Below are 126113 nucleotides of genomic sequence, written 5' to 3'. Positions count from 1 at the left end.
GCATTTTCTGGCTGGCGCTCGCATTGCCTTCCTTGTTATTTTCCTCACAAATAATGACTTTGGACATGTGTGCCTTCCTATCAAAGTAAGTGCCTTATTTTCTGTATATCATGTTGTCGTTTCTACTGTAGCATACAGTATGCATTTATGGAGCATAATGTATTTACAGTTTTATTCACATGATTTCAAGTACTGGTGACAAATAATGCATTCCGATTATTGCAACCAAATCTCGCTTTGGGCCCCCAAAAGGCTGAGAGCCGGCTCTGCTCTCAGTACATCAATAATAAATACATGGTCTCTCTCATATCTCATATTCACTGTATGCAGCTACTATGCAACATTATTGAAATGTTTATTAATTGTCATGATAATGATCATCAATGATCTAAGACAGTCCTTTGGCATTAGCGTAATGTTGTGCAGCGTGTGTGCGTGTGTGTGTGTACGTGTTTGTGTGTGTGTGTATCCATAGCTGGAGCTTTGAATTACCCAATTCATTATTCAGTGAGAGCTCCAGCATCAAGTGTCTGCTGTATGTCGATGTAAGACAAAAACTTGCCCGAGTAACAATGCTGCATCCACCATGTACAATGTAATTAAAACATTTAAAAAACATATTTAACCTTTATTTAACCAGGTAAGCTACTTGAGAACAAGTTCTCATTTACAAATGTGACCTGGCCAAGATAAAGCAAAGCAGTGTGACAGAAAGAACAACACAGAGTTACACATGGAATAAACAAGCGTAAAGTCAATAACACAATAGAAAAAAAGTCTATATACAGTGTGTGCAAATGGCATGAGGAGGTAATGCAATAAATAGGCCATAGTAGCAAAATAATTACAATTTATCAGATTAACACTGGAGTGATAGATGAGCAGATGATGGTGTGTAAGTAGTGATACTGGTGTGCAAAAGAGTAATGTACATAGTTACTGGTTTGAAATTCATCTCTATTTGTAGGTTGAATATAAATGACAAAGGCCAAAGACTCTTTCCATTATCTTTCAGTGTTCTCCCCGCAGCACCTGCTCTTCCAGACCACACAGAGCATCTGGAGCGCAGGGACACATGTCATCATCATTGACCTCCGACCCCCAGCTGGAGTGCTGCTCTGGAAAAACTGGGGATGGCCCTGCTGATAACAAACAAACACACACACGCGCACACAAACACACACTAATCAAATTTCATTGGCTATAATCTTGTAATGTAGAGGCTAATACAATAGTTTTGATAGATAGAATCAGAAAACATGGGTTGTGTGCGACAGTCTTTGTGTATCTGTGTTGTCTCTGTTTCTTGTATTAACAGTTTTACAGACACCCCCATGTGTGTCTGCTGCTTACAGGCCAGACCAATAGGTAGTATGTTTTTACCTACAGTGAATATCAACTGTATGGAAAATCGACGGCTAGTGGCATGTGTGTGTGTGTGTGTGTCTGCTGCTTACAGGCCAGACCAATAGGTAGTATGTTTTTACCTACAGTGAATATCAACTGTATGGAAAATCGACGGCAAGTGGCGTGTGTGTGTGTGTGTGTGTGTCTGCTGCTTACAGGCCAGACCAATAGGTAGTATGTTTTTACCTACAGTGAATATCAACTGTATGGAAAATCGACGGCTAGTGGCGTGTGTGTGTGTGTGTTTGTGTTTGTGCAAACTCTGGCCTTACTGTCATGTGTGCTCCCTGTCCGGCCTCTAGATCACCAGGCTGCTCGTTATGGCGCACACCTGTCACCATTGTTACGTGCACCTGCGCGTCATCAGACTCACCTGGACTCCATCACTTCCCTGATTACCTTCAAAATGTATCAACCCCGACAAAAATGTCACATTTCCTGTTGCTGCATGATTATTTTCCTGCTGTAGCAAACTGATTTAAATTAAGATCCCACGTCTGTACGTCAGCCAGTTGTGGGTGTCTTAGTGGTAGCCATGCTTGTGTTGGTCTCAAGATTCCCTCAGATTCTGATAGGTCGCATAATTGCTACGTTTACACAGGCACCTCAATTCTGATCTTTTACCCAAGTTGGTGAAAGAGCTGATCTGATTGGTCAAAAGACCAATTAGTGTAAAAAAATTGATTGTAATTGGGCTGCCTGTGTAAATGCAGTGTGTGTGTGTGTGTGTGTGTGTGTGTGTGTGTGTGTGTGTGTGTGTGTGTGTGTGTGTGTGTGTGTGTGCATGAGCGAGACCATTGTTAATACATGTCCAATGGAAAGCAGAAGGCTAGAGCGAGGTTGTTATCTGTCCATGTGGATGGTTGCTATTAAAACAGACCACTAGCTTCTGTGCAGCGGGGGGGACATTCACTCTGTCATTAAGATAATGCTGTGTCTCACACACAGGAAGCTACTGAGTGCAGAGTAGTGATGGAGAAAATACTGCATGGCACCAACCTAGGAAATCATTGTGGTTAGAGATATTGATGGGAATATCAAGAAGAGATTTATTGCAAATAGATATTCCTAGACAAACTCATTTCCAGTAAAATGAGATATTGGTCTGGCATAATGAGGGTGATCATGATGATGCAGGAGAGGAAGAAGAGATTGAGCTGCAGATTTGTTCTCTCACAAAGAGGTTATTTTACCTCCTCTGATACCGAAGACCCCAGCCCTGGACCCTTAATAAGTGTAAACCCTGACAGATGTGACCGCCTGCCTAGCCCCACTCCTTCAGCCCGGGAGATGCCATAGATCCAATCAGTGCCACCATCCCACTGCAATGGGCCGTCAAATGCTAATGTGTTCCACTCTGATACCGACCTGCTGCTCTGCCAAGCTCTCTGAATAATTCCAATTACACAGAGATGCATCATATATTGTGTCTAGAAGACCATGGAGGTCTGGTGTGAAGGAGTGTGGCGTGTCTGTTTCAGACAGGATGCCTGCCCTGGCCTTGGAGAAGACACACATCAGGGTGTATGGTTTGACGTATGTGTGTGTGTGTGTGATGACTGTTTGCAGATGCTTTATCAGCCAGTGGCAGAGAGACGCTATTCAGTGGTGGGAGACACAACAAAGAGCCAATTTACAGAAACAAAGGCTGCCACGACAGGCAGGCCATGCTGGTTACAAATCAGAACAAAACCCTCCGATAACCAAGCACAAACCCTGAGGAGATGTTCAACAAACCTTCAGAAAGGCTCCCAGAAACTACCAGATGACCTTACAACAGTCAGGTAACATAACATACTGCCCCTGAGCAACACACAGGAACACATAACCACATCACTTTTGGGGCCATAATGATGAAATTGAGAAAGTCATATTTGGTACGGTGTGTACTGGGTGGGTTTTGGTGTACACCGACAAAAGGAAATTACCTGTTGCCATGACCACAGCAGATGAGCCGTGTCACAGCGTGAACACACACTCACTCAGATGAGGCCTAATTTGAGCTGGATTTACACACACACACCACGAAATCGGAGATAGGTCTGGATCAACGTAAAAGGTGCACTGTGATGGCCATTATAACCAGCCATGTAACCATGTTAAAAGCCTACCTGTTTGGTTTCGTAACTCGCGTGTTCGCACGTGTGTGTTTGTGTGGATAGAAAGGGTTGATGGTGTATATGAGTATACCAACTGCTTTTTACTTTTCGATCTGTTTTGCTTTCATATATATATAAAATTTGTTTTACAACCTCCCTAGTGCGAAACTGAATGTGTGTCAATGTGAGTTTGTGTGTCAGCCAGCCTAGGTTAGTTATTTGTGCCTATCTGTGTTGGAATGTGTAGGTCAGGAGTTGAGATTTAGGTGTCATATTCTGCATCTGCCAGCCCAGGGACAGGGCAGCTGGAGGCCTGAGCCTCAGAGAGAGAACACCCCTAACCACAAAGAGAAGAGAACACCCCCAACCAGCCACCCTAGCAGCAGCACCCTTCGCCCTCCAGGCTCCAGTCATGGTCCCCTCGCCCAGCTATGTATAAGCAGCGTGTGGAGGGGGGCTAGCACTAGCAGCTGGCAGCCTGCCTGCTCTTTCACAGCTCCCCCATCCCTTACCCCAAACTGGCTAATCACAGCGAATGATTGCTCAGCACCAGCCGTGGCCACCACACCTGCACCCTTCCTCTGGTGGGACTGTCCCATCTGGGACACGTGGAGAGGGAGGGGGGAGTAAAGAGGGTGTCTGCTTACTAGCCAAACAGCTGAAAACGCAACAAGGATAGAAAAGAGCAACCTCCATGGCCTAATCAGATAAATAAGAACAATCACTGGAGATAAATTATTTCATTGCTTAGGAAACATCATACAGATGTAGGATCTTAATTTGATCACCCTATTGCAGGATAACATTCCTGCAATGCAGGAAATGTAAACTTGAATTGTATTTGAGGTTTAAAAAGGTTTGCAATTTCCACTTTCAAATTTAAGACTTGATTCTCCCATCAAAAAATGTACATTATTTATAATCCACATAATAATTCACATTTCCTGTTGCTGCAGGATTATTTTCCAGCTGTAGCAAATTACTCAAATTAAGATCCTACATCAATATGTCAGCCAGTTGTGGTCAGAGACCAATGTGTTGTAGAGGCAGCCATGCTTGGGTTGGTCTCAAGATTCCCCCAGATTCTGATAGGTCGCCTGTGGCTGCATTTACAAACTCCAATTCCAATATTTTACCCAATTATTGGCAAACGAACTGATCTGATTGATCAAAAGAAGGGTCTCAAAGGGGCATAGGGGGTTTAAAGTGTGTGTGTGCGTGCGTGCGTGCGTGTGTGTGCGTGCGTGTGTGTGTGTGTCAAATCATTTCTGGGTAACAATGAAGTACCTTACTGTGATTGTTTTCAATTAAAATGGCAAAACAAAGCAAGCAAGAATTTTGCTAGAACTGTCTGGGAGAGGGGGAAACTGAAAATTAGTTATTATTGGCAGAGAGGTTTGGAACTTTCTTTCTTATTGGTATATATTAACTAATTTATCACCTGGTGATGTCATCAGGCAGGCCAAAAATCCATCCCACCAAAACAGGTTGAAATTTCAGGCGGTCTTTTCATACAGCTTTCACAGTATTATTCCAACATCATTGTGTGGAAATATATATAAAACACAGGAAAAACACATTTTTGACTGCACTAGGCCTTTAAGCACTGCATCAATTGAATCGACGTGATTTGGAAAGGCACACACCTGTCAGTAAAAGGCACATGACAGCCCGCTTAGAGTTAGACCAAAAGATACCTAAAGGACTATCAGACTATGAGAAACAAGATTCTCTCATCTGATAAACCAAAATTTAACTCTTGCCAAGCCTCAAGTCTGGAGGAAACCTGGCACCATCCCTGCGGTGAAGCATGGATGTGGCATCATCATATTGTGGGGATGTTTTTCAGCGGCAGGGACTAGGAGACTAGTCAGGATCAAGGGAAAGATGAACAGAGCAAAGTACAGAGAGATCCTTGATGAAAACTTGCTCCAGTGCACTCAGGAGCTCAGACTGGGGTGAAGGTTCACCTTCCAACAGGACAACAACCCTAAGCAAACAGAAAAGACAACACAGGAGTGGCTTTGGGACAAGTCTCTGAATGTACTTGAGTGTCCCAGCCAGAGCACAGACTAGAACCCGACTTGAACCCGATCTCTGGAGAGACATTTGCAAAAATGTGGAGTCCTGAATTATTGGATCCCTTGAGAAAGATGAGCAAAAAAAACTGGATCAAATAAATAATACAAATACTGAGCTATTATTGTATGCTAATACATTTTTAAAGATGATATTATTTTATACTAAAACAATTGTTCAGAGATTTTGTTGTTGTTTAACAAGTACAGTTGAAGTAGGAAGTTTAAATACACTTAGGTTAGAGTCATTAGTATTCGTTTTTGAACCACTCCACAAATTTCTTGTTAACAAACTATAGTTGTGGCATGTCGGTTCGGACAGCTACTTTGTGCATGACACAAGTCATTTTTCAACAATTGTTTACAGACAGATTATTTCACTTATAATTCACTGTATCATAATTCCAATAGGTCAGAAGTTTACATACACTAAATTGACTGTGCCTTTAAACAGCTTGGAAAATTCAAGAAATTATGTCATGGCTTCTGATTTTGAGACAATTGGATGTGTACCAATTGGATGTGTATCAAGGCCTACCTTCAAACTCAGTGCCTCTTTGCTTGACATCATGGGAAAAAGAAATCAGCCAAGACCTCATGAAAAAAATTGTAGACCTACACAAGTCTGGTTAATCCTTTGGAGCAATTTCCAAATGCCTGAAGGTACCATGTTCATCTGTACAAACAATAGTACACAAGTATAAACACCATGGGACCATGCAGCCGTCATACCGCTCAGGAAGAAGACGTGTTGTGTCTCCTAGAGATGAACGTATTTTGGTGCAAAAAGTGCAAATCAATCCCAGAACAACAGCAAAGGACCTTGCAAAGATGCTGGAGGAAACAGGTACAAAAGCATCTATATCAACAGTAAAACTAGTCCTATAACGACATAACTTGAAAGGCCGCTCAGCAAGGAAGAAGCCACTGCTCCAAAACCTCCATATAAAAGCCAGACTGGGGTTTGCAACTGTACATGGAGACAAAGATCATACTTTTTGGAAAAATGTCCTCTGGTCTGATGGAACAAAAATATAACTGTTTTGGCCATAATGACCATCGTTATGTTTGGAGGAAAAAGGGGGAGGCTTGTAAGCTGAAGAACACCATCCCAACCATGAAGCATGGGGGTGGCAGCATCATGTTGTGTGGGTACTTTGCTGCAGGAGGGACTGGTTGGTGCACTTCACAAAATAGATGGCATCATGAGGGAGGAACATTATGTGGATATACTGAAGCAACATCTCAAGACATCAGTCAGAAAGTTAAAGCAAGGTCGCAAATGGGTCTTCCAAATGGATAATGACCCCAAGCAAAGTTGTGGCAAAATGGCTTAAGGACAACAATGTCAAGGTATTGGAGAGGCCGTCACGAAGCCCTGACTTCAATCATATAGAAAATTTGTGGGCAGGACTGAAAAAGCGTGTGCGAGCAAGGAGGCCTACAAACCTGACACAGTTACAGCAGCTCTGTCAGGAGGAATGGGCCAAAATTCACCCAACTTATTGTGGGAAGCTTGTGGAAGGCAACCTGAATCGTTTGACCCAAGTTAAACAATTTAAAGGCAATGCTACCAAATAGTAATTGAGTGTATGTAAATGTAACCAATGTGAAATGGCTAGCGCGCTAGTGCGCGCTAATAGCGTTTCAATCGGTGACGTCACTCGCTCTGAGGACCTTGAAGTAGTTGTTCCCCTTGCTTTGCAAGGGCTGTGGCTTTTGTGGAGCGATGGGTTACGATGCTTCGTGGGAGGCAGTTGTTGATGTGTGCAGAGGGTCCCTGGTTCAAGCCCAGGTAGGGGCGAGGAGAGTGACGGAAGCTATAATGTTACATAAACTTCTGACCCACCGGGAATGTGATGAAAGAAATAAAAGCTGAAATAAATCATTCTCTCTACTATTATTCTGACATTTCAAATTCTTAAAATAAAGTGGTGATCCTAACTGACCTAAGACAGGGAATCTTTACTAGGATTAAATGTCAGGAATTGTGAAAAACTGAGTTTATATGTATTTGGCTAAGATGTATGTAAACTTCCGACTTCAACTGGAATTATTAAAAAAATTCTAAAATGATAAGGGTCCAAATGATTGGCTCCCCTGTTTTCAATACTCCATCACATTCCCTGTGTGAGGATAACAACACAGCATTTTTATAAAATATTTTATGAGATTGGAAAACACATTGGGAGGAATCTGAGACCATTCCTCCATACAGAACCTTTCCAGATCCTTGATATCCTTTGTCTGTGCTTAAGGACTGTCAAACCAACCGCTGGTGCTCAAATGGTCACAAGTCAGAGGTCTTTGGCCACGCTCACCAGCGGTGGGTTTGGCCTTAGAAAGAAAAATGTATATGCAGAAGATACCTCTGTAAAATATGGTGGTGGATCTTTGATGTTACGGGGCTGTTTTGCTTCCACCGGTCCTGGGGCCCTTGTTATAAGTTCAACAACATCATGAACTTCATCAAGTAGCAGGACGTTTTTTTTTACCTGGTTGCTTCTGCTAGGAGGCTGAAACTTGGCCGCAAGTGAATATTCCAGAAAGACAATAACCCCAAGCACACAACACAATCCACAAATAAATGGTTAATTGACCACAACATCAACATTTTGCAATGGCCAACTCAGTCTCCGAACTGGAACCCCACTGAAAAGCTGTGGTTTGAATTGAAGCGCAGATGAAGGATATCAAGGTTCTAGATCTGTGACTACTCCCACTTGTTTTCATATGTATACTTCCATGTACAAATGTGTGCTCTTTTACTGGAGCTGGACAGCTGTGTACAGAATTAGTAATGACAAGTCGTTTGTACCAAAATGTATCTTGACTTGTTACAGGATTACGTTTTCATCTGTTCATCAAGACCTTGAATAGTATAATCAGGTGTGGTAGATCTGGGCTTAAACAAAAAAACTGAATAACCCTGTAGCTCATCAAATGAAATTGTAGCCATCCCTGAATTGTATGTAGAAAGTTTACTATGTCTGATAAATGTAAGTTTGGTTGTAAATTATATATTTTGTTTACAGGTAACTTAATTTTGCTTACAGGTAATGTAGTACCTTCTTCAGTAAACATTCAAATAAATGTTCTTCTTTCAATAGTTAATGGGTATATGTTGAATTTGTATATATTCCTGGAGCTTGCTCGATTGTCTTGTTAAAAGAGATAAGGGATTTTTTCCCCCCAGTTTACTCCATATTAGGGTTTCTGGTTTTTCACTTACCTCTGGAAAATCAGCCGTTAATATTAAATAAATATTAAGAACTACATTATTTATGTTTCCATTTGTCATTATTGTGTACTTTTACTGTACTTTTATTGCTGTGTTATGCTGTATTATAATGTTGTATAATAATGTTGAATAATCACCTGCTGGTGTAAAAAAAAAAACATGTACATTAAAAGCAAAAACTATGTTTTAAGTGAGAAGAAGGCATTGGTCTGAACCCGAAAAAGAGAAGAAATTCACGAGCATCACAATGCCTACCTCTCAATTAAAACATATATTTTCAACTTACAGGCACACACAAACACCGACTACATCTCATCTGCCCAGACCCAAATGCTCACCCCCTGCATTGTTGTTTGCCACATGGCCTTAAATTGTACAAAATAGTTTTTCTGTTTTTCTCCTCCTTTCGTTTACTATGTTATGTCTACCCCTGAGTCCAGGTTGGATGACACTGCAAGTTGGCTGCAATAGTTCATCATATTCATTGGCCTGAGAGGAAGGGGTGAGATGAGGTGCTGAAGGTGCAGCAGGGTGGTGCAAAAATTGGGACTATCATTGGTCATGATTAAGGCCTGAGTCCGGTTGCATAAAACATCTAAAGTGCATTTTCCCCTTGTGTTTTTCCTTAACTTTAAGTCAGTTACACAAAACATTTTACAGCAAATGTTCCCCTTAAATGAATTTCAAAAGTTAAGGGTCAATTTGTTTCTCCTGTCTTGAATGTAGAAGTTCTATTTTGCGATCTCCCAAAATAAATGTGAATAAATCTTTTTATCTTATATAATTTACACCTGGATCTTGCAGCTACAGTACATGTATCAATCACTAGCCACTTTAAACTATGCCACTTTGTTTACATACCCTACATTACTCATCTCATATGTATATACTGTACTCGCTACCATCTACTGCATCTTGCCTATGCCGTTCTGTACCATCACTCATTCATATATCTTTATGTACAGATTCTTTATCACTTTACACTTGTGTGTATATGGTAGTAGTTTTGGAATTGTTAGGTTAGATTATTACTGCATTGTCGGAACTAGAAGCACAAGCATTTCGCTACACTCACATTAACATCTGCTAACGATGTGTATGTGACAAATACATTTGATTTGATTTGATTTTGAGGGAGTTATCCAAATGGCCCCTCCGTCGCGATGTTACCTGAACGCCCATCTGCAGCCCGCTAATCGTTAGCTGTCTTATCGGCTGCTATCTGAATAGGTCTATCAGACAATTTTCTTGGGTCAGTATAACTATATCTATTTTGCCAATTGGATTGGTCCCCTCTACCACACGGAACCCCACCAATCTAACGACGGAAACGCACGAGGTGGCTAAAAACAAACCTCCATCCTCTGCCAGCTTGCTACCGATGGCCCGGCTAGCTGTCTGAATCGCCGTGACCCCAACCAACCTCACTACTCACTGGACCCTTTTGATCACTCAACGAAGCATGCCTCTCCTTAATGTCAATATGCCTTGTCCATTGCTGTTCTGGTTAGTGTTTATTGGCTTATTTCACTGTAGAGCCTCTAGTCCTGCTCACTATACCTTATCCAACCTTTCAGTTCCACCACCCACACATGCGATGACATCACCTGGTTTCAATTATGTTTCTAGAGACAATATCTCTCTCATCATCACTCAATGCCTAGGTTTATCTCCACTATATTCACATCCTACCATACCTTTGTCTGTACATTATACCTTGAAGCTATTTTATCGCCCCCAGAAACCTCCTTTTACTCTCTGTTCCGGACGTCCTAGACGACCCACTCTCATAGCTTTTAGCTTTTAGCCGTACCCTTATCCTACTCCTCCTTTGTTCCTCTGGTGATGTACAGGTGAATCCAGGCCATGCAGTGCCTTGCTCCACTCTTATTCCCCAGGCGCTCTCTTTTGATGACTTCTGTAACCGTAATAGCCTTGGTTTCATGCATGTTAACATTAGAAGCCTCCTCGCTAAGTTTGTTTTATTCACTGCTTTAGCACACTCTGCCAACCTGGATGTCCTAGCCGTGTCTGAATCCTGGCTTAGGAAGACCACCAAAAACTCTGAAATCTCCATCCCAAACTATAACATTTTCCGACAAGATAGAACGGCCAAAGGGGGCGGTGTTGCAATCTACTGCAGAGATAGCCTGCAGAGTTTTGTCCTACTATCCAGGTCTGTACCCAAACAATTTGAACTCATACTTTTAAAAATCCAACTCTCTAAAAACAAGTCTCTCACCGTTGCCGCCTGCTATAGACCACCCTCTGCCCCCAGCTGTGCTCTGGACACCACATGTGAACTGATTGCCCCCCATCTATATTCAGAGCTCATGCTGCTAGGTGACCTAAACTGGAACATGCTTAACACCCCAGCCATCCTACACTCTAAGCTAGATGCCCTCAATCTTACACAAATGATCAATGAACCTACCAGGTACCACCCCATAGCAGTAAACACAGGCAACCTCATAGCTATCATCCTAACCAACTTGCCCTTTAAATACACCTCTGCTGTTTTCAACCAAGATCTTAATTATCACTGCCTCATTGCCTGCATCCGTAATGGGTCAGCGGTCAAGCGACCTCCACTCATCACTGTCAAACGCTCCCTGAAACACTTCAGCGAGCAGGCCTTTCTAATCGACCTGGCCCGGGTATCCTGGAAGGATATTGACCTCGTCCTGTCAGTAGAGGATGCCTGGTTATTTTTTTTAAATGCCTTCCTCACCATCTTAAATAAGCATGCCCCATTCAAGAATTTTGGAACCAGGATCAGATATAGCCCTTGGTTCTCTCCAGACCTGACTGCCCTTAACCAACACAAAAACATACTATGGCGTTCTGCATTAGCATCGAACAGCCCCCGTGATATGCAACTTCTCAGGGAAGTTAGAAACCAATATACACAGGCAGTTAGAAAAGCCAAGGCTAGCTTTTTCAATCAGAAATTTCCGCAACCGTCCATGGAGAATAAGAACACCTCCAGCTGCCCACTGCACTGAGGATAGGAAATTCTGTCACCACCGATAAATCCACTATAATTGATTATTTCATTAAGCATTTTTCTATAGCTGGCCATGCTTTCCACCTGGCTACCCCTACCCCGGTCAACTGCACTGTACCCCCCACAGCAACTCGCCCAAGCCGTCCCCATTTCTCCTTCTCCCAAATCCAGTCAGCTGATGTTCTGAAAGAGCTGCAAAATCTGGACGCCTACAAATCAGCCGGGCTAGACAATCTAGACCCTTTCTTTCTAAAATGATCTGCAGAAATTGTTGCAACCACTATTTACTATCCTGTTCAAGCTCTCTTTCGTGTCGTCTGAGATTCCCAAAGATTGGAAAGCAGCTGCGGTCATCCCCCTCTTCAAAGGGGGGGACACTCTTGACCCAAACCGCTACAGACCTATATCTATCCTACCCTTTGGATGCAACTCAGCATTCTTTGTCCTCCAAACACAACGAGTTGAGTTTTTACCAAAAAGTTATATTTTGGTTTCATCTGACCATATGACATTCTCCAAATCTTCTTCTGGATCATCCAAATGCTCTCTAGCAAACTTCAGACGGGCCTGGACATGTACTGGCTTAAGCAGGGGGCCATGTCTGGCACTGCAGGATTTGAGTCCCTGGCGGCGTAGTGTGTTACTGATGGTAGGCTTTGTTACTTTGGTCCCAGCTCTCTGCAGGTCATTCACTAGGTCCCCCCGTGTGGTTCTGGGATTTTTGCTCACCGTTCTTGTGATCATTTTGACCCCACGGGCTGAGATCTTGCGTGGAGCCCCAGATCGAGGGAGATTATCAGTGGTCTTGTATGTCTTCCATTTCCTAATAATTGCTCCCACAGTTGATTTCTTCAAACCAAGCTGCTTACCTATTGCAGATTCAGTCTTCCCAGCCTGGTGCAGGACTACAATTTTGTTTCTGGTGTCCTTTGACAGCTCTTTGGTCTTGGCCATAGTGGAGTTTGGAGTGTGACTGTTTGAGGTTGTGGACAGGTGTCTTTTATACTGATAACAAGTTCAAACAGGTGCCATTAATACAGGTAACGAGTGGAGGACAGAAGAACCTCTTGCTTGTTTATAGGCGACCAAATACTTATACTTATTTTCCACCATAATTTGCAAATAAATTCATAAAAAATCCTACAATGTGATTTTCTGGATTTTTTTTCTCATTTTGTCTGTCATAGTTGAAGTGTACCTATGATGAAAATTACAGGCCTCTCTCATTCTTTTAAGTGGGAGAACTTGCACAATTGGTGGCTGATACTTTTTTGCCCCACTGTACATCAATGATGTCGCTCTTGCTGCTGGTGAGTCTCTGATCCACCTCTATGCAGACAACACCATTCTGTTTACTTCTAGCCCTTCCTTGGACACTGTGTTAACAACCCTCCAGACAAGCTTCAATGCCACACAACTCTCCTCCCGTGGCCTCCAACTGCTCTTAAATGCTAGTAAAACTAATGCATGCTCTTCAACCGATCGCTGCCTGCACCTGCCTTCCCGTCCAGCATCACTACTCTGGACGGTTCTGACTTAGAATGTGTGGACAACTACAAATACCTAGGTGTCTGGTTAGACTGTAAACTCTCCTTCCAGACTCACATCAAACATCTCCAATCCAAAATTAAATCTAGAATTGGCTTCCTATTTCGCAACAAAGCATCCTTCACCCATGCTGCCAAACATACCCTCGTAAAACTGACCATCCTACCGATCGTCGACTTCGGCGATGTCATTTACATAATAGCCTCCAATACCCTACTCAATAAATTGGATGCAGTCTATCACAGTGCCATCCGTTTTGTCACCAAAGCCCCATATATTACCCACTACTGCAACCTGTATGCTCGTCGGCTGGCCCTCGCTACATGTTCGTCGCCAAACCCACTGGCTCCAGGTCATCTATAAGTCTTTGCTAGGTAAAGCTCTGCCTTGTCTCAGCTCACTGGTCACCATAACAACACCCACCCGTAGCACGCGCTCCGGCAGGTATATCTCTCTGGTCACCCCCAAAACCAATTCTTCCTTTGTCTGCCTCTTTTCCAGTTCTCTGCTGCCAATGACTGGAACGAACTACAAAAATCTCTGAAACTGGAAACACTTATCTCCCTCAGTAGCTTTAAACAACAGCTGTCAGAGCAGCTCACAGATTACTGCACCTGTAGATAGCCCATCTATAATTTAGCCCAAACAACTACCGCTTCCCCTACTGTATTTATTTATTTATTTTGCTCCTTTGCACCCCATTATTTTTTATTTCTACTTTGCACATTCTTCCACTGCAAATCTACCATTCCAGTGTTTTACTTGCTATATTGTATTTACTTCGCCACCATGGCCTTTCTTTTGTTGCCTTTACCTCCCTTATCTCACCTCATTTGCTCACATCGTATATAGACTTATTCTTCTACTTTATTAATGACGGTATGTTTGTTTTACTCCATGTGTAACTCTGTGTTGTTGTATGTGTTGATCTGCTTTGCTTTATCTTGGCCAGGTCGCAATTGTAAATGAGAACTTGTTCTCAACTTGCCTACCTGGTTAAATAAAGGTAAAAAATAAATCAATTAAAAATCTTTGATGAGGTTTCATTCAGTGAATCAGGTTGTCTCCATGGGATCTTGTAAAAACCTTAAATTATGCCCTTACCTAAGGAAATGTTTGAGGGGCTATAGGCAACACCCATAAACAACTACTAGGGGAAATTATTCCTTAGGTAACCCATTGAAGGTGCAACATGCAGAAATCACTCTGCCCTTTCCTGGTTGCTAAAATACTAATGATTCGCCAAATTTCAGTTTATGTGACAAAAACCATCTAAAACGTTGTGAAATATATGTTCAATAACCAAAAATATTATATTTTCAGCTGGTGTACAAAACCGAAAGTAAAAGCAAAAACAAAACTTAAGATCAGGAAGCATAGAAATAGCGCACATAGAACATATCTAGTGCTTCTTAGAGGTGCTTTCAATGAGAATGACAAATCTATAACTCACATTCCTATGTGAATTTGTTTGGGTCGCCCAAATAGTTACATATCGAAGGGACACTTGAAATGTTTTATGAAACTTGGCCCTGTTCTATGACAGCTGCTCTGGACACAAAACAGCTAATTACCTGTTTACGGCCTATATATTCAATCTCTTTAGGCAAGAATGCATGCTTTTAGTCCATGTGTGACACAACATCAGTAGGAATAAAGCATATGATGGAGGAGATGGGGTATCTGATGGATATCTGACACATAGGACTGGATGTTCCCATTCCCGCCCAAACCTGCAGTGGACATACTCATAAGTGTAATTTAAAGCGTAATGATCAGGACATCATGACGAAGTAGGCTACTGGACCTTGTGAAAAATGAAAGATTTATGCGGTGTTTGCAGCTCGGCCCCGGTAGAAGAGATCAGCAGCACTCACTAAAAAGGGCGGAGCAAGGGATAGAACAGAACTTGATGCGGTCGTGACGTAGACTTCATCGAGACCTTTAATCCTCTTCCGCAGCAGTACAGCCGGTATCGAGAGGAGGGGGTATACGGTCGGTCAGGACTGGATTTCGGAGGCTACAATATAAGGCTAACTTTAACATGAATAAATAGGGGCTTAGATTCATCGTGTTTAAAATAAGAAACAAATATTCATTGTAGAAAACGCCGACCAAACAGAGACAAACCCCTCATCTCTCGTAGACTATTTATCTGTCGACGCATCTATTCTGCACATTCTCCTATGTTGTTCTAGGCGGAGGAATGGACAACTACGTTCATCCATATTTGTAGATAAATAAATGGGTGATTACGTTTTGGTTTATTATTGGTTTATTTATTACATTGGACACCGCTCTACTCCTCGACGGACGCTCTCTAATATCTGCTCCTCCTCTTCTCCGGTTTCCATCCGCCAGTTGCGCCCCGGCTCGCCCTTGGTCTCGCACAGTAGCGTCGGTTCGGTGTCCCCACTGTTCCTGTCAGTTGCTGCGCATCGGCACAACATGCAGGATGAGCCTGTGGGGGTGACAACCGAACAACGAACCCCGCCAACAGAGGAAAAGTAGTACAGAAAAAACAAACACAGTCAATAAAGCCGGGAAACAGCAACCAAATGAAACCAACAACCAGCTGGGAGCCCTCACTTCCAACTACAACCACCTGAACCAGAATCCAGATTTTGGTCAAGATCATTTTTGCCCTACACAGTCTATATTTGACCTTCAGCACGACTGGAAAATATATCAGCTAGCTGAGTTTGGATGCACTGAGTCGCCCCTACCCCAAGGAAAATTCAGTCACCTGCCGCTGAGGCAGCCTTTCACCGCTCAAGTCTCCACCAAACCCGCGTGCAGCACAGACTCCAGCCCCGGACGAATCAGCGGCTCGCCAGTGGGGGAGGTTGAAGCCGATGTGGAGACTGTCGCGTCGCCATCGCCCACTTCCGTAAATCCAAACAAGGTTCAGATACAAATGGACTCCCTCATCACCCACCATATAAATAACGGCAATGGCAGTGGCACCGGCAATATGTTGGCCGGAAGTCTCGGGGGCGGTTTTCCAAACCTCCAGAACCAAGAGATGCAGAACCCGAGTGGTGGCTCAGCTTCACCTCCACTCCATGGATTCGGAACCCCGTGGTCGGTTCAGACCAGCTCTCCACCACCCGTCTCCAACTCGGCCAACCCTATCCACCACGCAAACGCGATTAATCAGATGGCTCATACCGAGCCAGACAACAGCTTTTATCCCGGTATCCCCTCCTCCATCAACCCAGCCTTCTTCCAGAGTTTTTCTCCGGGCTCGGCTAATCCGTGCCCCGGCATTAACGTGCAGGGCTTCACCAGTCCGTTCTCGCACCAGATCAACGCCCCTCAGCAGACGCAGCAGAGCCGCCGGTCCCCAGTCAGCCCCCAGATGCACCCCCAGCACCATCATAAGCACCAGCAAGGCGTCTTCCTGCAGCAGAGGAACAACTACAACCACCACCACCAGGTGAGCTATCTCCAGTCCTCTCTATGCATCTGTTGACACGGAAACCATAACCAGGATCCACGTAGAATAGAGGATTGATCCTTTAAAATGACAGATATATAGAAACTGTTAGACTGGGTGGGAGATATTGATATAATACTTTTTTGTAAAGCTAATGTAAATTAGTGCACATCAATGTCACTCCTAGATTGTATTAGGCTCAGGCCACGGTTATGAATATGTTATTACATGTTAGTTAGCCTACGATACAGAAGTGCATAAAAGCAGCTATGATGATGAAAACAAATGTGTCCCTGTGCTCCCAGAACATGTAAGAGCTGCCAATGTAAGGCAGGGATTACATTATTCAATTAACCCCATACTGTGTGTGTGAGTGTGTGTGTGTTTGCATGCGTGTGACTAATAGATCTGAGGTTCAAATGTAAATGTATTCATCACATGCTTGGTAAACAACAGGTGTAGACTAACAGTGAAATGCTTACTTACGGGCCCTTCCCAACAATGCAGAGAAAGAAAATAGAGAAATAATAGACAGGTAAAACACATAATGATAAATAGACAATGAGCAGCGATAACTTGGCTCTATACACGGGGTACCAATACCGAGACGGTGTGCAGGGGTACGAGGTCATTGAGGTAGATATGTACATACAACTAGGAATAAAGTCACAGATAATAAACAGTAGCGTGTGTGATGAGAAAAGAAAGTTAGTGCAGAAAGGGTCAATGCTGATAGTTAAATAGTCCAGGTAGCTGTTTGGTTGAACTATTTAACTAATTATTTAGCTGTCTTATGGCTTGGGGGTAGAAGCTGTTCAGGGTTCTGTTGGTGCCAGACTTGGTGCATCGGTACTGCTTGCCGTGCTGTAGCAGAGAGAACAGTTTATGACTTGTGTGGCTGGAGTAAGTGACCATTTTTAGGGCCTTCCTTTGACACCGCCTGGTATACAGGTCCTGGATGGCCACAGTGAGGTACTGGGCCGTACGCACTACCCCCTGCGCCTTGCGGTCAGATGCTAAGCAGTTTCCATACCAAGTGGTGATGCCGCCAGTCAGGATGCTCTCAATGGTGCAGCTGTAGAACTGTAGAACTTTTTGAGGATCGTTAAATCTTTTCAGCCTCCTGAGGGGGAAGAAGCATTGTCATGCCCTCTTCACGACTGTGTTGGTGTGTGTGGACCATGAAAGATCCTTAGTAATGTGAATCCCCGAAGAACTTGAAGTTCTCGACCCGCTCCACTACAGCCCCGTCAATGTGAATGGGGGCGTGGTCAGCCCTCTGTTTCCTGTAGTCAACGATCAGCTCCATTGTCTTTCTGACGTTGAGGGAGAGGTTCATGTACTTACTATGACTGGGATATGTGGTTATTCCCACCAAGCTATCTTAAGATGAATGCACTAACTTTAAGTAGTTCTGGATAAGAGCGTCTGCTAAATTACTCAAATGTAAATGGCATTGTGTGAGTGTGTGGTGAGAGAGAGTGAGTGAGAGCGCGCGTGCGAGAGAGAGAGAGAGAGTGGGAGAGAGAGAGAGAAATGGATGTTGGTGGTGTCAGTGTGCACAGGATACTTTGTATTAGTCTTAAAGCCCTAAATCTTCTTACCCTTCCAACCCCTCCGCAGAACCAGGTCATTGTAGGCTGTTGCAGAGGGAAACACAGGATCAAAAGAAACACACAAAATACCAACAATGAATACAATTTCACATTCAGCCTCTATCCACTCCTCCCTGTCCTCTCTCTCTCTCTCTCTCTCTCTCTAGCCCATGGTGAAGCAATCTCCCTGGGGGGGCAGTCACCAGGGGAGTGGTTGGAGCTCTGGTGGTATGTCCTGGGGTCGGGACCACCGTCGTGGTGGAGGCATGGGAATCCCGGGCTCTGTCAGCCAGGTCTCCCCCATGAAAAAACCCTTCTCCAGTAACGTCATCGCACCGCCCAAGTTCCCCCGTTCCGCCGGCCCCATGGGCCCCAAGGCCTGGATTGAGGAGAACATGTTCCGAACAGACAGTAACAGTAACACGCTTATGCCTCTCCAGGTACGTGCTTTGACTGTGGTGTCTGTGTTTTTCTCAGTAAGCATAGATAGACTGAGTGCTGCTTTAAACCTACAAAACATTAGGAACACCTGCTCTTTCTATGACATAGACTGACCAGGTGAATCCAGGTGAAAGCTATGATCCCTTATTGATGTCACCTGTTAAATCCACATTAATCAGTGTTGATAAAGGGGAGAAGTCAGGTTAAATAAGGATTTTAAAGCCTTGAGACAATTGAGACATGAATTGTGTATGTGTGCCATTCAGAGGGTGAATGGGCAAGACAAAAGATTTAAGTGCCTTTGAACGGGGTATGGTAGTAGGTGCCAAGCACACCAGTGTCAAGAACTGCAACGCTGCTGGGTTTTTCACGCTCAACAGTTTCCCGTGTGTATCAAGAATGGTCCACCACCCAAAGGACATCCAGCCAACTTGACACAACTGTGGGAAACATTGGAGTCAATATGGATCAGCATCCCTATGGAACGCTTTCGACACCTTGTGGAGTCCATGCCCTGACAAATTGAGGCTGTTCTGAGGGCAAAATGGGGTGCAACTCAATATTAGGAAGGTGTCTGTGTGTGTTAGGAAGGTGTCTGTGTGTGTTAGGAAGGGGTCTGTGTGTGTGTGTGTGTGTGTGTGTGTGTGTGTGTGTGTGTGTGTGTGTGTGTGTGTGTGTGTGTGTGTGTGTGTGTGTGTGTGTGTGTGTGTGTGTGTGTGTGTGTGTGTGTGTGTGTGTGTGTGTGTGTACTGTATACTGGTGGGTGTAGTGCAAAAGGGTTTTAATGCAGTGAGTGAAATAGGGCCGGACTCATAGGATTACGGAATTATTTCCTGAATTAGATATTGAAGCCAGAGCTCACGCTCTGAGAGAGTGGGTGTTTGAGAGAGAGTGGTCGATTAAGGGGTAGAGAGAGAGATAGCAGGGATGACAGAAGAACAGTTTAAATGATGGGAATGGGACAGTTTAATATTCACAGCCCTGTTTTCAAAGTGCAGAGTGTTTCAGAGTGTAGGATTGTGGGAAAGAAGGAGCAGGAAGGCGACAAACATCAAACGCAGAAAGTCAGACAGAGAAAGCAAAGCAGGGGGGAGAGAGGAAGACAGAGAGCCGGGAGGGAGCAGAGGGGGGAGAGAGGAAGACAGAGAGCCGGGAGGGAGCAGAGGGGGGAGAGAGGAAGACAGAGAGCCGGGAGGGAGCAGATGGGGAGAGAGGAAGACAGAGAGCCGGGAGGGAGCAGAGGGGGAGAGAGGAAGACAGAGAGCCGGGAGGGAGCATAGGGGGGAGAGAGGAAGGGGGAAAGTGTAAAGGGGCTCTTTAGAAAACACACAGCTGAGAATCAATGTCACTCCCAGATGACGAGCAGAATTACCATTTCAAACAGACGGGAGCAGTGTTATTAATTTCTGCCATAGTGGGAGGTGTCAGGGAGTAGGGCTGCATTAAAGCTACTTTAACACCACGTTTAGCAGATTTCACCTGAGTCTATTTCAGGATGGGAGTTGTTATAGCTCTATGTACACATACTTCAAGACCCATAACTGATGTCATCTAATTATGCACAGCACAGTTCTGACCTTTTAAGTACAAAGGGGGAAGCTGGAGGCAGAAGGCCTTAAGAAAGGATCTTTGGCTGGGCCACCGTCGCCATACTGTATTTTCCCAGGTGGAGACTGGAAAAACACGCTAGTTATTCCCCTGATCTATTTTTTCAAAGTAATCCCCTCATCACTTTCTCCCTTCTGTCATGGCTCTGCTCTTCCTCTTCCAGGAAGCAGGCGAGGCTCCATGAATTGTTCATTTCCATAAACAGTGTCCGACTAGCAATTCCTCAGATTCCATACACACGTCTCCTCTCTTTTCCTTCCTTCCTCTGTGTTATGTTTGGATAGGGCTTTTTGCATTTGTGCTTCATCATGATGTGAACGTCATTGACAGAGATATGTAGAGGGGAGAGAGAGAGAGGTGACCTACTGCCTATTCCGTGGAGTGTACATTCCTACACGCTTCGATCATTCCATAATAATGCCTTTGTAAATCCTTCATAAGATATGTCATACCATATAAAGGATGTTATACTACACAGACCTGTACTACATTCTTATTCGCTGACAGGGTGGCAACACTCCTTCAGTTGCTACAGTTGCTACAGCATCACATAAACTAGAATGTCCACCCGATGACAGGCTATAGGATATTTAACGGCCATGTTGTTTTTTCCTCTGTGTAAAGCCCAGCTATAAACAGGCCTGGAGGGAACCTGGCCGGTCTGCCTGGAATAATCTGGTATTATCCAACCAATGGCCTTTTCTCTCTGCCCTTCCTCTTACTGTCGGGGGCCCTGACTTATGCCTCAGAGTCAGGCAGTAAACGTTAGCATAACATTAACCTAAAAATCACACACAGATTGACCACTGGACCACTTTTAGAGGAGTGTTTTCAATCCTGTCTGTGGAGAAGTAGTGTGTGGAGTACTGTTGAGTGGTGGTCTGGCTATGTGATGAACATACATCTAGCATGTTTCAGCACGTAGAATGTTTTTTTGTTTTTATTGTCTAATTAGATAATAGTGTAAATATGAAGTTGTGAGAGGTGCTGATATGACCTTTTACTATCTCGCCTCCCTCTCTACTGTACAGGGGTCTGTATTATTGTCCCTCTGATGAGTTCGTAATAACCTCCATCCCATCCCAGCAAGCACTCTGGGTTAAATCCCTGGATTTGGTTTCCTCTCTCTCTCTCTCTCTCTCTCTCTCTCTCTCTCTCTCTCTGTCTGTCTGTCTGTCTGTCTGTCTGTCTGTCTGTCTGTCTGTCTGTCTGTCTGTCTGTCTGTCTGTCTGTCTGTCTGTCTGTCTGTCTGTCTGTCTGTCTGTCTGTCTGTCTGTCTGTCTGTCTGTCTGTCTGTGACTGACTGACTGACTGACTGACTGACTGTCTGTCTGTCTGTCTGTCTGTCTGTCTGTCTGTCTGTCTGTCGTGCTCCAGAGTTCCTGGTGAATCCATCATTGGGCCCATTCTGCTCACAAGCATACCTTAGTACCCCTGAAGTGAACAAATACAGATTCGTTTTTTATCCATGGATGTGCTGCTCCACATGCAGAATATTAAGCCACATCCACAGGCTTACCCATGCCTACAGTATGTACCAGACCACTGCAGGGTTCCAGTTGTTGTATGTGTGTGTTTCAGTTTGACAGTTTTTTCCCCCAGTTGTTTAAGCCTTCATATCTCTGTCCTTCCCTCTCTCCCCTCAGGATCGATCTAGAATGTACGACAGTCTAAACATGCACTCACTGGAAAGCTCTCTGATTGACATCATGCGGGCGGAGCAGGATCCAATGAAGGGTGAGACACTACTTATTTACTCCCTCCCCACCGTCGTTGATTCTCATACTTACTGTACTTACTCACTGTATAATGGGGAAGGGCATTGTGATTGTGGAGAATGGTGATTTAGGGGGAATGCATTTGAGGCGCAGCATACTCTTTCCCAAGGAACTGACAGGCTTCCTGCTCCCTCCTCGAGGCATGTTGTTTTCCCCAGCGCGAGCAGCTTATGTTCTCCCTGGTAAGAGTAAGTATTACTGCCACCACCGGCTGTGCCTTTAAATGAACTTACAGCCCTTATCCTGCTGCTACTGCTACTGCTTAACCTGGGGTACACTGACAGACAGGAGTCAGGCAGCCTGGCAGCACTCTCTGTCCTGATAGGATAGGGTAGGACACTCCTCAAAGGGACAAGGAGTAGGGTGACTGGGCTGGCCCAGGAGTAGGGTGACTGGGCTGGCCCAGGAGTAGGGTGACTGGGCTGGCCCAGGAGTAGGGTGACTGGGCTGGCCCAGGAGTAGGGTAACTGAGCTTTCCCAGGAGTAGGGTGACAGGGCTGGCCCAGGAGTAGGGTGACTGAGCTTGCCCAGGAGTAGGGTGACAGGGCTGGCCCAGGAGTAGGGTGACAGGGCTGGCCCAGGAGTAGGGTGACTGAGCTTGCCCAGGAGTAGGGTGACTGAGCTTGCCCAGGAGTAGGGTGACAGGGCTGGCCCAGGAGTAGGGTGACAGGGCTGGCCCAGGAGTAGGGCGACTGGGCTGGCCCAGGAGTAGGGCGACTGGGCTGGCCCAGGAGTAGGGCGACTGGGCTGGCCCAGGAGTAGGGTGACTGGGCTGGCCCAGGAGTAGAGTGACAGGGCTGGCCCAGGAGTAGAGTGACAGGGCTGGCCCAGGAGTAGGGTGACAGGGCTGGCCCAGGAGTAGAGTGACAGGGCTGGCCCAGGAGTAGAGTGACAGGGCTGGACCAGGAGTAGAGTGACAGGGCTGGCCCAGGAGTAGAGTGACAGGGCTGGCCCAGGAGTAGAGTGACAGGGCTGGCCCGGGAGTAGAGTGACAGGGCTGGCCCGGGAGTAGAGTGACAGGGCTGGCCCAGGAGTAGAGTGACAGGGCTGGCCCGGGAGTAGAGTGACAGGGCTGGCCCAGGAGTAGAGTGACAGGGCTGGCCCAGGAGTAGAGTGACAGGGCTAGGAGTAGAGTGACAGGGCTGGCCCAGGAGTAGAGTGACAGGGCTGGCCCAGGAGTAGAGTGACAGGGCTGGCCCAGGAGTAGAGTGACAGGGCTGGCCCAGGAGTAGAGTGACAGGGCTGGCCCAGGAGTAGAGTGACAGGGCTAGGAGTAGAGTGACAGGGCTGGCCCAGGAGTAGAGTGACAGGGCTGGCCCAGGAGTAGAGTGACAGGGCTGGCCTAGGTGCTGGATCTTGAGGAGAGATCCAGGTAAACTGCAGTCAGTGTAAAATTACTCCTGGCTAGCTACACAGATGGTTAAGCCTACTGGCTTCAACATACTGGCAGAGACTGGGAGACAATTTTAAATTTACAGTACACAGCACAATCCCTTACATTGAATTTGGCACAGTATACTACCCATGAAAGACTATTATTATTGTTAATTATTTACTAGTCTAGATAGCAATGTTATTCTCACAGCCAGTGTCCTGTACTCCACCTGTGCAGGACTCTTGAGTTTAATTTCTTGTTTAGCCTGCAGGAGCAGATAGAGCAGACATTTTAGTAATTTAGCAGATAGTCTTATCCAGAGCCACTTACAGGAACAATTAGTGTTAAGTGCCTTGCTCAAGGGCACACCAGCAGACTTGTCACCTAGTTGGCTCATGGATTCGAACCAGCGACCTTCTGGTTACTGACCCATCGCTCTGCCGACATAGGCCAGTATTCACAGCACAGAGAACCAGAGGGAAACAGACTAAATTTAGACATGATCGCACATTCACACACCGCATGTGACAGCCAGAGGAGTGCGGAGAGGAGGGTGGAGGGGAGGGGACAGTAGGGGAGGTTGGTCTTTGCCATTTATAGCCCTGACTGCTAGGCACAGGGCTAAGCTAACAGAGCAGATGCAGAAGGCAAGCACAAACCTAACAGGGCTTTAGAAATGAGCTTAGCTAATTGGGCATGGGAGATCTACCATGCTAACATGGCAGTGGAAAAGGGTTGCTTCTTTTTCAACTGGAGATCAGATCATTTGCCGGTATGCATTATTTCTCTGTTCACACGTCTGAGGTTCTTTCCATTAAATAACGGACTTTTGCTTCTGATACTTCATTAGGGTTAACCCAAATTGATTCAGGGTTTTACTTTGTGATAAAACATTTAGATAACCAGGACGTTTTGGCGATGTTTACATTGGCGATGTTTACATAATAGCAAGTAATTCAGGTTTTGCATTGCATTCTAGGTAACATTCTCTGTAGCTTAACATGCTAAGCAAGTTCTATATATATATATATATATATTCCAGCTCAAGCTGTCTCCATGGATCAACAGGGTATTGTTCTGTGTTCTGTTTCTGACACTACAGCTCAGTAGGCTATAGCCATGTGACAAGGGTGCTGCTGCTCCATATACATGGCCGTGCCCGTGATGGCCTCGCCCTGGCCTCTCCATCTGCTGAGAGTCTCATCCCTGTGTGTATGTGTGTATGTGTGTGTGTGTGTGTTGTGTGTGTCTCTCTCTAATGTCAGGCCGTGTGGGATGCCCTCACCCCGGAGCCGACGGCCTGCTCATGCTCAATGGTAATTATCTCTCCTGGCCAACGCCAGCTTGTGTCACTTTTTCCATCTCCTTTTCAGTGTAAATGTTTCCATATCATGATTATCACATTGGAGACGCTTAACCAGGCTAGTTCGAGAAGCAGGCTAGACAGTATGTGTAGAATGGACATTTCTGACACTTTTCTGAACTTCATTTCTTTTCTGAACTTCTGGATTGCTTTGTTTAATGGGTAGTGTTGGTTCTCCTATGCTGTGCTGTGTGTGTCAGTTAGACTGACAGTAGACAGTAGTAACAGTGTAGTAAACATGTCTCTTGTTATATATGTATACAGAATCTATAGGACAAGGTCAGCCATCATGTCAACTCCCAAAAACCTCATGAGTGATATGCATTGTTGCTGTAATCCTACAGTGGCTTAAGATAATGAAGTACTGTATGTCCAAGAGGAATGTTTAATAGTGTCCTTCGCACGATGAAGTGAAATGCCTAGTTGTCCAAGTCTAAGACAAATTTGCCCAATCTCGTTTTTTGCACATTCTGCTCTCAGAGAACAGTTCGCTTTGAAAGTGCAGTAACTGCAGTCGAGTGTGGTATTTTGGACTCAGTAATTGCAGAATGCAGTTATACTGCACTGAAACCGCAGTTGTACTGCAAAAGTACTGCAGTAAAAAAAAAACAGTGTTATTTTAGACACAGTATTTGCAGCACACTGTAGTTATACTGCAGTGTACTGCAGTTATACTGCACTCTGACTGCAATATGTTTTCGTAAGGGCTGGACAGGTTAGGTTATATGATGAGATGGATACGAGCATTTTGTATTTGTTAATTGGCAGCTAAGCACTGATCATCATGCCACTTAATTTGATACAAATGAAGACCCTCAATATTTATTGGAAAGGACCCTCAATATTTATTGGAAAGGACCCTCAATATTTATTGGAAAGGACCCTCAATATTTATTGGAAAGGACCCTCAATATTTATTGGAAAGGAGCATCAAGCATCAAGCTCATCACCGTGCACTTTCACCACCCTGTAGCCTAAACTGTGCATGCATTCCCAAGTTGCAGTGGGAGGACCACCAGCATAGCATCGCATGACAGCAAACGTACCTCCACATGCTAGTTATTCTATCAAACAATTGCGCAAGTAATCACTTCCACCACAATTTGTTGCGTAATTCATTTTCACGACACAAAAAGATCGCACTGATGTCGAAGGAACAAATTATCTGTCAACGTTTATGAAACGGACACTTCCATGACACTTGTTTTGATACACAATGACATTACTGGCATAAAAACTGTGGGGGGAAACGTAATGACAATCTTGTGACCATAATAAGGTTTTATGATACTACAACCATGCAGTCAGATGAGGAGGAGATGAAAGGGGTTAGGGGTAAATAATGGTACTAGGTACTAGAGGGCCATCGTTTGATTGCTCTGTAGTGTCAGTAAGTACCAGCCAGGTCTGTGGGTGATTTACTTTGCGAGGAATGTCTGCAAGACATAATACCACTGTTTACTTTGTTTACGTACAGCAAGGAGCTATGGGAGACGTCGAGGTAAAGCCGCCTTCATGTGACGTGCAGTCTGTGTCATGTCATGTGTGTTGTGTGTACATACAGTACACAGCATGGTTTAATGCTACTGAACTGCAGCTACCAAAACAGTGTCTGGATTACAAACGATTCAGTGTTTCTAGCGTCAGCATGACTCATCACCAACCGTGAAAAGGCTCAGTTCAGTCAAAATGATCTTTTTTTCCCTGTGTTTTGTATCATATTGTAAAACAGCTGATGAAACTAGCACTGTAAAAGTGTGTCTTTTTTTATCGGTGTCATTTCCTGATAGTTACTAGTTGGTTACTAAATTGGTTAATAGACCAATAACAAAGCTCCAAACCTTCCTGCCAATAACAGCTAGTTTTAAGTTTCCCCTCCCCACTCAGACCACTCCCAGACAGTCCTAGCAAAATTCTTCCTTGAAGAATAGTTTTTGTATATATCTGTGTAATGTATAATGTATATATTTTTCAATTTTAATGGAAAACTATGACAGTAAGGTACTTAATTGTTACCCAGAAATGATTTGATATTGTTTCCAAACGACTGCATTGGGCCTTTAACTGATGTGGGAGACAAAAAAAATAATAATATTTCAGTATGAATAATAAGTGGTGTCCCAAACAGTTGCTTCTTGTACCAGCATTTGCTTTTTGTTTTTGATTGTACTATGTTACAGGACACTGTGCTGCACCATATGTGTTTACATCCAGACATAGCACATTGCTATAGGTTTCAGACTCAGTAAACCATAGGTTTTCCTCAGTCCATTACTCTAACCCCTGCTACTGCTTTCTTACCAGATCTCTATCCTGTCCTCTCTGTCTGCTGTCTGTCAGTCAGTCACAGAGCTCTGGCTGGAGAATTCATGGTTGCGTGTCTTGGTCTTACAGCACATCTATACTAGATTGCACATAATCCTCTTTCACTTCATGTTTATACTTTGCATTGTAGCTACAAAGCACAAAGCCTGATGACAGTTGTGGCACATGTTGTTATAGACCCTGTGCATTTATCATGTGATTCATTATAAAACGAGAAGTATATCGTTGCAGGCTGGTGGGAGGAGCTATTGGAGGAAGGGCTCATTGTAATGGCTGGAATGGAATTCATGGAACAGAGTCAAAAATGTGGTGTCCATAGGTTTGATACTTTTCCCTTTATTCCATTCCAGCCATAAAAAATGAGCCTGTCCTCCTATAGCTATTCCCACCAGCCTCCTCTGAGATATATAACATTAAGCAATTGGGCTCCACGAGTGTTCAATCTAATAACTGTCATTGGGTGTTATAACTGAGATGGTACAGAACCATTGGTTTCTTCTGTTGTTTACAAACCCCCAAATATTGAATGTGCACAGCAGAAGTATGGGTGCCTTGTGATGTGACTGTATGTATGTTTGTGTGTATCTATGTGGATGTCATTGTCTATGCGGTCTGACCTCTGACCTCTTCTTCTCAAGGCCGCTCGTCCCTGTTCCCAATTGAAGACAGCCTCCTTGATGACGGGCACGGTAACCAGGGAGTCCCAGGGCTTGACACCAACTGTTACCCCCACCCAAACGGGGAGCGCATTGAGCGTTTCTCCCGCAAAGTGTTTGTGGGCGGCCTTCCCCCTGACATAGATGAAGGTGAGAGGAGGAAGAGCATAACACAATCGTGTTAGTTCAGTGACTCACGTGGGTTCCTTCTTCTTTCTTCGTTCCCCCTGCTCCCTGCTCCCTCCTCCTTCTATCTTTCTCTCGTCAGATGAGATCACCAACAGTTTCCGTCGCTTTGGCCACCTGGTGGTGGACTGGCCACACAAGGCTGAGAGCAAATCCTACTTCCCCCCGAAAGGTAAAGCTCTGCTCAGAATTTCTTTAACAGAAACGGACATAAAGGTACAGTATGTCATAAAGGTACAGTATGTTATAAAGGTACAGTATGTCATAAAGGTACAGTATGTCATAAAGGTACAGTATGTCATAAAGGTACAGTATGTTATAAAGGTACAGTATGTCATAAAGGTACAGGATGTCATAAAGGTACAGTATGTCATAAAGGTACAGTATGTCATAAAGGTACAGTATGTCATAAAGGTACAGTATGTTATGTCAGTATGTCATAAAGGTACAGTATGTTATAAAGGTACAGTATGTCATAAAGGTACAGTATGTCATAAAGGTACAGTATGTTATAAAGGTACAGTATGTCATAAAGGTACAGGATGTCATAAAGGTACAGTATGTCATAAAGGTACAGTATGTCATAAAGGTACAGTATGTCATAAAGGTACAGTATGTCATAAAGGTATGTTTTAGCACCATATACTGTATATATATGGCCTGTAGCTATCAATGCAGTCCCTGTGACTGCTGGAAGAGACAGCACAGCTAAGTTAACCCACATTCTCTTTCCATTATGACTACCTACATAGTCTGTGTATATAGTACTTGGTCAAATGGGAATAATTCAGTGTATTTGTAGCAGTATTTCCCCCCACTATTGGATATGCTTTCCAGGTGCTATCCCCTGAGAGTGTGTTGTGTGTGTTGCCTAGGTTACGCCTTCCTGCTGTTCCAGGAGGAGAGCTCAGTGCAGGCTCTGATCGAGGCCTGCATGGAGGAGGACGGCAAGCTCTACCTCTGTGTCTCCAGCCCCACCATCAAAGACAAGCCTGTGAGTCCAACACAAACCCAGCTCTCTGTTGGGCCATTCCCACCAGCAAGGACATCTGTGAGACTAGCAACACCTACACTGTGTAATTCTATCTGGCGATGATTAAATGTATGGGATATGTGTGTACGGGTGTGTGTCTCTAGGTCCAGATTCGTCCATGGAACTTGAGTGACAGTGACTTTGTGATGGACGGCTCTCAGGCTTTGGATCCTCGAAAGACCATCTTCGTAGGAGGCGTTCCACGCCCTCTCAGAGCAGGTAAACACACACACACAATCTCCCTCTATCACAGAGTTCTCCAACGCTCCTGTAGTTTTTCACCCCAACCCAAGTCTAACCTGGTTCAGTTTATCAACCAGATAATTATTACGGTGTGCTAGATTAGGGTTGGAGTGAAAACCTACAGGACAGTAGCTCTCCAAGTAGAGGGTTGAGCAGCTCTGCTCTAGTTGATCTACTCAGTATGTAATTGGATCGGTATGTTCATGTTGGTGATGGTAAATAGATAAACAGATGTTGTGTTTGAAGTAATATGGACCGTCTGAAATGCTGGCAATGTTTCCCCCGTGTAATCACATCTCGTATAATTCATCTGACAACCCCCTCCTCCACTCTTTCGCTCTTGCCCCTCCCCCATCTCACCTACTCATGTGTCACCTCCCCATCTCCTCCCCCCGTTCTCTCTCGTTTCTTCTGTTCTGTCTCTTTCTCTCATCTCTCTCCAGTGGAGTTGGCCATGATTATGGACCGTCTCTATGGGGGGGTCTGCTACGCTGGCATCGACACTGATCCAGAGCTCAAGTACCCAAAAGGGGCGGGGCGCGTGGCCTTCTCCAATCAGCAGAGTTACATCGCTGCTATCAGCGCCAGATTCGTCCAGCTGCAACATGGAGACATTGACAAGCGGGTATAGCCCTCCTCCCTTTCTCCCTCTTTCCCTGCCATCCTTCCCTCCCTCCCACCTACCGCTCCCTCTCATTAACCACACAATCCTGTCAGAGACGTTCTCCTCATGATTTTCTAGGGATGAAGAGAGAGAGAGAGAGAGAGAGAGAGTAAGAGAGGGAGCGTGTGAGAGGATCAGCCCTCCTGAGGATTTGTGGTTCAAAGGAAAAGAGTGTGTGTGTTCCCTCAAGCATCAAACGCAGATAGTTAGACGGTGGTTGCTATGGAGAAGAGAATGCTTGTTAGTGCTGATTGAATTAGTTCCATTTCTCAGCGCTGACTCCTTTGTCTTTAAATCTCACTGAGCCTCAACCCTGTCCTTGTTTGTATAGTAGCATGTTCATCTCTCACTATGTATACCAGCATTTTATCTGTGCTTTCTCAGTGTATTTACATGCTGTATGCTACATGTACTTACATCCACACCTATTATTTTATAGGTATATTTTTGGGATTTTCGACAGGCAGAACAAAAGCTTAATTTAGGCATACTGGTCGAAATTAATTAAGGTTAGGTTTAGGAACAAATGTCAGGTTTAGGTTCAATTTAGGTTGTTTCGCTGAGGTTAAGGTCAGGGTTATGGAAAGGCATAAAAGTTGGGTTAGCATAATGCCGTCCGCCGCCATACTGCAGATTGTCTGCCGGTCAAATATACACTTAAGCTATTGCCTTTCTCAGTATACACTGAGCTTGCAAAAACATTAGGAACACCTGCTCTTTCCATGACATAGACTGACCAGGTGAATCCAGGTGAAAGATATGATCTCACCTCTTCAATCAGAGTAGACAGGTTAAAAAATGATTTTTAAGTCTTGAGACAATTTTTGATGGATTGTGTGTGTGTGCCATTCAGAGGGTGAATGGGCAAGACAAAATAATTAAGTGCATTTGAACAGGGTATGGATGGTGGTAGGTGCCAGGCGCACTGGTGTGAGTTTGTCAAGAACTGCAACGCTGCTGGGTTTTTCACGCTCAACAGTTTCCTGTGTGTGTCAAGAATGGTCCACCACCCAAAGGACATCCAGCCAACTTGACAGAACTGTGGGAAGCATTGGAGTCAACATGGGCCAGCATCCCTGTGGAACGCTTTTGACACCTTGTGGAGTCCATGCCCTGACAAATTGAGGCTGTTCTGAGGGCAAAATGGGGTGCAACTCAATATTGGGAAGGTGTTTCCTAATGTTTTATACACTCAGTGTATGTATCTGTGCTGTGTCTGAGTATTCCACTTCTCATCCCCTCCATGCCCCTGTACCCCTGCAGGTGGAGGTGAAGCCCTATGTTCTGGATGACCAGCTTTGTGATGAGTGCCAGGGGGCGCGTTGTGGGGGGAAGTTTGCCCCTTTCTTCTGCGCCAACGTGACCTGCCTGCAGTACTACTGTGAGTTCTGCTGGGCTAACATCCACTCCCGCGCCGGCCGAGAGTTCCACAAGCCGCTGGTCAAAGAGGGGGCTGACCGCCCAAGGCAAATTCACTTCCGCTGGAACTGAAGAGAAACGCGATCACATGTCACTATGGAGACATGGTCAGAAGCAACAGTTAATTGAAGAGAGACATCGCCAGGCAGGAAAAAGTGTCATCGCCCTGCTTCTTACCGTAAGCTATCAGTGTAGAGTACATAACAGTATACAATATATCTATCTTTTGTAGCAGCCAAACATTACAAGCCTCAGTTTTTCACCAATCCCCCCCCCCCTTTCACATCTCAGGCTCTAACAACTTTTTTTGTGGTACCTTCATGTTTTTTAAGAGGATATTTAAAAAGAGATAGATGTTTTGTAGTTTTTCAAATTATTTTTATATGTGAGATTTAACGTAGATATGAGAATGTCTTTGCATGGGGGTAGCCTGTCTGTCTGTCTGTCTGTCTGTCTGTCTGTCTGTCTGTCTGTCTGTCTGTCTGTCTGTCTGTCTGTCTGTCTGTCTGTCTGTCTGTCTGTCTGTCTTGTCTGTCTTGTCTGTCTTGTCTGTCTGTCTGTCTGTCTGTCTGTCTGTCTGTCTGTCTGTCTGTCTGTCTGTCTGTCTGTCTGCTAGCCACCCCATAGTGGGTGTAGCGTGCCCTTGTTTCTGGGAAAACCTTGATTCTATAATCTGGACGCCTGCCCCAGGTCATTTACCAAAGGTAGCAAAATGATAGGAAGCGTAACAGGGATATACACTTCTGCCACAAAACAAACTTTAATTGTTCATTGTTGCTATGTTCTCTTTTTCCTTATTGGGGAAGAGGTACAAAAATTATAGGGTTATCTTTGCTCTCATTTTGACCTGAAAAAATACAACTATAAATATGAATCTGGTTTGTATTAACTCTACTTAACATTTTGAATCACAAGCTATATTAGAAGCTTTGCTGCTATACATAATATATGAATAGATGTATAGGTGTTATATATTAACAGCATCTGTAAACCGTAATCTTGGATAGACTTAACCAACAGATACAGGATAGACTTAACCAACACATGAAGGATAGACTTAACCAACACATGAAGGATAGACTTAACCAACACATACAGGATAGACTTAACCAACACATACAGGATAGACTTAACCATCACATACAGGATAGACTTAACCAACACATGAAGGATAGACTTAACCAACACATACAGGATAGACTTAACCATCACATACAGGATAGACTTAACCAACACATACAGGATAGACTTAACCATCACATACAGGATAGACTTAACCAACACATACAGGATAGACTTAACCAACACATACAGGATAGACTTAACCAACACATACAGGATAGACTTAACCAACACATACAGGATAGACTTAACCATCACATACAGGATAGACTTAACCAACACATACAGGATAGACTTAACCATCACATACAGGATAGACTTAACCAACACATGAAGGATAGACTTAACCAACACATACAGGATAGACTTAACCAACACATACAGGATAGACTTAACCAACACATACAGGATAGACTTAACCAACACATACAGGATAGACTTAACCAACACATACAGGATAGACTTAACCAACACATGAAGGATAGACTTAACCAACACATACAGGATAGACTTAACCAACACATGCAGGATAGACTTAACCAACACATACAGGATAGACTTAACCAACACATACAGGATAGACTTAACCAACACATACAGGATAGACTTAACCAACACATACAGGATAGACTTAACCAACACATACAGGATAGACTTAACCAACACATACAGGATAGACTTAACCAACACATACAGGATAGACTTAACCAACACATACAGGATAGACTTAACCAACACATACAGGATAGACTTAACCATCACATACAGGATAGACTTAACCAACACATACAGGATAGACTTAACCATCACACAGGATAGACTTAACCAACACATACAGGATAGACTTACACATACAGGATAGACTTAACCAACACATACAGGATAGACTTAACCAACACATACAGGATAGACTTAACCATCACATGCAGGATAGACTTAACCAACACATGCAGGATAGACTTAACCAACACATGCAGGATAGACTTAACCAACACATACAGGATAGACTTAACCATCACATGCAGGATAGACTTAACCAACACATGCAGGATAGACTTAACCAACACATGCAGGATAGACTTAACCTTAAACACATGCAGGATAGACTTAACCAACACATACAGGATAGACTTAACCAACACATACAGGATAGACTTAACCAACACATACAGGATAGACTTAACCAACACATACAGGATAGACTTAACCATCACATACAGGATAGACTTAACCATCACATACAGGATAGACTTAACCATCACATACAGGATAGACTTAACCATCACATACAGGATAGACTTAACCAACACATACAGGATAGACTTAACCAACACATGCAGGATAGACTTAACCAACACATACAGGATAGACTTAACCATCACATACAGGATAGACTTAACCAACACATGAAGGATAGACTTAACCAACACATGAAGGATAGACTTAACCAACACATGAAGGATAGACTTAACCAACACATGCAGGATAGACTTAACCAACACATGAAGGATAGACTTAACCAACACATGAAGGATAGACTTAACCAACACATACAGGATAGACTTAACCAACACATACAGGATAGACTTAACCAACACATGAAGGATAGACTTAACCAACACATGAAGGATAGACTTAACCAACAACAGATACAGGATAGACTTAACCAACACATGAAGGATAGACTTAACCAACACATGAAGGATAGACTTAACCAACACATGAAGGATAGACTTAACCAACACATGCAGGATAGACTTAACCAACACATGCAGGATAGACTTAACCAACACATGAAGGATAGACTTAACCAACACATGAAGGATAGACTTAACCAACAGATACAGGATAGACTTAACCAACACTTAGACTTAACACATGCAGGATAGACTTAACCATCACATACAGGATAGACTTAACCAACACATGCAGGATAGACTTAACCATCACAGGATAGACTTAACCAACACAGGATAGACTTAACCAACACATGCAGGATAGACTTAACCAACACATACAGGATAGACTTAACCAACACATACAGGATAGACTTAACCAACACATGCAGGATAGACTTAACCAACACATACAGGATAGACTTAGACATGCAGGATAGACTTAACCAACACATACAGGATAGACTTAACCAACACATACAGGATAGACTTAACCAACACATACAGGATAGACTTAACCAACACATACAGGATAGACTTAACCAACACATACAGGATAGACTTAACCAACACATGCAGGATAGACTTAACCAACACATACAGGATAGACTTAACCAACACATGCAGGATAGACTTAACCAACACATGCAGGATAGACTTAACCAACACATGCAGGATAGACTTAACCAACACATGCAGGATAGACTTAACCATCACATACAGGATAGACTTAACCAACACATACAGGATAGACTTAACCAACACATGCAGGATAGACTTAACCATCACATACAGGATAGACTTAACCAACACATACAGGATAGACTTAACCAACACATGCAGGATAGACTTAACCAACACATACAGGATAGACTTAACCAACACATACAGGATAGACTTAACCAACACATACAGGATAGACTTAACCAACACATACAGGATAGACTTAACCATCACATACAGGATAGACTTAACCATCACATACAGGATAGACTTAACCAACACATACAGGATAGACTTAACCAACACATACAGGATAGACTTAACCAACACATGCAGGATAGACTTAACCAACACATGCAGGATAGACTTAACCAACACATACAGGATAGACTTAACCAACACATACAGGATAGACTTAACCAACACATACAGGATAGACTTAACCAACACATACAGGATAGACTTAACCACACATACAGGATAGACTTAACCAACACATACAGGATAGACTTAACCATCACATACAGGATAGACTTAACCATCACATACAGGATAGACTTAACCATCACATACAGGATAGACTTAACCATCACATACAGGATAGACTTAACCAACACATACAGGGACTTAACCAACACATAGACTTAACCAACACATGCAGGATAGACTTGACCAACACATACAGGATAGACTTAACCATCACATACAGGATAGACTTAACCATCACATGCAGGATAGACTTAACCATCACATACAGGATAGACTTAACCATCACATACAGGATAGACTTAACCAACACATACAGGATAGACTTAACCAACACATGCAGGATAGACTTAACCATCACATACAGGATAGACTTAACCATCACATACAGGATAGACTTAACCAACACATACAGGATAGACTTAACCAACACATACAGGATAGACTTAACCAACACATACAGGATAGACTTAACCAACACACAGGATAGACTTAACCATCACATACAGGATAGACTTAACCAACACATACAGGATAGACTTAACCACACACATAACAACACAGGATAGACTTAACCAACACATACAGGATAGACTTAACCATCACATGAAGGATAGACTTAACCAACACATGCAGGATAGACTTAACCAACACATGAAGGATAGACTTAACCAACACATACAGGATAGACTTAACCATCACATGCAGGATAGACTTAACCATCACATGCAGGATAGACTTAACCAACACATGCAGGATAGACTTAACCAACACATACAGGATAGACTTAACCATCACATACAGGATAGACTTAACCAACACATACAGGATAGACTTAACCATCACATGCAGGATAGACTTAACCATCACATGCAGGATAGACTTAACCAACACATGCAGGATAGACTTAACCATCACATGCAGGATAGACTTAACCATCACATGCAGGATAGACTTAACCATCACATGCAGGATAGACTTAACCAACACATGCAGGATAGACTTAACCAACACATGCAGGATAGACTTAACCAACACATGCAGGATAGACTTAACCATCACATACAGGATAGACTTAACCAACACATGCAGGATAGACTTAACCAACACATACAGGATAGACTTAACCATCACATACAGGAAACAGATATCATATAACAGATATCATACATAAACAGATATCATATATAAACAGATATCATATAACAGATATCATATAACAGATATCATACATAAACAGATATCATATATAAACAGATATCATATAACAGATATCATATAACAGATATCATACATAAACAGATATCATATAACATATATCATATATAAACAGATATCATATAACAGATATCATATAACAGATATCATATAACAGATATCATACAACAGATATCATACAACAGATATCATATAACAGATATCATAGATTAACAGATATCATATAACAGATATCATACATTAACAGATATCATATAACAGATATCATATAACAGATATCATACATAAACAGATATCATATAACAGATATCATACATTAACAGATATCATATAACAGATATCATACATTAACAGATATCATATAACAGATATCATATAACAGATATCATACATTAACAGATATCATATAACAGATATCATACATTAACAGATATCATATAACAGATATCATACATTAACAGATATCATATAACAGATATCATACATTAACAGATATCATATAACAGATCTCATATAACAGATATCATACATAAACAGATATCATATAACAGAAACCACTAAATCCTACTGTGAGTAGCATGTACAAAAACAATAGAAGCCTAGGTGTTCAAAATACCATGGCGATCAAGACAAATACATTAAAACTACTTACCTAAAACATCTTGCATGCATTGATGTTGATACGTTGTTTGATCCGACATACTTATACAAAAAAAATGCTATATTGGTTCTAGACTAGTGGATGCCACCATTTTGTTACGTGGTGGTTTGTGAGGAGTGAAGAAGCTGTTGAGAAGCTGAGTGGTGTTTAGTCAGTGGCTAGTGTCGTCTCTGTGCTGTCTGTGTGGGTCTTGTTAGTGTGTGGACAGAGGTTTTAGTTTAGTAACAATGTAGATATACGAGAATGAGAACACAACAATATTTTGCCTTCACCCCTCCTTTCCTCCCCACCTTTTTATAGTTACTGTGGTTACTCTAATGTAGCAAAGCACTTAAAAGACCAAAAACACACAGTAGCCTGGCTGGATCAGCCAACTGCAGGCATACGACTGGGAGATGTGTGTTTGTGCAGTGTAGTGTGCCATGTGTTACACTAGTTGGCTAATCCATACCGCTGTTCAAATGTTGTCATGGAGAAGGATTCATAAGGAAGATTCTGTCCAATATTTGTTCCTGGGTCGTGTTATCAGGCGATGAATTTTGCAGTTGGATGAAACTGTTCTATAAGAAATCTGTCTCTCATATGTACAGTAATTACTAGTTATGAGACTCCAGACCTATAGAAAGTGGCTAAGTTCTATGTCCTGCTAGTGAAAGATGACAAAGACACACCCCTTCACTGATAATAATAAAACATTTGGGTCTGCAGAATACATATTAACTGTGTTCTTTGTTTTCTCTAACTGTGACCCTGTGAGGACATCGCTCTTAAATACTTTTCAGGGGACAATCCCTCTCTCTGTGAGTAATGACCTGCTGGTGCATTAGCATATCAGCTGTATGGTACTGTACATGTCTGTATCTCTACAGGGTAATATCCCTGTTATTCCTGTGTCATAGTGTTTCATGCCCTGGTGTGGAGTCCTTGGTATCCCGTAGGTCAGGTGTCATGTGTTGCTGTTACTACCCTATGGGGATACGATTTTATGTTCGTTTATTCACATACTGTATTATTAGAACATTCATGTGTTTAACGTCTTGAACGTGTGACCCCCTCCCTGTCCCACGCATCTCTAATCACTTTTGATAATATATTATGCACTTCCCTTTCTATATTTCCCTCTCTTTTCCCTTGGATGATTTGATTCTTGACTAATTTTTCACCCTAGCAGTTAGATAGCTGATAGAATGCGGACGTGGTTTGGGTAACAACCTATTTTGCTCCATTTCATTACTCATGAAAAATTCTGTTCTAACAAAATTCTACCTATTTATAATTCTACCAGATGATTTATTGAATACAATTTTTTTTCATAATTGTGTGCGGAGGCGGTGGTCTTAGGTTTTTCTATGTGAAGGGAGTAGTTATCTAATACGTTCTAATATATTCAAACGGAGTCCGGTTGTTACAGGACATGTGTTTCTGCCCGGCTCTCTGTAGGTTAATAGGGTGCTGAGCTATGATGACTGGCTCTACAAAATGGTAGCCAAAAAATGATGAGCAACAGCTTCAAAGCAAATGAGGGATCCTTTAGCCACCAGCCACCCTACTTGTACTCGAGAGTTCTTGTACGGCGTTCGTGGTGTGGTTGGTGTTCTGCTCAGAACAGAACAGAGCTCGCTTTTACATTGTCACCATTGCCCTGTAACACTTGACTCCTTGTGCTGTTTGTTGAGTAATTTGAGTAATATGTTGAACACTGTTAATTTGTACAGTGCCTTCGGAAAGTATTCAGACCCCTTTGACTTTTTTCATGTTTTATTATGTTACAGCATTATTCTAAAATTGATTAAATTAATACAAATTCTCAGCCATCTACAAAAAATACCCCATAATGACAAAGCAAAATCAGGTTTTTAGACATTTTATTTGCATAAGTATTCAGGCCCTTTGCTATGACATTCGAAATTGAGCTCAGGTGCATCCTTTTTCCATTGATCATTCTTGAGATGTTTCTACAACATTATTGTTGGAGTCCAACTGCGGTAAATTCAATTGATTTTACATGATTTGGAAAGGCACACACAATGCATGTCAGAGCAAAAACCAAGCCAAGAGGTTGAAGGAATTTTCCGTAGAGCTACGAGACAGGATTGTGTCGAGGCACAGCTCTGGGGAAGGATACCAAAACATTTCTGCAGCATTGAAGGTCCCCAATTACACAGTGGCCTCCATCATTCTTAAATGGAAGAAGTTTGGAACCACCAAGACTCTTCATAGAGCTGGCCGCCCGGCCAAACTGAGCAATTGGGGGAGGGAGGTGACCAAGAATCCAATGGTCACTCTGACAGATCTCTAGAGTTCCTCTGTGGAGATTGGAGAACCTTCCAGAAGGACAACCATCTCTGCAGCACTCCACCAATCAGGCCTTTATGGTAGAGTGGCCAGACGGAAGCCACTCCTCAGTAAAAGGCACATGACAGTCCACTTGGAGTTTGCCAAAAACCTGCTTCAGAGTGCTCAAGACCTCAGACGGGGGCGAAGGTTCACCTTCCAACAGGACAACGACCCTAAGCACACAGCCAAGACAACGCAGGAGTGGCTTTGGGACAAGTCTCTGAATGGCCTTGAGTGGCCCAGCCAGAGCCCAGACTTGAACCCGAACGAACATCTCTGGAGAGACCTGAAAATAGCTATGCAGCAACGCTCCCCATCCAACCTGACAGAGCTTGAGAAGATCTGCAGAGAAGAATGGGAGCAACTCCCCAAATACAGGTGTGCCAAGCTTGTAGTGTCATACCCAAGAAGATCCGATGCTGTAATCGCTGCCAAAAGTGCTTCAACATGTTCTGAGTAAAGGTTCTTAATACATGTGCAAATATTTTGTCATTATTGGGCATTGTGTGTAGATTGATGAGGGGGGGGGGGACAATTTAATAAATGTTAGAGTAAGGTTGTAACATAACAAAATTTGGAAAAAGCCAAGGGGTCTGAATACTTTCCGAAGGCACTGAATGTTTGTGTCTTTGTACTTTTAAGAATCATATTTATTTCACTTTTTAGTAGACAAATAACTATTTGATTTTGATTGTATTTTTTTATTTCAATAGGTTTGTTATTATTATTATGATACATATTTTAGTTGTCCTAATATTCTAATTATGTTATTAAGCCGGGCTCCGTTGAAAGAAAAAAATAAACAAACTATTTAAAAAATCATGTCATTATGTATATATTGATGTATTACTATATAACTGTTTTAACATGTCTAAATGGTTGATATAGAAGTTCAGCTTTACACCTTTTAATTGAAGGAAAGAAACATTGAGGGTTTTATTATATTCACGGAAGACACTTGAGATTCTCCCCCTGTTGCATCGAGGCCCGCGGTGCCTCTCCTCATAGATGCTCTGAAACTTGAATATAACACATTTTGAAAGGCTGACTAACCTCGATTCTGTGTTGTGACGTGCAATACTGTTTCTAATGTTTGTATAAAAAGTAAGAATTACAGTGTAAACCTTTTTAATGCAGATTTATTTTTTTCATTGCATATTTAGCATATTTCTGATCCACAGTGTCATTTTTTACTGTCAGAAAAGAAAGCCCTTTTCATTGCAACTATTTTTAAATCCAGATATCTTTGTACTGATGTAAATGATTGTAATTATTTTCAATCGTGTTTTGCTAACAAAAAGAGATAATTTTTCATGCATATTTCTATTTCATTTCATTTTCATTTTTTTACATTTCATTTAATAGTAGAATACTTTGAAACATTTTTCATATTGTATGTCATTGATATTATTTTGTATTTTTATGTGGCAATATATACCATTTTAAGAGGCTAATTGCATAGATATTATTTTAATTTGAATAATTTTTTAAGCTAAATCCTTGTAATATTGTTAAAGTAACTCATTTCTACATTTGAGTTGGTGTATGGATTCACAAAAGTGGTTTGAGGTGTACCGATTGTAATTATTACTCAATGGTTCTTTGATATGCAAAATAGATATAATGCTGATTAAAATGTTTGTTTGTTTGTTTTGTATTTAAATGGTGTGTTGATTACAATCTGTTTTCTTTCATTTCCTGAATAAATAAAGACCCATTCTGTTCAGACACAACATGCTTGCCGTTTTTCTCTGTGTTTGTCTCTATGGCTCTGCCTAATGTTTAGGACAGTTGTTTGTCTTTGCCCGGAGTTCCCCTGATGTACCTCCTCATGCATGTAAGCCTATGGTCTCATGAGTCTTCTCAAGTACCCCCATGGGTCCTTGTATCCGTGGTTGGGAACCACTGGTTTAGGATGCCATCGCTATTGCTTAGGTATTGCTTAGCTATTCTTGACTAAGCTACAGTATATAGGGAGAAATTACCATCTGCTTTCTCGCCTAACTGCATAAGGAGTATTTTAGTTGTATGTCTGAATAGAAGTGTAGTGAGTGATATGAAACATACAGGTAACTGTCAAAATAAGTTAACACAAAGTACATTGAAAGCAGGTGCTTCCACACAGGTGTGGTTCCTGAGTTAATTAACCAATTAACATTCCATCATTCTTAGGGTCATGTATAAAAATGCCCAGTTTATGGCTAGAAGAAGAGATCTCAATGACTTTGAAAGAGGAGTCTCTAAGGAGCATAGGGGGTTTAAAGAGGGAGTGTGTGTGTTTGTGTGTGTGTGTGTGTCACCACATCTCAACCCATTGAACACTTACGGGAGATTCAGCTGCAGCACCTGAGAGCATTTTCTACCAACAAAACACCTAATTATGTAATTTCTCGAGGAAGAATGGTGTCGCATCCCTCCTATAGAGTTCCAGACTCTTGTAGAATCTATGCCAAGGCACATTGAAGCTGTTCTGGCTCAACACCCTATCAAGACACTTTATGTTGGTGTTTCCTTTATTTTGTCAATTACCTGTATGTAATCTAGTCTTCTTGAAAAGTGATTAAATGTTGCGTTATAGATTGACCCAGCCAGAGGCTGGGCTCCACTGGGACTAGTAAGTATAAGGCCAGGATCATTGTGCAGTCCATATGATATACTGCTTAGCACATCAAGCATCCTGAGAGAGTGTGGGAGCGAGAGAAGATAGTTTCAGAGTAAATGGGTTTTGAGATCAGTTTTGACAGATGGCCAGGTTTGACCATGACCAGGGTAAACGTGACGGTCATTTGCCCACTCAGAACACCTAGCTGTGTTACCACTGAGAAATGGTGTGTCAGTAGCCAAACACCAGCCAGGATCCCATCCTACAGCACTCCTTTACCAAAGGCCCTATTTCCCCTTCTCTCTGTCCTTCTTTTACTGTATATATAGCTCCATCTAGAGGCTAAATGTGGCTATTGCTACAACTTCTCAGAGTAGCTAATACTGTACTTTACCTGAATGATCATGGAGTTACAAGAATCACACTTCAGAATGATGTATGGTGTGAAGAGTTGACTCTTTATGGTTGACTTTATGGAGGGAAAGGGTGTGTGCTCAGGCCTGCACTCTGAACTTGAGTCGGTGATAGTTGTTTTGCTTTGTGGAAAGTTTGTATGGAGACAGAGGGAGTGGATGAGGGAGAAAGAGGGAGTGGTGGGAATGAATCGGAGAGGGAAAGGTTTACAAGACTCTGAAAGGGAGCAGAGAGACAGAGGGAGTCCTACACAGATGTTTGAGTACACAGGCGGAAGGTAAGAGAGCGACAGAGAGATTGAGTGAGACAACTATGTTATCCAAGGACAATCTCCTCATTTCTCATCACCAAGGAGACAGGACTGTGACCAGGAAGGAGACCTGAGGATTGACACAAATATCATAATTTGAAGTAGTTCAAGTGGTCAACATGAGGAGCAGATCTCAAGCCTGTGGTAAAGAGCATTCAACTGGCAAATCAAACATCTGCATGTTCCTTCATTCCATACGTTATGTCAGTGCTATGATCACTAAGATGAGAAGCCTAGTACCTCTGCACATTGATCTGGTATTGGTAGCCTAAATGTCCGTTTGACCAGCTTGAAGGACATTTAAAGCTGTGAAAACTACCCAACATATTTCTGATAAGATTTCCGTTCAGCTTGGATGCATATTTTATCTGGTTGTGGTACTCAGCTTTTAGAATTCGCTGGCTTCCACCCGGTGACGCAACACTGCAATTTAGAGGCTGCTGCCATATGTACATAGACATGGAATCTCAGGTCATTTTAATTACGAAACACCAGTCACTTCAATAATGTTTACATAATGTTTTACTCATTTCACATGTATATTCTGTATTCTACTGTATTTTAGTCAATGCCAGTCCAACATTGCTCGTCCTAATATTGCTATATTTCTTAGTTCCATTATTTTACTTTTAGATTTGTGTTATGAACTCATGCACAATTAAGGATTTCTTAGAGTAAAAACATCATATGTACATTTTGACTTGGGAACAGGAGGGGAGAAATTTGATTTCTTTCTTTTAGTGCACGGTTAGGGACAATCTCTAAAGGTGTTATCTTTATCAAATCTAATCTAATTGTATTGGTCACATACACATATTTAGCAGATGTTATTGCGGGTGTAGCGAAACGCGTGTGTTCCTAGCTCCAACAGTGCAGTAGTTCAATTATGCTATGTGAGAAGTTATAGACCTACAGTCAGTGTCCAGATTCCAGGCTTGTATTCCATTTAACCCATCTGAACCAGTAGCCTGCATTTTCCTTGGCTGGCCATTTTGAAGTCCCAATCGTGTGTGTCAAATGTGTATAGCGCCTTACAATCATCACACATAACATCGCCGGCACTGCTATCATCCTCTTTTACCACTTCACCAAATCTTTCCCAAACATTAGGCTACTGTTTTGGACCTCCGTTCTATTTATTTTCAACTCTCCTTTTCGCAGCTTCTCTGTTATTGAATTAAACTCCGACGTTGTCTTTTTTTGCCTCGCTGGGTCTACGTTAACATTTTTCTGCCGAAGTTCCCAAAAGCATTTAGCAATTGCGTGTGTAGCCTATTTGGCGAGCGTAGCCTACACATCCTTGACACTTGCGTGACACGTCGAGTCCTACTGTAAGGCCTAGTCAATCAACGTTATCTGCTACACTTGCATGACTGCTGGATCCACACACGTAAACACCATACAAAGTGCCTGGAATAATTGGTATAAATCTTCTTCTTTTTTACACTTAAAAACATATTTACTCACCTTCATAGTAAACCTCCATATTTACTCACCTTCATTCATTTGCACTTGTGTGTGTGTATAAGTTAGTTGTTGTCAAATTGTTAGATCACTTGTTAGATATTACTGCAAGGTCGGAACTAGAAGCACAAGCATTTCGCTACTCTCGCATTAACATCTGCTAACCCATGTGTATGTGACCAATAACATTTGATTTGGTTGAAAATGTAAAAGGCTAGAAACATGTATAATAGTAGTAGTTCACATCAGTACAATAGAGGTAGGTCTACCTGTATGAAAAACGAATATATAAATAGCACAAATCTGTGTGTAAACCATGCATGGGATCATTTCCACGCAAAGTGTGAGATTTATCAATATGAACGTTTGCTTGAGAGTGTACATAAATGTACGCACAGCCATGACCATGCGTACGCACATTGCCCAGTGCTGGAATAAGGGAACTGTTTGTCAAGGGTTGAATAGAGAATGGGGAAAATAATGTATATTGTATGTTGAAAAATGTGTGAATGTGAGAGTTCAATTTTTCGATTTCCATTGTCAATTCGTGCAACATGACAGGCTATATCATATAATTAGACCACATCAGTGCATTTGTTACAATAATAATCCATATAAAGTACAGTCATTTGTTAAATGAGAGGTACGTGTGAAAGTGAAACCATTGTTGAAACACTATAAAAGACTGAGATAATGGGAAATTGAATCAGCGAATTCTGTCTTCCTCTGTTGGAAGATTTGAGACGTGATTTCCAGCCTGGACTCATAGACTAGACGTAACATATTAAATGTAAGTCCTGGACATTCAAATTAGTATGATATGTTATGTTTGTTATGGTTACATAAGACTGATGGTTACCCAAATATTGCGAGTTTGAATCTCATCACAGACAGCTTTAGCATTTTAGCTAATTAGCAACTTTTTAACTAATTACTACTTGTTAGCTACTGTGCAACTACTTAGCATGTTAGCTAAACCTTCCCCTAACGCAAACCTTAACCCTTTTAGCTAAACCTTCCCTAGCCAAGGCCGTGTACGAGCACTGAGGTTGAGAACAATTGGTATTTATCATTGGTGATCTCCTACCGTGTGCGTATGACACTCGAAGGATTGTTTGATAAATCACACTTTGTCTATGCATATGAATCAAATCAAATCAAATCAAATGCATTTATATAGCCCTTCGTACATCAGCTGATATCTCAAAGTGCTGTACAGAAACCCAGCCTAAAACCTCAAACAGAAAGCAATGCAGGTGTAGAAGCAAGGTGACTAGGAAAAACTCCCTAGAAAGGCCAAAACCTAGAAAGAAACCTAGAGAGGAACCAGGCTATGTGGGGTGGCCAGTCCTCTTCTGGCTGTGCCGGGTGGAGATTATAACACAACATGGCCAAGATGTTCAAATGTTCAGAAATGACCAGCATGGTCCAATAATAATAAGGCAGAACGGTTGAAACTGGAGCAGCAGCACGACCAGGTGGACTGGGGACAGCAAGGAGTCATCATGTCAGGTAGTCCTGAGACATGGTCCTAGGGCTCAGGTCCTCCGAGAGAGAGAAAGAAAGAGAGAAAGAGAGAATTAGAGAGAGCACACTTAAATTCACACAGGACACCGAATAGGACAGGAGAAGTACTCCAGATATATAAAAACTGACCCTAGCCCCCCGACACAAACTACTGCAGCATAAATACTGTAGGCTGAGACAGGAGGGGTCAGGAGACACTGTGGCCCCATCCGAGGACACCCCCGGACAGGGCCAAACAGGAAGGATATAACCCCACCCACTTTGCCAAAGCACAGCCCTCACACCACTAGAGGGATATCTTCAACCACCAACTTACCATCCTGAGACAAGGCTGAGTATAGCCCACAAAGATCTCCGCCACTGCACAACCAAAGGGGGGCGCCAACCCAGACTGGAACGTTCTATATTTAGTTTGTACAAAGTATTTTAGAATATTTTCTCTGTAATATTGATAAATGAGGCCCCACGACCCCCAGGATGACCCTCAGGACACACATCACTGTGTGTGTGTGTGTGTGTGTGTGTGTGTGTGTGTGTGTGTGTGTGTGTGTGTGTGTGTGTGTGTGTGTGTGTGTGTGTGTGTGTGTGTGTGTGTGTGTGTGTGTGTGTGTGTGTGTGTGTGTGTGTGTGCATGCGCGTATGTGCTTGTGTTCAACTATAAAGCATTTTCATGTGTGAGAATAAAGTATGACTGTTTTACACAGATGATTTATATTATGTTCTATGGGTTATGATTCCCCTGATCATGAAGATCTAAGTCTTCCATCTTCATGACAGAGTGTTCATTATAGAGATCCTATTCAATTACTAGAGCAGCTATGTCATTAACCCTCAAAGTTCCAGAATGGTATGGAAATGGACGCCATTGTGGTCAGGGAGAAATCCATACCAGTCTAATTGGAATGAATGGCAGTAGAGGCATAGGTGATGCATTTCCTGCATTTACTTATGCAGGAAAGTAAGGCATGTGATGTATCAGAAATTGTGTAATATAGCCTAACTATTGTCATCCTAAAATATTATCAAACAATTATAAATAGGGTTTAGACAAGTTTTATACCAATTGTCTGTATAACAGCCTCTAAAATGATCAAGGCTCAGGCTAAGACCCAGATGCAGACACAAGAGGCAGATAGTACGAGTCTCAGAGTTTATTGTAGTTCAGTGTTTTTTATAGTTCAAGGGGCAGGTAAAAGGTAAGTCAAGGCAGGCAAAGGGTCGTAATCCACATCAGAGAAAGGTCAAAACTGGGAAGACCAGGAAAAACAAAAACTAGAGCACAGGAAACACGGGAACACGCTGGTAGAACTTGACGGGACAAGACGACCTGGCAACAGACAAACAGAAAACGCAGGCATAAATACACAGGGGATAATTAGAGGAGATGGGAGACACCAGGTGGGGGGTGGAGACAAGCACAAATACAGGTGAAACAGATGAGTGTGACAAAAAAATATATGCAAACAGATAATAAATGTCTCAATGTTTGTTTTTTGGAAAACTGTGTTAAAATATGATACAATATCAGTACGTTTTGAATTTACAACTTGTCTGTCCTATCATGAACTGATTTCAGCATGTGTCTGGCTGTGTTGACTGCATTATTTTTATGGAATGCTGGCATATTGGCAGTAAATTTGAAAAGATATTGGATCATCCCACTTAAAATGGCTGCAGGTTTGGAGAGTAGCCTAACGAATTAGGCTTACATGTACAGTGCATTTGCAAAATATTCAGACCCCTTGACCTTTTCCACATTTCATTACTTTACAGCCTCATTCTAAAAAGGATTATTGTTTTTTCCCCCTCATCAATCTATACACAATACCCCATAATGACCAAAGCAAAAAAAGTTTTTTATATTTTTTGGAGAATGTATTTAAAAGTGTATTAAAAACGGAAATATGACATTTACATAAGTATTCAGACCCTTTATTCAGTACTTTGTTGAAGCACCTTTGGCAGAGATTACAGCCTTGTGTCTTCTTGGGTATAATGCTACAAGCTTGGCACACCTGTATTTGGGGAGTTTCTCCCATTCTTCTCTGCAGATCCTATCAAGCTCTGTCAGGTTGGCTGGGGAGCATCGCTGCACAGCTATTTTCAGGGATGTTCGATCGGGTTCAAGTCCGGGCTCTGGCTGGGCCACTCAAGGACATTCAGAGACTTGTCCGAAGCCACTCCTGCGTTGTCTTGGCTGTGTGCTTAGAGTCATTGTCCTGTTGGAAGGTGAACCTTCGCCCCAGTCTGAGACCTGGAGCAGGTTTTCATCAAGGATCTCTCTGTACTTTGCTCCGTTCATATCTCTCTCAATCTTTTCAAGTCTCCCAGTCCCTGCCGCTGAAAAACATCCCCACAGCATGATGCTGCCACCATTATGCTTCACCGTAGGGATGGTGCCGGGTTTCCTTCAGACGTGACACTTGACATTCAGGCCAAAGAGTTCAATCTTGGTCTCATCAGATCAGAGAATCTTGTTTTTTCATAGTCAGAGTCCTTTATGTGCCTTTTGGCAAATTCCAAAGGGGCTGTTATGTGCCTTTTACTGACAGGTGTGTGCCTTTCCAAATCATGTCCAATCAATTGAATTTTCCACAGGTGGACTTCAATCAAGTTGTAGAAACCTCTCAAGGATGATCAATGGAAATAGGATGCACCTGCGCTTTATTTCTAAGACTCTTAGCAAAGGGTCTGAATATTTATGTAAATAAGGTATTTCTGTTTTTGCTTTGTCATTATGGGGTATTGTGTGTAGATTAATGAGGAATAACATTTATTTAATCCATTTTAGAATAAGGCTGTAATGTGTAACAAAATGTGGAAAAGGGGAAGGGGTCTGAATACTTTCTGAATGCACAGTTACATTACTAGCAAACATATTGTAATCAGATTAGGCTACAGATACTTTTCAAAAACTAAATGATTACTTCTTGGATTAGTTCTAAATTCAGAAAGGATGTTTGCAAGAGAAAAAATACATGATGACACCTTTCTGTTTACTCAATGACATTCAATTAGGCTACCCTGGGGCGGCAGGGTAGCCTAGTGGTTAGAGCGTTGGACTAGTAACCGGAAGGTTGCAAGTTCAAATCCCTGAGCCGACAAGGCCGTTCTGCCCCTGAACAGGCAACCCACTGTTCCTAGGCCGTCATTGAAAATAAGAATTTGTTCTTAACTGACTTGCCTAATTAAATAAAGAAATAAAAGAATCATCATTGAAAAAAGGTGCATTTGACCTGAGTGAATCTAACCACAAGTAAGAGACCACTAATGATGACACACCAAATGCATTTTATGGATCTTTTTCGTCTCCTTCTAATGCCTCTTAAGGGGAAAGTAATCCAAAAGTAATTGAAAGTAATTGGATTACATAATCCAAAACTTACTGATGACAATATTGGACAGGTAACTAGTAACTTTAAGTGATTACAATTAGAAAGGAACCTACCCAACCCTGACTGGCTGGCTAGCTAGCTAACAAACATACTGTGCAGATTATGTTTTACACAATAACTTATCATAGCACTAGCTGACCACTGGTTTACCAACTCCGTTTCCAAAATGGTTGATCTATTGTACCATCATAAGAAAGTTCATGTCCATTCTCATATTCTAAGTCCTAATTATATGGTGTTCATCCTGTGTCTCTAATATCTGACAACAAACTTAGCTGACATCTTCTTTACTAGAAGCCATGGAAACCCAATGTGTAATGGGAAGTAAACCATATTTACGACCAAAACACACATTAGCATCCACATATCCCCCCCAAAAAACGCACTATTGTCAGAGACACACTGACGTGGAGCAGATGTACAAACACAGACAGAGACACAGACCCAATATGCTCACGCCCAGATGCCCACACATACACAAACAGCAGACACAAACACAAAACAACAGCAGAATTACAGGCGTGAGCATTATCCAGATCTTAAAAACATCTGTACCTGTCTGAATCTACGGTTCAGGTTTCTGTTACATTACTGATATATTAACTATATTATAAGTGCTGAAGCTGGAGTAAACTCAAAATACGTTTTCCCACAGCTGCTTACAATTACAGCAATACATGTTTTTTTGGCATATTATTCACAGTATTATTATCATGGAATATAATTAATGTTATTAAGCATATCTAACAACCCTAGTCAATTATGCTTGCCTTTGGTGTGTAACTAAGTCAAACTTCATTTGTATGATTTAAGCCTTATGACTTATTACATTTGACCAAATAGTATCCAGTTACAGTGTGGGTGCCAGAGGGAAAGAGGCATCCATGATGTGCTCTCTTATGTCCCTTCCATACAGCCCAGTGCACCCCAGCCTTTACAGAACTAAGTTCCATCTCTTTCTGTATCTTTATAAATCATCACTGATCTCATTGCTGCATAGCGCAATCATCCACCTCTTGTAATACCATTATTGCTATTGCACACTGTCAGTGTTTAGTGGATCCAAGAGCAGATAACATGGCTGTGTTTCTGTGTCTGTCTAGAAGGTTATTTCCCGATTGGGTTGCTCTGACAAAGTTGTTTTGGCTGTTGTCATAACTGAAGTATTGGCTTGGCACCAAGCAAGGCTTCTCTCACTGCATCCGCTAAAACATGACCTGTGACTGGCGGGCTGAAAACAGAGAAGAGAAAGAGAGAGAAAGAGCCCAAAAGTCAGCGCTGTTCATTAGGACCCACATCTGGCCCTGTGGCTGTAGTTCAGCAGAAGTGTTGAGGTGTGTAAATCTTGATGAATCTTTCAGTGTTTGTCACTCTGTTTAAGGCATGTGTTGTTTTACAGGGGAATCTGCTGTGTTTTATAGTGCTGTGACTAATGCCTATCTCGTCTAATGTCTAGTCCCTACAATTGTATCTGAGTCTGCTCTGGCTAGCTGACACTAGAACGAGCTCCTCTCCCGTCAGGAGACTGTTTTGTCTTCATATCTGTTCCTATCTAATAACTGCAATATAAATGGGGCTGTTTCTCAATATAGAACTTAGAAGAAAGTACTCAGATTTGTTAGATTTATATGCACACTACCTTTATCAGAGCATGTCATCTGTTTGTGAATGTGGATGTTTGAGGTCGTGTATTGTATTACATTACATTCTCTCTCTCTCTCTCTCTCTTTTTCTCTCTCTCTCTCTCTCTCTCTCTCTCTCTCTCTCTCTCTCTCTCTCTCTCTCTCTCTCTCTCTCTCTCTCTCTCTCTCTCTCTCTCCTCTCTCTCTCTCTCTCTCTCTCTCTCTCTCTCTCTCTCTCTCTCTCCCTCCCTCTCCCTCCCTCCCTCCCCCTCCCCCTCCCTCCCTCCCACAGAGGTGAGGATGTGGCTGTTTGTGTCCGTGGCTTTTCTTTGCCAGTGTGTGATTGGTCAGCAGCTGGAGGCCAAGTTGAAAGGACCTCCGCCTCGTCTGATCTGCAGTGTTCTGGGGTTACCAGGGAGGCCAGGTAAACCTGGCCCAAACGGGCCTCCAGGGGAAAATGGGAATATGGGAATCCCAGGAAGAGACGGAAGAGATGGCAGGAAGGGAGAGAAAGGAGAGAAGGGTGAAGCAGGTACAGTACTGACCTTGTATAACTCCATAACACATATCCACACAGTTCACATATTGACTCATACTGTATATTTCCGTATTGTCTACATTAGCTCTATCAACATGTAATACAATACATGGCCAGATTTGGCAGTATCACCACAACATTGATTGGAATCCACCTGTGATGAATTCAATTGATTGGACATGATTTGGAAAGGCACACACCTGTCTATATAAGGTCCCACAGTTGACGGAGCATGTCAGCGCAAAAACCAAGCCATGGGGTTGAAGGAATTGTCCTTAGAGCTCCGAGACAGGATTGTGTCGAGGCACAGATCGGGGGAAGGGTACCAAAACATTTCTGCAGCCTTGAAGGTCCCCAAGAACACAGTGGCCTCCATCATTCTTAAATGGAAGAAGTTTGGAACTACCAAGACTCTTCCTAGAACTGGCCGCCTGGCCAAACTGAGCAATTGGGGGAGGGAGGTGACCAAGAATCCAAACTGAGCATTCAGAGGAGAAGGGCCTTGGTCAGGCAGGTGACCAAGAATCCAATGGTCACTCTGATAGAGCTCCAGAGTTCCTCTGTGGAGATGGGAGAACCTTCTAGAAGGACAACCATCTCTGCAGCACTCCACCAATCAGGCCTTTATGGTAGAGTGGCCAGACGGAAGCCACTCCTCAGTAAAAGGATCATGACAGCCCGCTTGGAGTTTGCCAAGATTGAAGTCTTTGGCCTGAATGCCAAGCGTTACGTCTGGAGGAAACCATCCCTACCGTGAAGCATGGTGATGGCATGTTGGGATGTTTTTCAGCGGCAGGGACTGGGAGACTAGTACAGAGCGGAGCAAAGTACAGGGAGATCCTTGATGAAAACCTGCTCCAGACTTTATATGGGTCAGCGCTGCCATAGAAGCTGAAACAACCATTCTTCTATTTCTTTCAAATCAAATTTTGGACTGCTACAGTGGTAAAAATGAAAATAAAAGCTTTTACTAAATTAAACGAACACCCCACCTTCTGTGTCATTCTTTAAACCAGTTACAGTTGGTTCAGGTTATTTCAATCGCATTCATCTCTCTGTTTTTCTCTCTGTCTGTCTTGAGTTTTCTAGCAAACTGTCAACATTGTATTGACTAGGTCCAGCCCGCTACCAACTTGCAACATTATCAACTCACAGGTAGAACCTGACGTTCTGAGAACCATATGTATCCTAGAACTTGGTGAGAGCGTGGTTGTCCTATGGTTATTTTTTATACAACCTTACCACAAAATGGTGCAGTATAGTTGCTGAGCTCTTCCGAGAACGTTAAGAAACAACGTTCTTCTGTGGGATTTTCAGTACTTCAGCATAACGTTTCCTACAGGTTTCCTCATAGTTCTATCTAAAGTCATATTCTCAAATTGTTCAGAGAACGTTAAGAAAAGTATTCACAAAAAGCAAAGGAACACTTTAGTAACGTTCAGAGAACATTATAAGAATGTTATTTAAAACCATATACATTCCGTTCTCAGCATGAACAAAACTCTCTCTGTCCTCTGTCTTCTTATGTGTGTTCAGGTGTGTTGGCTGCACCCACTAATTGGCCACACCTGATCTTAATGAGTCCTTGTTTCCTTTGAAATGGGGTCTTTTTGAATAGACTAAAATGAATAGCTATGTATGAGCTAAAAACCATGGCATGCTAGCTCCATCTTGGTGGCACAGTGGACTTTGATAGGTGAACAGAAGATCATAAGTTTGAATCTCACTGACTCTGTGCCACAATAAAAAAGAAATGTGTTTGATTGATTAATGCCTAAGCAAATCAAATTTTATGTTTCCTATCTGTGCTTGGAGTTCATAAAAGTTAACCCAAACTAAGCTAGCAGTGTTAGTGAAACATGCTCTCAGAACATTACCGTATTCCAAAAACTTTCAGGGAACCATAGTAAAATGTTCTCGAACCTCCCTGCAACCTAAAAATAAACATTCCCAGAACAGGAAAAATGTTCACTTCAGTTCTTAGAACATTTACAAAACGTTTAATTTGACCAGTCAGGAAACGTATGGCTTCGTTCCCAGAACCAATGGGAAACCAAAAGCATACGTTCCTACAATTTCAAAGGAAACAAAAGTGCTAGCTGGGCTGGGTCCAGCCCCCTAGCGAACTTGCAACATTGTTTCAACCTGGCCCTCACAGTTTCCCACGCCAATGAGCTCAGGACAGACAATTTCTTTATACAAAATGGTTCATTTGTCAGCAAGAAGCATCAGTTAATTCAGGCTACAAGAGTTTATGCCTAATGACAATTGCCGAATGTCATTACACTTTTTGCTGATAGCTGAATTTGCTGATCGCTACTGTACTTTATTGAGTAAAAGTTGACTTGCTATGCCTGCGATACGTGGTTGTCCCACCGAGCTATCTTAAGATTAATACATTAACAGTAAGTCGCTCTGGATAAGAGCAGTGGTGGAAAAAGTACTCAATTGTTATACTTGTGTAAAAGTAAAGATAACTTAATAGAAAATGACTAAAGTGAAAGTCACCCAGTAAAATACTACTTGAGTAAAAGTCTAAAAGTATTTGGTTTTAAATGTACAGCTGAAGTCAGATGTTTACATACACTTAGGTTGTAGTCATTAAACTAGTTTTTAAACCACTCCACAAATTTCTTGTTAACAAACTATAGATTTGGCAAATCTACTTTGTGCATGACACAAGTAATTTTCCAACAATTGTTATCAGACAGATTATTTCACTTATAATTCACTGTATCACAATTCCAGTGGGTCAGAAGTTTACATACACAAAGTTGACTGTGCCTTTAAATAGCTTGGAAAATTCAAGAAAATGATGTCATGGCTTTCGCAGCTTCTGATAGGCTAATTTACATAATTTGAGTCAATCGGAGGAGTACCTGTGGATGTATTTCAAGGCCAACCTTCAAACGCAGTACCTCTTGGCTTGACATCATGGGAAAATCAAAAGAAATCAGCCAAGACCTCAGAAAAATAATTGTAGACCTCCACAAGTCTGGTTCATCCTTGGGAGCAATTTCTAAACGCCTGAAGTGGTCCCACGTGGTACACGTTCATCTGCACAAACAATAGTGTAAACACCATGGGACCACACAGCCGTCATACTGCTCAGAAAGGAGAAGTGTTCTGTCTCCTAGAGATGAACGTACTTTGGTGTGAAAAGTGCAAATCAATCCCAGAACAACAGCAAAGGATCTTTTTTTTTTTTGAACCTTTATTTAATAGATGGCGTCATGAGGGAAGGAAAATTATGTGGATATATTGAAGCATCATCTCAAGACATAAGTCGGGAAGTTAAAGCTTGGTCGCAAATGGGTCTTCCAAATGGACAATGACCCCAAGCATACTTCCAAAGTTGTGGCAAAATGGCTTAAGGACGACAAAGTCAAGGTATTGGAGTGGCCATCACAAAGTCCTGACCTCGATTCTATAGAAAATTTGTGGGCAGAACTGAAAAAGTGTGTGTGTGCAAGGAGTCCTACAAAACTGATTCAGTTACACAAGCTCTGCCAGGAGGAATGGACCAAAATTCACCCAACTTATTGTGGGAAGCTTGTGGAAGGCTACCTGAAATGTTTGACCCAATTTAAACAATTTAAAGGCAATGCTACCTAATACTAATTGAGTGTATGTAAACTTTTGACCCACTGGAAATGTGATGAAAGAAATAAAAGATGAAATAAATCATTCTCTCCACTATTATTCTGACATTTCACATTCTTAAAATAAAGTGCTGATCCTAACTGACCTAAGACAGGGAATTTTTACTAGGATTAAACGTCAGGTATTGTGAAAAACTGATTTGAAATGTATTTGGTTAAGGTGTATGTAAATTTCCGACTTCATCTGTACGTATGTATCAAAAGTAAATGGAATTGATAAAAATTGACCTATGTATCAAAAGTAAAAGTATCAATTGTTTCAAATTTCTTATATTAAGCAAAACAGATGGCACAATGTTCTTGTTTTTCTTTATTGACTGATAGCCAGGGGCACACTCCAACATTCAGACATAATTTCCAAATGAAACATTGGTGTTTAGTGAGTCCACCAGGTCAGAGGCAGTGGGGATGACCAGGGATGTTCTCTGTTTAGTGAGTCTACCAGGTCAGAGGCAGTGGGGATGACCAGGGATGTTCTCTGTTTAGTGAGTCCACCAGGTCAGAGGCAGTGGGGATGACCAGGGATGTTCTCTGTTTAGTGAGTCCACCAGGTCAGAGGCAGTGGGGATGACCAGGGATGTTCTCTTGATAAGAGTGTGAATTGGACCATTTTCCTTTCAAAATGTAAAGAACACTTTTGGGTGTCCTGGAAAATGTATGGAGTAAAAAGTACATTCTTTTCTTTAGGAATGTAGTGAAGTAAAAGTAAAAGTTGTCAAATGTATAGATACCCAGAAAACTACTTAAGTAGTACTTTAAAGTATTTTTACTTAAGTACTTTACACCACTGGATAAGAGCATCAGCTGAATTAGTCAACTTTAAAATGTAACAGATGTTTCTTTCCCTTCATCAAATGGCGGGTGCACAGTGCACTGTTTGAACGCGCAGGTATCCTACTTTTTGAAGTGAATTGACAATCAGATGAAAACATCATGACTGGTTGTGTTTATGTCATATTAAAAGGTAAAACACGTTTACCCTGAAAATAAATGTCTTTACTATTAGGCCCATAAAAAATAAAACAGGAAGTACCTTGAAAGAAAATAGAGACCCCAGAATGTCACGGTATAATTAGCATTCTGGCTTTAAGATAAATCCTGCATTAGTATCAGATGCAAAACATACTATATCAATGAGCCCTAAATGTCAGGCTCAAAGTCCCTGCGTTCTGCATGATATTCTTTTACAGATTTACAGATTAAAAGGACTCCGTGGCGCGCAAATCCACACAGACGCATTCTCAGACACACACATCAGAATAGCACTCATTTTTGCAGACATTCAGTACATGCACACACATGCATCCTGTCCCTTCTTTCCAAGCTCCAAGAAAATGTATTGTGTGATGGTTTGGTTTGATACAGTCCCAGATCTCACCACACTGTACACCAGTCAGTGCAGCACTGTCTGTAGATTGTGGCTGGATTCCAAGGGTGACATAATAACTGAGGATGGATGTGAGGCCACTGAGCCTATTCACTAATAGTATTATTGAACATGCACAGGGAATCATCTTACTCATATTACAAATAGGTCATCAATGCTGGTCTAAAGTGACACCCAGAACTGTTCTAGAATGTGTCAAAGGCAATACACAGCTAGAATCACAGTCAGTCTGATCGCCAACTGTATCTCTCTGTTTCAGGGGTAAAGGGGAAACTCGGCCCAACGGGTAAACGTGGCGAGCGGGGTGTCCGGGGTCCAGGGGGGAAGAGAGGTCCTGATGGAGAATGCGGGGACGGGGGCCGACCAGGGCCACCAGGGCCCCTTGGGAAGAAAGGGGACAAGGGCCATCGAGGACCACTGGGTACGGCAGGCATCTGCAGGTGTGGCAGCCTGGTGCCTAAAGCAGCCTTCTCTGTGGGAATCACCAGCAGTTACCCTGCTGAGAAGGAACCTATCAAGTTCAACAAGGTCCTCTTCAATGAGGGGGGCCACTACAACCCAGAAACGGGTAAGTTCATCTGCGCCTACCCGGGCATCTACTACTTCTCCTATGACATCACACTGGCCAACAAGCATCTGGCCATCGGGCTGGTGCAGAACGGGCAGTACCGCATCAAGACATTTGATGCCAACACAGGGAACCATGACGTGGCCTCTGGGTCACTTGTGATGTTCCTGAACCCAGAAGATGAGGTGTGGCTGGAGATCTTCTTCAAGGACCAGAATGGCCTGTTTGCAGAAGCAGGGTGGTCTGACAGCCTGTTCTCTGGATTCCTGCTCTATGCAGACACAAACTACCTGGACTCACTGGCAGAGGACTACGCATAGTGACTTATAACACTCAATAAAGGACTGAGAGGGCTGAGTTTGTAGCCTCCCCTTGACATATTTACAGTATCTATATTTCAGCATGTATTATTTATATACTATATAACTATGTGGGTGTACATGTATGCAAGCATGTGTGTATGAGCTTATGTATTTTGGCGTGAGAAACATACATTTTTTTAAATGTTTGTTTACAATGTTTGTTTGGAGAAAAATGTCTAAGTATATCAAAGTGATATGTTTCATTAATAAAAGTAATGATATGCACTCAGTCAGTAATGAATCTACCCTGTACTCTCTTTTCAAAGTATTGAATAGTATTAGAGTTGAAAAATATTTGTGTTGAAGGCACAAGTACTATACAGCCAGTGCGGAGATATGATATACAGTTGAAGCCGGAAGTTAGCCAAATACATATAAACTCAGGTTTTTACAATTCCTGATTTTTAATCCAAGTAAAAAGTATCTGTTTTAGGTCAGTTAGGATCACCACTTTATTTTAAGAATGTGAAATGTCAGAATAATAGCAGAGAGAATTATTTATTTCAGCTTTTATTTCTTTCATCACATTCCCAGTGGATCAGAAGCTTACATAAACTCAATTAGTACTTGGTAGTGTTGCCTTTAAATTGTTTAATTTGGGTCAAACGTTTCAGGTAGCCTTCCACAAGTTGCCCACAATAAGTTGGGTGATTTTGGCCCATTCCTCCTGACAGAGCTGGTGTAACTGAGGTTACAGGTTTTTATTTATTTATTATTTAAAAAAATATTCTACCTTTATTTAACCAGGTAGGCCAGTTGAGAACAAGTTCTCATTTACAACTGGGACCTGGCCAAGATAAAGCAAAGCAGTGTGACACAAACAACAACACAGAGTTACACATGGAATAAACAAATGTACAGTCAATAACACAATATAAAAAAATATATATACAGTGTGTGCAAATGAGGTAAGATTAGGGAGGTAAGGCAATAAATAGGCCGTAGTGGCGAAGTAATTACAATTTAGCAATTAAACACTGCAGTGATAGATGTGCAGAAGATGAATGTGCAAGTAGAGATACTGGGGTGAAAAGGAGAAGAAGAAAAATAACAATACGGGGATGTGGTAGTTGGACGGGCTATTTTCAGATGGGCTATGTACAGGTGCAATGATCTGTGAGCTGCTCTGACAGCTGAGGCTTAAAGCTAGTGAGGGAGATAAGTCTCCAGCTTCAGTGATTCTTGCAATTCGTTCCAGTAATTGGCAGTAGAGAACTGGAAGGAAAGGCAGCCAAAGGAGGAATTGGCTTTGGGGGTGACCAGAACGTGTCTCCTTCCTGAGAGGTATGACGGCTGCATGGTCCCATGGTGTTAATACTTGCGTACTATTGTTTGTACAAATGAACGTGGTACCTTCAGGCGTTTGAAAATTGCTCCCAAGGCTGAACCAGACTTGTGGAGGTCTACATTTTTTTTTCTGAGGTCTTGGCTGATTTATTTTGATTTGCCCATGATGTCAAGCAAAGAGGCACTTGCGTTTGAAGGTAGGCCTTGAAATACATCCACAGGTACACCTCCAATTGACACAAATTATGTTAATTAGCCTATCAGAAGCTTTTAAAGCCATGACATAATTTTCTGGAATTTTCCAAGCTGTTTAAAGGCACAGTCAACTTAGTGTATGTAAACCTCTGGCCCACTGGAATTGTGATACAGTGAATTATAAGGGAAATAATCTGTCTGTAAACAATTGTTGGAAAATGACTTGTGTCATGCACAAAGTAGATGTCTTAATTGACATGCCAAAACTATAGTTTGTAAACAAGAAATTTAGTGAGTGGTTGAAAAATGAGGTTTAATGACTCCAACCTAAGTGTATGTAAACTTCACACTTCAACTGTAAATGCTTAATACCAAGAGTGTAACGTAACACATTTTAGAATATATGATATAAATGCTCAATACCGAGAGTGTAATGTAACACATGTTAAAGTTATCATTGGAAACTGACTGTAATAAACCAGTTCGTCCCTATCAGCACAATCATTACCCCCTTTACTCTCTCTATAATATCCCAGCAAAACACTAGAGATATGGCAGATAGTCGGACTCTGCAGCCAAGTAATCAAGTCATCTAATTCTACTACCCATAGATTATCATTGTGGTCTGGTCCAGCTGATTTAGAGCAGTATGTGTTGAAATCTTCCCCATGTGTTTTTTGGCATGACTTCAAGAATTTTTGAAGAATTTATGTTCCTGTTATCTTGTTTACCATCAGAGAATATTGCTTCTCTCATCACATAAAAAGTATGCAGGTGATTATGGAGGAGCTGTTAGCTCATAAAAAATGGAAATAAATCTGTACAGACATGAGGGATGTGTGGGAGGGGGAACCAGGACAATTCAGTTGAACTCACTCAGTTTAGCTCAACACTTGATTGTCTATTATTATTATTGTTTATTTTTTATCAAGAGAAGCCAAAATGGCTTCCCTTGCATTCAATGCTACGGTTGGCAACAATGTCATACAACAGACAGCATCAGACAGATGGCCGACACATACTGAGTCAGAGGGATGCTGTTTCGCTCGCTCAGATACATTTACCTCTTGTGACTAAAAGAAAATGGTTAAACAAAGAGAGATGAAAGATAAATGATTAGCTTTTTTTCCCCTTGGTAGTTTTTTTGTTTTTCTCTGGGTAGAAAAATCTAGCTAGCTAGCTCAGCCATTCATTGGCTAGGCATTCAGAAGCTGGGCAGAAGGCCTTTGCCATTCAACTGTATTAGATCAGAACTTTGGAGTGTTGTGGAAGCAACCAGTCACATTTTGACTTGCAATGGGTGGGACCATTTCAAAAAGAAAGTGACGTGTCATGGCCTTCTACTGAATGCGCAAGAGAAAATAATCAGTGGCGCAAGCAGTAGTTTTCCCACGCTAAAGCTAGTAATGCTAGCTAGCTTTTGTTGTTGGAGTGTGACAATGGCGACAGTGGCTGCTGCAGCTGTTATGAACTTCAAGGTGGATGTTGTTGGTCATTTTTTTGTAATGTCTACTGTTTTGCTGATGATTTGGTGCTTCTATCCCCAACCAAGGAGGGCCTGTAGCAGCACCTAGATCTTCTGCACAGATTCTGTCAGACCTGGGCCCTGACAGTAAATCTCAGTAAGACAAAAATAAATACAAATACAAATTCCATCTAGACAGCATTGCCCAAGAGCACACAAAAAACTATTTGAGTCAGTTATAGAACCCATTGCCCTAAATATTCAGAGAATCTCTCCCGTCCCTAAAAAAGTCACCCCACAAACAAGCTGAGTATCTGGATGTGTGTACAAAACACCGCAGGAGATATTTAGGGGTAATTTTAGTGTCCTTTGCTGACAACCCCAGCAAAGGACTTCAGTCGTATTCGTCTGAACAGGTTGCAGAGGGAGGATCCAGAGCTGTTGTGGGCCTGCCATGAGAGAGGTGTTCAGTACAAGGACCTTGATCTGCCCAGAAAACTCCCTTTGTGAGTGGACCCAGGGGAGGTGTGCTGCAGGTATGGAGAGAAGAACCATGCTTTCATGGTGGCCAGTTACTTTAGTGAAGAGAATGTGACTAAGGTGACCAGCGCTGTGGAGAGGGTGACGTCTAACTACCACTCTGGTTCATCCTCAGATGAGGATAGTAGTCTCAGCGAAACCTGTCTTCCCCCTACCTTCCCCCAAAATTTCCACACATAGCAGGTAATCTACCCAGCTGCTTCTTTGTGGAGTCCTCCAGTGTCCAAGCAGGAGAAGATGGGGCCTGGTGAAGGACATAACGGCCTTCCATGTCCTCCTCACTATGGCTTCAGACCCCAAGGCAGAACGACCCAGCCCTTCAGACACAATGGCTGGGCTCTGCCTGGCCAGAGAGGGGGGCACGGATACTGGGGTGGCACTCCAGGCCAGGCTTACTGTTAGGGGCGGCAGGGTAGTGGTTAGAGCATTGGAATAGTAACCGAAAGGTTGCAAGTTCAAATCCCCGAGCTGATAAGGTCGTTCTGCCACTGAACAGGCAGTTAACCCACTGTTCCTAGGCTGTCATTGAAAATAAGAATTTGTTCTTAACTGACTTGCCTAGTTAAATAAAGGTTAAAAAAAAAAATAATAATAAAAAGGGACCACTGTAGCAAGTGTTGACCTTAGTATTAACTTGTTCCAGGTGCACAGGTTCCCTGAGCTGTTGACGGTAACCACTAGAGCAAGCAATAGTTCATGGGCGGTAGGTTGCCTAGCTGTTAAGAGCGTTGGGCCAGTAACCGAAAGGTTTTAGCCGACTAGTTGAAAAATCTATCAATGTGCAAGGCACTTAACCCTAATGGCTCTGGATACGAGCGTCTGCTAAATGACTAAAATGCAAATACAAGTAATGCATAGTATAAATAAAAATGACACTTAGGCCCTAATGCACACAGTAAAAACAGAAACATTAAGTAAGACCCCAAAGGCTGTGTTTACACAGGCAGCCCAATTTGGATGTTTTTTCCACTAATTTGTATTTTGACCAATCACATCAGATCTTTTTCAGAGCTGATCAGATAGGTCAAAAGACCAATTAGTGGGAAAAAAAGGTAATACTGCGTCATTGAATGGCTCCATGCATTTATCCAAACAGGTCTGGACAGGGTTGATCTTTACGCATGGATGTTTACATATGTTGTTTTTATGTAATTGTAATATTGTATTGTAAATAACCTTTAGTATAAGTCTAAACAATACCAAAGTTTTGAAAAATTAACATGCTGAGAAAACGACCGTGGTTTAGTTTCCTCCAAATCTTTGATCAGCAATAATTCACTAACGGAACCTCTAATATGATAATAATAATAATAATAATATATGCCATTTAGCAGACGCTTTTATCCAAAGCGACTTACAGTCATGTGTGCATAACCGATAGCAAGACACGTGGTCAAATTAGGGAAATGCATGGATAAAAATGACAATCGATAAAAAAGTGCAAAGGATCACGCATGTTAAGCAAATACTATGTCTTAACAAGTGTCTAGAAGTAGCCTAAAGAGTCCTTCTTACTGTACATAATTATTGGACAGTGGCCTCGCTCATGCTTACAGAAGCTATGCTATGCGCCTTTACGTATCAGTTTGGACATCTTCTGCACTTTATTGATAGCTGGGAAATGCTTGAAGATTCACAAAATAGATTATGATAAAATGTCATAATAAATGTGAAAAAGATTGCATTATAATACCACTGTATTGTCATATCTGATACACCAACTGAAATAGACTATTCACCATCCGCCCACTGTTCATTCTGGCTAGATCTAAAGGTACAGGGGGAACATTAGGCCAGTGGAGGCTCCTTAGGGGAGAAAGAGAAGGACCCTCCTCCTCAGTGAATTTCAGAAAATGTTTAATAGTGAAGCATTTAAAATGTTATCCTTTTTATATAAAACTATACTAAATATATTCACATCACCAAATAAGTGTTTATAACACACTGTTTTGCAATGAAGGTCTACAGTAGCCTCAACAGCACTCTGTAGGGTAGCACCATGGTGTAGCCGGAGGACAGCTAGTTTCCATCCTCCTCTGGTTACATTGACTTCAATACAAAACCTAGGGGTCTCGTGGTTCTCACCCCATTCCATAGACTTACACAGTAATTATGACAACTTCCGGAGGACATCCTCCAACCTATCATAACTCTTGCAGCATGAACTGACATGTTGTCCCCCCAATCAAAGGATCAGAGAATGACTCTAGTAATGAAAGCATGAGCTACAGCTAGCAGTGCCTAAAATGTGTTGAGTAGTTGACTTAAAGAGAAAGACAATAGTTGAACAGTTTTGAACAAATTCATGTCTTCAAAAATGAGAGGCAAAGAGAGAGAGAAAGAGATAGCTACATGTTGTATTTAAAAAAAACTTTTACTTCCACTTAGCTAGCGAATGCTTCACAGTGGGAACCACACATGAGATAATCTGTTCACGTTCTCTGAGTTTCACAAAGACACGGCGGTTGGAACCAAAAATCTAAAAATTGGACTCTTCAGACCAAAGGACAGATTTCCACTGGTCTAATGTCCATTTCTCATGTTTCTTGGCCCAAGCAAGTCTCTTATTATTATTAGTGTTCTTTAGTAGTGGTTTCTTTGCAGCAATTCGACCACGCAGTCTCCTGTGAACAGTTGATTTTGAGATGTGTCTGTTACTTTAACTCTGTGAAGCATTTATTTGGGCTGCAATCTGAGGTGCAGTTAATTGCCGATTTTTGAGGCTGGTAACTCTAATGAACTTATCTTCTGCAGCAAAGGTAACTCTGGATCTTCCTTTCCTGTGGCGGTCCTCATGAGAGCCAGTTCCATTATAGCGCTTGATGGTTTTTGCGACTGCACTTTCCGCATTGACTAACATTCATGTCTTAAAGTAATGATGGAACTGTCGTTTCTCTTTGCTTATTTGAGCTGTTCTTGCCAGTCATATGGACTTGGTCTTTTACCAAATAGGGCTATCTACTGCATACCACGCCTACTTTGTCACAACACAACTGATTGGCTCAAATGCATTAAGAACGAAACAAATTCCACAAATTAAATTTTAACAAGGCACACTTGATAATTGAAAGCTGGTTGAGAGAATGCCAAGAGCGTGCAAACCTGTCATCAAGATAAAGAGTGGCTACTTTGAAGAATCTCAAATATAAAACATATTTTGATTTGTTTAACACTTTTTTTGGTTACTACATGATTCCATATGTGTTACTTCATGTAGAAAATAGTCAAACTAAAGAAAAACACTTGAATGAGTAGGTGTCCAAACTTTTGACTGATACTGTATATATTTTTTGTATCTGTATTTGTCTGAAGAAATGTGTAGAGCACAACCACATTTTAGGCTATTTTGTATTGTATTTTGTTTATCATTACATATGAGTGTGTTAGCTCTGGTCTATACCTGATAGTTTGTGGGTTGTTTATCATTCCTAAGAAATAATATAGTTGTGTCTGTACCAAATCTGAAGCTCAGCCTCAACTGTGTTAATGTACTGTATAGTTTTTGTAGATAATTAAGCAATAAAGCATGAGTGGGTGTGGCCAATATACCACAGCTAATGGCTGTTCTTATGCATAATGCAGAGTGCCTGGATACAGCCCTTAACCGTGGTATACAGTGCATTCGGAAAGTTTTTAGAACCCTTGATTTTTTCCACATTTTGTTACGTTACAGACTTATTTTAAAACAGATTGTAAAATATTCTCATGAATCTACTCACAATACCCCATAATGAAAAAAAGAAAAAACATCTTGCAAATGTATTACTTTTTAAATATTTTTTATAACTTATTTACGTAATTATTCAGACCCTTTGATATGAGACTAGAAATTGAGCTCATGTGCATGCTGTTTCCATGGATCGTCCTTAAGATGTTTCTACAGCTTAATTGGAGTCCACCTACAGTGGAGCATGGTGGTGGCAGTATTATGCTGTGGGGATGTTTTTCAGGGGCAGGAACTAAGAGACTAGTTAGGATCGAAGGAAAGATGAACAGAGCAAAGTACAGAGATTCTTGATGAAAACCTGCTCCATAGCACTCAGGATCTCAGACTGGGGTGAAGGTTCACCTTCAACAGGACAACAACCTTAAGCACACAGCATAGACAGCGCAGGAGTGGCTTCAGGACAAGTCTCTGAATGTCCTTGATTGGCCCCATCTACAGCCCGGACTTGAAACCGATCAAACATCTCTGGAGAGACCTGAAAATAGCTGTGCAGCGACACTCCCTATCCCACCTGCCAGAGCTTGAGAAGATCTGCAGAGAATGAGAGAAATTCCACAAAACTAGGTGTGCCAAGCTTGTAGTGTCATACCCAAGAAGACTCTAGACAGTAATCGCTGCCAAAGGTGCTTCAACAAAGTACTGAGTAAAGGGTCTGAATACTTATGTAAATATGTTTCCGTTTTTTATTTGTAATAAATTTGCACAAAAAAAAAGTTTTTGCTTTGTCATTATGGGGTAGTGTTTGTAGACTGAGGTTTGGGGAAACATTTTAATTCATTTTAGAAAAAGGCAGCAACATAAAATGTGGAAAAAGTCAATGGGTCTGAATACTTTCCCACTGTATGTATACAGGTCATATACCAGAAACCTGAGGTGCCTTATTGCTATTATAAACTGGTTACCAATGTAATTTGAGGTGTTAAAAAAAGACCATGGCTTTTAGCCAATCAGCATTCAGGGCTCAAACCACCCAGTTTATAATGAACTTTATAAACTGGGTTGTTCTAGTCCTGAATGCTGATTGGCTGATAGCTGTGGTATATCAGACCGTATACAACAGGTATTTTTACTGCTCTAATTATGTTGGTAACCAGTTTATAATAGCAATAAGGCACCTCGGAGGTCTGTTGGATATGGCTAATATACTACGGCTAAGAGCTGAATACAGGCACGCCGCGTTGCATCGTGATAAACAGCCCTTAGCCGTGGTATATTGGCAATTTACCACACCTCCCTGCCTTATTGCTTAATTATATGAAATACTACCATTGTTTGAATCCTCTAACACATACAGAAACACTTTTTTAAACCAAAGTCAATTTTATTGTTCTGCTTTTGGAATTGTACATAACCAATACAACTTATCATGCAGATTGTTCGAACAGGCCATGTCTCCTGACAATGGATGTGCTATGTATAGCAATCACAGTGGGTTTCACAGAGTAGGACTACTTTTCAAATTGGCTCCATTTGGTCATTCTATATATTCTCAGATTGTTTTGTAACCCTCTGCCCTGGGAGTGCTTATGTGAATGTGGGTGAATCACAGTCCTTACCATTGATTCAGTGAAGATCAGTGACAAAGGGAAAATACTTAAGTACATATTAAATCAGAACAATCAAATGTTTCCAGCCACAAAGGAAAAAGATAAGGAGCATTGTGAATGACATTTTAAAGGTTGATAGAGATATTGCATAAGGGTATTTATTACCTGCAGCCAGAAACCACAATAACTCTTTATTCCTGAAATGCCTATACCCATCTGACACAATTCTACCAGTGAACTGCCAACCAGGGTGACCTATATATTTAATAGCCCACTATCTTTTAAAAACTTACAATCAACAAAATAAAACCTAGACAATCAGGCTCCCATTGATGTTGTTATGTTAGAGCATAAGAACACAATCCACGTCAAAATGCTTATTAGAATTGCAGGAAATTATCGTAACTGCAAAATGTTGTTTCAGCTCCATCCCAAAATGTATAGAATTGCAAGATATTACCTTTAAACCTTCCTGCCAAAATAATGTTTCACTCATTCTTAGGCCAGTGTATGTTTTTACACCGCTCAATGGTGGGTCGCGCCTCAAGACACCTGGGTCTCAAAGCAACACAAAAAAAAGGTGTTGGAACCCCTGATCTAACTTACATGGGTTGCCACTTGCCAGCATAAGAACCAGTCACCATTTTTCATTTTATTTTTAATTTTACTAGGCAAGTCAGTTAAGAACAAATTCTTATTTTCAATGACGGCCTAGGAACAGTGGGTTAACTGCCTGTTCAGGGGCAGAACGACAGATTTGTACCTTGTCAGCTCGGGGATTCGAACTTGCAACCTTCCGGTTACTTGTCCATGCTCTAACCATGAGCGGGCACACTACATGAAGGAACTCTTCAATAGCGTTACCATACATTTGTTTTATTAATATACATAAATTGTTAAGAGGATCACAACCAATTTACCACTTTAAACTTTGTTGAATGTGTGTGAGTGTGTGGTCTCTGGTAGTGAAATGTGCAGGACCCTCAGATTCTTAACCGCCACTGACAAACCCCATTACGCTGCAACAGCATCTTCCACTGCGTGAATCACCACTATTTACAACAAACATTAATATTTTAAAATGTCAGCTGTGTGTAATAATAAATCATTTAGTGGGTGCTTATTTTCCTATGAAGGGACCTCACATCACAACAGTGAATAAACTGATGTTTCTGACTACTCTATTTTCAATAAACCAAGTAAGACTACAGTAATCGCAAATTGGTGATCTAAAACAAGCAAGTAGGAGCAGAGGAGGTGGAACTAGTCAGAAACGACAGGATACCGGTTGTACAGAAACAAGTACTAGGTGCTCACGTATACCAAGTGTAAAACAAATCACCTCAAAACACAAAAACTAGGAACCAGAATATACATTTGCAGATACTTCATCCAACACCCATATATTTTATTTTCTAAATGAGTGTTTCCAAGAAATACAGATATTCCTGACATTGCCAGTTCTCTACTTTTTACTTAACATTTCATGTAGAAACTATCTGAAGTGACAAAATACAATAAATGGCATGTTCCCAGGTGAGGATTAAAGTGCAGATGGGGGGTTCATAGAAAGTAAGGTTAGGTCAAAGGTCACTCCCCAGAGCGGCAGCAGGCCCTGAAGCCACACTGCAGGTTCTGGCAGCCGCTGGCCGTATCAGCATGGGGACCTGCAGAGGGAGGCCACAGTCAGAACAGTCAATGACTCACTCATAGTACTGCTGTGCCCATTCGTTTTACCTTGCCGGTGCACCAGCTGGGCGGAGTTTGCACTTCAGGGACAATGGAATGGTCTCAAATTCCAGTGGCCTGGTCAAGTTAAAACCAATGCACCTATTAACTCCTCCCAAGTAGGGCTACTGCCCACTCTTCCGACTGGTTTAGAAACGATCTCAAAAGGTACTGTTTACACAATGGAGTTAAACATTAAGTTATGACACTCAACAGTAAATGTATTTCGTCGACTAGCTAGCTAAAGAAGGCCCACTTACCTTGCACCTCACAAGATCAGCAGGACTGTTACATAAGGAACTCACACTGGGAAATGTGCTGGACAGCCAGGTGAGTTTAGGTATGATTGTTATAACAGAGGGTTATCGAATCACATTCATTCAATTATATTAGCACAGCTGAAAACTGAAGAAGCAATAAAACTGGCCTTCTTTAGACTAGTTGAGTATCAGCATTTATGGTTTGATAACAGGCTCAAAATGTCCAGAAACCTAATAACTTTCTTCTGAAACTTGTCAGTCTATTCCTGTTCTGAGAAATGAAGGCTATTCCATGTGAGATATTGCCAAGAAACTGTAGATCTCGTACAACTCTGTACTACTCCCTTCACAGAACGGCGCAAACAGGCTTTAACCAGAATAGAAAGAGTGGGAGTGCCCGGTGCACAACTGAGCAAGAGGACGAGTACATGAGTGTGTCTAGTTTGAGATGTCCTCAACTGGCAGCTTCATTAAATAGTACCCGCAAAACACTAGTCTCAACGTCAACAGTGAAGAGGCAACTCCGGGATGCTGGCCTTCTAGGCAGAGTTTCACTGTCCAGTGTATTATTTTGCCCATCTTAATCTTTTCTTTTTATTGTCCAGTCTGAGATATGGCTTTTTATCAACTCCGCCTAGAAGGCCAGCCTCCCGGAGTCACCCCGGATTTTTGCCCATTCTTCAAGGCAAAACTGCTCCAGCTCCTTCAAGTTGGATGGGTTCTGTTGGTGTACAGCAATCTTTAAGTCATATCACAGATTCTTAATTGGAATGAGGTCTGGGCTTTGACTAGGCCCACCACTCAATTTTTGCTTTAGCAGTATGATTAGGGTCATTGTCCTGCTGGAAGGTGAACCTCCGTCCCAGTCTCAAATCTCTGAAAGACTGAAACAGGTTTCCCTCAAGAGTTTCCCTGTATTTAGCGGCATCCAGCATTCCTTCAATTCTGACCAGTTTCCCAGTCCCTGCCGATGAAAAACATCCCCACAGCATGATACTGCCACCACCATGGTGTTCTCTGGGTGATGAGGGGTGTTGGGTTTGCGCCAGACATAGCGTTTCCCACAAGCTTTTTGGCGAACACCAAACATATTCGCTTATTTTTTTCTTTAAGCAATGGCTTTTTTCTGGCCACTCTTTCGTAAAGCCCAGCTCTGTGGAGTGTACGGCTTAAAATGGTCCTATGGACAGATACTCCAAACTCCGCTGTGGAACTTTGCAGCTCCTTCAGGGTTATCTTTGGTCTCTTTGATTAATGCCCTCCTTGCCTGGTCCGTGAGTTTTGGTGGGCAGCCCTCTCTTGGCAGGTTTGTTGTAGTGCCATATCCATTTTTTAATAATGGATTTAAAATGGTGCTCCGTGGGATGTTCAAAGTTTCTGATATTTCTTTTAACCTAACCCTGATCTGTACTTCTCCACAACTTTGTCCCTGACCAGTTTGGAAAGCTCCTTGGTCTTCATGATGCCACTTGCTTGATGGTACCCTTTGCTTAGTGCTGTTGCAGACTCTGGGCCTTTCAGAACAGGTGTATACATACTGGTACACCAGCTTCAAAACAGCTGAAAATACAATATTTTCTGTTATTGAAAATATATTTCACAGCGGTTTAGATGGTAAAATGATTCTCTACACTATACATTGTTTGTTTTGTCACAAACTGAAATTAGACAAACTATTAGAATCTGAGCAACCAGGAAATGGCAGAGTGATTTCTGCATATTGCACCTTTAATACAATCCACAGCCAAAATTAAATGACCTGACATTACATGCTACAGAGAGGCGCAGGATAACAGAGGCAGCAAGCCAACTGCATCACCATCATGCATCATCTGGCATCAAACCATCTAACGCCTTGTTTCCCAAACTGGTGGCTTGTGGAATTTAATTTTTTGTGCATAGCATTTTTATAGATTTGTTTAAATACAATTTCTTGAGGAAAAACATTTTTCAGCGTAATTTCTAATAATCTTTCAGAACTTACAATCAATTTCTTAAAATGTTGGATCGTTGTCCCTATACCGGGACAGTTGTTGCTAATGGGGATAGAATGACATAAGTAACAGCAAACTTTCCAGGAGATAGACATGTCTTATATGGGCAGAAAGCTTAAATTCCTGTTAATCTAACTGAACTGTCTAATATTCAGTAATCTTGCTCTGATTTGTCATCCTGAGGTGTGAAATTCTCCTACATTAATTTCACATTTCCACAAACTTCAAAGTGTTTCCTTTCAAATGGTATCAGGAATATGCATATCCTTGCTTCAGGTCCTGAGCTACAGTCAGTTAGATGTCATTTTAGACAGATATTGAAGAAGAAAAAAAAGGGTGGAAGTACGTTGTTAAACGTTGTTGTGTCATTCCCAATCATTTTAAATGCATTGTGTCCACATGTGGTCGTTTTGTGTTTGTATTGTAAAATAAATTAATTTAAAAAAAAGGTATCAACTTGTGCATCACTCATAGTCCTTGTATGAATACGTTGCCTGATAAGAGGGTGTTTACACACAGTTTTCCCTAACGTTGTGCGTTTTGTGTGTGTGCGTTACCGTTGATGTTGTCGCAGTAGTAGAAGTGTTCATCATTGAGGGCAGGACAGGCTGACACCAGCTCCTGTAGCCCAACCTCAGTGATGAGGAGACATCCAGACAGGTTCAGATGCTCCAGGAAAGGAAGACCTCCACGCTGAGACAGCGCCCTGAAACACACACACACTTAGAGTATATAATACACAATCATTTGTACCTACTCACAGTCAATATCAATAACACAAAAAAAGATTTACACAATTTATCCACAGGTATAATACATGTATGTTTGTCGTTTCTTTGAAGAACAGCATCCCAAGCAGTTTTACCTCAAACCCAGGTCTGTAACCCGATAACATCCAGAGAGGCTGAGGAATCTCAGCGAGCGTCGAGCGTCTGACTGATCAGTTCTGTTGTAAAGCTCCAGGCACCGCTGGCCCCCAGAGGAGCATTTAGTCCAAAACTCTGCCCCTGCACTGCCCCTGGTGGTGTAAGACAAACACTGCAGCCCTCCACAAGCCCTCAGGGCCATCTCACCAGTGCAGCAGGTTGAATGGCCACAGCAGGCCTCCCCAAGCCCATACTGCTGCTGCCAGTAGGAGGTGCTATAGCTTGTCCTGAGGCCCCGCCTCCTACTCCTCCTGCAGCAACACGAACCTCCTGGCTTCGTCGCCACAAAGCCTCGCCCCTCAGGGGTAGACACTCCCCCGCGGCGGTTCCACTCTGCTGCATCCTCGATGTCGGCCAGCTCCGAAGGGTCCAGGACCCAGACCCTGGAGGGGCTGCTGCACCGTGTCCCTGTACGCTGCTTGACGATCAGGGCCTGCCTGCTGCCCCCCATCAAATGGAGGAGCCGCTCGTCCAGCAGACTAATGGGAGGCGGGCTCTTCAGAAGCTTGGCTTGCCGGTCAGATCGTTTCTGAGAAATGGACAGCTTCTTCAGGGTGTGGTCAGTGATCTTCTCACAGCCGGATAGGTCCAGGTGCTCAAGAGATGGACATGCCCCCAGAGATGACCAACTGACAGAAAATAAGTGAAAAGAAATCAAAACAATTAGGGGAAAAGAGAGACAAGTTCAATAGTTAATCATACCCTGTAGTCTTCAGCATAATTGGTCTGGCTATGAATGGCATACCTGTCAAAGGCGGAGTCTGTGACATCAGTCTGAGTGAGGTCCAGGTGGGTGAGATTAGGACAGAGACTAAGGATCTGACGCACCTGTGGTAGCAGGACACACATACAGCTCCAGTTAAAGTTTGGACACACCTACTTATTCAAGAGTTTGTTTATTTTTTACTATTTTCTACATTGTAGAATAATAGTGAAGACATCAAAACTATGAAATGACACATATGGAATCATGTAGTAAACAAGAACAGTCATACAAATCAAAACATATGTTATATTTGAGATTCTTCAAAGTAGCCACCCTTTGCACACCTGGAATGCTTTTACAACTGTCTTGAAGGAGTACCCACATATGCAAAGAACTTGTTGGCTGCTTTTCCTTCACTCTGCAGTGAAACTCATCCCAAACCATCTCAATTGGGTTGAGGTCAGAAGATTGTGGAGGCCAGGTCAAATGATAAATAAAGGTTCCATTTTTTATTTTTTTTAACTAGGTAAGTCAGATAAGAATTGAAGGAGTGACCCGGGGAACATATGCAAAGAACTTCAGTTGGCTCCAGCTTTTCCTTCACTAGGCTCTCCCCACCATGAATCTGATGAAACTCACTCTCCCAAACCATCTCAATTGGGTTGAGTTGAAAAACAAAGATTGTGGAGGCCAAGGTCAAATGGATAAATAAGGTTCCATGCTTTTTATTGAATTTTTTTAACTAGGTACCTCCTCCAGTCAGATAAGAATAAATGAATATTTACAATGACAGAACCAAAATCTCACATTTGGACTCACAGTGGGTTAACTGCCTTGTTCAGGGGCAGAGCCTCTTCTTATTATTGGTGTCCTTTAGTAGTGGTTTCTTACCTTGTCTGAACAGTTGATGGGATGTGTCTGTTACTTTAATCCAGCAACATTTATTTGGTTAATGGCCAATTTTTGAGGTGGTATCTGAAACCACAGCAGGCTACCAGCCTCTGTGGTGGTCCCACCATGATTTTTTATGGTTTTTGCTCTGATGAAGCACCATGTCTTAAAGTAACTGTCATTTCCTTCTTGGTCAAATGAGCCCTTACATTTACATTTAAGTCATTTAGCAGACGCTCTTATCCACAACTGATTTGGTCAAATGCATTATGAAAGAAATTCCACAAATTAACTTAAGGCAGACTTATTAAGTGAAATGCATTCCAGGTGACTACCTCATGAAGCTGGTTGAGAGAATGCCAAGAATCAAGGCAAATTGCAAATATAAAACATTTGTGTAACACTTTTTGGTTACTACGTGATTCCATGTGTGTTATTTCATAGTTTTGATGTCTTCACTATTATTCTACAATGTAGAAATAGTCAAAAAATAAAGAAAAATCCTGGAATGAGTAGGTGTCAAAATGTTTGACTGGTACTGTATACAGATCATTAACCTACACTCTGCCATGTAGAGGCTAGTCGGTCTGAAACATCCTTCATTCACACACCAGCTTCTCTCATTACTTAGAGAATAGGAAGCTTTGTATTAGTAGCACTGCTTCATTGGTGTTCTAGGCATATGATCATGAATATTCATACCATCTTACTGGAGACCGTAGAGCTGTAGGCCAGAACGATGGACCTGACAGAGGAACCCACAGCTGGCAGAAGGTTCTGGATCATTTCATTCAGTAGCTTCTTCTCCCTCTGAGCTGAGCTTATAGCCAATGAGTCTTCACAAGTCTCATCTAAACAAGGGAGAAAATGGGTACACCAGAGATGAGGTAATAGGACAAGACATCCAGAAAATCACCCTAACAGTTCATCCAAATCTGTAAACACTGTCACTTCAATCAAGCTATGCATTTTCCCTGGATCAATCCTTTAGATGTACTCCTGACAAACACATTAGACTGACTGGGGTTGACACCGTTAGGAGTAGAGGTCGACCGATTATGATTTTTCAACGCCGATACAGATTATTGGACGACCAAAAAAAGCTGATACCGATTAAATCACATTTTTTAAAATATATTTGTAATAATGACAATTACAACAATACTGAATGAACACTTAGTTTAACTTATTATAATACATCAATAAAATCAATTTGGCCTCAAATAAATAATGAAACGTGTTCAATTTGGTTTAAATAATGCAAAAACAAAGTGTTGGAGAAGAAAGTAAAAGTGCAATATGTGCCATGTAAACAAGCTAACCTAAGTTCCTTGCTCAGAACATGAGAACATATGAAAGCTGGTGGTTCCTTTTAACATGAGTCTTCAATATTCCCAGGTAAGAAGTTTTAGGTTGAAGTTATTATAGGAATTATAGGACTATTTCTCTCTATACCATTTGTATTTCACATACCTTTGACTATTGGATGTTCTTATAGGCACTATAGTATTGCCAGTGTAACAATATAGCTTCCGCCCCTCTCCTCGCCCCAACCTGGGCTCGAGCCAGGAACACATCGACAACAGCCACCCTCGAAGCATCGTTACCCATCGCTCCACAAAAGCCGCGGCCCTTGCAGAGAAAGGGGAACAACTACTTCAAGGTCTCAGAGTGAGTGATGTCACCGATTGAAACACTATTAGCGCACACCCCGCTAACTAGCTAGCCATTTCACATTGGTTACACCAGCCTAATCACGGGAGTTGATAAACAGCTCAATGCTTGAAGCACAGCGAAGAGCTGCTGGCAAACGCACGAAAGTGCTGTTTGAATGAATGCTTAAGAGCCTGCTGCTGCCTACCATCGCTCAGTCAGACTGCTCTGTCAAATATCAAATCATAGACTTAATTATAACACAGAAATATGAGCCTCAGGTCATTAATATGGTCCAGAAACTATCATTTCGAAAACAAAACATTTATTATTTCAGTGAAATAGGGAACCGTTCCATATTTTATCTAACGGGTGGCATCCCTATGTCTAAATATTGCTGTTACATTGTACAACCTTCAATGTTGTCAGAATTATGTACAATTCTGGCAAATTAATTGTGGTCTTTGTTAGGAATAAATGGATTTCACAGAGTTCGCAACGAGCCAGGTGGCCCAAACTGCTGCATATACCCTGACTGCTTGCACGGAAAGCAAGAGAAGCGACAATTTCCATAGTTATAAGAAATTAATGTTAGCAAGCAATATTAACTAAATATGCAAGTTTCAAAATACATACTTGTGTATTGATTTTAAAGAAAGGCATTGATGTTTAGGTACACATTGGTGCAACGACAGTGCTTTTTTAGCGAATACGCTTGTTAAATCATCACCCGTGGGGTGAGGGGTGCAATGTAAGGCAGGTGGTTAGAGCATTGGACTAGTAACGGAAGGTTGCAAAAACGAATCCCCGAGCTGACAAGGTAAAAATCGTTCTGCCCCTGAACAAGGCAGTTAACCCACCGTTCCTAGGCCGTCTTTGAAAATAAGAATGTGTTCTTAACTGACTTGTCTAGTTAAATAAAGGTGTAAAAAAGTATTATATATAATGTCATATATTTATGTATTTTTTTTTAAAATTCTTTTTTAAAAATATATTATTTTTATTCTTCTTATTTATATTGATATACATATATTTTTTTAAATATTTTTTTAATAAATCGGCAACTCTGTGTCCAAAAATACAGATTGTTATGAAATCGGCCCTAATTAAATCGGCCATTCCGATTATTCGGTCGACCTCTAGTTACGAGGCTGAAAGAGCTCACCAGACTCATCCACATCTGCATCCTCATCCCACTCCTGGTAGGCCTTGCCCTCATCCTGCAGACTCTTCACCCACTCCTCATCCGGTTCCTGATTCAGATCAGCTGGGGGGCCACGATAGTGATCCCCTGGGAAACAGACAGATGGCACTGTCTTATTTCTTATCAGTGTCTTATTTCTTTAAGGGGAAAAACAAGTGTCAAAATATTTTATTGCCAGCTTTTACAGTGTTACCTGCTTCAACATCAGTGAGGGAAAAAGTATAAAAGGTCAACACTGATATCTCCGTACCTCTGGCCCAGCGTACAGGGTAGAGGTGCCTCCACAGAGAGCCGGTCTTGGCCAGGTCGGACCAGGCTGAGGACACCTGGCCACAGTGACACAGGTCCTCAGGACCCAGGTAGCGGAACAGATGCAGCAGGATCTCTGTAGGTAGCTGGGAGATGTGGGTGGAGCACAGATCTTTCTCTAGTTCTGAGGATTGATAACCATAGTCAGTGTAGTGTACAACACATGCTGAACTCAAGTGCTAATGAAAGGTTACTTAAGTAATGCTTCTCTACAGTTCGGAGTAAAAAGACCTAAGAATAATTGCTAGACCACAGCAACAGAAGTGTGATTCAGCCGTCTGTAGAAATGTTTTTGGTAAGCATTAAAGCCACACCTCGACAAACATTTGGTTCTGGGAAATTTGGCCAACTCATTTCCTAATGTACTGACCACATCCTCCAATATAGCGTAGTTATGACTACGTTCAAGTTGAGAAGTGTGTTGCTGAAGGAGATATTAGGTAAAGGGATTGCATGGTGATAGATGTCATATGGAGGAGGCTGTGTATGCTGGGGAGAATACAGGTGAATCATAGCCGTCACCAAGATGTAGGTGTGCACTCTAGAGAAGGCAATAAAGGGGTCTGTGACTCACTGTCAGTCTTCTCGTGGTCAGCATACTTGAAGGCCTTGTGCAGCTCCTCTGCCTGGCTCCACAGACTGAGCCCCTTCAGCACTTCTGCTGCACAGTCCCATCGCTGCTGGCTACAGTGCTGTGCCATCACCTGCTTCTTGAGTTCTTTCAGCTCCTCATAGGTGAAGTACTGCATCAGCATGGGCTGGAACACCTGGAATAGACCCCATTACATAACACATATAAAGCAATCAATTATTATGAGCTAGGCAGAAAGACCAAGAGTTGAACAGAATATCTTATTTGCTGGTAGTGTTATGATATGGAGGGAAGGGTACTGTTAGGACACATGCGTTTTGTCTATGCAGATTACACTTCCACACTCCATTCCCCCAGGAGGCAGCAGCAACCTTGTCCAGATGCTGAGTCTGGATGATTTGCACATCATGTGCTGACAATTAGGGTGATCGCCAGTCATCGTCCCAGTTTTACAAGCCTTGAGGCTGCTGGATTTGTTTGGCAGCCATGAGGCTTTTCATTTGATTTTGAGTCTAGTTTGGGCATGCCTGTTTGTAGGTTTCTGTTTTGTACGTTACTATCTGAACAACTAATACACCGCTTGTGCTCGCCGACCCAAAGGAGTCAAGACAGAGCTGGGCACATACTCTTGTTTCTCACAAATGCACACATTAATTCAGGTTACAGACCATGTAACTAGGCCTAGGACCACTAAAAGTGAGTGCAACAATATCCATAGGCTAGTTATGCGTTTTGTGACCGTACCCATTCATGGACAGAACACCATATAACAAACATGTATTAATAATTGGTAACACTTTATTTGGATAGTCCATCTAGTAACCTTAACCTTTATCTTAAACTTAGCCTTTATTCTAACCCTAACCCTAACAATCAGTTGCTTATCACAACAGATCATTTTTTGATAGTATGACCATATGTATAGGATCAACAAATGGACTATCCAAATAAAGTGTGACCTAAATCATTTACACAGTGAGTCCTACATCCGAATACCTCAACTTAATTATTACAAATTACATTATTTAATCATACCTCTTCCTCCTCCTTCATGTGGGGTAAGAAGTCCTGTGTGAATGCCTCCAGTCGCTCTTTCAGTTGCCGGGCATAGTTCAGCTGCTCATACTCGCTCTGCAATTATATCGTAATCATGACATCATACACGACTGACTGTCATTCACTCCATTTAAATAAATGCCATCAATCCTCAGCTTCGGTCAGATCCAACCACACAATCGTAACAGTCAAACACTAAAGAGTGAACAGACCAATAAAATACTAACAAATACTTTCACTTGTAGGATAAGAAAATTATTAACAGGAGAAACTGAAAAATACCATCCGTAACTTTTTTCATCCAATATTCCATTGATGAATCTGCAGAGACTTAATTGCATTTACAAACAATATCTTTTTTATCGGAGCTGAAATTAAAACATTTCCTGTCCTGGTTGAAGACCAAGTACAGATTACCAAATTCTGCTCTTACAAAAGGAAATTCCACCGTTTAGTAAGAGCAGATTATGATTGGGACAGACTCAGAACAGATGTTAAAATGTACACCATTGCGCCATTCAGGACAGGCCATTTCTTGTTTGTACATGGCTACAACATTTGTCTCCAAAAGCTCCGGAAACAGGTCACAGGAACAATTCTGCCTGGAACCAAAATAGGCCAGCAGTCTCGCTCTCTCAAAACAGCTTGTGGGGTCTATAAACGGAGTGTCCCTGTAATGTTGACAGGCCCAGTAAAACGACTAACCAAAATCTAAAACTGGCATTTTGCAGGTCAGGAAAGTCCATATAGGCGTTTCTAACATAATGCCAAAAATTGAACAGATTCCCTTATAAGGAATTGAGGAATAATTATTATTGTTCAATAATGTGTTGTTTAAAAACACCGGTTTCACTAAAAAAGGTAACAGGAAACGTAGCTGAGGAACGCTCAACTCCGTTGTCTTATATCGAGGAAGAGATGAGTTTGGATAACTGTTCACGGGATTTGCTAGCAACATATTTGAGCCACCATCAGTCGATTCTTGTAAAAATGTAAATTCTGTAAACACTTATCTGTACCTATGTTTGTCCAGTACAACTGCAGTCCTTCCGCGGGATGCTGAAATTCATACTTTTAATTCAACTTTAGCGACTACAACCACCGACTAATTTCCTTGTTGCTCGTACTATGTAAGCTGAGATGCAATTGGGTCTGTGCTATCCAGAATCCTTGGGACGTCCCTACCCCATTTAAGTTAAATGGTTAAGGTTAGGGGTTAAAGTTAGAGTTTAGGGTTGGGACATCCCAAGGATCCCGGATAGTAAGGACCAAATTGCATCTCAGCTTACGTTGTGCAAGCAACGAGGAAAAGGTCGGTGGTTGTATTCGCTAAATGGAAGGACTGTAGCTGTACAGTACAAACAAAGGTACAGGTAAGTGTTTTCAGAATTGACATTTTTACAAGACTCGACTGATGGTGACTCAATAATGTTGCTAGTAAATCCCGCAACCAGTTATCAAAATTAAACTCTGCCTCGATATAAGAGAACAGTGTTGAGCGTTTCTCAGTTACAGGAAACCAAGACCTTCCTTATCTAACAAGGTGTTGTTAAAATTACATGTCTGAAGGATGAATCACTACAGGGATAGGCTATCATTTCAGTTCAGACATGACTCAGTGATACACAACACAAAGCCCAAGGAGCAAGAGGGATAATTTGTGAGTCTTGTCATAAATGTTATGTTGGTGGCAGTACTTTTGCTGATATCATTAGTGGAGTCACCTTAACGCTTTTCAGTCCTTTCTCAAACAGGGACAACATCTCTGAGAGCTTGTTATCGGAGTGCACATTATACACAGTGCAGCTGCGCTGTTGCAACAGGCCGATGATATACTCGTTTTCAATCTGTTCGTGCATCTTGAACTCCTTGAAGGTGGCACACAGTGACTGAAGAAATGAGCGGAAGTCATTGTTGTTGGAGAAGTTGGTATGTGACAGCTGTGGTATAAAGGAAATAAAGAACATGTCAAAGTTTCTCAGTAATAGCAGACCTGCACACAACCATAGCAACAGAACTGTGGACATGCCTGTATGAGTGGAACTAAGCCTCATTATTAACGTGACCTTAGCTATGCTCCCTCTAATTCTTCCATTTCTCTCGGCGGACCTGAGCCCTAGGACCACGTGTCTCCTGGCTGTCCCCAGTCCGCATGGTCATACTCTGATCCAGTTTCTGATGTTCTGCCTGCGGCAATGGAACCCTAACATGTTCACTGGATGTGCGAACTTGTACCGGACTTGCTGCTCTCTCCCTCTCCACCGCATTTGCTGTCTCGACCTCTAAATGCCTGGCTATGAAAAGCCAACTGACATTTACTCATTTACTCCTGATTTGCTGACATGTTGCACCCTCTATAACCACTGATTATTATTTGACGTCTTAAAGAACGATCTGGATCTGTGCACTTATAACCTCCACACAGCACAGCCAGAAGAGGACTGGTCACCCCTTAGATCCTGGTTCCTCTAGTTTTCTTCCTAGGTTCCTGCCTTTCTTGGGAGTTTTTCCCAAGCCAGCGTGCTTCTACATTTGCATTGCTTGCTTGCTTGCTTGCTTACTCTTTGGGGGTTTAGGCTGGGTTTCTGTATAAGCACTTTGTGAGATCTGATGGTGTAAAGGGCTTTATAAATACATTTGATTGATTAATGCCCGCAGAACCGTTCATTCCGCTGTTCATTGCTTGGACGGACACAACGTAGCTTGCTAGCTAGGTCATGCATGAATTGTATTGTGTTTTGCTCATGCCATGTTATGACGTTAGGTAACGGGAAAACAGTATTAACTAGCTAGCCACACTGTAATGATTTAGCTAGCTAACTAAGATATCGTGTTGCATAACAACAGGGTTAGCAAACTTCAGACTCGTCTTCGGCAGCCACGTAACTAGCTAGAACTAAAGTGTTTGTTACCTACTAAATAGCCAAGTTAGCTACACTAGTTATCCTGTCATTACCTAGCTAGGTCAGCTTGCTAAGAAACTGGTTGAGACCTTTCCCAACTAGCCAGCGACTGACATACTGTAGCTAACTACTATGCCAAAAACACACCCATTTCTCTGACCAGCTAACGTTGGCTAGCTAAACCACTGCGTTAGCAGCAGACGATAGCTAGCTTTTTGAGCAAATTCTCAATTCATATTCCTCCATACACACCTTCTCGCAGTAAAGTCCTACCAACTGTTTCATTCGCCAATGTGGACCAGTAAAAACATCCACCTCGTCGGGAAAAGGTGCCATCTTTACTCCATAAAAGCTAGTCAGCACTGACGTTGCACGCTAGCTAACTGGTTATTTTAGCATTGGTGAAGTCAGAATGGGCATGCGCACTCCACTGTCATGTGACATATTCGGTGGAATTAGGAATTAGAATACTACACTGAACAAAAATCTAAACGCAACATGTAAAGAAAGGTGTTTGTTCCATGTTTCATGAGCTGAAATAAAATATCCCAGAAATGTTCCATACGCACATAAATCTTATCTCAAATGTTGTGCACATTTGTCAGTGAGCATTTCTCCTTTGCCAAAATAATCCATCCACTTGACATGTGTGGCATTTCAAGAAATGTATTACACAGCATGATCATTGCACAGGTGCACAATGTGCTGTAGACTGGAAAAGGCCACTCTAAAATGTGCAGTTTTCACACAACACAATGCCACAGATGTCTCAAGTTTTGAGAGAGCATGCAATTGGCATGCTGACTGCAGGAATGTTAACCAGAGCTGTTGCAAGATAACAGAATGTTCATTTCTCTACCATAAACTGCCTCCAAAATTGTTTTAGAGAATTTCACAGTACATCTAACAGGCCTCACAACCTGAAATGTGCTCTTCATTGATGAATCCCGATTTCAACTGTACCAGACAGATGGCAGACATCGTGAATGGCATCTTGTGGGCGAGTGGTTTGCTGATGTCAACGTTGGAAACAAAGTTCCCCATGGTGGCGATGGGGTTATGGTATGTGCAGGCACAAGCTATTGACAACAAACATAATTGCATTTTATCGATTGCAATTTGAATGCACAGAGCTACTGTGACGAGATCCTGAGGCCCATTGTCATGCCATTCATCCGCCACCATCACCTCATCTTTCATGATAGTCCATGATAATGCACAGCCCCATGTCGTAAGGATCTGTACACAATTCCTGAAATCTGAAAATGTCCCAGTTCTTCCATGGTCTGCATACTCACCCGACATGTCATCAATTGAGCATGTTTGGGATGCTCTGGATCGACGTGTACGACAGCGTGTTCGAGTTCCCGCCATATCCAGCAACTTTGCACAGCCATTGAAGATGAATGGGACCACATTCCACAGGCCACAATCAACAGCCTGATCAACTCTATGCAAAGGAGATGTGTCGCGCTGCATGAGGCAAATGGTGGTCACACCAGATACTGACTGGTTTTCTGATCCAAGCCCCTACCTTTTTTTTAAGTATCTGTGATCAGCAGATGCATATCTGTATTCTCAGTCATGTGAAATCTATAGATTAGGACATAATACATTTATTTCAATTTACTGATTTCCATATATGAACTCCAACTCACTAAAATCTTTGAAAATGTTGCATGTTGCATTTATATTATTGTTCCGTGTAGCTAATAATTTAATAGGATCTCTATGGCGTTTTTGAAAACTCTTGTGTTACTTTGATATAAATATTTTTCTGTTGTAGATAATTCCTCAGATCTTATGGATTTTAGAAATGAACTACACCGCATCGGACATTGGCATTTATTTCAATAATCTTAGTTTCTAAGTTTGTGCTTTTTATTGGCAAAGAGTGTGCTGGACTGACTTACATTTGGTGCGGCAGGTAGCCTAGTGGTTAGAGTGTTGGGCCAGTAACCGAAAGCTTGCTAGATTGAATCCCTCAGCTGACAAGGTAAAAATCTGTTGTTCTGCCCCAGAACAAGGCCGTTAACCTGCTGTTCCTAGGCCTTCACTGTAAAAAATAAATTGTTCTTAACTGACTTGCCTAGTTAAATTAAGGTTAAAATAAAACATGTCGTTTCTAATGTTGGCCAGTAGGTGACGCTCCTCCCCAACTATTTGTGCAGGTGAGGTGATGGGCATTTTCATTTTACTGTATTATCATGTACTACCAGTCTAGTTTGGTGAGGCATCTTAAGTTATTAATTCACAGCAACTCTGTATCACATTGGAAGGTACAGTATATCTGTTTTATAATAAATAAATACAAAATAAATAAGTAAGAAGATGTATAACCAATGTTGTATAGCCTGAGGCCTAAATTCTCAAATATAAGCTTTTCTTTTTGAGCATTAAAGAACATTGACACAGATATTACCATTCATTTATTTTTATTCATTCTTGTATGCAATTGGTATACTTCCTTCTTACTCATACAGCATATAATTTGTATAATTTGTTGTAAATGATTGCTGTTAGAATTGGGTGCCGTTTATAATCCCAAACAGACAAACCCCCATATACTTCTTTTCAATGTAAAAAGAGGATTTCAAAAAGCATCATATTTTTATAATAATCATTTTCATTTATTTCATGCGGCATAATTTCATCCCGGACTGTACTTTTATCCAGAAAACAGGATAGAGTGGTTGAGTGAATGTAGTTTGTACTCTATAGAGGAGGGTCATTGTGTCAGTAATGTTATAGAACGTTAGCGATCCAGCCTTGTGATCCAAGTAGAGCCCTATTTTCTTAGAAGGCCAAAAAGGTAGTTGTTTAGTCTGTTTAGTATTCTCCCAAACACAGCGACCAAACACATCCAAACTCCAGGTCTGTTCATGAAAGTTTAAAATCCAATCAAAATGATCATGAGTAGGACACTTCTTTCTGTTTATCCCCTTATATGCAACACCCATAACAACCTGTACTCCACTCCATTCAACTTCCCAGTAACAGCGGCCTGACAGAGCCTCTCTACACAGTACTACAGCATTGTTTACAAATCTCTCTGGGTGGTCAGGATAAGGCAGTGCCACATCCTTCCATACAGCCTCTTTGTTGTCTTTGGAGAGAAGGAGGTTTTTATGTGCAGTGTTTAGGTCCAATGTGAGCTGACAGGCATCTGATGGTAAGAAATCAGATATGATGAACCCATACAACAAGTATTGATCTGTCTGCCTGTTGTTTGTCTTCCATACTTACATTTCAAAAACTCCTCCCTTGTTGTTGGTACTGTACTCTCCACAAACTTTTCTTTTACTTGGGGTAGAGCTAGAGGGATACAGAAATAATGAACTAAAGACAGTCAATTGTGTTGCAATTAGTCTCAAGATAAACTGTGATTGTGCTGATGTAATTTTAGTGCAAATGTGTGGTGAAAATTGGCTCACGTGGACTGGGATTTGATGCCTGCAGAATATGAACATCTTGTACTGTGGAAACGGATATATAGTCCAAGTGAGTATAACAATGTAATTTAGCCATTCTATACAGATTCAGGTATGCATACAGAAGTCTGTTCATTTGTTGTTTTTTAATTAGGTTTACTCAATTATAATGAAGGAAAGCTATTGATTGGTCAGTGGAGATGGTTTGAGTGTAGTAACAAGAGATTTGACAAGTTTGGTTTGTTTGTTGCAAACCTTTTTTAGAGATTTTTACGAAGGTCCCTTTGCAGATGTCCTCCAATCGCTGTTTCAGTTCAGCCACAGATTTCTTCACGCCTTCAAAAGACACTTGTTGGCTGACATTGATGCTGCATGACTCTCCACATCCAGGGAGGGCTAGGATTGATTGACAGCTCTATAGACACAGACAGGCAATCTTAACATACAAGTTGGATCCTGACAAATTCAAAGTGAAACAAAGTACCAGAGGAATTGTGTGTGAATTTGGCAAAAAAATATATATTTTAATGAAGAGTCATTTTATCCAGGAGTTTTGATAGTGCCAATATTACCTGGAGGAAAATAATAGAATCTTTTATTTTTGACAACTGCCCAAGCTCAGCATCTCTCCTCCTCAACTCTGCAATCTCCTTTTGCAACTGGTCAACCTGCTCTTCAGCCTGGCCCACAGCAGCATTCTCCTGTGATCTGATCAGTCTTTTCACATCAGAGTGCCACTTCTCAACAGAGCGGATCATTTCATCAAAGACCTTGTCACTGTCTTCCACAGCTACCTGTGCTGAGTACTGTAGGGAGGCACACACAAAAAGAGAGTGGGAGAGAGAGCAGCAGTCTTCTCATACAGACCTCTCATACAGCTCTGAACACTGAACTTATCAGATGATTGGTTGGAGAAGAGCTTCAGTTGTCAGAAGTTGAAGTTCTCTCATCAATACTCACTGTGAGAGACTCCATGGCCTGCTTCAACCGCAATAGCTCCTTCTCTTTCCTCTTGATTACTTGCTTGGATTTCTTGTGTGCCTCCTTCAGTTCTTTCTGTAGATCCAAAACTCTTATGAGTGAAAATTATATGGGATTTCATTGGAATGGTGCTGTAAACCTTGGGAGGTTCGGGCGGCGTTTTGTTTACTCTCTAGCTACTGTTTAATTGCTATGTGGACTTCAGACTAGGTCTTATCTCTTTTACCAGTGTAGATACTGAAGCATAAGGCTACAGTTTCAAGTGTTTAATCCAGCACTTTTTTTATTTGATTTTAAGTCATAAAAAACATGTAGAAGCAGTCTCAGAGATCTTACCTGTTTTTCTGAGCTTTCAGCTACAGCTGAAACGGTTTCATGGCCTTTGTGTACACCCATCAAACACTCATAGCAGATACAACGTTGATCGGTACGGCAGTAAACCTCCAGCAGTTTGTCATGCTGGGAGCAGATCTTCTCCTGTAGCTGTATGGAGGCTTCCTCAAGCCTGTGTCGTTTTCCTGGGTTTAGCTTGTCATGAAGCTTGAGGTGTGTTTCACAGTACGAGGCCAGGCACAGAAGACAAGACTTGATGGCTTTCTGCTTTCTCCCAGTACAGACATCACACACAATATCCCCTGGTTCAGCATAACTAGGAACACAAGGGTCAGCTTGGAGTTCTTCAGTCTTCTTTAGTCTTTCCACTACCTCTGCAAACATGGTATTTTTGTTCAGAGCAGGCCTTGTGGTGAATATCTGTCTACACTGAGGACAGCTGTAGACACCTGTCTGGTGATTTAGACTCCAGTAGTCCTTTATACAGCCCATGCAGTAACTGTGTCCACAAGGAATGGTCACAGGCTCCTTCAGTAGATCCAGACAAATTGAACAAGTGAATTGTTCTTCACCAAATAATGAACAAGACTCAGCCATTTTAGAGATTGTGGCCGAGACTAATGTTTATCTTCTGTGTCAGGGCTGGTTCCGGTGTAGTGCAACGATCTGAATTCCTATTCGTTCTGAAAAACGACATTTCCTGTTTTGCCTGCACAGCTGGGGGGTGTGGTACACACTCCAGTACAGTAGGTGGCAGCCAGTGGTGTAAAGCACTTAAGTAAAAATACTTTAAAGTACGAGTAAGTCGTTTTTTGGTGTATCTGTACCCTACTATTTATATTTTTGACAACTTTTACTCCACCACATTCCTAAAGAAAAGATGTACTTTTACTCCTATACATTTTCCCTGACACCTAAAAGAACTAGTTGCATTTTGAATCCTCAGGCAGGGGACAGAAATATGGTTAAATTAATGCACCTATTAATATAACACGTTGTCATCGCTACTGCCTCTGATCTGGCAGACTCACTAAAGTCTGAGTGTTGAAGCATGCCCCTGTCTTTACAGACAAAAAAGAAAATCATACCATCTGGTTTGCTTAATAGGAATTTTACTCAAGTATTACAATCGAGTACTTTTGTTTGCGGACTAATACCATAAAAGAAGAAGCGATTTTTATCAAGTTCTCCATCTGGGGCTTGAATGTGTACTAGTCGGCTATGCTCAACGATAAGTTAATAGTTTTTCTCTTAGCTCTATAATTCAACAAAATAAATATACTGCTCTCTGACTGCTCACAGCTACCAATAATGCTGTTCTGAATTGGTTTGTTTAATAATAGGGTCAACTTCCAAGTTGACCCTATTAAAGTGTATGTAAAGTGTATGTAAAATTCAGACTTCAACTGTATTTGACCTAAACCCTCCCTGAATGTTTTTTAAAAAAACAAGTGACCCTCCCCTATACACCAAATAATAATTCAAACATTTTGTGGATAGCAGACAACATGCCAACTGTTTACCCTCACTTCCAGGACAGACCAGAAACTTAAATATGCCATTTTTGAAACTGTTCTTTGTCCTGTAAACATTACATGGCAACGTGGGAATTTGAATAGTGCACAGGGCTGCGGGCCGGAAGGTTGTGGGTTCCCAGACCATGGTGGACAAGAATAGGGGTGGAAAGATATTCTATATAGAAAAAGCATGAATCTATCATCGAATTTGCCTTTTATAAAGAGAGATATGTCAATGTGTTCACCTTATCATATTTCTCCAATGCCAAATCCATGTCTTATTTGCAACGAAACTGTCCCTGTTTGAGAATAACGAAATCTGAGACGTCATTAGGTATCTGACAATGGTACATTTAAAAGTGAAGCCCACCTCTCCACTCCAGACAGATAATGCCTACCGACGCAGAAAAATGTAAGCTTTAATTGCTGGCTACTCTTCTTCCATGGCTTAACCCAACGAGAGAAGGTCAAGTGTTTCCCTAAAAACTTCTGGGTTTAAACATCTTCTATTGTACAGAAAGTGAATAGCTCAATCAATTGATAGTGGCAGAATTAGATTACTTCTCAAGCCGTCAGCCTCTGAATGTCAAAGAAACGAAACAATGATATCCCCATATGCATCGGAATCGTGTCGTTCCCAGGTATTTTACAGCTTGTTTCTAGCGTAAAGGACCAAAGCGCTGTTATAGATCACTTTATATAATCAGATCAGTTTTATTTTCTTCAATATCTTATAACAATGGGTAGGCCTGTGCTTTTCTACATTTTCTTTAATAAAAGGTAGGCCTACCTTTTAAACTCAATTGGAGTTTTGGTTTTAACTAAACAGCCCTTCACTGATACGGAGTAAGCTATTTAAAGATGCATGGTGCATGTGTAACAGTATACTTTTAAACCGTCCCCTCGCCCATACCCGGGCGCGAACCAGGGACCTTCTGCACACATCAACAACAGTCATCCACGAAGCATCGTTACCCATCGCTCCACAAAAGCCACGGCCCTTGCAGAGCAAGGGGAATTACTACTTCAAGGTCTCAGAGCAAGTGACGTAACCGATTGAAACGCTATTTAGCGCACACCGCTAACTAAGCTAGCCGTTTCACATCCGTTACACTCACCCCCCTTTTGACCTTCCTCCTTTTTCCGCAGCAACCAGTAATCCGGGTCACGGCACCAATGTAACAGTATACTTTTAAACCGTCCCCTCGCCCATACCCGGGCGCGAACCAGGGACCTTCTGCACACATCAACAACAGTCATCCACGAAGCATCGTTACTCATCGCTCCACAAAAGCCGCGGCCCTTGCAGAGCAAGGGGAATTACTACTTCAAGGTCTCAGAGCAAGTGACATAACCGATTGAAACGCTATTTAGCGCACACCGCTAACTAAGCTAGCCGTTTCACATCCGTTACACATGGTGGGTGGAGGATTTAATGACAAATCCATGGATATAAAGTGCCTTCGGAAAGTATTCAGACCCCTTAACTTTTTCCACATTTTGTTACATTACAGCCTTATTCTAAAAGTGATTAAATACAAATAAATCCTAATAAATCTACACACAATACCGCGTAATGACAAATCGAAATCAGGTTGTTCAAAATTTTTGCAGATGTATTAAAAATAAGAAAACAAAAATACCTGATTTACATAAGTATTCAGACCCTTTGCTATGAGACTCGAAGTTGAGCTCAGGTGCATCCTGTTTCCATTGATAATCCTTGAGATGTTTGTACAACTTGATTGGAGTTCACATGTGGTAAATTCAATTGATTGGACATGATTTGGAAAGGCACACACTTGTCTATATAAGGTCCCACAGTTGAGAGTGATTGTCAGAGCAAAAACCAAGCCACAAGGTTGAAGGAATTGCCCGTAGAGCTCTAAGACAGGATTGTGTCGAGGCACAGATCTGGGGAAGTCTACGAAAATATTTATGCAACACTGAAGGTCCCCTAAGGACACAGTGGCCTTCATTCATTCTTAAATGGAAGAAGTTCGGAACCACCAAGACTCTTCCTGGAGCTGGCCGCCCGTCCAAACTGAGCAATCGGGGGAGAAGGGCCTTGGTCATGGAGGTGACCAAGAACCCCATGGTGACTCTGAAAGAGCTCTAGAGTTCCTCTGTGGAGATGGGAGAACCACTCCTCAGTAAAAGGAACATGACAGCCCGCTTGGAATTTGCCACAAGGCACCTAAAGACTCTCCGAACATGAGAAACAAGATTCTCTGGTCTGATGAAACCAAGATTGAACTCTTTGGCCTGAATGCCAAGCATCACGTCTGGAGAAAACCTGGCATCATCACTACAGTGAAGCATGGTGGTGGCAGCATCATGCTGTGGGGATATTTTTCAGTGGCAGGGACTGGGAGACTAGTCAGGATCGAGGGAAAGATGTACAGAACAAAGTACAAAGAGATCCTTGATGAAAACCTGCTCCAGAGCACTCAGGACCTCAGACTGGGGTGAAGGTTCACCTTCCAACAACAACCCTTAGCACACAGCTAAGACAACAAAGGAGTGGCTTTGTGACAAGTCTCTCAATGGCCTTGAGTGGCCCAGCCAAAGCCCGGACTTGAACCCGACGCAAACATCTTTAAAGAGACCTGAAAATAGCTGTGCAGCAACGCTCCCCATCCAATCTGACGGAGCTTGAGAGGATCTGCAGAGAAGAATGGGAGAAACTCCCCAAATACAAGTGTGCCAAGCTTGTAGTGTCATACCCAAGAAGACTCTGCAAAAGGTGCTTCAACAAAGTACTAAGTGGAGGGTTTGAGTACTTATGTAAATGTGATATTTCCAGTTTTATTTTCTATACATTTGCAAACATTTCTAAAAACCTGTGTTTTTGCTTGGTCTTAATGGGGTCTTGTGTGTAGATTAATGGGGGGGTTATTTAATCCATTTTAGAATAAGGCTCCAACGTATATACAGTACCAGTCAAAAGTTTGGACACACTTACTCATTCCAGGGTTTTTCTTATTTAAAAAAAATCGTACTCTACATTGTACAATAATTTATGAAGACATCAAAACTATGAAATACCACACAGGGAATAATTTAGTAGTCAATTTAGTAGTCAATAGAGTTTATATCTGAGATTCTTCAAAGTAGCCACCCTTTGCCTTGGCATTCTCTCAACCAGCTTCATGAGGTAGTCACCTGGAATTATTATATGCTGAGCATTTGTTGGCTGCTTGACCTTCACTCTGCGATCCAACTCATCCCATCTCATTTTTTTGATGGTGAATAAAATATATTTTGGTTTGTTTATCACTTTTTTTGGTCACTACATGATTCCATATGTGTTATTTCATCAAAGTTTTGATGTTTTCACTATTATTCTACAATATATAACCAAACAATCGACTAGTCGACGAAATTGGGGTCAGCCCTACTGATATTCAAAATGTTTTTACAAACAGGTTGTTACACATTGTTGCGCATTGATTGAAAATGGAATACAGTAGCATCTCAATACTTTTTAGATGCACCTTTGGCAGCAATTACTGCTGTGAGTCTTTCTGGGTAATAAGTGTCTTAAGAGCTTTCCACACCTCGCTTGTGCAACATTTGCCCATTTATTTATTTTTAAAGTTATTCAATGTCTGTCAAATTGGTTGTTGATCATTGCTAGACAACCATTTTCAGGTCTTGCCGTAGATTTTCAAGTAGATTTAAGTCAAAACTGTAACTCGGCCACTCAGGAACATTCCCTGTCTTGGTAAGCAACTCCAGCTAACGTTAGTGAGCTAGCTAGAATTCGTGGCATATCATACATTTAGAAAAATCGTAACTTATCATATGTTTAGAAAATGTTGTACAGTACATTTTGTACATTTTGCAAATTAACATTTCCGTTTTGGAAATTTGTAACATTTTAATAAGAATTGTAACTCGTAACATATTTACTTACAGAATAATATGAAATGCTCTGAGACCAGGTTGACTACTATGCTTGAAAATATGGAGAGTGGTACTCAGTAATGTGTTGTATTGGATTTGCCTCGAACATAACACCTTATATTCAGGACCAAAAAAAGTATTGCTTTGACAAATGTTTTTGCAGTATTACTTTAGTGCCTTGTTACATTGTTTTGGAATATTTTTTATTCTGTACAGGCTTCCTTCTTTTCACTATGTCAATTAGGTTAGTATTGTAGAGTAACTACAATGTTGTTAATCCATCCTCACTTCTCTCCATTAAACTCTTTAACTGTTTTAAATTGACCATTGGCCTCATGGTTAAATTCCTGAGAAGTTTCCTCTCCGTCAACTGAGTTTTTAAATCATCTGATTTGATTATTTTATATATTTTACATGTGATAAGGCCACACAGAGGGGCAGAGAATTAGCCACCTGTGATAATCTGAAGAACCTAAAAAGGCGGCTAGATGTCGTCTTATAAAATAACTTGAAAGCTACCAAAATTCTAGTAAACTTCTGAAGTTTCCAGTAATATACCCTCCCTTTGCAACCCTAGGCACACATAAGTCTTAGCCTAAACTGAATTACAATTATTTGTGTTTGTCTTTGAACAGCCCCAACATGAGGAGTCATCTGTTTCAGAGACATGGATAACTATGAAAAGGTGAGGAAGATAGGGAAAGGCTCCTTCGGGAAAGCAATCCTCGTCAAATCCAGGGACGATGGAAAACAGTATGTCATCAAGGAGATCGGCATCTCCCGGGTAAGAGAGAACATACATGACATGTCACACTTCACATGTTTTGGAAGTCTTATTTCACCCAGAATATGCTATATTTCTCTAGCTATCTCTTTGCCTTTTCCCTCCCCCTCTCTCACTTTCGATGGCAGATGTCCAGTAAAGAGAGACAGGAGTCCCGGAAAGAGGTGGCTGTTCTGGCCAACATGAGCCACGCCAACATCATCCAGTACAAAGAGTCCTTTGAAGGTAAACAACAACCTGCGCACTACTCAGTCCAGGGTCCCCAGTTCAGAGGTCAACAGTCAGCTGTGATGGCCAGAATACGTCTTGGCCTATATCTATTTCCTTGAGACTTTAGGGTTGTGAAATAAATCATGTCATTTAGCATACACTTTTATCCTAAGCAACTTAGTCCTGCGCGCATACATTTTACGTATTGGTGGTCCCAGGAAGCAAACCCACTACCCTGGCGTTACAAGCAGCATGCTACCAACTGAGCTACAGGGCGCTGATGAACCAATGTGATGAATCTCAGTGGGTGTGTGAGACTTGGCAGAAGCCTCCAAGGGAAGTAGAGAATCCATCTGGCTCATTAATTACAGTAGACGGAGGATGGATGACCTCACACTGTCCTCTCCCTCCTGATTCAATCCTGCCGAGTCTGTTTAACATCTGTCTGGCCAAGGAGATTGAATAACGGTGCTTGTGTGTCCTGTAGCACAGTGTAATACATAGACAGGGGTTAAACCAATCTGTGTGTGTGTCTTTGTGTTTTCTAGAGTGTGGATGTCTGTACATCGTGATGGATTACTGTGAGGGAGGAGACCTATTCACGATGATCAACTCTCAGAAAGGAGTGCAGTTCTCTGAGGAGCAGATTAAGCAGGTGAAACTCACCTGAGAGCCATGGTTCAGATGAATGAAGCTCAAAAAAGACTTACGTTTGCGTAGCTACAGACTGATTTTTGTCATGGAGGGAGGGCAGGAGTATGAACATGCTCTTTGTTTGACTCTGTCTTGATAGATCCAGGATTGGTTCGTGCAGATATTGCCTCGCCCTGAAGCATGTACATGGCCGTAAGATCCTCCACAGAGACATCAAATCGCAGGTAAACAGGAAGTGCGAAGAGACCCAAGTTTCCCCTGAATATTGAGCATGTAGTAGTATACGTTATCCATCGTATTAATATGGTTTTGAACTTTTCAAACATATTTCTGACCGAAGATGGTACCATAATGCTAGGAGACTTTGGGATTGCCCAGGTGCTGAATAGGTGAGCAAGACCACGTACTAAAGAAGCTAGCCTGCGTTTCAGTGAAAAAGGGGGCAACTTCTTTGCAAAGGTAATCTCCATTTCAGTAACTCCACAATCCTCTTTCTCAGTGCTGTGGAGCTGGCCAGGACATGTATCGGGATGCCGTACTACCTGTCGCCTGAGATTTGTGAAAACTAAACGTACAACAACAAAAGGTAACCATGTCTGCTTGGCTGAGGGGTCATTGCCTCACATTGGGCCGTGAACTTACTTTGAGGATTTGGTCTTTGTGTGAAGGTCAGTTTGTAAACACTCATTTTAAGAGGTGTAGAGTTGAATCACCATGATTGTACAAATTCTGAGTAAATATGTCACACACACAGGATAATGCAAGGTCATTGAGGTGCATTGAGGCAGCCGCCACCACGATGATGAAATAGTGTCATGTAATAGCCTTTATTGAGACGACTTACTGGCTGGTGCACGTCCAGAGAAGGAAGCCTGTAATGATTTTAACCTATTTAAATATGCTTCATGTACTGTAGTCTAATCAACGGTCATGCGTGTCTCCCAGACCCTGATGCGGTGAAGAGAGAGCTACGGCGGCTAGAGCAAGCCCATGTTAGCAGGTCCGTGGTTGGTCACAAACTATTCTAGAACACACTGTTCTGTCTCTAACTGGCAGTAAAGCTTTGCTGGATTTTATGGGAATAGTTCTTAGTCATGATGTACAATGTTATTTCAGTACTAAGTCAATTAAACTGTTTCCAGGCAACGGTGTCATGCGGTAGCTGATCGGGTCAATCAGGTTCAGGAGTTTCTGCAGCGTAAAAGAGACGCCACATGCTGAACAAGGTGCGCGCTGAGGAACAGTTGGGACATGGTCGTTCCCCCCGATGTTCATGGTTAATATCCATAGTGTCGATCTGGAATCAAGGTTGAATTGAATTCTTACTGGTGTTTTGGACTAAATTCAAGCACATTTTATACATCTGAAATGTGGTTGAATTGAACAGTGAACAGGGTGCCCGGCAAAACCTGGCAGCCCTCTATGGTCAGTCCGGCTACAGGAGAGTCAAACCCAACAAAGAGAAGGAGGTAGGAGCTCAGCTTTCAGCTCTGGATGTCCAGGCAGCCTCACTCCATCCGATCCCTCACGCATAACGATATGCCTGGGTTTGGCTTCCCAGTCTTCTGTTGTGTCTGCATGGTGCTACCCTCAGACACATCCCCTTAACCCTGCAGTCAAAAAGTGACCCAGCAGCACCTCCCAGTGTCTCACTTCCTGTACTGCACGTTTCTGTGTGGACAGGTGTGTGTAACGTTATGTCAATGCACAAGTCTGTGTCAGAGCTGCCTTTCATTCATTTGGTACACCAGTAACAGCTTTTTTTTAAACCCTTTCCACACAATTTTGTGCACATTATATTTTGTAATGGGTTTTTGTTTTGTTTTTGACTAAAAGAAACTCGTCTCAAATAACACCAGTGTGTCATTTGTAGGTGTTTACGTGTAACTGAATGTACTGAAGTGAATGTATTGTCTTTTTTTTTGTCGTGTCAAATGTGTTGATGGATAATTCAGTCAATGTTCTCCTTGTGGAAATGGTTATGATGTTAGTGAATTATTTTGTGTTTTTAAAACCTCAGTTGGTGTGTGTGTGTATGTTGTATTAGGTGAAAATGTGTGTGTGTGTGTCTGTGATATGTGTTACCTGCGTGATCTGCGCTGTAGTCTCCATGAGCACTGTGTAACTTCTTTAGTTACCTCTGTGTGTGTGTGTGTGTGTGTAACGTCTGTGTGTCTGTTCTCAGGAGTACCTATCCCGGCTGAGGAAGTTCAGGCTACAGAACGTCAACGAGCGCCAGCAGATCACAGCACGCCTCATAGGAGAGAAGGTATCCCTCCTCCACCAGAGATCAGATTATGACGCTGTATTTGTTGGATCATTTGCGTGAGAGGTTTATGACATCCTCTCTGGGTCGTTCTGGTGTCCCTTCCAGTAAGACAGTGATGGCTCAGACAGCCAGGTGTCCTGTGATGAGGCGGAGCCTAGGAGAAAGAAGATTGAGGCCTTGAAGGTGAGTGCCGCTCCATCGGTCAGTCTCCTCAAGTCACAGCTAGTAACCAGGAAATACAAGTGTTGACCAACATGTGACTGAGGAATTTGTTTGTTCTGCCAGGCCCAAGCACAGGCCCGTGGAGCAGCTAGAGAATAAGCGAAAATAGGCGTATGAGAGAGAAAAGAGAGCCTGGGAGGATCATGTGGGTCCCCATCTCTTTTCTCACACTTACCTACTCCTAAACTACCCCATATGTAGGACCAAAATCACTTAGCTTCATTTTTGTGTGTTTTTGTCAGCTTGCAGCTCGAGGCGTGAAGGTTGCCATGGTAGCAGGAGGTGTAGCAATAGCAGCAGCGGTAGCTCCTTCTCTAGAGCCTCCCCTTCAGCCTGGCCCCTCCCTCCCTGTACAGGACCCGGCAGCTAAAGCCCAGACTGCATCCACAACCTCCACCCCTGCCATCTCCATGACTACTGCTCTGAAGGACATGGGTACGGTCACCCTAAGCTTTTCCCAGCTATTATTGAGAGAATACCTTCATTATGCGGCAGGGTAGCCTAGTGGTTAGAGTGTTGGACTAGTAACAGAAAGGTTGCAAGTTTGAATCCCCGAGCTGACAAGGTACAAATCTGTCGTTCTGCCCCTGAACAGGCAGTTAACCCACTGTTCCTAGGCCGTCATTGAAAATAAGTATTAGTTCTTAACTGACTTGCCTAGTAAAATAAAGGTAAAATAAAAAAAACATTTAAAAAATTGCATTCATAATTAAGTTTTTTTTCTTCTCCAATTTGTCTCCCTGCCAGCACCTTGCTTTCCGTTGAAAGAGGACTCGTCTAAAACAGTTTGGTCGTTTGGTTTTAATGGTGATTTCAGAGTGAGAAGGAGATTCCCTGTAGACTGAATGAGAACCTGAAGGCCCAGAGCCCAGAGGAGGAGGTGTCAGCCACAGCCCCAGAAGGACAGTGCCCCGCCCCCCAGCAGAGCCAGCCTATCACAGAGGAGTGACCGTCCTTTGGTGGGAACAGGAAGAAGTGGGAGGCTGGAGCTCCGTCGATTCTCTCTGTAGCCCAGCAGACACCAGAATAGACCTGTATCAGAACGACTGGTGAGTTACACCATCTGCCTTTCCTCCAACCTGACTCTTAAATATACCCTCATCCGCTACAGAAAAGTCTAACACCTATTGCAGTTGGTAGATTAATGACAGCAGTGGATCCTTACTCTGTGCACTGTATTCTCAACTCTTTGACGCTATTCCTTGAAGCTCCATCTCTCTTCCTCTCCCCTTTCCCCAGGCTCGGTCTCCAGAAGAGAGATTGTCCTCTGGTGGGGACAGGAAAAAATGGGAGGCTGGACCTCCACCCATTCTCTCCGTAGCTCAGCAGACCGTAGAGGACCGCTGGTGAATAAACTACATGCATGCATCCCAGGACAATATCTCCTACATCCTCACTATATCTTATATGTATCCTAATGGCGAGGTCATTCGGATGGACCATGTCCCCAGAAAAGCGTTTCTCAGCTGCTGGGGAACGTCGGCATCTGTGAAGAGAAACTGAGTCCTTCATTTACCCACCAACACACACACTCACTATCACCAACCACATCCAGTACAGGCTCGACGCCTAATTACTAACGACTCTGCTAATGATTCTGATTGGTTCCCAAGACAACCATAATAAGCGAATGGCTGAGATGGGTGGTGTGAGTGGAACTAAGCAAGTGATGCGCCCAGAGCCAAACCCACCTGCTGTGGCACCTGTTATTCAGAACACAGAGGCCAAAGGTCAGGAAGTGAGGGCTGCCTTAGTAGAAGTGACAGGTCAGGAGAAGAGGCAGTCTGTTAGATTTTATTTTATTTGGATCTCTTTTAGTCCCCATTTGGACTAATCTTCCAAGAGTCCTTAAACATTCAAATACAATTTATAAAACAAACACACTTTCACATATAACACACTATTACAAACATACATAATATACTAGCATAATGACCCAATAAATACTCAATCTAAAATATATTGATTCTTCATCTACTATAGTCCCACAACATTTCTATATACTATATTTAAATTGTTTTAAAATAATATTTAAATTTATATATTGAAAGGTTTCTAGTTTGCTCAGTTAATTTATTCCATTTCTTTATTGCTCTAAATCTAAATGTTATTTAGCCTATTTCTCCTTTCTGTCTGGATAACGCATAGATGGTGGACAATCTATTCCTAGTATTTACGGAATGTCTGTCTCTTACCAACTGAATACCGTTGTGAACTTGGCCATTTTAAATTATGTATATTATAAAATAAGCATGTTTTTTTCAATTATCTTGTTGTTTGATGACCAACCAAGAACACTGCACATGACTGCAACAGAAGAACCATATCTCCACCTTAAAACAATCCTTACTGCTTTATTCTGTGCATTCTGCAGCCTCCTAACTTCACTTGATGATGCATTTCCCCAGACCACCGAACAGTAGTTCACCAGACTCTCAATTAATGCTTGTGTTATTTGCTGAAGACTTTTTCCTGGTAAATATTTAGCTATCTTTCTGATTATGCATGCTGTTTTAATATTTTCTTTTACATAGATTAGTTGTTTGAAACGACCATGATAAGCAGTTGTCTAGCAGCACTCCCAGTAGTTTGGTTTCTGCCACTTCTTCAATTTGTACTCCTCCCATACTTAATTGTATCCCATGGTGTTTTGGCCTTTTCCTAGTTGAACAGACCAACAAAACTTTGTTTTTTTTGGTGTTTAAAACAAGTTTGTTTTGGCAAACCCACTTCCTGATATTGTCCAAATCTCCTTGTAAACCCTGCTATAGCTGTTGAACCGATTGTCTTGCTGCATAAATTGTAGTATCATCTGCAAATATAGTAGCTTGAGTTTCAACCAAGGCATAGGGAAGGTTGTTGGTATATATTAAGTAAAGAAGTAGCCCAAGGCAGCTGCCCTGCGGTATTCCACAGTTTAACACATTAGGGGAAGAAAATGAACCATTGATATAGGTGGACTGTTTCCTGACAGTTAGATATGACTGTACCCAATTCAATGCTACCTCCTTAAAACCATAATGCATTAATTTTGTCAAAATGATTTCATGATCTAATAAATCAAATGCTGCACTGAAATCTAAAAATAGTACGTCTACAAATTTTCCATTATCCATGGCATTGAGCCAGGTTTTTGCAATAAGCATGCTGATTGGCTGTAATCAGATCATTCTTTTCCATGTACTCCCACATTTGTCTACTCACAATACCCTCCAATATCTTACTGAGTGTAGGGAGTAGACTAATTGGTCGACTATTGGCAGGAGTAATGGGTTCTTTGCAGTCTTTCGGAATAGGACACAGTTTCGCACGCTTCCATACATTTGCAAATATCCCCTTTTCCAGTGATCAATTAAATATGTATCTCAGTGGAACTGCAATCTGGGGAGCAGCACAGCTAAGCAAAGAAATTGTCCATAAGACCTTAACCTGTAGATTTACCATCAGGTAATGACTTCAATAGGTTTAACACCTCCACTGACACCGTTTGTAGACTAAAAGAGCAGATTTTATTGCTCATAATATGATCATCAATCCATTGGACAATAGCTTGTTTGGAAGAATGTATGTCTACATTGTTGCTCAGTAATTTAATTTTCTGTAGTAAAAAATCTGCAAAATGATTGTCAATATCAACTGGTTCTGTTATTATTCTCCCGTCAACCTCCACACTAGATGGGCATGATGCGATAGATGTACCAAGTAAGCCCTTAAGCAAGGCCCGTGAACTCTTGTGTATATTCTACACTGTGCAATGATATGGGCAGAGACTATGTAGTGCTTTTACAAAATACGGAAGTGCGCTGGTTATCAAGGGGCAAAGTATTGACACTTTTTTAAAAATTGAGTGACGAGCTTATTGTTTTCTTTACTGACCATAATTTTCACTTGTCTGACCTCTTGCATGATGGCGAGTTTCTCACACGACTGGCCTATCTGGGTGATGTTTTTTCCCACCTGAATAATCTGAATCTAGGATTACAGGGACTCTCCGCAACTATATTCAATATGCGGGGGACAAAATTTAGGCTATGCTGAACTTTTTATGGCTGCAGGGGCAGTATTGAGTAGCTTGGTTAAAAAGTGCCCATATCAAACGGCCTGCTCCTCAGTCATAGTTGCTAATATTTGCATATTATTTTTAGTATTGGATAGAAAACACTCTGAAGTTTCTAAAACTGTTTGAATTATGTCTGTGAGTATAACATAACTCATATAGCAGGCAAAAACCTGAGAGATTCCACTTCCTGTTTTTTTCTGGAGGTGGCAGATTTTCAACCAAGGTCTCATTGAAATTACAGCGAGATATGGATGAGTTTTCACTTACTACGCCTTCCACTAGATGTCAGCTGTCAATAGAACTTTGTCTGATGACTCTAATGTGAAGGGGGGTCGATTGACACAGGAAATAGTCACCACAGCTATGAGTGGACCATGCTTTCACCAGGCACGTTCACAGATGAAGGACCTGCGTTCCATCGCTCATCTGAAGTCATTCTAATTCTCCGGTTGGAACGTTATTCAAGATATATGTAAACAACATTCTAAAGATTGATTCAGTACATTGTTTGACATGTTTTCAACCAAGGTCCAAAGTAGCTAATTGGACATAAATAACGGACATTTTCGAACAAATCAAGCATTTATTGTGGACCTGGGATTTCTAGGACTGCATTCTGATGAAGTTCAAAGGTAAGGAAACATTTATCATGTATTTTCTGCTTTCTGTTGACGCCAACATGGAGGCTAATTTTGCTACTATTCAGACGCCATCTCAGATTATTGCATGGGTTGCGTTTTCCGTAAACTTTTTTTGAAATCTGACACAGCGGTTGCATTAAGGAGAGGTATATCTATAATTCCATGTGTATAACTTGTATTATAATCTACATGTATGATGAGTATTTCTGTTGAAACGATTTGGCTATGCAAAATCACTTGATGTTTTTGGAACTAGTGAATCTAAAGCGCCAATGTAAACTCCGATTTTTTTATATAAATATGAACTTTATTAAACAAAACTTGCATGTATTGTGTAACATGAAGTCCTAAGAGTGTCATCTGATGAAGATAATTCAAGGTTAGTGATTAATTTTATTTATTTTATTTTATTTATTTTTTTGTGAATGCTATATTTAAATAATTATTTATTTTTTTGTGAATGCTATATTTTGCTGGAAAATAGCTGTGCTTATTGTGGTTTGGTGGAGACCTGACATAATCGTTTGTAGTGCTTTCACTGAAAAGCCTATTTGAAATCGGACACTTTGGTGGGATTAACAACGAGAATAGCTTTAAAATTATATAAAACACATGTATGTTTAAGAAATTGTAATTATGAGATTTCTGTGGTTTGAATTTGGCGCCCTCTATTTTCACAGGTAGTTGTCATATTGATCCCAATATCGGGATTGCAGCCATAACAGGTTAAGCCCTTAACTGTGTTCCATACCTTTTCAGAATCATTTTTACAATCAATAAAAGCATTGTTGTAAAATAACTTTTTTTTCTTTCGATTCAATTTAACTGCATAATTACGTAATGTTCTGTAATTCTGTTCATCAATTTCTAATTTTGACTTGGCTGCTAAGACTTTTGCCATATTTCTTTGAGAAAAAGCCTCACCCCAATTCATCATCAATCATCATCTGGGGATGGACGAGCACCAACTGTACTCTTTATTATAGGGGCATGATGGTCCATTACCTCAGTGAGCAAATCAATAAAACATGCTGTAGCGTGATTTAAATCATCCTCTAGATAAATCAGCTCCCAGGGTACAGCAGCCAAATCAGAAGAGATGCTGAAGACGCCACCCAAACCTATAGAGAGAGAGAGAGAGAGAGAGGGTGAGTGGGTTATGTACTGTACAGGTTATCAGTTACTGACACTCTTTATCCACAGACATACAGGCAGTGGAATAGATCAGCCCATCTAAATCACTCAGGCAGATGTTCTCTTGTTCTTTCCAGATCCAGCAGAATTGGAGTGAGTGGTCCTGGAGGAGGGCAAAACGCGGGCTGCAAATCCCCCAGCTGGCGTAGAGCAGGCATGGGAGGAACAGGCCCTGCTGCTGAGGTGAGGGTTTACTGCCTCCACTGGAGCGGCATGACATACATCTAATCCAAGTATATGCCTATTCCGAGTGACCTAATGTGAATTTCATTGACATTATTAATATTGGATTAAAAACCTCTAGACTAAAATGTGACTTGAACTGTAATGGAGTTTAGCCATTCTCTTGGATTATTTTAGGACATGTTCATGAAACGCAATTATTAATGAATTATGTCTTGCAAAACCAGTGTTATGAATACAGAATTCCTAATGGATACTTGCGTTGTATTTTGTGTGTGACTTCCCTATCAGGCCACCAGGGGGCAGAGTAACACCAGCAGAAACCAAGGGGTTTGGGGAGAGGGCAGAGAAATAACCCAAATCGTCAGGTAAACTGAGAGACACTGCTTTTACTAGACTGCCTTTTCGGTGAAGCAGTGAAGCTCAGCTGCCTTTTCCTCTTTCTTTCTCTTTCCCTCCCTCCGTCTAGCTATAGTGCCAGTGTGTGACAAACCGTGCTCCTCGCCGGCCCACCGTCGTACTGCAACTCTGGTTCTTATGTCAGCCCAGTCGTCCATGGAGGACTCGTCCTCCTCTCTGGCCTCACGCTCTCGCTCAGTCTCTCCGCTCCGCTCACCACAACGCCCTCTTCATCGGCCTCTCCGCGGGCCGGTTCGAAGTCAACAACCCCAAGGTGAATAACAACACCTCTCCTCATAGAGACTGGGGATAATAACAAAAGAGAATGGATGGATGTGGAATTATAAAGGAAATATTATGAATAACGAAGTAATAACATTCTCATATTCGCACTAATATTGTAACCCTGTCCCTGAACATCCTATCATAGTACACAATCACAACACAAGTAACAAGCATATTTCCTCCATAAAATGAATAAATTAAATGGTTAATTTCTATCAGCCAGTATCATATATCAATCACAATTTACATTTGAGTCATTTAGCCGACTCTCTTATCCAGAACGACTTACAGGAGCAATTAGGGCTAAGTGCCTTGCTTAAGGGCACAACGGCTGATTTTTCACTTAATCGGCTTAGGGATTTGAACCAGCGACCTCTCGTTTACTGGCCCAATGCTCTTAACCACTAGGCTACTTGCCACTCCCGTAAGTAAGTAGCCTTGAACGAGCCTTGACTTGTGTGAGCCAGAACGGCTCGTAGGATCAGTCTCCGGTTTTTTAATAGGCAAGTCCACAAACATATAGGTCGGGTACAATACCAAAAATGAACGACCTCGACCAAACGGGAAACCAGTTACTCACTGAAGGAGGAAAAAACAACGCTCCTAAACGTATACACACTTGGTATAATACGTGAAAACAAATAATGCACAACCTTAACGAGCCACGAATAATCCCGCACAAACCGAGGCAGGCAACAGGGGTAATTATACACACAGAAATGAAAGCAAATGAAACTAGGTGTGAAAGAACCAGCGACAAAACCAACGGAAAAGGAAAAAAGGATCAGTGATGGCTAGTAGGCCGGCGACGCCGACCGCCGAGAACCGCCCGAGCTGGGAGAGGAACTACCTTCGCTGGAAGTCATGACAGCAGGGCCTTTTCCATTCGTATGAGATCTATTATTCTGTCCTCTACAGTGATGTGATGCACAGCTGTGGTAGATGTTCATAAAATGTACTCGGACCTTTCTGCCTGTGCCTGATGAAATGTGGAGGTTCTGTGGTATTTTTAGGCTCTGGTTCAGTCTTTAATAATAAAGGGCTCTGGAATGGAGCCAGCCCCATTTATCACGTGTTCTGGAAGAGAGCCTGATGAGAGAGAGAGGACATTTATCATCCTGCATCTTTCATAACCTCTACCAGGGAGAGAGGGAGAGAGGCCCATGGAGAGACAGGCGAAGTTCCCTGTTATTTTTGTAGGGACTGTGTGTGTCTGTGCAGAGTTCCAACTTTGAACCGTGTGTGTGTGTGTGTGTGTGTGTGTGTGTGTGTGTGTGTGTGTGTGTGTGTGTGTGTGTGTGTGTGTGTGTGTGTGTGTGTGTGTGTGTGTGTGTGTGTGCGTGTGTGCGTGTGTGTGCGTGCATGCTCAGGTCCAGGTCGGAGCCCTGCATGTGTGTTTTCAGCGATGGCTCTCCCTGGACACAGCGTTATTAATGCGATTCTTCCACATCCCTGATGTGTCATCATACCAGAGGCCACTCCGCCGGCCTGCCTCACTCACTCACTCACTCACACATGCGCACACACTCACGTGCACACCCATGTCCTCAAACATGATCGGACCCATCTCATTTTCCGCCTAAAATGATGCCCTGGAAAGTTGGCTTTCGTTTACAATGCCTTACTAGTCAAATATCGCATATTGAGCAGCAACTCTCCTGATTTCGGGATGATGATCCAGTAGTTAAAGGCATTTTTCACATATTACAATTCTATTCGGTTTCTTGATCTTCTGGGCACCTGACCTGGCTGCACTACAACTTATTTAAGGCAACAACAAAAAAATCCTGGTGTAACAAAAATAATCCTGGTGTAAACTTTTGAGTTATGAAAGTCTTGAGCTGGCGCTAAGAATTTGCATGTGTGATAATTAGTTAGTCATGGTGGGTGTATAGGAGTGTGACTCGCTGGCTGTGCGGTGTGTGTCCTCAGATGCTGCGGACCTGTTGTCTCCTAGACCTCAGCAGACTGTTCAGCTCATTACAGGAGGCAGGAGGGTGGCAACGGGGCTGTTGCCCCCGACAACAACAACAACCTGGAGATAGAGACAATGGAGGAAGAAGAGGCCAAGGAGGATGAACAATCAGAGAATGAGGAGTAAGACACTGCGACACACTTGTACTACACACACACACACACACACACCATGAGTATATGTCTGATACATAGACACTTAAGTTGACCTCTCTGTGTCATGAGGAACATGCTTTCTGCAGTATGAAACCATGTGTATAATGAAGCTGTGAGTAATATGACCTGTGTTCTCTGTGTGTATCAGGATGATGACCTGAGGGAGTTAAGGGCCTCCATAGAAAGACTCCTACATGAGGAGCGCAACGAGGAAGAGGAGAGGGGTGATGAAGATGGTAACGGGAGCCCTCCAGAAGAAGAGGGAGGAGATTGCTTCAACGGCAACCCTGCTTTGGATGATGATGATGGTGATGATGATGACGATTCTGCTGAGGTAGAGGAGGAGCTGAACAGGATGGCTGAGGATGAGGAGGAGAGTTCTAATGGGATTCCAGGTGATGAGGAGGCAGGACACATACTCACCAACGGACTGGAAGAAGAGGAGCACCACAGCAGTGAGAGCCAGCTCCATGAAGAATGGAAGACGAGGAGCACCACAGCAGTGAGAGCCTTTTCCACGAGGAATGGAAGAAGAGGAGCACCACAGCAGTGAGAGCCAACTCCATGAAGAATGGAATAAGAGGAGCACCACAGCAGTGAGAGCCTTTTCCATGAGGAATGGAAGAAGAGGAGCACCACAGCAGTGAGAGCCTTTTCCATGAGGAATGGAAGAAGAGGAGCACCACAGCAGTGAGAGCCTTTTCCATGAGGAATGGAAGAAGAGGAGCACCACAGCAGTGAGAGCCAGCTCCATGAGGAATGGAAGAAGAGGAGCACCACAGCAGTGAGAGCCAGCTCCATGAGGAATGGAAGAAGAGGAGCACCACAGCAGTGAGAGCCTTTTCCATGAGGAATGGAAGAAGAGGAGCACCACAGCAGTGAGAGCCAGCTCCATGAGGAATGGAAGAAGAGGAGCACCACAGCAGTGAGAGCCAGCTCCATGAAGAATGGAAGAAGAGGAGCACCACAGCAGTGAGAGCCAGCTCCATGAGGAATGGAAGAAGAGGAGCACCACAGCAGTGAGAGCCTTTTCCATGAGGAATGGAAGAAGAGGAGCACCACAGCAGTGAGAGCCAGCTCCATGAAGAATGGAAGACGAGGAGCACCACAGCAGTGAGAGCCAGCTCCATGAAGAATGGAAGAAGAGGAGCACCACAGCAGTGAGAGCCAGCTCCATGAAGAATGGAAGAAGAGGAGCACCACAGCAGTGAGAGCCAGCTCCATGAAGAATGGAAGAAGAGGAGCACCACAGCAGTGAGAGCCAGCTCCATGAAGAATGGAAGAAGAGGAGCACCACAGCAGTGAGAGCCAGCTCCATGAAGAATGGAAGAAGAGGAGCACCACAGCAGTGAGAGCCAGCTCCATGAGGAATGGAAGACGAGGAGCACCACAGCAGTGAGAGCCTTTTCCCATGAGGAATGGAAGACGAGGAGCACCACAGCAGTGAGAGCCAGCTCCATGAGGAATGGAAGAAGAGGAGCACCACAGCAGTGAGAGCCAGCTCCATGAAGAATGGAAGAAGAGGAGCACCACAGCAGTGAGAGCCTTTTCCACGAGGAATGGAAGAAGAGGAGCACCACAGCAGTGAGAGCCTTTTCCATGAGGAATGGCCATCAGGTACATTTAGTAATCCTTCTTTTTTCCACATGCACAATAGTTACAATGCACGCAGTCAGAACCAGATTGTCAATAGGATTGTGTGTGTGTGAACACCAGACGACAGTGGTGAGGAGGAGGATGTTGAAGCAGGACAGCATCTACAGCCGTCTGGAGGAGCTGCGTTTGAACCTGGAGCAGGAGATAGGCTTTGAGAACTTTATAGAGGCCTACAACACGATCAAGGATGGGACCTGCTTACCCTCTACCCTCATGATGTAATTTATGATCTATCGTCCAGAAATTACGGATGGTAATTGAATGTTCATGTCATTGTACCATTAAAGGCAATTCATGAGGTTGAGGATGAGGACATCAACATGTTACTGAACAACATCCTGGGGACTGAGCACCAGCACCTGTACCCCAACATCCTTCACCTGGTCATGGTTGATGGAGCCTACCAAGAGGGTTAGTATCAGAGACCTTTCTCTCTCTCTCTGTCTCTCTCCCCCCCCCCACACACACACACACACACACACACCAGACTCATGTGCCAAGTTAGCTGTCAGACAGTGGGGAGGTGTAGGGGGGGAAGAGTTTAATTTGTGTCTGACAGAACGGAACGGAACTCCCCCAGGACATGAGAGCAGAGGATTCAGACAAAGCTCTCAATCTCTCTGTGCTGTCTCTCTGCTCTCTGTGTTTTGTTCCCTCTTCTTACTCTTTGGATAAAATAAACACTTGTCTTTCTCTCCCTCCTTACCACACTGTCTAGACTGTTCTGTCTAGACTTCCAGTGCTGGCCTGTTTGTCTCGAACAGCCTTGCTGTTCGATCCATTTTTATTTGATCTTGTGTGTGCCTCAAGCCCTTTCATTTAGGCAATGAGAGCAGAGAGGGCAATGTTGATGGGGCTTGGCACAGGCAGGAGGGGGACGCTGAAGGCTTCTGATTTCCAACGCTTTTACTATGTTGCTTTAAACTTGTCTGTAATGTGAATTAGTCTAACCTGTCGCTGAAGATTCAAGAAACTTGTCTCCATTTATGCTTAAATGGTGATCCTGCTGAATGCTGTTGTATGGCTGTTTTTTATGTGCCCGATTCAAGTGTTTGACCTCTATCCCCCCTCTGTACTTTAGTGTTCAGGGTCAAAGGTCACTGGCTTGGGTTAATGGAAATGGCAATTTCGTAAAGTGATGTGCTCAGTTTCTCGCCCATCCCGTCAAATGAAGAAAGATGATTTGACCTGTGACTCCTGGTCTCTGAGTGTACTCAACGACTCTCTCAGGCTACTGCAATCTAATGAATCTTTGGTTTTAACGTGATTCCCATAATAATAATAATAATAATAATATATGCCATTTAGCAGACGCTTTTATCCAAAGCGACTTACAGTCATGTGTGCATACATTCTACGTATGGGTGGTCCCGGGGATCGAACCCACTACCCTGGCGTTACAAGCGCCATGCTCTACCAACTGAGCTACAGAAGGACCACCTCTCTCTCCCCGTCCCTGTTCCTCTTCGTCTTTTAGATAATGATGAAATTGGGATGTGTGTCCAAGCCGCTGGCAACTTTTGACAATCTACTAGCCATCCGATGTCTTCCGATGGTTGGAGAGGGGTTGGAGCCAGGCCCAGGCACACTTGCATGATTGAATAGGCTAACTAGTACACCTGATGTCTGTTTTTCCTACTTCCACTTCCGACACCTGACACACTCTTGTCTATCTTAATGTTCATATAAAAGGGTCAAGTAATACTTTCTGGTAACCAAAGTTAAATGGAAGGTTTCATCAAATGTATATCTTTATGTCTGTATCTGTTGGAATATATTCATGGACCAGTACTTAAAGGAACATTTTAAAAAAATGTCAACTTCATATTCATTATCTCCAGCATCACCCCAACATCAACATATGTGAAATTGAAGTGTTTTAGGGAGCATTGTGACAGTGATGAGGGGTGGACGTTTGACCGCAGACCCATAGCAGATACAGGCAATGAGGCAGTGATCGCTGAGATCCTGATTGAAAACAGAGGTGGTGTATTTGGAGGGCAAGTTGGTCAGGATATTGTCTATGAGGGTGCCCATGTTTACGGATTTAGGGTTGTACCTGGTGGGTTCCTTGATGATTTGTGTGAGATTGAGGGCATCTAGCTTAGATTGTAGGACTGTCGGGGTGTTAAGCATATCCCAGTTTAGGTCACCTAACAGAACAAACTCTGAAGCTAGATGGGGGGCGATCAATTCACAAATGGTGCCCATGGCACAGCTGGGAGCGGAGGGGGGTCGATAGCAGGCGGCAACAGTGAGAGACTTATTTCTGGAGAGATTAATTTTTAAAATTAGAAGTTCGAACTGTTTGGGTATAGACCTGGAAAGTATGACAAAACTTTGCAGGCAATCTCTGCAGGAGATTGCAACTCCTCCCCCTTTGGCAGTTCTATCTTGACGGAAAAGGTTGTAGTTGGGTATGGAAATCTCAGAATTGTTGGTGGCCTTCCTAAACCAGGATTCAGACACGGCAAGGACACCAGGGTTGGCGGAGTGTTGTAAAGCCGCGAGTAAAACAAACTTAGGGAGGAGGCTTCTGATGTTAACATACATGAAACCAAGGCTTTTTCGATCACAGAAGTCAACAAATGAGGGTGCCTGGGGACACGCAGGTCCTGGGTTTACCTCCACATCACCCGAGGAACAGAGGATTAGTAGGATGAGGGTACGACTAAAGGCTATCGAAGCTGGTCACCTAGAGCGTTGGAGCAGATTTCTGGGCGTGGTAGAAGAGATTCAGGGCATAATGTGCAGACGGGTATGGTGGGGTGTGGGTACAGCGGAGGTAAGCCCAGTCACTGAGTGATGATAAGAGAGGTTGTATCTCTGGACATGCTGGTTATAATGGGTGAGGTCACCGCATGTGTAGAATGTGGGACAAAGGAGGTATCAGAGGTATGTTGAGTGGAACTAGGGGCTCCATTGTAAACTAAAACAATGACAACTAACCTAAACAACAGTATACAAGGCATATTGACATTTGAGAGAGACATACAGCGAGGCATAAAGTAATCACAAGTGTTGATTGGGAGAGCAAGCTAAGACAACAACGGGTAAGACAACAGCTAATCAGCTAAAACAACAACAACAACAGGTAAAATGGCGATGAATGGGCAGAGAGGGTCGGTTAACTACACACAGAGCCTGAGTTCACGGCTGGGGCCGACAGATAAACAAAAAATAAACAAAATGGAGTACCGTGATTAATGGACAGTCCAGCAGGCATCATCGATGTAGCCAAGTGATCATTGGGTGCAGGGGGCAGCAATAGATGGAACAGGGAAGCCGCGGAGTAGTCGCTACTACGCTAGCACGTGGGCGACACTGCGTTTAAAGTTAGTAGCCCGGGGCTAGTAGAAGCGTCTGCTCCGACGTCCGACGGAGGCCGGTTGAAGGCACAGCGGATGGAGTATTCGTCGGCATACCAGCCGCGGTGGTGCGGCGGGGCTCCGTGTTGACAAAGGATCCAAGCCAGATGGCGAAAGAGGTATTGTAGTTGTGGTAATTTAGTTTGCTAGCCGGGAGATGTGCCTGGCTCACGGCTAACTGGTGCTAGCTTCGGGGCAGGGGCGTTAGCCACTATAGCCACTAGGTAGTAGCGGTGATTCGGTGCCAAGGTCCAGAGCTTACGGCAAGGATCCGGTGGAGTAGTGGGTTCTAGCCGTGTTTGGGTGGAGTCTGGGTGAACAACTGAGTAGGCCGGGAGGTGGGCCTCAGGGATAGCTTTGGTACTGGGTAACTCGGTGGGTGCTAGCTAGCTGTGAAGATCAGGAGTAATGGTCCAGGGATTACGGCAGGAATACGGCGTTGTAGTGGAGAGACAGTCCGATACTGGTAGGCTGGCGAGTATTATCCAGGCTAACAAAAAAAAGGGCTGGTATCTGTGCAGAAGGTAAAACAATGAATAAATAGCTTGTAGCTAATTAGCTGGTTAGCTTCTGATGGCTAGGTGGTTCTTGCTATAAGGTATAAAAAGGAAAAATAATAGGTTCCGTATCACATTGGGTGAGGCAGGTTACCTGAAGGTATAATTTAATAAAAATGGAAAAGAGATTGAAAATACAATTGAAATATATACAAAGAAGACGAAAAATACAAAAGTACACGAGAGGACGAACAAAACACATCTGCATTGCTACGCCACACGACTCACGAGACTCGTCTGAAGGTCCCATGGTACCAGTTGAAAAAATGTTTCGAAGTACAGTACCATTCAAAAGTTTGGACACACCTACTCATTGCAGGGTTTTTCTTTATTTTTACTATTTTCTACATTATAGAATAATAGTGAAGGCAAAGGGTGGCTATTTGAAGAAGCTCAAATAGAAAATATATTTTGATTTGTTTACAACTTTTTTGATTACTACACGATTTCATATGTGTTATTTCATAGTTTTGATATCTTCAATATTATTCTACAATAAGTGTTCTAAAACTTTTGACCGGTACTGTATGTGTTTTAGCTTTTCAACCTCTGCCATATTGTGGATTCAGAGCTATTGATTTAAATAGAACTCAGAGGGTTTTCTTTAATGGAAGCGTCTCTAATGTCAAACATGTAAAGTGTGGTGTACTGCAGGCCAGCTCACTGGGCCCTCTACTCTTTTCTATTTTTACCAATGATCTGCTACTGGCATTAAACAAAGCATGTGTGTCCATGTATGCTGATGATTCAACCATATACGCATCAGCAACCACAGCTATTGAAGTCACTTAACAAAGAGTTGCAGTCTGTTTTGGAATGGGTGGACAGTAATAAATTGGTCCTGAAAATCTCTAAAACTAAGAGCATTGTATTTGGTACAAATCATTCCCTAAGTTCTAGACCTCAGCTGAATCTGGCAATGAATGGTGTGGCTGTTGAACAAGTTGAGGAGACTAAATTACTTGGTTACCTTAGTTTGTAAACTGTCATGGTCAAAACAAATAGAACCAATGGTTGTAAAGATGAGGAGAGATCTGTCCGTAATAAATATATGCTCTGCTTTTTTGACACCATACTCCACAAAGCAAGTCCTGTGAGCTCTAGTCTTATCGTATTTTGATTATTGTCCAGTCATATGCAACTGGCCCAGAACAGAGTAGCACATCTTGCTCTTCATTGTAATCAGAGGGCTAATATTACTATGCTGCCAGTCTCTCTTGGCTAAGGGGTGAGGAAAGACTGACTGCATCGCTTCTTGTTTTACAGGAAACGTGTTGGGAATTCCAAATTGTTTGCATAGTCAATTTACACACATCACTCACACACACTTACCCCAGTCATGCCACCAGGGGTCTTTTCACAGTCCCCAGGTCCAGAACAAATTCCAGGAAACATACAGTACTATACAGCCCCACGATTGCACGGAACTCCCTTCCATCTCATATAACATAAGCAAACAGCAAACCTGTTTTCAAAAAGCAAATAAAGCACAACGCCTCTCCCCCGTGTGGCCTACTTTTTGTGTGCATGTACTGACGTGTATGTGTAACTGAGACAGGCACACTACATTATGTTTTTAAATGTATGTAAAGTGTCAAAGATTTTGTCTGTAATGTCTTTTCCGTAATGTGTCAGACCCCAGTAAGACTAGCTGTCACTATTCCTCTCACCCATCCTCTAACAGACTAATGGGGATCCCAATAAAAAATCTAGTAAAAAATGTAATAAAAATTCCATACAGCCATCTTCCTAGCTCATGTTCTACACCCTATAATGGTGTGATTTATCTGTGTATCACAGAGCCAGAATGTACATTGTCCTCACTCCCCCAGTCCTCACACCCATCCTCTAATAGAGCTTTAGTCCAGTGCCAGGAGCCAGGAGTGTGATGGAAATTGCTATAGATTAGTGTGCTGGCCACCAGCAAGCAGCGCATTCAATATTTATACTGTTATCATGTTTATTTGTTTGGCATCCCATTTCTAATTTACGAATTCCATTTCAAGTCTGCTGCTATCTGAATTGCATTAGGTGGTTGTTTTATCTTCTCAAGTTAATTACATTCCACGAACTGAAGTGGCAAATAAGTGCCAAGTGTGTGTTACACAGAGTGGAAAAGGAGAACTCCAGTGGCTATACGAGTCAGGCTGGTTCCCAGATTTGCCCTCTACAAGATCATCAGCAGACTCCATCACTTTCATCTACCATCCTCTGACCAGCTCTCTCCGCTCAAGCCATAAACTGACCCTCTCCATCTTCGGAGGATGCAGCTTTCAAAGACTTGGTTGACCTGTCACGATATATTGCTTGTTTGTTTTTTTGCTCTTGAAGTGCTTTGAGATTCTATGAAAAAGCGCTATAGAAATGAATACGTTATTATTAGAATAAATGGAGGTACAGATGTTGGATCTTAATTGTCCATATATGGTCACAGCTAAATAATCCTGTAGCAACAGGATTTGAACGTTTTATTAGCTAGCCAAAAGTAGGCTACATGAAAAAATGCAATACTGTTAATATAACTGTGTGTTGGTTTGGATTTTCAGGGAATTTATGTAAATCACGAAGCTCATCTGCATTTCCTGCGGGGCAGAAAAAAATCTCAGTACCAAAAGAGTGATCAAATTAAGATCCTACATCTGTACCTGTTCATTTGCCAAATGTAACAGCAAACTATTGGATAATTTATTGTGGAAGGGTGGATTGCTGAAGGAGATAATTCATTATCTCCAGTACCATACCAGTGTCTATATCCACTATATATACAAAAGTATGTGGACACCCCTTCAAATGAATGGATTTGGTTATTTCAGCCACACCCATTGCAGACAGGTGTATAAAATAGAGCACACAGCCATGCAATCTCCATAGGTAAACATTGGCAGTGGAATGGCCTTACTGAAAAGCTCAGTGACTTTCAACATAGCACTGTCATAAAATGCCACCTTTCCAACAAGTCAGTTTATCAAATTTCTGCCCTACTAGAGCTGCCTCGGTCAACTGTAAGTGCTGTTATTCTGTAGTGGAAACGTCTACGAGCAACAACGGCTCAGCCGTGAAGTGGTAGAGCACACAAGCTCACAGAATGGGACCTCCGAGTGTTGTAGTGCGTAAAAATCATCTGTCCTCGGTTGCAACACTCACTACTGAGTTCCAAACTACCTCTGGAAGCAACATCAGCACAAGAACTGTTTGTCGGGAGCTTATTGAAATGAGTTTCCATGGCCTAAGATCACCATGCGCAATGCAACGTGTCGGAGAGCTAGCCACCATTGGACTCTGGAGCAGTGGAAACGCGTTCTCTGGAGTGATGAATCACACTTCACTATCTGCTGGTCCAACGGACAAAGCTGGGTTTGGCGGATGCCAGGAGAACTCTACCTGCCCCAATACATAGTGCCAACTGTAAAGTTTGGTGGAGGAGGAATAATGGTCTGGGGCTATTTTTTATGGTTCGGTTTAGGCCCCTTAGTTCCAGTGAAGGGAAGTATTAACGCTACAGTATACAAAGACATTCTAGATTATTCTGTGCTTCCAACTTCGTGGCAACAGTTTGGGGAAGGACCAATCCTGTTTCAGCATGACATTGCCTCCATGCACAAAGCGAGGTCCATACGGAAATGGTTTGTCGAGATTGGTGTGGAAGAACTTGAGTGGCCCGCACAGAGCCCTGACCTCAACCCCATCAAACACCTTTGGGATGAATTGGAACACAGACTGCGAGCCAGCGCTAATCGCTCAACATTAGTGCCCGACCTCACTGATGAGCTTGTGGATGAATGGAAACAAGTCCCCGCATCAATGTTCCAACATCTAGTGGAAAGCCTTCCTCCCAGAAGAGTGAAGGCTGTTATAGCAGCAAAGGGGGACCAACTCCATATTAATGCCCATGATTTTGGAATTAGATGTTCGACGACCCAGTGTCCAGATTTCTTTGGTCGTGTAGTGTAGTACATTACAGTACATTTCTATGATCTGTGAACGTTGAGAAGAAAGATCCCCCCCAAAAAAAAAAAATGCTTCTCTGTGACATCACAGAGGTAGAATTAAAAGTGAGTTTTTCTATGATGTTCAAAACCTGTAACAAGATACTAGCTAGCGGGAGGGTATTTTATTGCTCTCCTCATCACTGCAAAGCTCAAGTGTTTGAAATTCCCTTTTTTTAATGTTTGAACATTTGATGATGTCATCAGGTATAAACCTTTTTTTTTAAATGTTCTTCTACAAAACAAAGACATGCACCATTTCACATATGTAGACGTTGGTATTGGGCTGGACATAATAAAAATGAGGTTGAAAAGTGGTGGAATTGCCCATTTATTAAGGGTTTATTGAGGAGCATACATGATGAGAATGTCACCTTCCATCATTCTGCATTGTCTATTTGAGAAATGTGTGTGTCTTGATTTCTGAAAATAATTCCATCCACATTCACACCCAACTTGATATCTCCTTATTATCTCAACAAATGAAATGAATGTTCAGATTACAAACTGTTTTGTATATGTCTAGGATTCTTGTTTATACTCTTTGCTATAGAACTGCAGGTGGTTACTTAGTCGTTTTATGTCTATGATTGAATTCATATTTATTCTGTGTATGTCTATCATATATAGCCTTCAAATGCAGGCTTTTTATTACTTGAAGTCCAGCCAACACCAGCTGTCATTTTACCCCTTTATGGCAATAAAACCATGAAACTCTTTCAAGTCAGAAACTTGAAAGGGGGGCCCCTGGTGAGAGCTATAGATCGTACTCTATCCTGCAATGTATACTATTAGGGCAAACTCTATCTCCATTCTAGAGGGAATTCTAATAGTACTACCACAGCCCAAATTTTTAAGATTAGGGTTGATTTACGAGGAGATCAAAAAGACAGATAAAAGGAGTTATTGTTACTAGGTTGCTGTCCCATATTCACCTACCCCATAATTGACAGTATTACTGGAGTAAAGTTAATTGATTTCTTGGTTGGATTTCCCACAAGGCCATTGATTAGCTGAATCTCGGCTCTCAGAGGAGAAGCTAATACACTGACACACATGTTCACACACACATCCAGCATTCATTGACATTCAGCTCTGATCCCAAATCTAATTTGAAAGCTTTTGCCCCAGGATGTGGTGTTGAGTTAGAACGTTCTATCAAGTTAATACAAAATGATCTCTTAAAAGTGATCTTTTTGCAAATAAATTCATGTTGGATATTTTTTGGGTTAAACCCAACAGATGTTTAATGAATTTTAGTACTACATTTCAATTAACCTCTGCTCTAGTTTAAATTAATCCACACAGACCTTTGCATCAAATCTGTACTACTAATTTTCTATTGGAAATTACCTCTGTTTTTTATGAATAAATAAGTTCACTATTGAATTAAGGATATAATTTGATAAATGTTCTTCTCAAAATTCAAAGATAATTTCCCCCAAATTAATGAATCAGCTATTCATTAATTTAAAGTATTCTTGAATGTAGTTCTCTTAGAAAAGTCAATACATTTTGACAGTGCAAAGTGTAACGTGTTTGCTACTCCACCACCAGTTCTTGAAATTATTCCATTTTCCATCACTAATGATGAATAATATATTCCTTACTTAAGTTATGTGAAATGTTGTGATATTGCTTTTCACATGTTTATATTTGTCATGAGAACTAGGCAACGGCAGGTAGCCTAGCGTTTAGAGCGTTGGGCCAGTAACCGAAAGGTCGCTGGTTTGAATACTCCAGTCGATAAGGTGAAAAATCATGCTGTGCCCTTGAGCAAGGCACTTAACTCAAATTTGCTCCCGGGCTGCCACATGGGTGACCCTGTAAAACAACACATTTCACTGCACCTATCTATATCCTTATTCACATCCCTGAGTCAATGCTTTGGTAGAAGGACCTTTGGCAGCGATTACAGCTGGGAGTCTTTCTAGGTAAGTCTCTAAGATTTTCCCATTATTCCTTTCAAAATTATTCAAGCTCTGTCAAATTGGTTGTTGATCATTTCTAGACAACCATTTTTAGGTCTTGCCATAGATTTCCAAGGAGATTTAAGTCAAATCTGTAACTCGGCCACTCAGTAACATCCACTGTCTTCTTGGTACTGTAAGCAACTCCAGTGTAGATTTGGCCTTGTGTTTTAGGTTATTGTCCTGTTGAAAGATTAATTCATTTCCCAGTGTCTGGTGGAAAGCAGAATGAATCAAGTTGTCCTCTAGGATTTTGCCTGTGCTGAGCTTCATTCCGGTTATTTTTTATCCCCCAAAAAACTCCCCAGTCCATATTGATTCAAATCAAATCAAATTTTATTTGTCACATACACATGGTTAGCAGATGTTAATGCGAGTGTAGCGAAATGCTTGTGCTTCTAGTTCCGACAATGCAGTGATAACCAACAAGTAATCTAACTAACAATTCCAAAACTACTGTCTTATACACAGTGTAAGGGGATAAAGAATATGTACATAAGGATATATGAATGGGTGATGGTACAGAGCAGCATACAGTAGATGGTATCGAGTACAGTATATACATATGAGATGAGTATGTAGACAAAGTAAACAAAGTGGCATAGTTAAAGTGGCTAGTGATACATGTATTACATAAGGATGCAGTCGGTGATGTAGCGTACAGTATATACGTATGCATATGAGATGAATAATGTAGGGTAAGTAACATTATATAAGGTAGCATTGTTTAAAGTGGCTAGTGATATATTTACATCAATACCCATTATTAAAGTGGCTGGAGTTGGGTCAGTGTCAATGACAGTGTGTTGGCAGCAGCCACTCAAAGTTAGTGGTGGCTGTTTAACAGTCTGATGGCCTTGAGATAGAAGCTGTTTTTCAGTCTCTCGGTCCCAGCTTTGATGCACCTGTACTGACCTCGCCTTCTGGATGATAGCGGGGTGAACAGGCAGTGGTTCGGGTGGTTGATGTCCTTGATGATCTTTATGGCCTTCCTGTAACATCGGGTGGTGTAGGTGTCCTGGCGGGCAGGTAGTTTGCCCCCGGTGATGCGTTGTGCATACCCATAACATGATGCAGCCACCACTCTTCCTGAAAATATAGAGAGTGGTATTCAGTAAAGTGTTGTTTGATTTTCCCCAAACATAAAACTTTGTATTCTAGACAAAAAGCTTTGCCACATTTTTTTGCAGTATTACTTTAGTGTTTTGTTGCAAACAGGATGCATGTTTTTGAATACGTGTATTCTGTACAGGCTTCCTTCTTTGCCCTCTGTCAATTACATTACATTTAAGTCATTTAGCAGACGCTCTTATCCAGAGCGACTTACAAATTGGTGCATACACCTTATGACATCCAGTGGAACAGCCACTTGCATCTAAATCTTTTTTTTTTGGGGGGGTGAGAAGGATTACTTACCCTTACTTACCCTATCCTAGGTATTCCTTGAAGAGGTGGGGTTTCAGGGTTTCAGGTGTCTCCGGAAGGTGGTGATTGACTCCGCTGTCCTGGCGTCGTGAGGGAGTTTGTTCCACCATTGGGGGCCAGAGCAGCGAACAGTTTTGACTGGGCTGAGCGGGAACTGTACTTCCTCAGTGGTAGGGAGGCGAGCAGGCCAGAGGTGGATGAACGCAGTGCCCTTGTTTGGGTGTAGGGCCTGATCAGAGCCTGGAGGTACTGAGGTGCCGTTCCCCTCACAGCTCCGTAGGCAAGCACCATGGTCTTGTAGCGGATGCGAGCTTCAACTGGAAGCCAGTGGAGAGAGCGGAGGAGCGGGGTGACGTGAGAGAACTTGGGAAGGTTGAACACCAGACGGGCTGCGGCGTTCTGGATGAGTTGTAGGGGTTTAATGGCACAGGCAGGGAGCCCAGCCAACAGCGAGTTGCAGTAATCAAGACGGGAGATGACAAGTGCCTGGATTAGGACCTGCGCCGCTTCCTGTGTGAGGCAGGGTCGTACTCTGCGGATGTTGTAGAGCATGAACCTACAGGAACGGGACACCGCCTTGATGTTAGTTGAGAACGTCAGGGTGTTGTCCAGGATCACGCCAAGGTTCTTAGCGCTCTGGGAGGAGGACACAATGGAGTTGTCAACCGTGATGGCGAGATCATGGAACGGGCAGTCCTTCCCGGGAGGAAGAGGAGCTCCGTCTTGCTGAGGTTCAGCTTGAGGTGGTGATCCGTCATCCACACTGATATGTCTGCCAGACATGCAGAGATGCGATTCGCCACCTGGTCATCAGAAGGGGGAAAGGAGAAGATTAATTGTGTGTCGTCTGCATAGCAATGATAGGAGAGACCATGTGAGGTTATGACAGAGCCAAGTGACTTGGTGTATAGCGAGAATAAGAGAGGGCCTAGAACAGAGCCCTGGGGGACACCAGTGGTGAGAGCGCGTGGTGAGGAGACAGATTCTCGCCACGCCACCTGGTAGGAGCGACCTGTCAGGTAGGACGCAATCCAAGCGTGGGCCGCGCCGGAGATGCCCAACTCGGAGAGGGTGGAGAGGAGGATCTGATGGTTCACAGTATCGAAGGCAGCCGATAGGTCTAGAAGGATGAGAGCAGAGGAGAGAGAGTTAGCTTTAGCAGTGCGGAGCGCCTCCGTGATACAGAGAAGAGCAGTCTCAGTTGAATGACTAGTCTTGAAACCTGACTGATTTGGATCAAGAAGGTCATTCTGAGATAGATAGCGGTAGAGCTGGCCAAGGACGGCACGCTCAAGAGTTTTGGAGAGAAAAGAGAGAAGGGATACTGGTCTGTAGTTGTTGACATCGGAGGGATCGAGTGTAGGTTTTTTCAGAAGGGGTGCAACTCTCGCTCTCTTGAAGACGGGAGGGACGTAGCCAGCGGTCAGGGATGAATTGATGAGCAAGGTGAGGTAAGGGAGAAGGTCTCCGGAAATGGTCTGGAGAAGAGAGGAGGGGATAGGGTCAAGCGGGCAGGTTGTTGGGCGGCCGGCCATCACAAGACGCGAGATTTCATCTGGAGAGAGAGGGGAGAAAGTGGTCAGAGCATAGGGTAGGGCAGTGTGAGCAGAACCAGCGGTGTCGTTTGACTTAGCAAACGAGGATCGGATGTCGTCGACCTTCTTTTCAAAATGGTTGACGAAGTCATCTGCAGAGAGGGAGGAGGGGGGGGGGGGATTCAGGAGGGAGGAGAAGGTGGCAAAGAGCTTCCTAGGGTTAGAGGCAGATGCTTGGAATTTAGAATGGTAGAAAGTGGCTTTAGCAGCAGAGACAGAGGAGGAAAATGTAGAGAGGAGGGAGTGAAAGGATGCCAGGTCCGCAGGGAGGCGAGTTTTCCTCCATTTCCGCTCGGCTGCCCGGAGCCCTGTTCTTAGGTTAGTATTTAGGTTAGTATTTTGGAGTATAGTACCTACAAAGTTGTTGATCCATTCTCAGGTTTCTCCTATCACAGCCATTAAACTCTGTAACTGTTTGAAAGTCATCATTGACCTCATGGTGAAATCCCAGAGTTGTTTCCTTCCTCAGGCATTTGAGTTAGAAAGGATGCCTGTAACTTTGTAGTGACTGGGTGTATTGATACACCATCCAAAAATGTCATTAATAACTTAACCATGCTCAAAGGGATATTCAAAGTCTGTTTTTTTTACCAATCTACCAATAGGTGCCCTTCATTACAATGTATTAGAAAACCTCCATGGTCTTTGCGGATTAATGTGTGTTTGAAAATCAATGCTCTGAGGGATCTTACAGATAATTGTATGTGTGGGGTACGGAGATGAGGTAGTCATTAAAAAATCACATTAAACACTATAATTGCACAAAGAGTGAGCCTATGCAACCTAATATGTGACTCAAGAAAATGTTTACTCCTGAACTTACAGTATTTAGGCTTGCAATAACAAAGGGATTGAATACTTATTGACTCAAGACATTTCAGCTTTTCATTTAAATTCATCTCTAAGCATTTCTAAAATAATTCCACTTTGACATTATGAAATAAAAATCTCTATTTAATCCATTTCAAATTCAGTGTGTAACACAACATAATGTGGAAACAGTCCAGGGGTGTGAATAGTTTCTGAAGGCACTGGAACGCAGACTGCTAGCCAGGCCAAATGGCCCAACATAAGTGCCCAAACACCCCAATGCTCTTGTGGCTGAATGGTTTGGGGTCACTTAGAAATGTCCTTGTTTTTGAAAGAAAAGCATTTTTTTTGTCCATTCAAATAACATAAAATTGATCACAAATACAGTGTCGACATTGTTAATGTTGTAAATGACTATTGTAGCTGGAAACTAGAGGTCGAATGATTATGATTTTTCAACGCCGCTACTGATTATTGGAGGACCAAAAAATGCCGATACCGATTAATCGGCCGATTTTGATATATATATTTGGAATAATGACAATTGCAACAATACTGAATGAACACTTTAATTTTTACTTAGTATAATACATAAATAAAATACATTTAGTCTCAAATAAATAACGGAACATGTTTAATTTGGTTTAAATATTGCAAAAACACAGTGTTGGAAAAGAAAGTAAAAGTGGAATATGTTATAATATGTTATAATATAACGTTTCAGTTCCTTGCTCAGAACATGAGTGTCACGCCCTGGTCGAAGTATTTTGTGTTTTCTTTAATTATTTGGTCAGGCCAGGGTGTGACATGGGTTTATGTTGTTGTATTTCGTATTGGGGTTTTGTATTATTGGGATTGCGGCTGAGTAGAGGTGTTGTACAGTGTCTGTGTTATTTTGCCCATCTTAATTTTTTATTTTTATTTGCCAGTCCGAGATATGGTCTAATGTCCATTGCTCATGTTTCTTGGCCCAGCAAGTCTCTTTTTCTTATTGATGTCCTTTAGTAGTGGTTTCTTTGCAGCTATTCGACCATGAAGGCCTGATTCACAAAGTCTCCTCTAAACAGTTGATGTTGAGATGTGTCTGTTACTTGAACTCTGTGATGCATTTATTTGGGCTACAATTTCTGAGGCTGGTAACTCTAATGAACTTATCCTCTGCAGCAGAGGTAACTCGGGGTCTTCCTTTCCTGTGGCGGTCCACATGAGAGCCAGTTTCATCATTGCGCTTCATGGTTTTTGCGACTGCGCTTGAAGAAACGTTCAAAGTTCTTGAAATGATCCGTATTGACTGAGCTTCATGTCTTCAAGTAATGGGAAATGGAGGCACAGCCGCGAACTTCCCAGTGACACGAGCCTACCAGATGAGCTAAATTACTTCTATGCTCACGTCGAGGCAAGTAACACTGAAACAGGCATGAAAGCACCAGCTGTTCCGGACAACTGTGTGATCATTCTCTATGTAGCTGATGTGAGTAAGACCTTTAAACAGGTCAACATTCACAAGGCCACAGATGGATTATCAGGACGTGTACTTGGAGTTTGCGATGATCAACTGGCAAGTGTTTTCACTGACATTTTCAACCTGTCCCTGACTGAGTCTGGAATATTATTATGTTTCAGGCAGACTACCACAGTCCCTGTGCCCAAGTAGACTAAGGTAACCTGCCTAAATGACTACCGAACTGTAGCACTCATGTCTGTAGCCATGAAGTGCTTTGAAAGGCTGGTCATTTTTATTTTTTATTTTACCTTTATTTATTTATTTATTTATTTAACTAGGCAAGTCAGTTAAGAACAAATTCTTATTTTCAATGACGGCCTAGGAACAGCGGGTTAACTGCCTGTTCAGGGGCATGGCTCACATCAACACCATTATCCTGGAAACCCTAGACCCACTCCAATTTGCATACCACCCCAACAGATCCACAGATGATGCAATCTCTATTGAACTCCACACGGCCCTTTCCTACCTGGACAAAAGGAACACCTATGTAAGAATGCTATTCATTGACTGCAGCTCAGCGTTCAACACCATAGTGCCCTCAAAGCTCATTAATAAGCTAAGGATCCTGGAACTAAACACCTCCCTCTGCAACTGGATTCTAGACTTCCTGATGGGCCGCCCCCAGGTGGTAAGGGTAGGTAACAACACATCCCCCATGCTGATCCTCAACATGAGGACCCCTCAGGGGTGCGTGCTCAGTCCCCTCCTGTACTCCCTGTTCACTCATGACTGCATGGCCAGGCACGACTCCAACACCATCATTAAGTTTGCCGATGAGACAACAGTGGTAGGCCTGATCACCGACAACGACGAGACAGCCTATAGGGAGGAGGTCAGAGACCTGTGGTGCCAGGACAACAACCTCTCCCTCAACGTGATCAAGACAACGGAGATTATTGTGGACTACAGGAAAGGAGGACCGAGCACGCCCCCATTCTCATCGACAGAGCTGTAGTGGAGCAGGTTGAGAGCTTTGAGTTCCTTGGTGTTCACATCACCAACAAACTGTCATCCCCCTCAGGAGACTGAAAAGATTTGGCATAGGTCCTCAGATCCTCAAAAGGTTCTACAGCTGCACCATCGAGAGCATTCTGACTGGTTGCATCCCTGCCCGGTATGGCAACTGCTCAGCCTCCGACTGCAAGGCACTACAGAGTGTAGTGCGTACGGCCCAGTACATCACTGGGGCCAAGCTTCCTGCTATCCAGGACCTCTATACCAGGCGGTGTCAGAGGAATGCCCTAAAAACGGTCAAAGACTCCAGCCACCCTAATCATAGACTGTTCTCTCTGCTATCGCATTGCAAGCAGTACCGGAGTGCCAAGTCTAGGTCCAAGAGGCTTCTAAATAGCTTCTACCCCAAGCCATAAGACTCCTGAACATCTAATCAAATGGCTACCCAGACTATTATCATTGCCCCCCCCCCCCTCTTTTACGCTGCTGCTACTCTCTGTTTGTTATCTATGCATAGTCACTTTAATTTTACCTACATGTAAGTATTACCTCAATTACCTCAACTAACCGGTGCCCCCACACATTGACTCTGCACCAGTACCCCCTGTATATATATATAGCCTCGCTATTGTTATTTTACTGCTGCTCCTTAATTATTTGTTACTGTTATTTCTTATTTTTTACTCATCTATTTTTTACTTTACACTTATTTTTCTTAACTATGTTGTTAGTTAAAAGGGCTTGTAAGTAATTCAGCGCATGCAACAAATACAATTCGATTTGATTTGATGGGCTGTTGTTTCTCTTTGCTAATTTAACCGATCTAGCCATAATATGGACTTGGTCCTTTACCAAATAGGGCTATCTTCTGTATACCACCCCGACCTTGTCACAACACAACTGATTGGCACAAACGCATGAAGAAGGAAATAAATTCCACAAATTAACTTTTAACAAGGCACACCTGTTAATTGGAATGCATTCCAGGTGATTACCTCAAGAAGCTGTTTGAAAGAATGCCAAGAGTGAGAAAAGTTGTCATCAAGGCAAAGGGTGGCTACTTTGAAGAATCTCAAATATAAAATATATTTTGATTTGTTTAACACTTTTTTGGTTACTACATGATTCCATGTGTTATTTCATAGTTGATGTCCTCACTATTATTCTACAATGTAGAAAATAGCACAATAAATAAAAACCCTGGAATGAGTAGGTGTGTCCAAACTTTTGACTGGTACTGTATATATTACTGTTTATTGTACATGAGTCTGATTGTTGGATGCATTATTATGGCTGTCAAATTTTCTCCCTCCAGGGGAAAATTGAGCATATTTCTTGTCTTGTCTCTTTCATCCCTCCTCTCCCCTGCATCTAGGCAATAGCACATATGTCACCTCCATCATCTGTGTGTGTGTGTGTGTGTGTGTGTGTGTGTGCGTGCGTGCGTGCGTGCGTGCGTGCGTGCGTGCGTGCGTGCGTCTTGTTTATTACCAATAACATGGTTGTGGACTCGTTTCTTTCTGTTCTTCAGATTGGGTCTTTCTGAGTGGTCATTACCTCTCAAGGTCTGTGAATCACTCATTCTGCTTTCTACTGCTACAAATAATCCATACCTGAGGCTCAGCCAGACGTCACACAGGCAGAGAGGGTAAAATATGAATGGGTTCGTGCAGGAAAGGAGTGCAGGGGTTATAGTCCTAGCCCTACACCCATCCAGGGAGAGTGGAGCACTGTCTCCGTCTCCATGACGATGAAACCAGACCTGAAAGTCTGCCATCTCCTATGGGATCACTGGTGACAGAAGAGGGCCAACTCCATATAAATCTAGCTTTTATTGCTCTTTTTCTCCTTCTCCCTGTCTTATTCCCCCTCTCCGTCCCTCATTCAGTATGCAGTGTCCTCAAACAAAGTGAGATCATTATAAATCACACTTTTCCTTGTTTTCATGTGCCTTTCTCCCTCTCCCTGCTGCTGCACTCCTCTCTCTGCCCTTAGGGCAGCTGTGTTGCTGTGCATGTGGGTCTTTCTATAAACTAGGGTACCATTTCTTGTAATGGACAACTGTTTGGAGCTAGCTGAATCATTTTCCTTGTTTTTTTTTTTGCACAAATACATTAAGATATAAGGGGGAAGACAGATAGCTTCAATTTAATTCATGAGTTAAATCAAAACCTGTTTCAACAATTTCTCACTACCTTTCTTTCCTTACATGAGACTTCTGTTTGTCATTATATCATCAACTAAGCATTTAACAATTGAATAACACAATGAACTTGATCCTGTGAAATTCCTGGACATTGCTGTTGAACTCGTTTTTTGTATGGAGATCTCGGAAGTGCACTGTAACCTCGTAACATTTCGTAACTCCGTACGTTATGTTGTGAAAACAGTTATCATGGGCACATCTCCATACTGTATGGATTGCGAGATAAAGTTACTCTTTCTATTAGAGTAATTCTAACAAGATCAAACTAAAATCAATACGGTCATTAACGGGGCTCTTCAATAATGATGCATAATAGTTGTTTGAGGTGTATTTGATGTCTAGCTGTTTAGTTTCGTGGGGAGAATATCGTGCAACGTCAGCTGATTCAGGAAAGGTGACAGTGATACAGTTCTGGATACTGCGATTGAACAACAGCCAAAATTAAGGGAATTGACAGCCATTTTGGTGTCTATGTTGTTACTGCTTTCAGGATAATTAGCTTACGTCATGGACAACATTAAGTCAAAATTCCTGGGGTAAGATTACTGTCCATATATGTTTTGATCGTTTGTTTTTCCGAGTTAAAAGGGAGCAATCGGGAACGTGAAAGTGGCTTCGATTAAATGCCTTGTATTTCATTTTTGCATATAAAACCAAACAAACAAAACAAAATGTGGAATGTGGATTTTCACGTGTGGGTGGGTTTAAATGTGGAATGCCTGCCATTGGTTAAGTGCATAGCCAATACTTTCTGTGCTTTCAAAGTAGGAGTTCACCCTTTTAACTCCATTCTATGAATCTATTATATATTACATAATTATTAATCGATGAATAGCTGCCCATACAGTGCCACGATAAAGTAAGATTTCTCAATTGCATAAGATTTAGTGTGTATTGACTTGTTAATGAACTGCTGTTACTTTAAAATGGTTAGTTGACTGATATATCCTAGTTACCTAACTAACCATTGATAAAACAACAGTATCTACTGCTAGACTAGACACATGCCCCTAGATATAGTTAGTCAGTGGTGACACATCTAACTAGCTGGAATGAATGGAACATCCAACCAATACCTCGAGTCATGCTGTAGGACCACCACATACCCGGAGGGATGTTGAGTCCTTTCCAGAAGCAACCCCTAGCCCCTACCCCTAGAAACTTGTGGAGATCTGAGAGGAATACCACCAAAATTCCACTAAGCCTTTCAGAGGGTAAGGTGTAGCTCTCACCATGTCACCTCACATCAATCCCTCTCAGATCTCCACAAGTTTCTAGACTCTGGGCAGTAGGGGCTAGGAGTTGTTTCTGGACAGGCCATGGGTATGATGGATGTGCAGTCAGTCAGTCTGGCACTGTCTAAAAATGTTAAAGGGGCAGTGCAGTTAAAAACGTGATTTTTCAGTTTTTTTAAGAAAACACTACATTACCAAAAGTATGTGGACATCTGTTCGTCGAACATCTCATTCCAAAATCATCGGCCTTAATATGGATTTGGTACACTCTTTGGTGCTATAACAGCCTCCACTATTCTGGGAAGGCTTTCTACTAGATGTTGGAACATTGCTGTGGGAACTTCCATTCAGCCACAATAGCATTTGTGAGGTCAGGCACTGATGTTGGGAGATTAGGCCTGGTTCAGCATTGCAATTAATCTCAAAGGTGTTCGATGGGGTTGAGTTCAGGGCTCTGTGCAGGCCAGTCAAGTTCTTCCACACCGATCTCAACAAACCATTTCTGTATGGACCTTGCTTTGTGCAAGGGGGATTGTCATGCTGAAACAAGAAAGGGCCTTTCCCAAAATGTTGCCACAAAGTTGGAAGCACAGAGTCATCTAGAATGTCACTGAATGTTGTAGTGTTAAGATTTCACTTCACTGGAACTAAGGGGCCTAGCCGGAACCATTAACCATTACAGTTGGCACTATGGTAGCGTTCTCCTGGCATATGCCAAACCCAGATTCATCCGTTGGACTGCCAGATGGTGAAGGGTGATTCATCACTCCACGGAACACGTTTCCACTGCTTCAGAATCCAGCTTAACGTCACTCCAGCCGATGCTTGGCATTGCACATTGTGATCTTAGGCTTGTGTGCGGCTGCTCGGCCATGGAAACCCATTTCATGACGCTCCCGACGAACAGTTATTGTGCTGACGTTGTTTCAGAGGCAGTTTGGAACTTGGTAGTGAGGGTTGCACAACGATTTTTACTCACTACGCACCTCAGAACTAAGCGATCCCGTTCTGTGAGCTTGTGTGGCCTACCACTTTGCTGGTGAGTCATTGTTGCTCCTAGACATTTCCACTTCACAATAA

The 126113-nt window shown here is 42.3% G+C and overlaps 5 protein-coding genes, 2 long non-coding RNA genes and 1 pseudogene across 15 annotated transcripts; 4 read left to right on the top strand and 4 right to left on the bottom strand.

The window, feature by feature from the left end:
• Positions 1 to 15637: 15637 nt before the first annotated feature.
• LOC118359058 (uncharacterized) lies at positions 15638 to 16256 on the bottom strand. The gene is made up of 2 exons (XR_004820588.2): positions 16127 to 16256; positions 15638 to 15841 (listed from the first exon to the last, which is right to left on the bottom strand). It is a non-coding gene; the product is annotated as an uncharacterized LOC118359058 (long non-coding RNA).
• Positions 15839 to 33425, top strand: LOC118359057 (cytoplasmic polyadenylation element-binding protein 2-like). 2 transcript variants are annotated; one of them, XM_035737264.2, is made up of 11 exons: positions 15839 to 16819; positions 18582 to 18854; positions 22110 to 22200; positions 24882 to 24932; positions 26457 to 26480; positions 27943 to 28110; positions 28229 to 28318; positions 29022 to 29140; positions 29284 to 29398; positions 29866 to 30047; positions 31350 to 33425. In XM_035737264.2, the coding sequence occupies exons 1-11, from the start codon at positions 16298 to 16300 to the stop codon at positions 31575 to 31577; spliced, it is 1863 nt and encodes a 620-aa protein (XP_035593157.1). In that variant the 5' UTR covers positions 15839 to 16297; the 3' UTR covers positions 31578 to 33425. The 2 variants fall into 2 exon arrangements, with proteins under 2 accessions (XP_035593157.1, XP_035593158.1); XM_035737265.2 differs by lacking the exon at positions 26457 to 26480.
• A 9382-nt stretch (positions 33426 to 42807) lies between these two features.
• Positions 42808 to 57934, top strand: LOC118359055 (complement C1q tumor necrosis factor-related protein 7-like). Of its 2 annotated transcripts, none has more exons than XM_035737262.2 (3): positions 42808 to 43198; positions 51355 to 51594; positions 56909 to 57934. In XM_035737262.2, the coding sequence occupies exons 1-3, from the start codon at positions 43174 to 43176 to the stop codon at positions 57535 to 57537; spliced, it is 894 nt and encodes a 297-aa protein (XP_035593155.1). In that variant the 5' UTR covers positions 42808 to 43173; the 3' UTR covers positions 57538 to 57934. The 2 variants fall into 2 exon arrangements, with proteins under 2 accessions (XP_035593155.1, XP_035593156.1); XM_035737263.2 differs by lacking the exon at positions 42808 to 43198 and adding an exon at positions 50514 to 50774.
• Positions 47182 to 80983, bottom strand: LOC118359054 (F-box/LRR-repeat protein 5-like). Of its 3 annotated transcripts, none has more exons than XM_035737259.2 (11): positions 80815 to 80983; positions 79384 to 79599; positions 77639 to 77734; positions 76586 to 76778; positions 75953 to 76135; positions 75664 to 75789; positions 73548 to 73696; positions 71994 to 72076; positions 71188 to 71877; positions 70880 to 71028; positions 47182 to 47372 (listed from the first exon to the last, which is right to left on the bottom strand). In XM_035737259.2, exons 1-11 carry the CDS (start codon positions 80896 to 80898, stop codon positions 47287 to 47289), a joined length of 2055 nt encoding a protein of 684 aa, XP_035593152.1. In that variant the 5' UTR covers positions 80899 to 80983; the 3' UTR covers positions 47182 to 47286. The 3 variants fall into 3 exon arrangements, with proteins under 3 accessions (XP_035593152.1, XP_035593153.1, XP_035593154.2); XM_035737260.2 differs by lacking the exon at positions 47182 to 47372 and adding an exon at positions 66972 to 68007; XM_035737261.2 differs by lacking the exons at positions 47182 to 47372; positions 80815 to 80983 and adding an exon at positions 68014 to 70364 and having other exon boundaries at positions 79384 to 79641.
• On the top strand, positions 60501 to 61602 carry LOC118358813 (protein BTG3-like; annotated as a pseudogene).
• A 2003-nt stretch (positions 80984 to 82986) lies between the features above and the next one.
• Positions 82987 to 85961, bottom strand: LOC118359053 (tripartite motif-containing protein 16-like). Of its 2 annotated transcripts, XM_035737257.2 has the most exons (7): positions 85311 to 85961; positions 84954 to 85049; positions 84566 to 84799; positions 84249 to 84408; positions 83997 to 84038; positions 83809 to 83877; positions 82987 to 83728 (listed from the first exon to the last, which is right to left on the bottom strand). In XM_035737257.2, exons 1-7 carry the CDS (start codon positions 85902 to 85904, stop codon positions 83193 to 83195), a joined length of 1731 nt encoding a protein of 576 aa, XP_035593150.1. In that variant the 5' UTR covers positions 85905 to 85961; the 3' UTR covers positions 82987 to 83192. The 2 variants fall into 2 exon arrangements, with proteins under 2 accessions (XP_035593150.1, XP_035593151.1); XM_035737258.2 differs by having other exon boundaries at positions 83560 to 83877.
• A 4408-nt stretch (positions 85962 to 90369) lies between these two features.
• Positions 90370 to 96258, top strand: LOC118358717 (serine/threonine-protein kinase Nek1-like). 4 transcript variants are annotated; one of them, XR_004820521.2, is made up of 12 exons: positions 90370 to 90551; positions 91369 to 91517; positions 91646 to 91742; positions 92276 to 92382; positions 92521 to 92605; positions 92881 to 92967; positions 94567 to 94650; positions 94756 to 94833; positions 94936 to 95017; positions 95115 to 95307; positions 95690 to 95921; positions 96112 to 96258. XR_004820521.2 is itself a non-coding variant. In XM_035736649.2 (5 exons), exons 2-5 carry the CDS (start codon positions 91401 to 91403, stop codon positions 92575 to 92577), a joined length of 378 nt encoding a protein of 125 aa, XP_035592542.1. In that variant the 5' UTR covers positions 90370 to 90551; positions 91369 to 91400; the 3' UTR covers positions 92578 to 92757. The 4 variants fall into 4 exon arrangements, 1 of the variants encoding a protein (XP_035592542.1); XR_008080073.1 differs by having other exon boundaries at positions 96081 to 96218; XR_004820522.2 differs by lacking the exons at positions 90370 to 90551; positions 91369 to 91517; positions 91646 to 91742; ... (1 more) ...; positions 92521 to 92605; positions 92881 to 92967 and adding exons at positions 93095 to 93381; positions 93524 to 93607.
• A 4303-nt stretch (positions 96259 to 100561) lies between these two features.
• On the bottom strand, positions 100562 to 110838 carry LOC118358716 (uncharacterized). The gene is made up of 3 exons (XR_004820520.2): positions 110678 to 110838; positions 101444 to 101652; positions 100562 to 100694 (listed from the first exon to the last, which is right to left on the bottom strand). It is a non-coding gene; the product is annotated as an uncharacterized LOC118358716 (long non-coding RNA).
• Between the last annotated feature and the right edge of the window lie 15275 nt (positions 110839 to 126113).

The sequence above is a fragment of the Oncorhynchus keta genome, chromosome 26 (genome assembly GCF_023373465.1).
Source record: "Oncorhynchus keta strain PuntledgeMale-10-30-2019 chromosome 26, Oket_V2, whole genome shotgun sequence".
Taxonomy (NCBI): Eukaryota; Metazoa; Chordata; class Actinopteri; order Salmoniformes; family Salmonidae; genus Oncorhynchus; species Oncorhynchus keta.
Note: the sequence above shows the minus strand (reverse complement) of the source record. Positions and strands in the feature narration are given on the sequence as shown.

Bases quoted from the DNA above. Each gene is read 5' to 3' on its own strand.
- LOC118359055 (XM_035737262.2), top strand. From the start codon at position 43,174: ATGAGGAGCAGATCTCAAGCCTGTG. The intron at 43,199-51,354 runs GTAAAGAGCATT...TCCCTCCCACAG, and splicing joins GAGCAGATCTCAAGCCTGTG to AGGTGAGGATGTGGCTGTTT. The intron at 51,595-56,908 runs GTACAGTACTGA...TCTCTGTTTCAG, and splicing joins AGGAGAGAAGGGTGAAGCAG to GGGTAAAGGGGAAACTCGGC.
- LOC118359053 (XM_035737257.2), bottom strand. From the start codon at position 85,904: ATGGCTGAGTCTTGTTCATTATTTGGTGAAGAACAATTCACTTGTTCA. The intron at 84,800-84,953 runs GTGAGTATTGAT...GCCTCCCTACAG, and splicing joins AGGCCATGGAGTCTCTCACA to TACTCAGCACAGGTAGCTGT. The intron at 83,878-83,996 runs GTGAGCCAATTT...GTATCCCTCTAG, and splicing joins GGCATCAAATCCCAGTCCAC to CTCTACCCCAAGTAAAAGAA.
- LOC118359057 (XM_035737264.2), top strand. From the start codon at position 16,298: ATGGACTCCCTCATCACCCACCATATAAATAACGGCAATGGCAGTGGC. The intron at 28,111-28,228 runs GTGAGAGGAGGA...TTCTCTCGTCAG, and splicing joins TCCCCCTGACATAGATGAAG to ATGAGATCACCAACAGTTTC. The intron at 28,319-29,021 runs GTAAAGCTCTGC...TGTGTTGCCTAG, and splicing joins ATCCTACTTCCCCCCGAAAG to GTTACGCCTTCCTGCTGTTC.
- LOC118359054 (XM_035737259.2), bottom strand. From the start codon at position 80,898: ATGGCACCTTTTCCCGACGAGGTGGATGTTTTTACTGGTCCACATTGG. The intron at 77,735-79,383 runs GTGACTCCACTA...ATATAATTGCAG, and splicing joins AAGGACTGAAAAGCGTTAAG to AGCGAGTATGAGCAGCTGAA. The intron at 71,029-71,187 runs GTAAAACTGCTT...TGTGTGTTTCAG, and splicing joins GTTACAGACCTGGGTTTGAG to GGCGCTGTCTCAGCGTGGAG.
- LOC118358717 (XM_035736649.2), top strand. From the start codon at position 91,401: ATGGATAACTATGAAAAGGTGAGGAAGATAGGGAAAGGCTCCTTCGGG. The intron at 91,518-91,645 runs GTAAGAGAGAAC...TTTCGATGGCAG, and splicing joins AGGAGATCGGCATCTCCCGG to ATGTCCAGTAAAGAGAGACA. The intron at 92,383-92,520 runs GTGAAACTCACC...CTGTCTTGATAG, and splicing joins CTGAGGAGCAGATTAAGCAG to ATCCAGGATTGGTTCGTGCA.